This window comes from Setaria viridis, chromosome 5 (assembly GCF_005286985.2).
Source record: "Setaria viridis chromosome 5, Setaria_viridis_v4.0, whole genome shotgun sequence".
NCBI lineage: Eukaryota > Viridiplantae > Streptophyta > Magnoliopsida > Poales > Poaceae > Setaria > Setaria viridis.
Genome location: NC_048267.2, coordinates 4,828,726 through 4,937,910, shown reverse-complemented (window position 1 = coordinate 4,937,910; position 109,185 = coordinate 4,828,726). Strand labels below are relative to the sequence as shown.

General features: G+C 48.6%; 10 protein-coding genes, 1 non-coding gene and 2 pseudogenes across 12 annotated transcripts; 3 read left to right on the top strand and 10 right to left on the bottom strand.

The window, feature by feature from the left end:
• Positions 1 to 10,194: 10,194 nt before the first annotated feature.
• LOC117856947 (probable uridine nucleosidase 2) lies at positions 10,195 to 13,074 on the top strand. Its single transcript, XM_034739401.1, has 9 exons — positions 10,195 to 10,346; positions 10,439 to 10,554; positions 10,665 to 10,724; positions 10,886 to 11,071; positions 11,187 to 11,291; positions 11,466 to 11,562; positions 12,099 to 12,206; positions 12,326 to 12,461; positions 12,665 to 13,074. Exons 1-9 carry the CDS (start codon positions 10,289 to 10,291, stop codon positions 12,774 to 12,776), a joined length of 978 nt encoding a protein of 325 aa, XP_034595292.1. The 5' UTR covers positions 10,195 to 10,288; the 3' UTR covers positions 12,777 to 13,074.
• A 925-nt stretch (positions 13,075 to 13,999) lies between these two features.
• LOC117856945 (RAP domain-containing protein, chloroplastic) lies at positions 14,000 to 17,120 on the bottom strand. Its single transcript, XM_034739399.2, has 3 exons — positions 15,237 to 17,120; positions 15,043 to 15,125; positions 14,000 to 14,438 (listed from the first exon to the last, which is right to left on the bottom strand). The coding sequence occupies exons 1-3, from the start codon at positions 16,978 to 16,980 to the stop codon at positions 14,367 to 14,369; spliced, it is 1,899 nt and encodes a 632-aa protein (XP_034595290.1). The 5' UTR covers positions 16,981 to 17,120; the 3' UTR covers positions 14,000 to 14,366.
• A 5,518-nt stretch (positions 17,121 to 22,638) lies between these two features.
• Positions 22,639 to 24,237, bottom strand: LOC117857998 (GDSL esterase/lipase At1g33811). Its single transcript, XM_034740947.2, has 2 exons — positions 23,807 to 24,237; positions 22,639 to 23,682 (listed from the first exon to the last, which is right to left on the bottom strand). Exons 1-2 carry the CDS (start codon positions 24,191 to 24,193, stop codon positions 22,729 to 22,731), a joined length of 1,341 nt encoding a protein of 446 aa, XP_034596838.1. The 5' UTR covers positions 24,194 to 24,237; the 3' UTR covers positions 22,639 to 22,728.
• Positions 24,238 to 27,428: 3,191 nt separating this feature from the next.
• Positions 27,429 to 30,840, bottom strand: LOC117855871 (disease resistance protein Pik-2). The gene has a single exon (XM_034738269.2). The coding sequence runs from the start codon at positions 30,668 to 30,670 to the stop codon at positions 27,698 to 27,700; it is 2,973 nt and encodes a 990-aa protein (XP_034594160.1). The 5' UTR covers positions 30,671 to 30,840; the 3' UTR covers positions 27,429 to 27,697.
• A 2,255-nt stretch (positions 30,841 to 33,095) lies between these two features.
• TRNAI-UAU (transfer RNA isoleucine (anticodon UAU)) lies at positions 33,096 to 33,169 on the top strand. Its single transcript has one exon. It is a non-coding gene; the product is annotated as a tRNA-Ile (tRNA).
• Positions 33,170 to 34,824: 1,655 nt separating this feature from the next.
• Positions 34,825 to 36,301, bottom strand: LOC117856659 (uncharacterized). Its single transcript, XM_034739011.2, has 4 exons — positions 35,821 to 36,301; positions 35,646 to 35,733; positions 35,432 to 35,483; positions 34,825 to 35,300 (listed from the first exon to the last, which is right to left on the bottom strand). The coding sequence occupies exons 1-4, from the start codon at positions 36,236 to 36,238 to the stop codon at positions 35,238 to 35,240; spliced, it is 621 nt and encodes a 206-aa protein (XP_034594902.1). The 5' UTR covers positions 36,239 to 36,301; the 3' UTR covers positions 34,825 to 35,237.
• Positions 36,302 to 36,702: 401 nt separating this feature from the next.
• Positions 36,703 to 40,146, bottom strand: LOC117856656 (amidase 1). The gene is made up of 10 exons (XM_034739007.2): positions 39,840 to 40,146; positions 39,348 to 39,561; positions 39,107 to 39,259; positions 38,852 to 38,976; positions 38,603 to 38,728; positions 38,222 to 38,407; positions 37,979 to 38,126; positions 37,410 to 37,578; positions 37,154 to 37,288; positions 36,703 to 37,052 (listed from the first exon to the last, which is right to left on the bottom strand). Exons 1-10 carry the CDS (start codon positions 40,129 to 40,131, stop codon positions 36,891 to 36,893), a joined length of 1,710 nt encoding a protein of 569 aa, XP_034594898.1. The 5' UTR covers positions 40,132 to 40,146; the 3' UTR covers positions 36,703 to 36,890.
• A 72-nt stretch (positions 40,147 to 40,218) lies between these two features.
• On the bottom strand, positions 40,219 to 43,350 carry LOC117856658 (amidase 1). Its single transcript, XM_034739010.2, has 9 exons — positions 43,073 to 43,350; positions 42,838 to 42,990; positions 42,587 to 42,711; positions 42,288 to 42,413; positions 41,911 to 42,096; positions 41,659 to 41,806; positions 41,137 to 41,305; positions 40,879 to 41,013; positions 40,219 to 40,776 (listed from the first exon to the last, which is right to left on the bottom strand). The coding sequence occupies exons 1-9, from the start codon at positions 43,195 to 43,197 to the stop codon at positions 40,615 to 40,617; spliced, it is 1,329 nt and encodes a 442-aa protein (XP_034594901.1). The 5' UTR covers positions 43,198 to 43,350; the 3' UTR covers positions 40,219 to 40,614.
• A 141-nt stretch (positions 43,351 to 43,491) lies between these two features.
• Positions 43,492 to 47,656, bottom strand: LOC117856657 (sugar transporter ERD6-like 5). 2 transcript variants are annotated; one of them, XM_034739008.2, is made up of 18 exons: positions 47,361 to 47,655; positions 47,088 to 47,150; positions 46,902 to 46,991; positions 46,672 to 46,731; positions 46,508 to 46,573; positions 46,367 to 46,432; positions 46,197 to 46,272; positions 45,920 to 45,984; positions 45,243 to 45,335; positions 45,066 to 45,146; positions 44,899 to 44,983; positions 44,733 to 44,779; positions 44,592 to 44,654; positions 44,462 to 44,521; positions 44,308 to 44,361; positions 44,138 to 44,197; positions 43,903 to 44,017; positions 43,492 to 43,771 (listed from the first exon to the last, which is right to left on the bottom strand). In XM_034739008.2, the coding sequence occupies exons 1-18, from the start codon at positions 47,529 to 47,531 to the stop codon at positions 43,632 to 43,634; spliced, it is 1,455 nt and encodes a 484-aa protein (XP_034594899.1). In that variant the 5' UTR covers positions 47,532 to 47,655; the 3' UTR covers positions 43,492 to 43,631. The 2 variants fall into 2 exon arrangements, with proteins under 2 accessions (XP_034594899.1, XP_034594900.1); XM_034739009.1 differs by lacking the exon at positions 46,508 to 46,573 and having other exon boundaries at positions 47,361 to 47,656.
• A 134-nt stretch (positions 47,657 to 47,790) lies between these two features.
• Positions 47,791 to 52,404, bottom strand: LOC117856661 (sugar transporter ERD6-like 5; annotated as a pseudogene).
• Positions 52,405 to 56,921: 4,517 nt separating this feature from the next.
• On the top strand, positions 56,922 to 66,013 carry LOC140222708 (uncharacterized; annotated as a pseudogene).
• Positions 66,014 to 66,508: 495 nt separating this feature from the next.
• LOC117858901 (pathogen-related protein) lies at positions 66,509 to 67,720 on the bottom strand. Its single transcript, XM_034742057.2, has 3 exons — positions 67,317 to 67,720; positions 66,925 to 67,223; positions 66,509 to 66,810 (listed from the first exon to the last, which is right to left on the bottom strand). Exons 1-3 carry the CDS (start codon positions 67,591 to 67,593, stop codon positions 66,664 to 66,666), a joined length of 723 nt encoding a protein of 240 aa, XP_034597948.1. The 5' UTR covers positions 67,594 to 67,720; the 3' UTR covers positions 66,509 to 66,663.
• Positions 67,721 to 81,006: 13,286 nt separating this feature from the next.
• LOC117858902 (pathogen-related protein) lies at positions 81,007 to 82,217 on the bottom strand. The gene is made up of 3 exons (XM_034742058.2): positions 81,815 to 82,217; positions 81,423 to 81,721; positions 81,007 to 81,308 (listed from the first exon to the last, which is right to left on the bottom strand). The coding sequence occupies exons 1-3, from the start codon at positions 82,089 to 82,091 to the stop codon at positions 81,162 to 81,164; spliced, it is 723 nt and encodes a 240-aa protein (XP_034597949.1). The 5' UTR covers positions 82,092 to 82,217; the 3' UTR covers positions 81,007 to 81,161.
• Positions 82,218 to 109,185: the final 26,968 nt, after the last annotated feature.

The window sequence follows — 109,185 nt, the reverse complement described above, 5'->3', positions numbered from 1 at the left end:
CAAACACCCCCTAAGAATGGCACTTCTTTTTGGTAAAATGATAAATTCGTTAGTTGTTTTATAGAAAAAGTTGCAAGTCTAAGCAACCGTATCCGTATGCTTCAGATACCTCGCTCTCGGTACCAGGATCCAGTACGGCTTGTTTGGGCCAGCCTACGGCGGGCTCATTCATTTTGGGACGGCCGAGGAGGAGGCCCGACCTAATTAATTTGGGCGCAACAGTAGTAGCCCAAATTGTAATGGGTCCAGCCCGCCTAACGCCCAGGTCTTCCCACATTTTTAGTGCGTGCGTGGTAGACTGATTGCAGGATTCCGCAGTGTATTTGCCATTCGCGGTCCAGCACCAGATCGGCCCAAGCCCGATCATGGTCAGTTTTCTTGAGCCGAGCCGCCTCTGACGCTCGCCGAGCCGCGATTCAAAATGGGCCAAGTTAAAAAGCTGAATGGACAAAACAGAAATGGCCGTGAAATACTGAAAATCGACCCATAACATAACAGAGAGAGAAAAAAGACATGGATAATAGAGAAAATTTAAGCCCTCAATTTTTAAAGAAAATAAACTGCTGCTATGAAGAAATTCCGTTTCTCTTTTCCAAAACGATTCGTGCTTTCTCCCGAGCCTGGTTCGTCGAGTCAGTTTGTACAGGATGCCGTGGACAAGTACTCGAGTACAGCACGCTGCACGCCACGAACCACCAAGTTGTCAAGTTGATATGGGTCACGTGTGGTGTGGACGTCGATCTGATACTGCCGCCGAGCAGCTTGTTGCTAGGCTGCTAGCTGTCAGATTTGACTTAATCCAGCATTAATCTTAAATTGGATCTTAGCTTAGTGATCACTAATCAAACTTAATGCGGAAGCTTAGATTAGACTAACAATAGCTTGTAGATGCCATTAGCTCCTCTGTTGTCGTAGCAGTAGGTTGATGTAGATGAAGTAAACGTGATCTTCACCAGCTTAAGAGCTTTAGGGCTCTCTGTTGGTGGAGGCTCGTTTGGTAGAGTTTCGACTTCTCACAAAATGGCTTCAACTTCTTTGGTGGAGTGGCTTTTCTAGTGGAGCTGAAGCCGTTTTGCAAAACGTTTGGTAAAACGGCTTCTCAATAGTAATATAGGTAATTTATGATCACTTAATGCTTGGAGAGAGAGGAGAAGCCGATGAAAGTGGCTTCATCGGCTTCTCCTCTCTAGTGTAAGCCGTTTTGCGGCTTCTTCCCGGCTTTGGTGGTGAAGCCATTTTGAAATTACCCATTTGGTAAGGTTTCACCAAAAGCCGGTGGATAAGCACTTTGAGAAGCCCTACTAAATGGGGCCTTAGGTGTTGATGACGAACGACTTCCTCTTGGATGTCACCTTTGCTTGAACAGGTATTCTTGATCGGTGAAGTTAGGATCTCGAGCTTCCAATCCCTTCAGTGCCCTAATTGATCGGAGTTTTGGTTCTCATGTGGGTTCGAATAAATGCATGAGGCACCCTCCAACTTCTAAATATAGCACTGTGGGATCGGGGCCAAATCATGGATAGATACGTTAGTTGTACCTGCCGATCACTGTACGAGTCTGATCTGACATGAATTTTAGGTTGAAACTTGTTTCATAAGCTGGTGCAATATCCAACACTAGCTAACCCTGTTGTCTCGCGTGTGTGCTGGAGCTGGACACAGGGCTCTAACGTCAATTCTAAGGGGTGTTTGGTAGCATTCCACCTCACAAAAACTAGCTCCGCTCCACCAGCTCCACACTTTCCCAGCTCCACTCCACCAGCTCAAGAAAAACATGGAGCTATTGTACGTGTTTGGCAGATTGTAGTGCTCCAGCTCTAAAAAAGGATATTTTTTTTGCGAATTGTCCATTATACCCTTGTTGTCGGACCCACCAGTCAGTGTCAATCGCAACATGAAGCCGCCACCATCCCTTCATCTTTGTGATGCCGCCTGGTGGTGAATGGCCGGCCGTCTGTCCGGCCGTCACCCCTCCACGGATCGCCTCGCCTCCAGTAGGCCAACCCCTTGCTCTCCCGCTCTTGATGTGCGCACATCGAGCTCCTGAGGTCGGAGCACCATCCCGACCATCTCCGATGAGGGGAATCGAACAAGAGCAGGCAAAATCGAGCAGGGTGTAGCAAAATTGAGTCAGGATAGGGAGAAATTGTGCTAGGACCTGAGAAAATCAAGTGGGATTGGCAAAATCTACCATGGGGCAGGGAGGCCACCGAAGGCGAGCGGCGTGGCTAGGAGCCCTGGTGGCAGGCCATGGCACGCGACCATGGCGTGTAGGGGTGGTGTTGCCGCAGGGGATGGCGGAAGGGTACGAGCCGGTTCACGCAGGCGTCGGAAGGCACGGGTACCCCCTTCTCGCGGTGGGAACGGCTAGCCCGCTGGTGGAGCGCGAGAGCGGCCACGGAGTGGCCGCGGCGACGCCGAAGGAGACGTAGCTCATTGAGGCGCGTTGGTTGCAGGCGCCCGTTTCCTCAAACAGCTTTTGAACGGCTCGCCTGCGCGCGATGGTGCTCGTGGGGGGGGGGCAGCAACGAGTGGTTCTCATTGGCGAAGGACGTAGCCACCCGCTGTCGGTCGCGCGGGGACAGGGTCGGGGTCGGGGAGCGCGATCGTGTGGAGGAAGCGGCGGAGGCGTTGGAGAGGCGCGGGGTGGAGGGGACGGGCGTGGAGAGGTACTGGGTGTCGGTGTTTAAACTCGGCAAGCTACCAAGGCGAGTACCCAATATAGTAGATTGGTTGGTGGGGAATCATCGGACCTAGAACTTGAAGGTAAAAGCGAGGACATAAGACACAGATTTATATAGGTTTGGACCGTCTGAGTAGCGTAATACCCTGCATCCTATTTGGGGTGTTGTATATTGCGCCCTGCGCTTGGGTGTTGAGGTATGAGGATTTGGTCCTCTATTGTCCCTGCTGATCTAGGTACCCCTGCCCTCCTTTATATACTCTAGGGGGTAGGATAACTAGTCGGTTAGAAGGAGGAGTCCTAGTAGGATTATGTGGTATGAGTCCTAGTAGGATTATAGAGAAATCCTAGTAGGAGTCCGTTTTCTTCCTTCCTTACGGGTACTGGGGATCTATCCCCGACAAGCCCTCGAGCGCTTCATAGTCTAATGCAGCAGTCTTTGAGTACTTTTCAGATCCTCGCTGAGTAGTTTTGGTGCTCTTCGAGTATTTTGTCTGGCTTAATCTTCAAAGTTCCTCAAAGCTGCCATGAGGCTATGGTGTGCTCAAGCCCTTAATCATCTTGATTTTGTAATCTTCATCTTTGGAATGTGATATGGAGGGCGGCAGAAGTCGCATCCATATGGAGTAGCCTCCGAGCCTTAGGTTGAATAAAAAAATCAGGCTGAGGGTCAATAAATCTTCAATCTTCTTCTTTCATTTTGAAAAATATCAACTGTTAGGTGTAGCTTACCAGCCCCCGAGCCTTGAAATGATTGAATAATCAATTCAAGGATCTTGAATCTTCACGCAAGTCATCATCCAAGTAGTTTTGTGGCGTCCAGCTCCCGAGCTTTATGCGCCAGGTGAGCTGTGTAAGTCACGTCAAGTAGTTATTGGCGCTTAGCCCCTGAGCTTGGGAACTAGCTATGCCTTTGGAGGTACGCTTAGCGTCCTGGAGCGTCGTCGCCGAAGCTTGAGCTGAAAGAAAAGATGCATACATTATGTAGCATATTTGTAGAATATTGAAAACTACTGAAATTTATTCAGTGATCAACATAAAATGTTTTGTGTCATACTCTTATTTCGTCCATATTTCTCCTGAGTAGTTAGCCTATTGCGTTTAGGCTCTCGGTCTCTGTGTAGCCGTAGCCACCGAGTGGCGAGATCTTTGTCTCTTGTACGTGTATGGGCACTGTTGTTTGCACAGCTGAGAACTTTGTCTCATGTATGTGTCCTAGCATTTAGGCATGATAGATGATCCGAGGCTTTCACGAATTAAGGCGTGTTCTACTCAAGAAGATTAGTGACCTTAAGAGCAGACAAAAATGAGTAGTCGGTATTGCGACAAAAGAGACCGTGCGATTGTGTATAACAGTTTGGTGCCCTCCGACAAGTAGAGCGCGTGTTGTGCGCAAGAGTTTGCTGCCCTCCAGCGAGTAGAGTGCGTGTTGTGCGCATAATATTTGTGACTCCTTAAGGTGTAGCTGGTGTAAGCCTCCAGTATTTAGTGCATCAAATTTGTGGCTATTGCCTCCAAAATTCGATGTACCAAACCCGTGACGGTGCCTCCAAAACTTAGTGCATCAAACCTACAGTCGTAGCCTCTGTAATTTGGTGTACCAAGCTTGTGGCTGTCGGTCAACATGCCCCAGGAATAGTTGGCAAAGTGTAGCTCTTTAGGGTAATTCCCGTTCAAGAGGCGTACACAAATAAGTAGGCAGCGTGTTGCCCTGCATGCGGAAAACAAGCCAGAAAATAATTAGAAAAGTGATTTAGGTTGATTTGTGAGCGATTGTCACTGAAGCCGTGCGGTCATCGATGGAGCTGCGACGGTTTGTTGATGAAGCCAACTAGTCGGAGTCGATTCCGACTAGTTGTCGATCACGTGGAACCCGCCCTCGACAGTTTTCTAGTCGAGACGAGTCGTCGAAGTAATCCGTCCTCGAAAAAACTAGTCGAGATGAGTAGTCGAAGTAGTCCGTCCTCGACTAGTTTTCTAGTCAAGATGAGTAGTCGAAGTTGTCGTTGGCGCGTTGGCTTGCCGATTGTAGGTGTTTCCGCGTGAGCTGTAATCTTGATCGGTGCGATCCTTAGAGTTGCCTTGTCGGATTTAACTTGGATAGGGACTCGCGGCTTATGCGGATGGAATTGCCCATGATCCAATTGTTTTCCCAAACTTCTCGACTCTGCTTTAAATTGGAACTCGCCGACTTGCTTCTCGTCGAGTAAATTGATTTTGAAGATGAGGTCCTTCAAGCTCGCTCGATGATCTCGACGATCGCCCCTACATGGTGCGCCAGATATTGGTGTTTAAACCCGGGAACCTACCAAGGGGAGTACCCAAGGTAGTAGATTGGTTGGTGGGGAATCGCCGAACCTAGAACTTGAAGGTAAAAGCGAGGACACAAGACACGAATTTTGAAGCGTCCCCACATAAGTAGAGACTAAATGTGATCCAATTATCAGTCCCAGGAGGCTGATAACACATTTATTCAGCAGATAGTTCAGAAACCGTACAACTCCCGAAGGAGTGGGCGGGCAAGCCACACCCAAAGCAAGACTAAAGCGATAACAATACAAATCCAAGTTGCAGTCCAGTCGGACTCCGGGCTGCAATCGGAACTATGCGTCAGCGGAAGCATCCTGCAAAAGGGCCAACACCGCAGGCAGCGTTGGGTGCAGACGCAACCTCCTACTCGAAGTCCTCGGCGACGAAGTCCGGATCCTCCTCTGAAGCAACAACACAAGGGTGAGTACAAAAGTACTCAACAAGTCCAACCCCATCCACGGAGAGGGATACAACAAGAATATGCATAGATTTCAACAAGGATATGGTTAAGGTTCATTTGCAATAAAGCTAGATTTTTGACATATGCAGGGTTTCGTTTTAAAGAATTTTCATAAAACAGTTTCTTAATAAACGATATATCAAGTGGTGTTGATCCTACACAAAGGATCCAAGTTTTATCGCTACTGGACTCCCCGTCCGCCGTAGCGCACGGCACAACTGCCGGACACTTCCAAAACCCAACACACACACCATAAAAACCAGTCATCTCCCAAAAGCTAGTTGTGTGACCGAGCCGTAACTCGTCCAATGCCGTGGACACGGCTACCCGGATAGGTTTTAACTCTGCAGAGGTTGTACACTTTTCCCACAAGTAGGGTACCGTATCACGATCACCTTAGTGATGGTACGGATCCTAACAAAGCCATTACCCACCTTAGCCAACACTGACTAGTCAACACGAAAGCACCCAAGGGGTTAGCAACCCATCCACGGGGCCAAAACTGGGACCTAAGTCACCAAGAGCTTAGTCCTTTTCCAAGGGCTCCCGTTGCTCACCAGCACACCTGAAGCCTAGCAGTTTAGCTAGTGGGGTTTATTGTAAGCCGTTGCCCATACAACGGTCGAGTGGTTGCACGATGATGGAATTAGGCAGGATGACACATCAAGTCGGTCCTTAGCCATGACAAGATGGATATCTCCCAACTCTGCTCAACCACTAAGGTACGAGCTCCACAATCCGGCATTCCACACAAGAAACGCCCATCCATCTCATCCACCACCTCTCTTTACACCCGAAAAACCCAACTCCGAAGTTGAACACACTCACACATTTATTTTCCGAATAAACAGATGTAGTCATGATTGAATTTGGATAACGAGTTCCTAAACATTCTAGCAGTATTTATCATCTAAACAGAGCAACTCATATTTAGAGATAAATATGGGACAACAAGGAATAATCATAACAATCAAGGGGTGGCTATCCAACCATGTCTTGCGATAAAACAACATGCATTTTATAAAACAGGCCAATAGGTTGTGTCTGAAAAAGTGGGTATTAAATATGCATCAAGGGTGAGATTGGACTTGCCGTTCTCAAAGCCTTCTGGGAGCTCCTGCTCGCGGTACTGGTCCTCGGGCTCGGGCTCGCGGTCGAACTCCTCCTCGCGCTCCTCCTCGGGTACTCCGCGATCTACGGCACACACAAACGAGCACACAATAAATAAAAAGGAAAAAGATTTTACCCGTTGAGCTCCGAACAGGAAATATGAATGGAAAATAGGTAGGAAGGGTATTTTTATGAACTTTGGATATGCCTCGGCGGAAATATATGAGAGGAGGCCGTGGTCGAATTTGGGATCGATTGGAGGAAGTTTGGCGCATGAAATGACGGGTTAAAGGAGTATTAGGGGCTTTAAAATAGGGTTTAGGGCTAAACCGCGAGAACCAGAGACCTATTTGTAATTATTTCTGAAAGGTGGAAGGGCATATCTGTGAAACTTTTCTAAGAGAGGTGGGAGGGTCGGATTTCAAATAAGTGAGAGTGGAGGGGTAGATCGAAATTGAAGGAGCTCCTTCTTCTTCCTTTGACCGGTTACAGGAAGTGGAGGGGGTTTGGCCGACGGTGGCCGGCCGGGCGGCCGGGCCTTGCCGGCGGCGAGCCCTGACGGTGAGTAGGGGCCGGGGGAGGCGTGGAGGCTCCATTTTGCCGCTCACCTTGGAGATGGGGAGGTGGAGGAAGGGGCGGCCGGCAATGGTGTGGGGCGGCGGCGCACGGCGGAGGCGGTAGTTGGGCGCACGGGAGGGAGCAGGGGAGGGGCGGCGGCGAGGCTAGCGGCAGTGGTGGTGTGGAGAGCCGGGGCGTTGCCCCCTTTTATAGGCCGGCGAGGGGGGGGGGCGGCCGGTGGTAATGATGGTGGCCGGGATTTTTCCGGCCGGTGGCGTGCCGGAGTGAGCTTGCGCGTGGATGGCGTGGCGGCGTGGTCGTCGAGGAGGCACAGGGGGCGGCGACCTTATGGGGGAGCGCGCCGGGAAGGGACGGCCGAAGACCGGCCGGCGGACGGCTCGGCGCGGCCGGCGGCGCCGAATCAACACGTGCGCAGGCGCGCGTGCGGCGGCGTCGGCCGGGCGCGGGCGGCCGGAAGCGGGTGGCCGGGCGCGGTCAGCCGGGCGCAGTCGGCCGGGCGCGGGCGACGCGGGAGGGTCGGGCGCGGGCGGCCGAGCCGGTGGGGTCGGGCGGCGCGGGAGGGTCGGGCGCCAGAAGCCAGGCGCTAAGCGCCAGGAGCAAGGAAGGAGGTGGCAAGAGAAAAAGGAAGGAGAGAGAAAGAAAGGAGGAGGAAGGAAGAAGAAGAGGAGGGAGAAAAAGAAAAAGGGAAAAAGGAGAGGGGCAGCTCGGCGAAAGTTGCGGGATTTAGATGGCTCGTGTGATGGATTGGACGGGCACGCGGCGAAAATTACGGGGAGCGGAAAAAGAGGGTTGACGAGTCGGGGCAAGAACGACGGGTGTGATGGAAGGGAAAAGATTTGACGGAGCTCAGCGGTCGAAAAAATTTTAGAATGCATTTTTAACGAGTGATTTAATTGGTAGATTTTTATGGGCGTTACAAATTTACACAGGTTCGGGCCGCCTGAGTAGCGTAATACCCTACGTCTTGTTTGGGGTGTTGTATATTGCACCCTGCGTTTGGGTGTTGAGGTATGAGGATTTGATCCTCTGTTGTTTCTGCTGATATAGGCACCCCTACCCTCCTTTATATACTTCAGTGGGCGGGATAACTAGTCGGTTACAAGAAGGAGTCCTCTGTTGTTTTTGCTGATATAGGCACCCCTACCCTCCTTTATATACTCCAGTGGGCGGGATAACTAGTCGGTTACAAGGAGGAGTCCTAGTAGAATTACGTGATATGAGTCCTCGTAGGATTACAGAGGAATCCTAGTAGGAGTCCGTCTTCTTCCTTCCTTGCGGGTACTGGGGATCTATCCCCGACATCGGGAGCTGACCTCCCGTGCTCGGTGGCATGGGCGGCGCTCGGTCGTCGGCGGGATGGGGGCAGGGGGCGGCGGCGACGACATCATGTCCTCGATCGGAGACGGAGGGACTGTGGCTGCCGCGGGGGGCATGGCGGCGTGGCGGAGGGTTGGCAGCGGTGACGCGGTCCATGGGGAACGATGGGAAAAAGGACGGGAGAAGGGGAGGGGGTGACGGGAGGCCGAGCTTTTTCTTTTCTCGAACCGGTAGTTGTGTAATGAGTCGCAATGGTGGGTAAATACTCAGCAACTCCATGAGGAGGTCTGAAACTGGAGTTTTTAAGCACCCCTTGAGATACTCCACCAAAAACGTGGATCTGACCCTAACTCCACCTTTTTTCTGGAGCTGAAGGTGGTGGAGCTAGACGTGTTTGGCTGTGAGTTTTTTAAAATTGGTGAAGTGAAGCTAATTTTTCTGGAGTGGAGTGCTATCAAACACCTTAAATTTCATCGGCTACTCAGGCTCAAAGCCCTGTCATCGACGCTCATGCGTGTTAGAAAAAAACGAAGTAACGAGCAAAGAGAATTAGTAATTGAACAGACTGTTGCCGTATACACTAATCCATGAATATCAAAGAGGATTTTTTATAAGAGGAATGGTCAAATATTGTAAAAAAATCAACAATGATAAATATTTTGATATCAAGTGAGTAGTTCCCTAACAGTACAGTGTTCCCATGCGTTACAAATATATTATAGCAAAAGCTAATGCTTAAAGTATATTTTAGAGACCATGTCGATTCACTAAACACCATTGGTTTATGTCTGGAGGAAGTACTCTCATCTTTTTATCACAGTAATACTGAACATGTCGCTCAGTTTGGACTCATCCTGCATTTTCATTTTAAACACATGCTAGGATTTAAAAAGGACGTAAGTTGACTTACAATTAATCAAATTAATTACATATACACTTAGCGTCTAAACACTGTACTAATAAATCCAAGTACGTTTTACTAATACGGAATTGATTCCCATAATAATCAGTAAAAGTTGAATTAGGAATATATTCTAAAAGAAATCAACATTTCAAATTTTACTGCCAACACATTTTTTAGTTGAATTTTTTTGAGGATAATAACTAAATAAATGAAGTAGTATATTCTGGTGTGCTTGTGAAGTTTTTTTTTTTTGTGTGTGTTTCGATGAGGAAATGTGCCCCTTTTCTCTAACACGCCAAAAGCTCTCGGCTGAAAAACGTCCTTGTGATACGGAAATGGTGAGAAGCTGCTCAGTCTCAGTGCGAAAAAAAAAAATCAATGACGATCCTTTTCGAATTCGATCCAAATCACGCACACCGACGTTTCAACTTTATAGATCTTCAAAACAAAAAAAAAGTTTCAGCTTTATACAATTTTCGGAACTTCTTTATATGTGCGCCAAGGATTCGGACGAAAAGGTGCCCATCTTTCCGGAGACGAGCGAGAGGAGCAAGCCGCGAATTGTTTATCACCGGCGTGATTCGCAAGGTGAGCCAGCCGCACCAATCGCCGGAGCAGGAGATCCCGGACGGTGACTCTCCACCGGCACCGGTTGATGGCCGATAGAATTTTTTTTCCCGTTTTGGAAGCACATGGGTGTGGGGTGTCACGTCCACACCTTTTTTTTTTGTTCTTGGGCGCTGGTCAGGCTGTCACCGTCGGGTATCTTCTTCTTCTTGTTGTTTTTTTTGGAACATCTTCTTCTTCTTCTTCCATCTCCCTATTTTTACTCGAAAGTCCCGTGCTCCACTAGGGGTCCTATCCGGATTCGTAGGGACACCGGACACCCCGCTTCCCGCATCGAAATCTGGGTGGGGTGGGATCCATGGCGGCGGCGGAGGGGACGAGGAAGAAGGTCATCATCGACACCGACCCCGGAATCGGTCCGTAATACCCTCCTCTCATCTTCCATCTAGATCGTTCGTGTGCCGTTGCCGACTGACAGACCAGTGTGAGTCGTTGGGCGGCGGAGCAGATGACGCGATGGCCATCTTCGTGGCGCTGCGGTCGCCGGAGCTGGAGGTGCTGGGCCTCACCACCACCTTCGGCAACGTCCACACCGCCCTCGCCACGCGCAACGCGCTCCACCTGGTTCGTCAGTTTCCTCCCCCCACCCGTGACCGCTCCCGACTCCCCTCCATTCGTCTGCATGCAAACTTGTTGCTCGATGGGATCACATCACACTGGCTCATGCGTTTCAGCTGGAGGCTGTTGGCCGGACCGACATCCCCGTCGCGGAGGGATCCCATGTAACAATCAAGGTAGTTACTACTCAACATTGCAACTTCAGGCAGTGGCAGATAATTGCCGTGATCTAGCAAGTGGAAAATCGTGGTGATCAGTAGTTTTCAGATGGGCTGTTCATTTACCGTATCATCTTGGTCAACAATTGACTGTTTCTTTCCCTGTACACGGAACGCAGAAAGCCTCCAAGCTGAGGATTGCTAGCTTCGTTCATGGCTCAGACGGTCTGGGAAACCAGGACTTCCCTGCACCGGCTACAAAGCCGGTGGATCAGACGGCTGCTGCCTTCATGGTTGAGCAGGCAAACCTGTACCCCGGACAAGTTACCATCGTCGCCCTCGGTCCACTGACCAACCTTGCTCTGGTCTGCTCTGCTTTGATAGCTTGCTGTAATAGATGCATCTAGTATTGCAGTATCACTGTTCCCATCTAAATTGTCTGACTTCCTCCAATGGAAATTCCAATGTCTCATTTCCTAGGCGATCGAGCTTGACCCTTTGTTCCCCAAGAAGATAGGGCAGATAATTATTCTCGGTGGTGCGTATTCGGTCAATGGAAATGTCAACCCTGCAGCTGAGGCAAATGTGAGGGCCCTCCCTTAATTTCTCTGATAGCAATCTTTCAATCATTAGTTACCACGTGGTTACATTACATGGTTTTTACTCGAGCCTGCACATGGAGTTGGCAGTTACCACAATTTGAGATATCCTTGCTCCTTGCTTCAGAGCTGTCACTAATGTATTTATGTTTATCAACAGATATTTGGGGATCCTGACGCGGCAGATATCGTGTTCACCTGTGGTGCTGATATTTTGGCCGTGGGACTAAATGTAACCCACCAAGTAGTTCTTACAGGTAACCTGGGGGGTCGCATTCTTCCTACTCAGGATGTCTTTTGCAGTTCTGCATCAAGCTGTTCAGATTAATGAGTATTAGAGCATACAAGTGCAAGCATAATGGACCTAACGTGCTATGTATAGCTTCTATTTTCATCTTACTCCACTACAACTAGTTGCATGGTATCATCTTTAGCTTAAGATTTTGCATGTATGATTGTTTTTTCCTAATCTACTTCTCATTAGCCCTTGTTATTTCAATAGCGATGAATTGATAAAGGTAGTGTCCTATTCGATATTATCATATTAGAATATCTCTTTTTTTCAGACACAGTGCACCGCCCACTGGCTTTCAATGCTTCTGTAGTAATCTAGTATGAAGTGACAACATTGTAATTGTTCTTTGGCTAGTGGAGTATATCAAACCCAAAATGATTGGAAGTATATGTTAATTACTTAATTGGCATGTCTAACTTGCCATGCCATGTATTAGAACACAAGTGCTCTGGTGGTCTGACAACTCAATGGCACATGGACACATTCCTTTTATTGCAGATGCTGACCGGGAGAAGCTTGAACAGTGTGATAGCAAATACGCTCGCTACTTATGCAAGATAATGGGCATTTATTTTGATTACCACAAGGATGCTTACTTCATAAAAGGTTTGTATATATTAGTATGATAGGAGGAGGCCAAAATGGTTCAGTAAAAGAACTTGTAGAAGGGACAGATGAGAACCTGGAAAACCTTGTCTCTTGACTTCACATTGAAATGCTTGCAGGAGTGTATCTCCATGATCCGACAACGCTTATTGCTGCAGTAAATCCGTCACTGTTGACTTACACAGAAGGTGTCGTGAGGGTGCAGACGGTTGGAATCACAAAGGGTCTTACAGTTTTCGACAATACCAAGAAAAGGTTAGCTAAACACATGGAAGAAAATGCACAAGATTTAAGTATGCATTTATGTGCTCCTAATCCTGTAGTTCACTTGTGACGGATTCATTCCTATTGCTTTCCGAGCTCGCTCTCGCATGGCATATAGCACACTCAAGCTCTGTGCTGTGTACATAATGGAGAATTCAGTCCGGTGTGCTGACCATCCCGAGCTGATTTTTCAGGTACGGGGAGATCACAGCCTGGACCGGCATGCCGACCGTGAAGGTTGCGGTCACCGTTGATGCCCCTGCCGTGGTGGAGCTGATGATGCAGAGGCTGATGACGGATGATTAATCGACGACTGCTGATTTGCACGACCTGAGACCGATTGCTGGATAATCCCTCTGTTTGCAGTGCATCCTAGGGCGGCGGCTCAAGATGAGTCCTGATTGAAGCTGATGCTGGATTATGCAGTGCTGCTCGAAAGAAAGCACTTTGTACTTATAACATTGAGGGATGATGTGCCTTTGTTTCTTTCAGACTTTGAAGTCTATAAGAAAGAAAGAAGCGTTGGAAGCATACATGTGTAACACCAGACATGCATTGTGTTTGTGGCTTGATGCATATATGCTGGTCCCTGAAACCTTCCTGACGACTCACCGTTCAGCCCCTCCCACATGAACCCTCAATTCTGAACCCAATGGTGTTGGAAGTGGATGCAGGCAGGACAAACTTTATGAAAAGCTGATCACCGAATATTAGAACTTTATGCGAGCAAATATGGACACAGAGTTTTTGTCAGCCTGGTCAAAATGTAAGCTTGATTAGTTGGGAGCACGAGAGGCACGAGCACCAAACCAATTATACTACCGGGCCCAAGCTGGGTCTTAGTTATAATTTGTTCATCACCGCATCCCGTGGTCTCGCGCTGAACAGCTTTGGATGCACCCTTCTCTCTCGCTCTCTGTGTTCAACACCAGGTGGACTCGGGTCCCGCATGTCATAGCAAATATGCTCGCTACCATGCATTAGCAACTGACGACGGGCAAATTCAGCCTCTATCTGTGCTTCAGACAAGGCTGGATATAAACCGAGAGAGATTTCAATTTCTTGGATTGAGCCTTCTGAATGGATTTGCAGGCATTTGGAGATGAATGCGTGGAGTGGCATGCCTACCGTGAAGGTTGCAGTCACCGTCGATGCCCCTGCCGATGATGCAGAGGCTGATGGCGGATGATTAGTAGCATCAACAGCAAGCCAGGGGCACCGGGGATCATCACCCGATTTGCAATGCAGCACTCAACCACCCAAATGGACTCCTGAATGCACTTGTGTTGTATTATTATGCAAATTCTGTTAAAGATTACACCTTGTTCTTACTACCTTGGGTGATGAAGCACCTTTTGTTTCGTCGAAAGATTTGCAGTGTAAGGAAGTAAAGTTGGAGTTAGTATCTTTGTGGAATTTCTTAGCATAAGATGCATACCTGAAAACGGCAGACATGAATTGACTCATCATTATGCCACATCGAATCAAACTCGTACTGTATAGCACCAATCAAAAAGTCTGTTGCAATGTGCAGCATAACGGCTCATCTATAGAGACTTCATTGTTCATTGCATTGTTCATAGTACGATATACATATGTTACAATGTTCAAGAATTGACTTTAAGCAATGCTTTCAGTCTTCAGTACAAAGTATCTCTCAAAATTAGCACGGTACAGTTTACTTCAAACTGTATTTCTTATCACTAATGCTCAGCTAACTTAAAACTCCCTACAGCTCAGTGGCACACCTTAATTTTGTGCTAACTTGAAGTTTCCGAAGCTCACGTACAGGTTCACAAAAACGTGCAGGAAAATGGCCTGGACTTCTAGGGAGGTCCGTGTAGTTGTCCTTTCCAGAAGCCTTTTTGCTCAATCTCTATTGCCCAACTGTGGCATTTATTCAGCCTCTATGTCTAATATCCTCCTCAAATATTCCAATTGCTCAAACTCACCTTGGAGCTCGTCCCACTGTAATTGTCAAGGGAAACAAAACAATAAGTCCATATCCTGGTTAGCGCCAGAACAGAAAGAAAATCTTTCAGCTATTTGATGGGTTCAAAAATCTACTGCAGAATTCAAGCTAGAGCCTAGAGGGCAGAGATCCTGATGACAACATATTAGGTTACTCCTTGCTATCCACTTTTGCTTTAAGAGTTTGTACTTCAATTATAACAGAGTGCAGAACAGGTGCATGGACTTTGAAGTTCAGATGGAAGCATAAAGAGAATAAAAAAGGAATTAAGAACATATCACATGGTGCTTTCAGCAAATGACTTGCAGTACCTAAGTTTGGAAAACAAAAACTACGGCACCAATTTCTAACACTGGAATATGAAACTCTGGTCTGAAATATCCTAACGCTACAGTAGACTAATCCAAAAATATTTGTGAATCATAAAAAGGTAAGTGTAAATTTATATAACTGGAATATGAAACTCGGGTCTGAAATATCCCAACACTACAGACTACAGTAGAGTACTCCAAAAAAAATCTGTGAATCATAAACAGATGAAAGGGTAAATTTAGATAACTGCCAGTTAATACCACAAATGGCTATGAACATATAACTAACCTCTTGAAGAGACAAGGAAACTAACTTCCACCCAGAAGTAGTAATGTAGCGACGTTTAAATGCTGTATGGCCTAAAGGTGTACCTGCAAAATTAGCACACTTCAATTAGTTTATTCTGTGATATTTCAGTAAGATGACAGGAAAAATGTCAGCCTGAAGCTCCAGGATGGCACACAAAAGCAACAGAAGCATACCTAAATTCCTGGAGAAGTGTGTTGGCCCATCTATCTCAAATGCAAGCTTCTCATCAACTAACACAGCATCAACTGTGTAACCGTCAATTGCATATTCCCTAACCCATTCATGCCCTGTACTATATAGAAGACGACCAACCTCCTTTTGAAATGAAGAAGTTGTCTTCTGATTGAACCTTTTGCTCTTTCCTGCTCTTGTTATTTTCTCCTCAAGATCACTCCTTAAGCACAGTCCAAGATTTGGGTATTCAAGCTTCAAAGACTGGTTTGCAAGATAAACTTGTGAGGCAAACATCATGTCTTCTCTATACTGATCGGAGACCCGTTGCTCTTCAAATTGACTCAGAGTTCTCCAGATATGTAAAAAGAATGGACGGTCCATTTTCCCAATTACTGCATAGGACCAAGCAATATTCCCAATCTGATCTCGACCGAAGTTCAGAGGACGGTCCATCTCTTGATGCATGCTTGATGTTACATCAGACACATGGCATTGGAACCTGGCATCATTCTGAAAAGCAGCATCTAGTGCATCAAGCAAAGGATGGGGGCACTCATTCAGAGAAGCACATCCCCACAAGAACTGAGCAAGCTCTTGCTCCTTGAAGGTTTGCAGTATCTGTGCTGCTCTCTGGGCCAGAGCTGAGAAAAGGCCTGGTGCTGATTGGCGCATGGATGCGAACGCTCCAGCAACATTGGCAACATTCTGTGCATTGAACTCTTGAACCTTGGTTATGGCAACATCAGCGATCCTATCCATCTCTGATTGGTAGAGCAGGTCGCCACCAATCTTGGACAAGGCCCAGGCTATGTTGGAGATACCCTGTGGCGAGCACTCAGGCAGGGCCACCATGGCCATACCCACGAGCATGGACATGTCCCTCTGACGCGCAAAGGCGAGCCGGTGCGTCTGCATCATGGACACCGCTTCCATGTTCTTGGCAATGCGGTGGAGTGCGGTGGCAATGTTGAGCGGCGTGAGTGGCGACGGGCTGAGACCCTTGGCGACATCGGCAATCACCTCCGCCGCGAGGGACAGCACCTCGTCGGCGGTCTGCGCCTGGACGATGGAGCGGTTCAAGGACACCTCCCTGCTCTTGTTGGACGGCGCGGCCGAGAACCTGGACAGCGTCTGGACGAACGCCTCCCTGTTCCTCTGGCGCTTTTCGTCGAACATGCCGTCCGCGAACTGCGCGACCCGGAGCTCCAGGTCGTCCATGTCCCGCAAATCATCAACGACGTCATCGTCTTCTTCCTCTTCGTCTTCGTCTTCATCTTCGTCTTCCCGGGCAGCATCCAGCTGCTTCTTGCGGCGCTTGAGCTCGGCGGCCGCCTTCTTGAGGTCTTTCTTCTTGGCGGTCTTCTTCTTCTTCTTCTTGGGCGTGGACACCATCCGCTGCAGCGAGGGCGCAAGGCCCCGCGCCTCGATGGAGCGCAGGGCGGAGCGGCGCGCGCGGACGCACCAGTCGTTGGCCTCGGCGGGGAGAAGCTCGTCGTCGTCGTCGTCCTCCTCAGGCGGGTCGAGGGCCCCAGAGCGTGCCCCCAGAAAGTCGAGCTGCCACTGCGGCGTGGCGTCGGCGCGGTCCTCGGAGACGGCGCGGGGAGGTAAAAGCGCGGGCTTTCCGGGGACCCTGCCGGAGTAGCTGAGGTTGGGCTTGGGGGTGGACTTGAGCAGCACGGAGAAGCTGCAGATACCAGTGCTGCTCCGGGGAAGGGTCAGGCCGAGGGGGATTGCAGCTTCCATTCCTCCTCCGGCAGCAGGCGCGACCGCGAGCTCGCCCCGACTGCCTGCGGATAAGAATCGGATTTTGTACGAAAATTGCAAGAGAAGAGATGACCAGACCGAAAGAAGCGAACCGTCGAGTGCTCTTTTCGTGACGCCACACGCCAGGTTCTGGTCTGCCTAGGAAGCAGTCAATCGTGAATTGGAACTCTTTGAGATCTATATTTTCGAACATGTTTTAAATCTAGTCATTTTTTATGGTAAAGGGGGTGTTTGGGAGTTAGTCACTTTTAGCCCCTCCTCCTCCCAAATACCTAGGCTAAAATGAAGGGGCTAAATTTTAACCCCCATAATCCATTAGCCCCTCAAGGGGTGCTAAAATCGACTAGAAGTGCTAAAAGTAGTCCCCCTCGTCCATTTTTCCACCGGTACCCCCGCACCCCTTCTCTCTCCTCCCACTCCCTCACGCGCGCCGCCACTCCCATTCCTCATCCACTCTCGTCTGGATCTCGCCCCCTCCACCGCTCCTTTCCCTCACCGCGCCCCCTCCGCCGACGCGCCTCCGTCGCTCCCTTCCCTCACCGCGCCCCCTCCGCCGCTCCCTTCCCTCACCGCGCCTCCTCCGCCGACGGGCCTCCGCCGTCCTTTCCCTTCCACTAAGCTGTCGCCCTCCTTTTCTTCCCCACCCGCCGCCGTCCGTCCCTCCCCACCACGCGCGGCGGCGGCGTCCCCACCCCACGCTACTCCAGATCCAGATCCAGAGATCCCACTCGCGTGTCGTCATGGACGGCCACGGCGACGACCCCTTCTCGCAGCCGGATCCGCCCTTCCCCTCCGGCGCCTTCGACCTTTTCTCCCAAGCGAGCCCTTCCCCTCCGGCGCCTTCGACCTTTTCTCCCAAGCGGATTCGTACCAAGGGCCACAATCCGGGATGCAGGCCTTGGATCTGAACTCGCAGGTTGACGAGTTCCCCGCCTTCACCTCGTACGCCGACATCCTCTAGGGTGAGGATGGCGGAGTTGCTCGAGGGGGCGGTGCTCGCACCCTCGGGCTTCGCGTGCCCCGCAATGGCGGCGGAGGCAGCAGAGGAGGAGGCGGCACGAGAGGTGGCGGTGCAGGGGGGAGCAAGGTTCGCGGCGCCGGGGGGAGCAGAGGATACGGCGCCGAGAGAAGCAGAGGTGGCGGCGCAATCCGTGGCGGCGGCAGTGGCGGTAGCAGAGGTGGTGGGCGCGCGACTAGGAACCTGTTCATTGGATCCGCGTCTGATGGTGGTGCCGGCGGCGGTGGATACGGCGGTGGACGTGCCGGTGGGCGTCGTCGACGTGGAGGCAGTGACGACGAAGGTTTCTTGTACGCTGACGAAGGAAACGCGCCAGATGTTGCTGATGGCGTCGAAGTGATCTTTCCTGGCTCTTCTAAGGTACTGATCTAAACTTGAACTGCAGCTTGTATGCAATTATGCTGTTGTGATTGTTGATTGTTGATTGTTGTGATCTAAACGCGCCAGATGTTGCTGCAACTTGAATTGTGCCAGATGTATGCAGCTTGTATGCAATTACTGAGATAAACTTGTACTGATCTAAACTCATGTTGATTGTTGAACTCATGTTGATTGTTGATTGCATGCAACTTCTAAGGTACTGATCTAAACATGTTGATTGTTGATTGTTGATTGGTGATTGTTGTAGTAATCTAGACATGTTGATTTGATTGCTGATTGCTGATTCATTTGATTGCTGATTCTTCTAGTAACCCAGTGGCATATGTATGAGTAATTCAAGTTAGTAGCTAAGCTGATTCTTCTAGACATGTTCATTGGCATATGTATGAGTAATCCAGCAGTAGCTAAGCTAGTAAGAGTGGCTAAGCTGTTTTGTATGACTTTTTTATATCCTTGTGTGTATGCACTAGATTAAAGGTGACAAGGCATATTAGTCAGAACTAAATACACTTTTGTTCTGTAATTTGTGCATTGAGCAAATTAGAGAAGGGAATTGTCACAAAGCTACCATGTTCGCAAGAGGTTACAAAATAGTGCAAGAAAAATATTTTGCTGCAACTGGATTGAAACATGAAAGGAGGCATGCTACATGGATTGAAAACATTGTACACCTTCTGGAGGGGCTTGCACACAGAAAGTGGCTTGGGAAGGGCTTCAAATGGTACTGTCACAGCTCCAGATTGGTGGTGGGAGAAAAACACAAAGGTAAGTCCCATTTCAGTGTTGTGTAACCTCCTGTCTTATGTTATGCTCTGAGATAGTTATGTTCTTAACCACCATTGTATTTGTTTTGCAGGGTCCCAAATCAGAATGTAAAAAATTCAAATATGGTGTTCTAGAGTATATGGATCAGCTAGAGGAGATGGGTCTACCTCCTTCATACCTGGAGCAGAAGATGAAGAACCTGGAGAAGAAGATGAAGAACTTCCTGGAGAACCTGGAGAAGAAGATGAAGAACTTCCTGGAGAGCAGGGGTTCCCTTTTGATTGTGATGACAGCCCAGTTAGTACTAATAGCAGGAAGAGGGTTAGTAGTACTAGCACTAGGTCCACTGCCACAAGTCGTGGAAAGAAGTCCAAGAGCCCTATGGTTCAGGTTATGGACAAGATGTTGAATAAATGGGTTGAATCTGATGCTAGGCACCACAAGATATTGAAGAAGAAGGTGGACGAGAAAACTACCAAGGAGATGAAGGAAAGAGCAGAGTTGAAGAAGTGTCAAGAATTGACCTTAGAATGTGGTGCTGCTCCTGATAGTGTTGAGTACTATGCTTGCCTGAGCATTTTTAAAGATGGAATGTACAGAGAGTTCTTCTGCAATATCCCAAGTCCTGAAGCTAGGCTGATTTCTTAAAGAGATAGTGTGAGGAACACAAGATGTATTAGTTTAGGGCTTGTTGAATTGAGTTGTTTGCTACTTTGTTGTCTTAGTGTGTTTGAGCTGAGTTGATTGAACTGAGTTGTTTGAACTGAGTTGTTTGTCTTTGAACCGAGTTGTTTGAATAAAATGAGTAGTGTGACTGATTTAGGATGAAATAGTTGCTTGCTAACAGTTATATGATGGAAAATGAATAGTGGTACTATCTAATAGTACTAACCTTTTGCATTGTTTATGATTTAGGATACTAATTCTTCAACTGAGTTCTCAAGTGATGATGAGGATAATCATATTACGGAAGAATTATCTAGTGAAGATGAAACTATGGAGCTCATAATGCACTGTCGTAAGAGGAATCGGGAGTTCGCCAATGTGATGTTAACCCTCGGTATGTACTATGAATCTTACATACACAAAGCTCCAAGGAGGGTTGCAACAGTGACGGGCCTTAAATGGGTAAATGAAACATTGTCAAATACGACCTCTTGTTATAACATGTTTAGGATGAGTTGCCCATTATTTCATCAACTTCATGATTTATTGGTTGACTCCTATGGTTTGAGAGGGACTCGAGATATGTCAACAGTGGAGGCTTTAGGAATGTTCCTATAGATACTTGGTGCACCGCAGTCACTTAGGCAAGTTGAGGATCGATTTGTGAGGTCGTTGGAGACAATAAGCCGTACGTTCGACAAAGTGTTATGCACTGTTCTTAAGCTAGCAGTAGATAATATTAGGCCACTCGACCCTCAATTTAAGACGGTGCACAAAAGATTACTAAACCCTCGGTTTGCTCCATATTTCAACAACTGTATAGGAGCTATAGATGGCACACATGTTCCAGTTGTGGTGCCAAGTGAAAAGGTCATGCAATATACAGGGAGACATGGGTATACCACACAGAATGTGCTAGCTATTTGTGACTTCAACATGAGGTTTACATTTATTGTTAGTGGATGGCCTGGATCGGTCCATGATATGAGAGTGTTCAGTGATGCCATAGAAAAATACGGTGACAAGTTTCCACATCCTCCTACAGGTACACTAGTTTCTATACGATAGTCTTTACATTTATCCTTATATGTTGTCTAGTTCTTTTACCTAACAAGTTTGCCTTCATTTGTAGGCAAGTTTTACCTAGTTGATTCGGGGTATCCTAACCATCCCGGTTACCTAGCACCTTACAAGGGTACGAAGTACCATCTACCGAAGTTTCGTAATGGTCCAATGCCCAAAGGTATGCAAGAGACCTTTAATTATGCACATTCATCCCTTAAAAATGTTATCGAGAGGTCCTTTGGAGTTTTGAAGATGAAGTGGAGGATACTAATGGGTATACCAAGTTTTCCAATGCACAAGCAAAGTAAAATTATTGTGGCATGCATGGCAATTCACAATTTTATTCGAGAGAATGGTATTGCCGATAGGGAATTTGATTTGTACGATTGTGATGAAAATTTTATTCCAATGCCCGAAACTTCAAACCGCGGAGGAGATAGGACAAGTACCCAATGAGGAGATGAAGATAGCAACATGAATGCATTTCGAGATGAAATAGCTCATGCCTTGTACAATAGGTCTTAAAAAAATTGATTTCAATGTTGTAATGATAATGTATTTTTAGTTTAATTTTGGAGTTGTTGGACATTGTAATAGACATAATATTCCCTTCTCATGTACTGTGTAAGAGTGAAAGAGAAAGAGAAGAAGAGAGAGGAGAAGAATCAAGAAGAAAGGGAGGCATGCATGCATGCAGTGCAAGAAGAGAGTAGAACGGAGGCATGCATGCATGCAGTGCAAGAGAGGAGAACGGAGGGCCAGCGCACCGCATGCATGCATGCAAGGAGGGCCAGCGCATGCATGCAAGGAGGGCGGGAGGGGCAGCGCAGCACGGGCGGGAGGGGCAGCGCGGGAGGAGAAAAGCAGGGGTACGGGAGTCATTTTGACTATTAGGTGCTAAATTTTAGCCTCCCATCCAAACACCCTAGGTGCTAAATTTTAGCCCTTGAGTGGGCTAAACTTTAGCCTAGGGCTAAATTTTAGCCCCTCCTCCCAAACAGGCCCTTAAAATGGTTAGATAAGATGAAATACCCATAATACCTTTTCCTTTCTTTTTTTTCTTTTCTTCCTATTTATTTTCCTTCTTTTCTCTTCCTATTTATTTTCACTTCCTTCAGCCTCCCATTCTCTCTCTAAACCCTAAACCCTAAACTCTTCCACCGCTGGCCTCCCATTCTCTCTCTTCCCTATCCATCTTCTGGCCCCCGTTGCCCGCCTCCTGGTCTCCCGCTGCTGGCCTGCCCCCACCGCCCGCGGCTGGCCCCCACCTCCCACTGTCGCCGTCGTCCACCTCCCGGTCGCCTTCACCCCCGCCTCCCGGCCGTCTTCGCCCCTGCCTCCCGGCTGTCGCCGTCGTCCGCCTCCCGCCCATCTCCGCCCCCACCGTTGCTGTCGACCGCCTCCCGCCCATCGCCGTCTCCGCAACGCTTGTTGCCGCCTCCACCTGCCTGCGGGCCCTCCCCTGAGGGCAAGGGTGGGAAACGAGGAGGAGGAGCCGTGGGAGCTCGCTTTTTTGCTCCGCCTCCCCGGAACGGCTCCTGAGAGTGGGATTCGCGGGGTCGCGGGGTGAAGCTGCCGGAGCCGGAGCCCTTTCGGGCGTTGCGCGCCCTTTGACAGGGCTTCTCCCGAAGCCGCTCGAGGAGCCGCTCCTAGAGCCCAGCCAAATGGGGCCTAATCGTACATTTAACTCTTGATTTTTGTACGTTGCAATAGGCCGTTATAACATAACGTGCACATGTATATCAGCAAACCAGTCCATTAAAACAAGCACATATAAATTGAAACGAAATTATTGGGTGGATTGATTCGGAGCCGAGATGGAGCATGCACGTTCACATGGCAGCGAGCTTGCTGACGTTGATGGGGTACGCCTCGGCGGTGGAGTTGGAGCCGAAGGCCTTGGCGGCGTAGATCCTGTTGGCCGCCTCCGTAGGGTGGAAGGCGTCCCAGAACATGTAGGCGCTCCGGTCGTCACAGGGCCGCTGCAGCGGCAGGCATGTGATCTGCCCGTTGTTCCGCCCCACGCCGCAGCATCCGCGGTCCAGCACCGTGAACCCGTGCGCGGCGGCGTTGGCGGCGAGGTCCTTGCCGCTCTGCACCGTGTCGAGGAACACCAGCCTGGCCCCGCGCAGCTGCTGCGGCCCGCGGCCGTTGAAGCGCTTCACCATGTCCAGCAGGCCGCGGTTGTAGATGGCGATCGCGCTGTTGATCGTCTCGTTGCACGCGCCACCACTGCCGGCGTCTGCAGGCGTCAGGGTCGGGTTCGTCGCACTGTAGCTTCCACCGCCGCCGCTGCCGCTGCCACCGTTTGGGTTTGATGAAGTCGACGATGATCTCCCAACACCGATGCCGCCACCCCAACCGCCACCGCCACCGCCGATGCCGATGGAGATGGCGATGTCTTCGCTACCAACGGAGGAGGGGGTGTCGGGCTGGTTGTCGTTGTTCATCCTGGCGAGCTCGTAGGGGATGCAGCCTATCTGGCCGACGCCGGCGACGACGAACTTGCGGGCGCCGAGGCCGTAGAGCTCGGTGATCTGGGCGGCGTAGCCCTGGAGGAGGAGCGCGGCGTAGTCCCGCGGGCTGTACCGCCGCGCGGTGTCGTAGTAATTGGGCATGAAGTAGTTGTTGAGGTAGTCGTTGCTGCCCATCCCCACGAAGAAGATGCACCGCCCCAGGTGCTCCGCCAGCCTCGCCGCGCTGCCGCGGAACGCCGACGAGTTCCCCATCGCGGCCACCGCCGCCCGGAAGTGGTCCACCTGCTCCGACAACGGGTAGTGCCCGCCCTGCCATTGCCACAACAACACAAGGAACGAAGCTCTTGTGAATTGTGATCAGCTCGCCGGCGACGACGACGACGACGACAGCAAGGTTGTGTACGTGCGGTACTGAGCTAGACGACATACTGACCAGGTTGTTCCCGGTCTCGGCGAGGACGCCGGAGGCCCCCGAGGCGAAGTTGACGCCGCGGGGGAGGTCGGCGGGCCTCGCGGTGGCGTAGGGCGGGACGAGCGGCGGGCGGAGGCCGAGCATGTCGGAGAGGAAGTCGACCATGGTGCGGCCGTTGGTGAAGCGGCCGGGGGGGCCCTCGTGGAAGTCGATGCCGTAGGGCCGGTAGTTGGCCCGCGCCAGGCTCAGGATGTTGTTGTTGTTGCCGTTGTCCACCAGCGAGTCGCCGAAGATGTACATGCACGGCGACGGCCCGCCCGACGCGGCCACGCCCCTCGTCTCCACGGCGCAGGACGCCATCGCCGCCGCCGCCACCGCCACCACGAGCGCGAGCCTCCCGCAGTCCATCTCCGGCGATCTCTACTGCTACGTGCATGCTCATGCTCTCATCGATGGATCAAATATATATTGCTGGCCAGGGTATAGAAGGGAGAGTTTGGAGTTACTCCAACAGCTAGGCAGGGTAGGTTGGGAGTTCAACCGATGAATCATGCAGCCGATGCATGGATGGATTTGATCGGTCGTGACGACGACGCAGCGAGCTCGTGAAACATTGATGGATCGTTGGTTGCTAGGTTGTGGCTGCTCGCTCTCTGTTGACTGGTGGTGGTTAACTCACGGATTCCATTATTATTCATGCATATATTCACGCCCAGTATAACTGTGTAGTCCTATAAAGTAAAAATTGGTTGCTGTTGGAAAATGCTGATTTGAATGGGAAACGAGCATAGGAACCAAATTTAGATGGATCTGGTAGTAGCTAGAGTACGCCGGAGTGGAAAAAAATTCGGTGCAGGAGGACTGCAAAGAGCCCTCCGTGCAGCCCTGTCTCTGATTTCTGCCGCGTGGTGCTTCGTGCAGATCGGACGGGACAGCGTGGAAGAGGCATCGCTCGGCTCAGGAGTGGTTTTCTTTGCCCTCGCGTCGGCTCAGGCTCGCTCATCTCAGCTGGCCAGCTCTCCTCCTCGTTCCCCTTCCTCGCTCGCCGCTTTCCCCAATCACAGTCCCCAAGCCTCCTCCACCGCCGCCACTACAGGACCTCGCCGGGCCCGAGCACCTCGTCGATCACTCCCCTCCCACGATAGGGAGGCCCCTGACGTGAGCCTCTGCAACATCTACCGCCAGGGCTGCACCTCCGACGCCGCCCGCGTACTCCACGCCGCCGAGAGTCTCGGCTCCCCCGCCGACGGTGGCTCCTGCAGCACAGTCGTTGCAGGGTTCTAACTTCTAACAGCATGGCCACCTCGACCGTCGATTGCAGCCCAGGAAATGTCAGCAGGGTAGCTCTTGCTGTATCTGTAACCCTTGTTAATTTACTGTCTGTTTTAATTCATTCAAATTAAATTTTCCAGGTATGGCACTAAGCTTTCGCAAGATAATAACAATGTTCGCCGTCAAGAATGTTCGAATGTACCACCCAGAGAAAGAGATGGCTAGTCAGGGTAATTTCATTATGGTCAGCATTGAACAGCTCATCTTTGCATTAGAGGAACTAAGGAATATTTTGATTATAACAGTTCCGCTCAAGCAGTTGTAGGTTGGGAAGCATTACTTTGCATAGAGGCAGGCACAAACAGTAAACAAAGAATGAGCTCGGCCTAGAATGCCACTGCCGAACTTCAGAACTGAATGAGCTTCAGAATAATAAGCTTCAACGGCCTAGAATGCCATTACCGAACTGAATGAACTTCACAACTGAATGAGTTTGGGTCAAATTGTAGAATGTAGATTCAGAGAGATTTTGTTTGCACATGGATTAAAATGGATTCGAGCGATCGCTAGTCTGGCCTGCTGAGAGCTGCCAAATCGCGAGGTGAATCATCTAGCAAATTGGTGCGCGAGTCGAGCCTCCTGTGCGCCGGCGACGCTCCGGTCAAGCCAATCGAGCTTCCTGTGCGGCGGCGCCCCGGCGGCTACGCGCTGGGTTAGCCAAGCCATATGAGCATGCGGCCCGTTCCTACTTCCTACTTTCTCCTCAGGCGCGCGTCCGATCCGCTTTGTGGCCATGCGGCAGATCGAGGCAGGGCTGCACGGAGGGCTCTTTGCAGTCCTCCTGCACCGAATATATGTGCATGGCTGCACGGAGATGCTATTTGTCGTGAGAAGGGAAAATGTTGGTGATTAAACAGTTTCTTCCAGAGCTTCTCACGATATATATGTGCTAATAGCTCATTATGGTACCGCCGTTTTTTCACATTAGCATACAAAGTGATTGATTCCTTGTGCTTAACTTACAACAGCCACATGGTAATGGAAATTTCCCCGACACGTTATTCTGATCTACAGAGAAACACTATTGTATTGTCATTATGGAGTGCAAGAGTTCTTGAATATGATGGAGAATCAGTATTTCTGTCGCATGCACATGTACATATTGTTTTGCATTTTTCCCGTCATACAAAGAACAAAAGCGCATATTGCCCTCCATTGGCCAGCCCAAGCTTGTAACATTCCGTCCTTGAAAGCCGCATCGCCCGGTCCTTTTGAGGGACGGGCACACGTACACGTAGCACCCTACTTACATTTTCATCCTCGCTTCGTGTAAAAGAGTTAATCTGAAGGTGCTATGGCTTGTAACATCCCGTCCTCGAAAACCGCATCGCCCAGCCCTTTCGAGGGGCGGGCACACATACACATAACACCTTACTTACACTTTCGTCCTCACTTCGTGTAAAAGAATTAATCTGAAGGTGCTATAGCTGGTGGATAAAAGCTTATAAGTTGACTCCACCCTTGCTCAACTAGCAAGGTGGTACTAACGCATGCGCACCTGCGCTTATGGACCACTACTGGACCATCTAAAGTTGTGCCGGATGTCACATACACCCTCCTCAAAGAACTTGACGTCCTCGTTGGTCCAACTCACCCACATTTGGGCAAATGTCCAGGAACGTTCCCTCTTAGCTCACGACCGTACGTCCAGTGCGCGGCGCTACATGCCATGCTGTGTGTCCCCTCCGGGCCCATACGCTCCATGCGCCATATGCCCGCACATTGACCCGTACGCGCAACCACAAGGGTCGGCTTTGATACTATTTGTAACACCCCGTCCTCCAAAGCTGCACCGCTCAGCCCTTCTGAGGGGCGGCAACGCTTGCCCCAGATTTTCTAATGTTATAGTAACCTGAAACAATGTCCAAGCCCAACCAAGCGTTCAAACTGGGCTATCAAAAAATGTACATGAACCAAGTTTTTAGCATTCGCTTAGATTGGAGCCAAAGGGGGCGGAGCTGAGATCGGGGGTGCCGAGACATTGACAGTTAAGCTAACTTCAGGTTTTATGTACAAAATTCAGGATCAAGAGGCTAATATTACATGGACAATCATGGGCTCAGGGGTGTTGCAGCACCCTGCAGATCCGCCCCTGGGGCCACAGTAAAAATGTATGTCTATCACATTTTGCGCAACATTGCAGAGACAATACTTTAATCAAGTAGATGTAGCATAGCTTCCATGCACGGATCAATTACTCCTACATGTTTGGCATCACTCAAGCTAATGTTAATTTTTCTCTTTTTAGACACAGATGGCACAGTTGCAGATTCTTGTTCAACCAAGGAAATGTTGTGGGGGGAATGAAATAATGAATGATAACCATGTATAAAACACAACACATAAGTCCAGTTTTACAGCACATGACATACAAGTTTAATTTACATCATGCAACACAAAGGTCGAATAAAAGGACACCTACGAAGTAACCATAAGAAAGTGCATATAAACTTGTACAAACCGACACTTAAGCATGTAAGAAGACTGAAAGGTTGGTAAACATGGGCCACAATTTAAGTGTTGAAGCTGAAGCGTGCAATGAAGTTAAGGAGCAGAGATGGCAGGTCCTAGTTCTGAGCATCATGTCCTGTTTGCTTTCAAGATGGGTTTGTTTTTGTTTGCGTCAATTGCTCTTTCCACCCTTCCGAGGTCAAAGTTGCCTTTCAGATTAACCTCTCTGATGTTTCGAAGGTGCTCGATCCCAGAAAGAGAAAGTTGGTCGATACTCGAAGACCAAACTATCTTCTGGAGCTGAGGAGTGGTGGCTTCATCAGCAAAGCTGATGCTAGTGATGCCTGAGAACTCTATAACGAGGAACACGAGGCTTTGAAATCCATCTTTGCTGAAGGCTAGTGTTCTTTCACTGGATGACTTCTCCTGAAGCCTAAGGTAGCGCAAACTAGTGAGCATGCCAAGGATTTTAATGTCCACAGGTGACAGTGGAGTTTTATGCAGGGTTATCTTCGTAAGTTCCTTGAGCTTTTCAACCCAAGGAGGCAGTCCATTTATGAGTCCACTGATTTCTAGTTTCTGTAGATACTTTGGAGGTATTAGTAATATCTCTTCCATGCCCATGTCTGCATTAACGTTGTTAGCTATGATCCGGATAGACAAAGAGACAAGACTTCTGGTCAGATTCCCAATTGCATAGTACAAATGCATGAAGGCTCGTCCCTCAGGGTCCTGGAGAACCACTCCTAACTTCCTCAGATGAATTAGGTTGCAAATTCCAGTCAGCTCACTGGCATTTCTGGAAACTGCAATGTGGGATAGCACCTGCAGTTCTGTCATGGCCCCAATACAATGGGGCATCTGGACAGTGAAAAATGGTTTTTCTACTCTTGTGCTGCCCTCGCTAATGTAGCCAGTCGGTTGATCACCGGAAAGTAGATTCTTTAGCTTTGGAAGCTCAATACGTCTTTTGGTAAAAACTCGTACCTTGGTTTGTCGAACGTCAGTCTCTTGGTACTGGAGCTTGTCAAAGCTAATGTAGTCAGTCGGTTGATTACCGGCAAGTAGATGCTTTAGCTTTGGAAGCACAGTGTATCTTTTGGCAAAAGCTCGTACCTCTGTTTGTCTAATGTCTAGAGTCTCTAGAAACTGGAGCTTGCCAATCTTCTTGGGCAGTTTGGTAATGTCGGTATTCCGGATGCTTAGGTACTTGAGCTTAACAACATGGTTGCAAATGTTCTTCAGATGGTGGTCCGTCAATTCCTTGCAATCTTCTAGATCAAGCACTTCCAGGCCCCTCAAGTTAGTTGATGAAGGAAGCAATTCCAAGAACATTGTCGTTGTGGTGTTGGAACGGGTTGCATGTACTTGCTGCACAGCTTGCGCGAGTTGGAATTCATGGCTCATTGAAAGGCGATGAGCTAAGTCTGGTGGAAGCTTGATGTTGTCCCTGGTTTCCTCTCTAGCGATCTCAGCAATAAGATCATGGATGAAATCATTCATCACACAGCTTTTGACCTTGCCGGTAGCATCGGTGTCCTTGGGAATAACAAATCTGTGGGCAGCAAGCACATCAAAGCAGTGGTCAGCTTCATCCATGGCACTCATCAGTCTGCCTGTTTTCTTTACCCTGCCTTCAGCAACCCATCTTCGTACCAATCTTGCCCGTTTAAAGATGGCCAATCTTGTCCGTGAATGGGCAGCATATCCTGTCTGCCCAAAGGTTGTTTTCAAAGGGAAAATGCTCAGATGCAAAAGGCAACTCTTGCAATTGCTCGACAGGCCATCGTAAGCAAACTTTAGTACTTGCTTTGCTTTGTTCGGCGATGAACCAAGCTTGTCCCGTAACAATCTCTGAAACTCATCTATGGTCCTATTAGGATTACCATAGAGAACATGAAGGAAAAAGTTGCATGTGGGGATTGCATCTACTAATATTGAGATGATGTCCCTTAGAACATCACAGAGATCATAACGGTTTTGGTTGTTGCTGTTGACTAGGCCCATTGCTTCCTCCAAGTAAGAATAAATAAGCTCTTTGCGGTGGTCAGACTGCAAGCTTGATACGTCATACACTTCAGAGGGGACAAGCGACTTGGCTTGAGGAAGGTACCCTGTGGTAATTATTATCTTACTGCCCGGAGTGCAGTCGCCGGGAGGGAAACAGGATTTCACGCAATCCCAAAGATGAGTTCCATCCCGGTCCCAGAAGTCGTCGAGCACAACCAAGAACCTTTTATCTTTCAGATGCAGCCGAATCTTCTCCACAAGCTTCTCATGGCCCCATGCTTCCAACTGATCTGGCACCGGAGCTGATAGCTTCTTCAGGATGCTCCGGAGTAACCGGCTGGGAGTACAGAAAGGGCCCACCTCGATCCAAACCATGCAGTCCCAATCCTCCCAAGTCTTTGCTTTCTTTGCAAAATTAGTCCTGCTGTCGGGATCCCCCAAGATTGCAATTACTTTGGGCGCAGGCGCAGCAGCTTCTGCGTCTTCTTCTGTTTGTAGTGTCGTCTTCTTCCAGACGTCCCGAGATAATTGCTCCAATAATGGGGCAGCCGGCTTGAATTCGGCCGAAGCACGGCGCCGAGCGTCTTCCAGCTCCTTGTCTTCATCGTCTCCGGCAGCCAGCGACGACGAAGCCTTGGCGGGCTTCTGTTCCTTAGGGGCTTTGACGCCGTACCTTATCCGCCTCTCCCCAACCTCCCGAGCCCGGACCTTGAGCTCTCTGATCTGACTCGCGATGCGGTGGCGTGCCGGCAGCGTCCACAGCAGCCGGGGCAGCCGGCGGAGGTAGCTCCCCGCGCCGGCGCCGGCGCCGAGGCTCTGGACGTAGAGGTCGACGCAGTTCTGGGAGGCGTAGGCCACCTCCGCCACCTGCTTCATCCACGCGCGCACCCGGTGGTCCTCGTCGCCGCCGTCGCCGGTGGCCTCGGCGAAGTGCAGCAGGAAGCCGTGCATGCTCTCCATCTCGTCCTTGATGAACTGCACGTCGCTCCGGACGCCGCTGAGCTGCTGGGCCTCGTCGATGAGGGCCGACGTTAGCCGGCCAAGTAGCGACCCGACGGCCCCTTGCGCGGAGCCCAGCAGCATGTCTGCCATCTTATGAATTAGGACCTGTTGGCTTTTGGAGCACAGGACCCTCACCCTCCTTCAATGGAGCATGATGAGGCCGGAAGCTATAGGAACGAAGAGAGCACATGTGCATGGCATAGCTGGAGAGAGGAGATCACCAATGCCAACCAAGGCGGTGACGAAGCGTTAACTTTTGATTCATGATCGAGGAGAAGCTTTTACGTAAGCTAGCCGTGGTCTCGTTGAGGCTTAAGCAATCAAGTCATTCCACGCGTGTTTCTGCATTCAGGTATCAAGTGTTTCCTTCTTCCTTTTCCTTTTTGTATGCGTGCCTGGGATGCAATGCAAAGTACATACTTTTATGTGCGTGTCTGGCGTACAAAGTACCAGGTGCTCCGTTTGCTCGTGCAAGCTTCAGATATACTAATAGTAACAGATTACTTGCGTAAAGCCCTCGACCTCTCGACTCAAATCACTTTTCAGTTGGTGAATGAGTTGTCCATTGCCATATTGTCAGGATGTGGGGACTCGTATCCTCTGTCTTTGATGTTGTCATGCTGACCACAATGTTTGTGGTTTTTGAAAAAGTAGCTGTTATTTTTGAGCCATGGAAAAACCGATGTAGGTGAAAACCGTTTGGTGAAATAGTTGTACCTTTTTGAAAACACTCATGAGCGGATCCACATGTTATTCACAGTCCACCCCACTCAACCCTTTCCCTCCTCACTGACGAGCGAACCCCCCTTGTCAGCATCGCCTTCTTCCTCCCGACGATACACAGATCCATATGAGCCTCAACGGTGGTCGCGGCCTCGCCAGCCGATCCCGCGCGCGGTAGCGGAGCTCGCGCTCCCGCACCCAAACAACTTCAAGAACCCAAGCAAATCCTCTACGAGAAGAGTACGAGTGCAAGAATTAGCTGGCCTTGTGAACGAGCTTAGCAATGTCAAGCTTGGTGCTACCGCCGGTAGAGAGGAGGAGGCCTGCCTCGTCCTTTCCTGCACACGCATGGGAGGAGAAGAGGGCCGGCGGAGAAGGAGGCAGGCGTGCCGGAGAGGGAGGGGAGCCACCGGCGTTGACGCCCAGGCCACCACTGCCACCACAGCCCGCCGCCGTCGCACAGCCCGCCACTGCCGCCGCCGCACAGGGAGCCGCCAGGCGGAGAGGAGCGGGCCTGTCAGAGAAGACGGAGGGAGAGTGGGGGGCTGCCTGGAGGAGAAGAGGAGCCCGAGGGCCGGTCGGCCAGGAGCCGCGAGGAGGGCCGGCTGGCCACGAGCCGTCGGGGAGGTAGAGCGTCGCGGGTGGGAGAGGAAGGAAAAAAAAAGAAACGAATCGGTACAACATAACCGATGGCAGGTGGGTTAATTTCGTGAAATGTCCGATTCATAGCCGGCGACAACACCTTCTTGCTGTGAAAAATAAACTACACAAAAGCAGCTTTTTTAAAAGCACCTGAGAGGAAACTAGTCCCTTTGGTTGGCTTTTAGGTCTTTCTAAAGCCAAAACAGTTTAAAAGCTCCACCAAAGGAACCCTAAGGAGGGAGGGTAAACTTAAAAGCCTATGTCTTCTACTACTGCATCATTATAAACAGATCATACTATCAAGATGTGCATCTATGGTTAATCTAGTGGGAAATCATCCCATCCATAAAAGAATGTTGCAATCTATAGCAAAGCCTAGCTAGTTATTATTTTGAAAAGTAAAATTTTGCCTAGCTAGTTATTATTTTGAAAAGTAAAATTTTTCAATTTGCAAGAATGAATTGTGGAAACCTGACAGTATAATATGTTAAAGAGAATAACCTACAGCTTATTGCAGCTCCCTACAAAGGCTGATTTTACTTTGAAATTTGGATGGGACTTCCGTGGCCACTTCTTGGTTCTGTTCTCCTTTAAGAGGAAGTGCAATTTATTATTTTCTTATCAATTACTCCTTCAGATTCTAAATTGCTGTTTTAGGATTGTATTTGATCAAACTTCTTTAATTTGCCCATCAAATTATAAAAGTTATATAGATCCATAACAGATGGTTGACAAGTACTCCCTTCGTCCCAAATTACTATTCGTGTTGACTTTTCTAGATACATAGACTTTGCTATGTATCTAGATATATACTATGTCTAGATACGTAGCAAAAGTTATGTACTTAGAAAAGCCAAAACAAATAGTAATTTGGACAGAGGGAGTACTACTCCATCCGTTCCAAATTGTAATTCGTTTTGACTTTTCTAGGTTTATAGATATTATTATGCATATAAACATACATTATATCTAAATGCTTAATAATATCTATGAAACTAAAAAATTGAAACGACCAACAATTTACATCATGGCAATTAGGGTTATTGTTGGAAGGGGCATCCTTTAATTCTCATCTGTAAAAAAAAATTCCAAGTAGGGTATAGATCAAGATATGTTAATATTTTGTGACAGTAAATTTGAAAAAGTAGCGGGTCCCGTAGCTCAGTTGGTTAGAGCGTTGGTCTTATGAGCCGAAGGTCGCGGGTTCAAGCCCCGCCGGGACCATTTTTGACTATTTTTGTTCTTGTTTTTTAATATTTCTTCCTCCATGCATATGTACTGTTGTTCTTTTTTGCTATTTTCCCAAGATGTATATCGACTATTTTTGCTCGCTCCAACATGTATATCTATTATTATTTTTTACGCATATCTACTTTTTTTTTCTATGTCCAACACGCATGTACTATGTATTCTTCTCTCAATATCAACATTGCATTTCTATCCGTGTCAACATGCATATCTCCTACTCCCTCCGTTCATGTATGTAACACCCCGTCCTCCAAAGCCGCATCCGAGGGGCAGGCACACATACACATAGCACCCTACTTACACTTTCGTTCTCGCTTCGTGTAAAAGGGTAACCTGAGGTGCTATGGCTGATTGACAAAGACTTATGGCTCCACCCTTGCTCAAGCTGCATCCGAGGGACGGGCACACATACACATAGCACCATGCTTACACTTTCGTCCTCACTTCGTGTAAAAGGTTAACCCGAAGGTACTATAGCTGGTTGACAAAGGATTATAAGTTGACTCCACACTTGCTCAATTAGGTGGTACTCCCTCCGTCCCAAAATATAGCTACATTTAGCTTTTTTAAAAGTCAAATCTTTTTAACTTTGACCAACAATATCTCTAAAAATAATTTATTTCAAATAGAAAATGTTACATATTATAATAGTTGGTTTCATGATAAATCAACTAACATTATTTTTATGTTATTAGTTTCTATGATTATTTCTCTATTCAGTCAAAGTTGAGAAGATTTGACTTTGAAAAAGTCTAAACGTAGCTATATTCTGGGACGGAGTACTAAACATGTGCACCTGCGCTCATAGGTGACACTGGACCAACCAAATTGGGTCGGATGTCACATACACCCCCCTCAAAGAACCCGACGTCCTCGTCGGTCCAACTCACCCACACTTGGCCAAATGTTTGGATGTCACATACATCCCCCTCAAAGAACCCGATGTCCTCGTCGGTCCAACTCACCCACACTTGGCCAAATATCTAGGAACGTTCCCTCTTAAGGCACGACCGTACGTCCAGTGTCGGCGCCATATACCATGCCTGATACCATTTGTAACACCCCACCCTCCGAAGCCGCATCGCCCAGCCCTTCCAAGAGGCGGACACACGTACACATAGCATCCTGCTTACACTTTTGTGCTCGCTTTGTGTAAAAGGGTTAACCCCTTGAAAGAACCTGACGTCCTCGTCGGTCCAACTCACCCACACTTGGCCAAATGTCCAGGAACGTTCCGTCTTAAGGCACGACCGTACGTCCAGTGCCGGCGCCATATACCATGCCTGATACCATTTGTAACACCCCGCCCTCCGAAGCCGCATCGCCCAACCCTTCCAAGGGGCGGGCATACGTACACATAGCATCCTGCTTACACTTTCGTGCTCACTTTGTGTAAAAGGGTTAACCCGAAGGTGCTAATGTGCTATGGCTAGTTGACAAAAGATTATAAATTGGCTCCACCCTTGCTCAACTAGCAAGATGGTACTAAACATGCGCACTTGTGCTCATGGGCCACACTGGGTCAACCAAATTGGGCCGGATATCACAGTGTCGTTTTGGCTTTTTTAGATTCATAGACTTTGTTATGCACTTCGATATACCCCATATCCAGATGTATAATAATATCTATGTATCTAGAAAAATCAAAATAATTTATAATTTGGAACGGACAGGAGTACATATTTTTCTCCAACATGCATACCTACTATTGTTTTTGCTATTTTCCCAATATGCATATCTATTTTTTTTGCTATTTTTCCAACATGTATATCTATTATCCCCCCCCCAATCAACTTTGCGTATCTAATACTCGCAAAAAATACATGCATATCTTTTTTTTCTCCAATATGCATATCTACTATTTTTCCTCAATATCAGCATTGCATATCTATTTTCTCCATCTCCCATCCATCCTGACAATCTATCGATCATTCAACCTCCAAATGAACATTTTTCTCCCTCCATCCTGACAATGTGTCGATTATTCAACGTATATACACGCCTTCCTTGCCCAAAAGGTGCATGCCATGTCTGTGCTCATCTATCAGAACCTGTTGGCGAGGCTCGGAAAGCGTTCAAGGATCCATGTCACTCCCCTGATGATAACCTGCAATTTTCATGCCCAGGACCAACATGATACTGCTGAATTTGACTGATGCAACGCAGAATTGCAGACACAAGACGAGCGTGCGCGTGCGAATAGATGGAATGATTCGTTCATGGAGGAGCTGTACGTACCAGTGCCAAATCCCCGGGTTTGGCGGCAGGCTCCACGCAGTCCCGACCGTACCTGATCGGATCATGCAAACGTGGATTTGATCAAAATGAGGACCGGCAAGAATCAGCCATTCGTCCCTACTGCCCTCTTATCTTGTCCAAAGCGTCATGGATTATGAAAGTAATTAACGAGTACTGAAAAAGGAGAGGGAAACAGAGGAAGAGCTGTGCTCACACGATCTGTGGCTGCTGCTGCTGCTCCGATTCCTGCAAGCGGTAGAAGCTGCATCCCCTGCTGAACGGAAATGGCCGCCCCCTCCACTCTGCATCTCCCATTGCCATCAAATTTACTAATCCGCACCACCATTGTAGTTGCAGCCATTGCATGGAGAGGAACCGACAACACGTACCTAGGTGCCAGGTAACGCCGACGGCGGCGGAGTCCTCGGCGGAGATGTCGTCGATCACGAACTGGAGGTCGGGGCTGATGGTCCCCATGAACTCGCCGAAGAAGCCGATGATCCGGTCCCGCCCCACGAACGGGCGCGGGAACACCAGGTCCTCGTACACGCAGCCCTCGGCGATGAGCGGCGCCACCGCCGCCAGGTCGCGCCGGTTCACGCCGTCGTAGAACTCCCTCACCACGTCCGCCGCCGCCGCCGTCGTCTTCCCTCCTCCTCTCGTCGTTGCTGCTACGGCTACCGGCGCGTTCCGGCTGCTCCTCCTGCCGCTGCGACACGGCCGGAGACTCAGCCGGCCGGGGAGGCTGCGGGGCCGAGCAGGACCGGCGGCGGCGGCGGCTCGGGGGCGAAGCTGGAGCGGCCGCATCGCGAGTGTTGTCCAGGCATGCACGCTGCACGCCAGCCTCTGTTCTTGTCAGGAGCCTTATCTCTTCCCGTTGCTACTTGCCAATATTTGTTAGAGTAGGGGCATGTGCTACCACTATGATTTTTCCCCTTTTATTTCCCCGCCAATAACCGCAGCGTTAATTCACATGTCTTACTATTTGTGTGACAACTAACATTCAAAAATTCGAATGGCTTCATTTTGTATAGGATATATTACAAAGCTATAAGAATTACAGAGCGGCATTTTTATTGAAGTTAATCCATTTCTCTCACAACATATTGATATTTACAGTTTTATGTGCTTTTTTGGGTACAAATTCTCAACACACAAATTCACATGTCTTGCGTTCTGCACACTGCACTTGTGCATTCCTATTCATTCACTGTGCCTTGGCCTGTTGGCCATTCCGGTCTTTACCATTCCAGGTTTCCAATTTCCAAACATGCCCACAACTTGTCGTAATACTCTTATTTCCATATACATACAGAAGCAACAAACTGGTACAAGGGTACAACATTTTTTTAAGTACACATGGATAGAATGCTATATGCCCGAATGACATGAATATTGAGATCGACCGGTATGAGAACTGATGGAGCAAGAACTTTGCTTATGAATTATGATTGATGGCTCAGAGAGAGGAGCCCATTGAGCTCCATGCTTTCTTGGTCTCCTCTTTGAGCGTCTCATACAGCTCCTGAGCCACACTCAGGAGGAACCGGTCCGCGCCATGGCGTGCCACGAGTGAGACTGACACTGGAACGCCATCGCGCACGCCAAGAGGAATGCTCAACTGTATCCCATGCCCAGCACAAACACCAATCAATCGGTGACAATTAATTGCTGTATCTGAATTGCATGATCATTTGCAATCGAGGTTCAGCAGACCTATACCTGGCAAAATCCGGACAGTCCAGCGATTGACAGAAGGGAAAATGCTCTTGCCCGGAAGTTTTCCAGCGCAGCAGCTTCCATGCGCAGCTTTGGTGGAGAACCAGGAACTGTTGGGATTGCAAGGATTCCATCATCCTACAGACGAAAACAAGTCAGTAAGAGATCACCCAGAACACAGCCATGTTAATATTATCTGCACTTCTGTTTGATTTAAAATTGCAGCAGGTGCAGAGGAATTCTCTGAACTCTGAAGTACCTTGACAAGAGCAGCAAGTGCAGACTTGAATTCAGTCCTCAGAGCATGAAAATCCTCCATGGGTCCATCTTCTGATGTAATGGCCTCGTGCACCCGCTCTCGGATGCCTGGACCTAGGTTAGGCTTTACAGTGTTGATCCACTCTGCATGATTGGCTTTGAATTCAGACCTGAAACAGATATTCACATTTTTACCTCCTCACTCAACATGGTAACTCTAGGAGGTGAGTGGAAAAATCATATTGATTAACAAATTTTAAACAGCTAGCATGATGCCAGGCAACGTTAGCGCTCCCTGGAGCAGGCAGCTTTATCAGGGCTCAAAGAAAACAGCCCCTATATCCCTGTCAGGCCCATCTGTCTGAATTACTCCCTCCAGTCACAGAAGAGTATTCCTAAATGTTGGCTTTTGATATCTTATTCAGTAGGTGTTATTGGAGGGAGTGTGATTTATGGCGAAGGTGGGCTAGAGCTAGCCTATTCTGTATTTTACTATTTTGGGCAAAACAATATTTACTACTACTTGCATCCTTAAAGAAGTAGTAAGTCTGAATAAGTTGTAAGTGAAACCTTTGGAGGCATCTCATGACATATGAAATAACAGATAGAGCAGGTACAGAAGGTGCTTCGTTTTTGGAGAAGTCGCTAATAAATTTTCCAATGGTTGGGACATTGTTGGAGACGAATTCACCAAGGTTCCTATTATCTACTGCATCACCTGTGACAATAAAGGCATCCTAAACAGATAAGATTTACATTTTTAATGGAAGCAGAGTAATTGTTTAAGCTATATGAGTTTATAGTATTACTTACTACCAAATCTCTTAGCTACTGAAGCATTGAGAATCTGATATGTCTGGTCCTTCAGAGAACCTAAGATTTCGAAACAGTCTTTAGGAATTGTAAATTGAGTTGGTTGCTTGATATTGTTGTCAGCAGGTAGCGGCAACAACACGTCGCTTACACGAGATAACGTGGAGAGATCTCTAGCAAACCACCCTGTTCAATGTAATATGAATAATTGTAAATATCAGCACCATTCTGATCTGAACACTAACAGTACCACATTCTTGTTCTGCAAAAAAAGTACTACGTTTTAAGTGACTAAATTTCATAAAGGACAATAAAGCAATAGGACATGAAATTTGAAAGTTACAAACTTAGAAAAAGAAAGAAAGAGGTATATTTACCCACCAACAGTATCAAACATCTGTGACATTGGGGTGACATTTTCTGTTGAAACCACTCCATGGGAAGGCCTCAGTCCAAATATACCACAATAGGCAGCAGGTACCCTCACACTACCGCCAGTGTCAGTTCCTACATTAGACAAGGGGAAATGGTATGAAGTTCATTTTGCTGCAAGTCCAAGACTGAGAATAACCAGGAATTGAGCAACTAGAACTCTAGGAGAGCAAAAGGGCTGGGGCAGGGGTTGCTGACCCAGAGCGAAATCGACGAGTTTTGCAGCAACTGCAACAGCTGATCCACTGGAGGATCCTCCGGGAACTCTATCGGGAGCACACGGATTAGTCGGCGTGCCGTAATGTGCGTTCTCCCCATTTATGCTGCGAAAATTGAACTCAATTTCAGTGGCCTCACTCAGCTAGATGCAATTCCAGTCAAGATTCCCAGTTTCAGTACTGTTGATGCAATAAACAAACTCCGGTATCACGCGGAGACAAGACATGCGGTCACCTGTAGGCCATCTCATCCATGACGGTCTTGCCGACGCTGGTGGCGCCGGCGGCCAGCGTGGCCAAGACGACGGGGGAGGTGGCGGCGGCGGGGGCATGCGTCCTCGCCCAGTCCGGGTTGCCGAACCCGGTGACGCGACCGCTGATGTCGAAGCTGGAACAAGAGAACACGCATGCCTTCAAGCACTCGGCGAAATCGATAAAATCAGGAGATTGGCCTGGGCCGAGGAGGAGAAGCTCACATGTCCTTGATGGCGAAGGTGAGGCCGTGCAGCGGGAGCTCCTCCTGCTGCTGAGATTGTGGAGGCAGCAGCTCGAATTTCTCCATGAAGGCGCCGTAGTCTCCGCCCTCGATCCCCATCGCCATGCCTTCCCCGCGCTCTCGCAACCCACGCAGCAGAGCAGAACGTGAAGATGATCCAGGCCGGATTGTGGATAATCTCGTACGCGGGCTCCCTATACCACACAAATTGTGGAAAGCTGGTTAAGTATTAGACCTATTTAGAGGCTGAACTCAACATTTTAATAAACTAAATTCAACATGTTAATAAACTTGGTTCAACATTTTCTAAACATTAAATCAACATAAAAAATATCAAATTCAACGATTTCTAAAATACAGGTCAACATTTTATAAAAAAACGTTGCATTCAACATTTTTTATTGCCTACTGAATTTCCAACTGAATTCAACAATTTTTCAAACAAGATTCAACATTTCGAGAAAAAAATGACCTTCTCCAACCACGGTGGCCGCCGGCGCACCGGGGGCCGCGCTCGCGGCGGCACAGCGCGGCCGGTGCGCGGGGCCGGCGACGCACGAGGCGGGGGCGCTCGGCGACCGGTGTGCCCGCGGCCGCGGGGCTCCGGAGAGCGGAACAGGCGGCGGGGAGCGCCCTGACGGCCGGCGGCGGCCGCCGGCAGGTGTGAGTGGGTAGAAAAAAAACTTCCGAAGCCATAGGTTTCCCGATCTCGTACGGTTGATTGGGCCGGTTCCGTGGGCCGTATGCCCCCACTCAATGGTCATGGGCTTAACCGGGCCGTGAAAATCACACACCACGGGCCGGAACAAGAACTAGTAGAAGCGGCACAAGAGAAATGGAAAGGAGAGACGAAAAAAAAGGGAAGTAATTTTTGTGTGTACAACAAACAATAGCATCCCAGATAACCATTGAAGCTAGCATCCCCAATCCAGGGATTTGGCTATCTAAACTAGTCAACTAGACAAGCAAACCATTTGCGAAAGGAGGCTTGAATCTCTTCTAGGGTTCTTCCTTTGGTTTCCGGCACCAACCGCTCCACAAACACAACTGTGAGCCCACAGAATGCTTGCAAAGAAGAAGAATGTGCCTGCATTGCGCATTCCGTCACCCAGGTGTACAGAAATATATCATTAGAAGCTGCATACATATGAGATTTTGTTGGCATCAATGTTTATGCTGATGCTACTGCTTTATTAACCAAAATTCACTTCCGCTTGTTTCCATATGGTTGAATTATGACTGATGGCTCAGGAAGAGGAGTCTGATGAGCTCCATGCTTTCTTGCTCTCCTCTTTGAGCGCCTCATACAGCTCCTCAGCCACACTCAGGAGGAACCTGTCCGCGCCATGGCGTGCCACGAGAGAGACCGACACTGGAACGCCATCGCGCACGCCAAGAGGAATGCTCAACTGTATCCCATGCCCAGCACAAACACCAATCAATCGGTGACAATAAAATTGTGGTATCTGAATTGCATGATCAGTTGCAATCGAGGTTCAGCAGCTCTATACCTGGCAAAACCCAGACAGTCCAGCGATTGCAAGAAGTGAAAATGCTCTTGCCCGGAAGTTTTCCAGCGCAGCAGCTTCCGTGCGCAGCTTTGGTGGAGAACCAGGAACTGTTGGGATCACAAGGATTCCATCATCCTACAGATGAAAAATAAGTCAGCAAGAGATCACAAAGAACACAGCAATGTTAATGATTATCTGCACTTCTGTTTGATTTAAAACTGCAGCAGGTGCAGAGGAACTCTCTGAATTCTGAAGTACCTTGACAAGAGCATCAAGTGCAGCCTTGAATTCAGTCCTCAGAACATGAAACTCCTCCATGGGTCCAGCTTCTGATGTAATGGCCCCGTGTACCCGCTCTCGGATGCCTGGGCCTAGGTTAGGCTTTACAGTGTTGACCCATTCTGCATGATTGGCTTTGAATTCGGACCTGAAACAGATATTCACATTGTTCCTCCTCACCCATGATGGGTAACTCTAGATCGTGAGGAAAGAAAAAACCATACTGATTAACAAATTTTCAACTGTTGAAATGGCACCAAACTATTCCCCTGTCAGGCCCATCTTCTGAATTACTCCCTCCAGTCATAAAAGAATAATCCTAAATGATGCCTGTTCATATCTTATTCAGTATGTGTTATTGGACGGAGTGCTATTTAATTATGAAGAAGGTGGGCTAGAGCAAGGTTTTTGTATTTTACTATTTTTGGTAAAACAATATTTAGAATTACTAGCAACTTCAAGAACTATTATTGCTTAGTCTGAATAAGTTGTAAGTGAAACCTTTGGAGGCATCCCACGACATATGAAATGGCAGATAGAGCAGGTACAGAAGGTGATTCGCTTTTCGAGAAGTCGCTAATGAACTTCCCAATTGTCGGAACATTGTTGGAGACGAATTCACCGAGGTTCCTATTATCTACTGCATCACCTGTGACAATAAAGGCATTCGCAGCAGATAAGATCTATTATCTTTAATGGAAACAGAGTAATTTTAAGGCTTAAGCTAGTATATGAGTTCATAGTATTACTTACTACCAAATCTCTTAGCTATTGAGGCATTGAGAACCTGATATGTTTGGTCCCTCAAAGAGCCTAAGATTTCAAAACAGTCCTTGGGAATTGTAAATTGAGTTGGTTGCTTGATAGTGTTGTCAGCAGGTAGCGGCAACAACACATTGCTTACACGAGATAACGTAGAGATATCTCTAGCAAACCACCCTGTACAACGTGATTTGAATAATTATAAATATCAGCATCATTCTGAACACTAACAGTAAATACTGCATTTGTTTTGCAAAAACAAAAAAAGTAGTACATTAAGTTACTAATTTTCATAAAGGCCAGACAGCAATGGGACATGAAACTTGAAGTGATGAACAGAGGAAAAAAAAGGAGGAATATCTACCCACCAACAGTATCAAACATCTGCGACATTGGAACGACATTTTCTGTCGAAACCAATCCATGGGAAGGCCTGAGTCCAAATATGCCACAGTAGGCAGCAGGTACCCTAACACTGCCACCGGTGTCCGTGCCTATATAACATTATCACACAATGGGAAAGTATAGAAAAAAATACTTTGTTGATACTGAGAAAAACGAACAATTCTTTCCTCAAAAAAAGAATAAATAGGAATTAGTCCCTAAAAAGAAGAATATCCAAGAACTGTGAAACTACAGGAGAGCAAAAGGCTGGGCAGGGATTGACCTAAAGAGAAGTCGACAAGCTTTGCGGCGACCGCGGCCGCTGATCCACTGGAGGATCCTCCAGGAACTCTGTCGGGAGCGCAGGGATTAGTTGGCGTGCCATAATGCGCGTTCTCCCCATCGATGCTGTGGAAATCGGGCTGAATTTTAGCGGCCTGATCAAACTGATGGATTTCCAACTGCAACTGCAACTCTGCAAGATACTGTAATCTGAAATGGGTCCCGGTTTCAGGTGGAGGCACGGGCGATCACCTGCAGCCCATCTCGTCCATGATGGTCTTGCCGACGCCGGTGGCGCCGGCGGCCAGCGCGGCCAGGACGACGGGGGAGGTGGCGCCGGCGGGGCCATGCGTCCTCGCCCAGTCCGGGTTGCCGAACCCGGTGACGCGGCCGCTGACGTCGAAGCTGCAGCAAGACAACACGTATGGCTTCAGTCGTTGACAATCAAATTTGGAGATCGACAGAGAAGAAGGGGACACTTGATCACATGTCCTTGATGGCGAAGGTGAGGCCGTGCAACGGGAGCTTCTCCGTCTGCTGAGATTGCGGAGGCAGCAGCTCGAATCTCTCCATGAAGGCGCCGTAGTCTCCGCCCTCCAGCTCCGTCGCCATGCCTTCCCCTCGCCCTTCTCGGTTCCCGCCCACCACTGATAATGATGGATTGTGGAAAATCTCGTACAGTTGAAATGCTGAATTTTCCTTGCCTCGCACATTCAACGGGGTCCATGGACTAAACCCCAGGAGCAAGAAGTAATAGAGAAGTGGACCAAAAAAAAAAATCCCTAAAAAATCAGACTGCAACAAAGAGGATACGTACCAATGTTCATTTTTTTTTTCAAAGAAAAGGGAAGTAGGACGTGTATTCTACTACTATTCTCTTTTGGGTGGTAGAAAGTAGAAACGAGATTAAAGCCAGAATCGGTGGCACGCACTTTGCAATACAGTATGCATTATATCTGTTATTGGAAAAACATGATATGCAACCTCCTATGTGTCTACAAACAACAGCATTCCAGATATTTGGCTATCTAAACTAGACAAGCAAATCATTTCTGAAAGGGTCCCGTTAAGGACGAGTTCATGGAGGCTTGAATCTCTTCTAGGGTTCTTCCTTTGGTTTCCGGCACTAGCCGCTCCACAAACACGACCGTGAGGCCACAGACTGTTGCAAAGATGAAGAACGTGCCTGCATTCCGGACATGGTATATACATAAATACATGGTCAGAAGTTGTAGATATATGAAATTTTGGTGGCATCGATGTTTGTGCTGATGCTACCACTTTGGCCAAAATTATCTTCTGAATGCCTTAACTTACCATAAGAGTTCCACACCAGGAGAAAGTTGAAGGCGTACGAGATGATCCATGAGCCGAGCCAGCTTACTAGGGTCACAAGGCTTCCTGCTGCTCCTTTCATGTTTATGGGAAAGATCTGCATGTCCAGTCCAGTGGTGAATATAGACAAATTCATTTTATACTCTCGAGTCTACCGTTCTGAATATTTTGTTTTCGACAGAAATGTCCTGTGTCTATACTTATGGCAGGATGGTACCTCTGACATTATAACCCATGGTATTCCCCCCATGCCTAGTGAAAAGGATCCTGTGAAAATCTGGTTTGCAAATAACAAAATTCTTCAGAACAACAGTTTTGTGTATGTCTGTGTGTGAGAGACAGGCTCTCTGCAGGTAAACAGAAAAATAGACAATAAATAGTATGTACCAGAATGCCTGCCAAAGCCAGCAATATGTTCAGGTCCTTTCCCCAGTGATGTTCCTGCTCCAGATAGAGAAAAATAATAGCAACTCATTGCGCTGACGAATTGCAAGTTGTTGACCTTCTTATCATGATGAAATCATTTTCAGAAAATTCAAACCTTCGCTAAGAATGACAAACCAACTAGTAGGCAACCCAGGCATGTTCCAGCTGCAGAGACCTGAAATATTGCACCATACATATTACTGTGGTCGTAACTCATTATTAACTCTGAGCATATCTTTTTTTACCATCAAAAGTGGCCTCCTTCCAGCCTTGTCCATTAGAAGTACCCCTAATCCCGTCATCGGAATCTGCAGATTTAAAATCTAGTCATACACATAAATTCAGTAAGAAGCACGTGAGCTGGGTAGGGTCTTTGTTAAAGAGACCTGGACAGCAACCATAGCAAGCATTCCTGTGTTTCCTGATGAGAAACCTGATTTGATCATGAGTACTTAGTAATTAGTATAATACGCAAGAGCAATCCATTGTAAAAATTCTCCTCATGACCAAAACAAGTTTATGTGAGTTAAGAAATAGGTTATCATTCATTACCGGCTGAAACAAATATTTCACTGGCATAGAAGCAAATGGCATTCACTCCCCCAAACTGTTGAAGGACCATTAGCCCAACTCCAACCTGACCGCAGACCTGATGTGTCAGGAAACAGCAGAAACATGTTCCTTCCTAATAGGCAGAAAGGCATATTAAAGATACTTACTGTAACAGCACGAATATAAGCCTTTTGAAACAGGTCCAACATCTTTGACTCTGGTAAGTGCTGAAGCTTTTCTGTAAAATCCTGAATACCAAGTTTACAGAATCATCAAAAGCTTTGTTTAATGCATGCTTAAGTCGAATGTTTATATTTATTCTCAAGCTGTCAAGCACTTCATACTTTGATTTCTAATGCTTCATCAGATATATCAGTTCCCTTTCCCCTTAGCTTCTGCAATGCTGCCTCAAATGCACCTGGATGTCCAAACCTTGCCTGAGATACATGATCTTTGTCAAGCATTATTCCAATTTCCAAGTGCCAAACTTGTGGGTTCTAGCTAATGATATGAATCTTAAGGAAATTATGATCAGAAAAGAGACGATTTAACACTTCTTTATTGTTTGGTCTTTATACAAAACGTGCTAAGGCATGGTGGCGAAAAAAAAAATACAAACCTTACCATAACTGCTGATTTCTAAGTGTATGCTAAGAGCTAAATATTTATATGTAAAGGTTCAAATATGCTTCCTTGCTTATGATCCTTGTCTGATGTTTACATGAGTGTACTCCCATGATCAATATTAAGAAATGCCTGATTCTGTTTGTCAATGTCATCTTTAGTTCTAAACTTGTAATAAGAGAGGTATTTTTCAAATTTTTTTTTGAACGAATGGGCACGAGACGGTGCCTATTTCATTGATAGAGTAGATTATTACAGTAGTGTTTCATAATATGTTACGCTTACATGATTACTCTCTAGATGAAAAGGTCGCTAAAGCTTTTGCCGGTATTTTTCAAAAAGGATGTGGAACTAAAAAAATAATCAAACTATCAGTACTTCAAATAAAGCTACTAACCAGCCATCTGGGGGATTCAGGAGTCACAAGAAGGCCAACCAATTGCAGCAAACATGGTGCCACTCCTATAACAGGTAAGTTAAAATTCGTACATGATGATATGCATTAAAATTGTTGGTACACTCGTGCATGAATCATGATGTAGATACAGTTAAGAAAAAAAAGGTACACTAAAAATCAGCGCAATACCAGCCTCTGATACATTGATACCTAATCTACACCCTATTCTCATTGTGCACGAACGGTAAAAAAAGGTACACCCAAGCAAGATATTTACCAATGATTGCCAAGGTACGCCAAGTGATAAAGGTCCCCAAAACATACGCCAGCGATGCCCCACAACAGATCATAAACTGCATAAATAGGGGAGCTCTTTTCTTAAGATAAACCTCTGAACAATTAGCGATGAACTCTCCCTTAATTAAGTACAGTGAGTACAGTACAAACCTGGTTTACAGTTGCGAACCCTCCTCTAAGATTCTTTGGTGTTATCTCTGATATATAGACTGGAACCTGTTCAGATTCTGCAAAGTTCAGACTGAATTCGTCCAGAAAGGTAACAAGATGGAGTATCTTTATTGTAATCACCACATATGAAAGAAGGCCAATTCCACATCCAATTGAGAGCCTTCCAATGTCAAGCCACCAAAAATTCTACGGAGAATACACGAATCACAGTATTGCACTATACATTGTACTAGAAGGCATTAAAGAGCACACTAGAGTAGAAATGTGTAGGAGAGGGGGCAAACCTGGGAAAAGGTTATCAGGAGATATCCAAGAATGCAGAGAAGATCTGATATTGCCATTGCCTGCATGCCGCAAAACCCAAGAAGTCAAGCACAACTTCGTCAGTCAGAGCACAGTGAAGAACTTGAGATCATATGAATGATCTCTCTGCTGGCTGTCTGACTTTGGTACATGCCAAATGCGGCGGTGCAGCAAGCTCAATCAGCAGGATCGAATTGGGATCAACACTTACGAATCTTCGACCGACACGGTCTGCCACGGTGCCACTGACAATAGCTCCTAGCATTGCTCCAATCGTTAGTATGGAGCCAAAGACAGAGTACTGCATATGAGCATGATAAGAGTAAGTTGCAGGGGACACTACCCAGTGTTCAGTTGTGCTTGTCAACAAGACGAGCAATCTAATACAGGAGGGTACCTCGGCTAAGGAAAGGTCGAGATCACGCATGATGCCCGGCTGGGAAGGCGACGAGTAGCCCACCTGCAGCACGCAAGAAATCGAAATTAACTTCCCCCGGTCCGTGATTATTGATGATTTCACCCTTCAAAAAAATCACTAACAATTTACCAGAATAAACCCACTACTAATTCTTTCTTGGTCATAATTTTCTAACAGCTTTGCTACCTACTCCACACAGGCGGCAAATTTGCAGCGTTCAGTAGTAGCCACTACAGAGGAAGAGCTGATTACCGAGATGCCGAACTCGAAGGATCCGGCGACTGCGACGGCAGTGCTGGCGACCACCACCGCAATCGAAGAGGAAGGGGAGGGAGACGAAGCTCCCTGACGGCCATCACCGCTGCTTCCGGCCGCCGCCGTGGCCAGGAGAGGCTTCTGGGCTTCTTGATCCTCATGCTCCATCGGGGCGGCCTGGGTTCTCCCCCTCAGTCGGCCGTCCCTCTTGGCTCTTGCCTCTTGGTATGGTGTGTTTGGAGCTGAGCTGACGACTTGACGAGGACGACCGGCGCCCGGGCGGTGGATCGGTCCAGTCCACCAGTGACCAATGTATTGACATGTGCAGACACTTGTCTGTTTCTTCTTCCCATGTCTTTTCTTTGTCATTTTCTTTGGTTTCGCTTTCATCTCGCGCATTACGGTCTCCTTAGTCGCCGATTTTATTAACGCTGATGGGAATCTTTTGTGTGGTTAAATAGGCCATGGCGAAAACTGGGCAAATAAAAAAAATCGAGGGGCATTCATTCTGTTCGCCACAACGACGACTCAACGAGGTCGTATTATTTATCCGAGGAAGTTCGCTCTGACATGCCCTGTTTGGCTGCATGTAATCCAAATACATTCAGTTCAGTGACACCATTCTTTATTATTTTTTTTTGAAAAGAGAAGGTTTCACCATTCGTTAACGTTTCATCAGTTCCCAAAGGCCCAGGGCACCCTGTTTGGCAACTTTGGCTCATTGGCTGCATGTAATCCAGTGTGCATGTGTTATTGGGGCAAAATGTCATGTACAATAATTTTATCCCTGATAATGACTGAAACTAAACATCCTACAAATAGTATCAAGGGAACCAGCTATTTCAGATAAAGAAAAAGGAGAATTATTTGTGAAAGGGCGTCAAGGACGAGTTCAAGGAGGCCTGAATCTCCTCTAAGGTTCTTCCTTTAGTTTCTGGCACTAAGCGCTCCACAAATACGACTGTGAGCCCACAGATGGTTGCGAAGATGAAGAATGTGCCTGCATCGTCCAAGGTATATACAGACATACATCAGCATACAATTGGACCAAAATTCTGCTTGGTGCCTTAACTTACCGTAAGTGCTCCATGTCATGAGAAAGTTGAAGGCGTACGAGACGATCCATGAACCGAGCCAGTTTACTAAGGTCACCAGGCTTCCTGCTGATCCTTTCATGTTTATGGGAAAGATCTGCATGATCAGTGAAGAATGTAGTAAAATTCATTTCTATTACAGGAATTCTTTTGAGCCTATTAGTTCTGAATATTTTGTTTTGGTTAGTCATCTCATGTTTCTTCTAGTTACAGTAGAAAATGTACCTCTGACATTATAACCCATGGTATCCCCCCATGCCCAGTGAAAAGGATCCAATGAAAACCTGGTTGCAAACAGCAAAAAACTTAACAATAGCTCCAAGTGTGTCTGTGAGAGAGACCTCTTTTCCAGTAACGGAGAATACAGTCATACAGAACAGCAGTCGAAGTAGCAGTATGTACCAGAAGGCCAGCCAAAGCGAGCACGTTCAAGTCCCATTTCCCAGTGCTGTTCCTGGAACAGAAATACCACTGGTTGAGCCTAAGAATGGCAATTTGTCGACCTCCTTACAATGACGCGATCGATATTAGAAATTCCAAACCTTAGATAAGAATGACAAACCAATTAGTAGGCATCCCAAGCATGTCCCAGCTGCAGAGACCTGAAAGATTGCAGCATAAATATCATAATTCGTTACTGACTTTCAAATTTCAAGTATAATTAGTTTACCATCAAAAGTGGCCTCCTTCCAGCCTTGTCCATCGGAAGCACCCCTAATCCAATCATCAGAATCTGAAAACTCAAAACTCTAGTCATATGTCTGAATTCAGTTAGAAGCACATGAGCTGGCTAGGGGCTTGATGAAGTGACCTGTACAACGGCCATGGCGACCGTTCCTGTGTTTCCTGACGAGAAACCTGATTCATATCAGGAGTGTTAGACTGTTAGTGTAGTACCCCTGTGTGATCCGTGGTAAACATTTCTCTTCTGATAACAGAACAAGTGCAGGTGATTTAAGGCAATAAGTTGTCATTGTTCCTTACCGGCCGAAACAAATACTCCACTGGCATAGAAGAGAATGCCATTGACTCCCCCAAGCTGTTGAAGGACCATTAGCCCAACTCCAACCTGACCATGGAACTAATCGTTAGAAACAACAGAAAGATGTTCCTTTTATGAAGAACGACATATTTTAAAGATACTCACTATAACTGCATGAAGGTAATCCTTCTGAAACAGGTCCAGCATCTTTGACTTTGGTAGGCGCTGAAGCTTTTCTGTGAAAACCTGTATATGTGGATTATATAATTAATAAGACCATGAAGTAGTACGGTGAGTTGAAGGATTGTTTTTAACTCCAGCATTTTCATACTTTTATTTCTGAGGCCTCTTCAGAGATATCAGTTCCCTGTCCCCTTAGCTTTTGAAGTTCTGCCACAAACGCACCTGGGTGTCCAGAACTAGCCTGAAATACTTCATTTTTCTATCAGATTTCATTCTGAGAAGAGCCTTTAGTTATCGAATATAGAGCTTAGAGCAAAGCAACCATAATTATAAGAAGATCCAAATCTAAAATTCTCAATTGGTATATTTGCAAATTTTATCATAACTTCTTCTAAAATTAGGCCTGGAGCTGAAATTTTTTTATTTAATTAATTGAAAGTTCAAAGTATGTTCCCTTGCATATGATCCTCATGTGATGTTCAAATGAGTGACCCAGTGACCATCTTAAGTCTGTCAATGCCACCCAAAACTAGTCTCTTCTAATAAGAGAGATTTTGTCAACTACAAATGGGATCGAAGTGGAAATAAAGATTAATCAAGTATTATTAGTTGAAAGGCAACTTACAAGCCATCTGGGGATTCAGGAATCACAGGAAGGCCAAGCAGCTGCAATAAACATGGTGCCACTCCTACAAGAGAAAAAGTAGCACTTTCATTCATGTGTAACAGTATTTCATAATTTGCATAAATTGGAAGCAGATACTTTTAGGAAAATAAAGGTCAATTAAAATTGGTCTGATTTAGACCTAGTAAAATGTATTCTCATTTTATAGGTATTGTAGATAGGTACATCCAAACAAACTACTTTACCAACAATTGCTAAGGTACGCCAGTTGATAAAGGTCCCAAGAACAAAGGCAAGCGACCCTCCACAGCATATCATAAACTGCATGAACGGAGGAGTTTGTTTTTTCTTTTTCTTTGAGATAAAGCTAACTCTGAACAACCAGTATTAAAGTCTACCTTGATTGAGTTCAGTACAAACCTGGTTTACAGTTGCAAAGCCTCCTTTAAGGTTCTTTGGTGTTATCTCTGATACAACAAAGTTTCAAACTGATTTTATTAAAAAAAGTAACAAGGTGGAGTTGTTTATTGTAATCACCACATATGAAAGAAGACCAATTCCACATCCAATTAACACCCTTCCAATGTCAAGGCACCAATAATTCTACAGAAAGATATGTGAAACCCACCTATTAGATGAACTACGAAATAAAAGATAAAAAAAACGAGGAGTGGAGTGGAACCTGGGAAAAGGCTATCAAGAGATATCCAAGAGCGCAGATAACATCTGATATTGCCATTGCCTGCGCGCCGCGACGTTCAGAACGTTATGCGCAAATCGGTCGGTCAAAGAGAGCATATATACAAAGGAAACACTCTGGCTCGCTCTTTGGCTGGGTACAAGGTGAAGTTTGCTGGTGCAGTTTGCTCAGTTCTAGCAGGATGGGGGAATGCCGTAATGGGTGGGATTAACACGTACCCCTCTTCGACCGGCCCGGTCTGCTATGGAGCCACTGACAATGGCGCCCAGCATTGCTCCGATGGTCAGGATCGAGCCAAAGACAGAGTACTGCATGCGATGTGCACATGAGAAGATTAGCATATCTTGTTACGAGGTGCTTAATTAAAGAGTGAGCTCAGCTATATATGCCACCAAGATGAAGCATCGTTTACAGGAGAATACCTCAGCTAAGGAGAGGTGGAGATCACGCATGATGCCCAGCAGAGACGGCGATGAGTAGCCGATCTGCAGCAAGGAAGCCGAAATCAAACGTCAAAATTTGCGAGAAAAATGTGAAAAGGGGCAACAGGAAAAGATCACAAATAAACGCAGGGCTTACCGACAATCCGAACTCGAAGGACCCGGCGACGGCGACGGCAGTGCTGCCAACGACCACCGCGATCGAAGATGATGATGCGCTGCCACGGCTGTTACCGCCGCTGCCACCGGCCACCCTTACCAAGAGAGGCTTCCCGGCTGCGTCCCGTCCCTCCGGCTCCATCGGACCGACCATGCATGGGTTCGTCCCACGTCTGTCCCTTGCTTGGTTTTGTTCGGAGGAGAGCTGCTCTGAGCGTGACCAGTGGACGGCAGCGGCTGGCCGGGCGGATCGGTCCAGCGGGTCAGTGAGTGACCATAAAACTTGCTGCGTCCGGTCATGCAGCTCATGCTGATGCTTGTCTTGTTCCTCTCTCATCCTTTCTTTGTCATCTGCTCTCGATCATCCATCCCTTGCAAATTCGGTTAAATGGTGGATGGAAACAATCTTGGGCTTGTTTGGCATAGGAAATAAGATCACTTTGCAAAATTGCAATCCAAACATCCACTTTGTCTGCTCAGTCAGTCAGTCCCCGTACAAATCTTCGAGTCGTTTCACCCTCTCAGCAACTGATTTTGGCATGTGCTTCTTCAACCTTCCACCGAGCAGTCGAGCACCAATGCACCATTGTTCATCTCGTTGCATGCTAAGACCTTGTGAAACTGCACTACTGCAGCAATTACCTGCCAAGCAGGGAAGAATCACGATTTATGGCATCTGGAGGCGCAAGGGAAGGTGCGCGGCAGCGTGGAAGAGGCGAAGAGACGGGTTGGGCATTTGATCGAGCAGTTGGTGCGCAATGAGGGCTTGTGGTAGGATAATTGATTGGCATCGGCATCGAGAATACGGTCCCGCTCGCCGAAATCTATTTACATACAACGAAAGGAGCTCGTTTGGAGCCTCCTCGTGAATTCTGACCTCACGTGGGAGCCACAATTTATTTACATATACTAAAGGAGTTGGTTTTTGAGCCTCCTCGTGAATTCTAACCTCACGTGAGGGGCCACAATCTATTTACATAATACTATATTAAAGGAGCTGATTTTGGAGCCTCCTCGTGAATATGAGACCCATGTAGGACCCACGTAGTGTTCAGGTGGGATCCATACATTGCCCACGTACTCTTTAGTGGGACTCAAACATTGTTTAGTGAGACTCAGGTACTCTTGAGAGGATCCCATGATCTTTTTAAAAAAAATTATTAATGATGTTTTTTCTATTATTTACATTTATATTTATATTGTATGGAAAGTATAAAATATATTTAATTATTTCTATGTATAAAAGTAATAAACAAGCTTTGTATGCTAAGTTCACATGCGGTAGTCCTACTATTTTTTTGAATTTTATTTTTGCTTTGTAAATTCACAAAATATAATTGAATTATTCATTCATTACTAATTTTATCTTTTACCCATACAAAAAAAATTAATGTAAGTCAATCCTACCCATACAAAAAAAATTAATGTAAGTCAATCCGTTAGCTATATCTACTGGTTCATGAGCCTCATGGGATCCAATGTAGGGTGCTAAGTTTTTTTTCTTTTTGATTTTTTTACAATTTGACGTTATACGTGATATTTTTACCTATCTTTTTAACATTTCTCCTGAAACAAACATAATTTTGCAAGATCTAATTTAATTATATATAGCAAATTCGGTCTTCAACTTTTTATCTAAATTAAAGATCAATGTAAAATTTACTAAATATCTAAGAAAATTTGGAGTTAATATAGGTTCCAATATTGATCAATTAAATTTTTGAATCTATTTTGATTGTTTTGCTAATATTGATATTTTGAATCAATATCTTTGATAAAGACGGTGCGTCAATCTGACTAGTTGAACTGATCAGTGTGCTACTTCCTTCGGCACCGGGCTGCGTGTGGCAGGAGCGGATGCCACCACTGACGCTGAGGTCGCCCTACCTGCCCGACTTTTTTTTTTATTTTGGCCCTTTTCACAAAAAAATTTCACAAATAGACCCCTGGAGAAACCAATTCAAAAAATGGACCCTTAGCTTGGCGCCAAGCTATCCAAGGTCCCTCCCACGTGCCTCCGACGTGGCGCCGACCCCCTGACGTGGCGCGTGAGGCTTGGCGCCAAGATCTATGGCGCCAAGCCTTGGCGCCACCATCGCTGGCGCGAAGCCTTGGCGCCATAGATATCTATGGCGCCAAGCCTCGGCGCCAGGATTCCTTTCCTTTTGCGCGTCCATTTGCATTCTTGTCGTTTCAAATCGCGCCGCCGCCGCCTCGGAGTCCGCCGCCACCGCCACCGCCCGGCGCCCCGCCCGAAGGCGCGCGCCCCGTCGCCCGGCGCCCGCCCGGCCGAAGGCCGCCCGGCAGCCGGAGCCGCCCCGGCCGACGCCCCCCCGTCCGGTGGCCGCCCGCCCGAAGGCCCCGCGCCCGCGCCCGGCCGAAGGCCGCCCGGCAGCCGGAGCCGCCCCGGCCGACGCCCCCCGCGCGGGCCCCCGCGGCCACGTCCCCCCGTCCGGTGGCCGCCCGCCTGGAGGCCCTTGCCCGCGGCCGCCCCGCGCCCGCCATTGTCCGGAGGCCGCCCGCCCCTCAGCCCGGACGCCCGCGGCCGCCCCCACCGGTGGTCCACGGCCCGTCACCCGCGCCCTCCACGGCCGGAGGTCGTCTGACCCCCGCTCGGTGCCCGCCCCCACGCCTTGCCGCCGGTGTTCATCAGTGAGGTAAAACTTTAAGAAGAGTTATAGTTAACTAGATAAAATAGTTAGATAGATAAATTAGAATTAGATTGTTAGGTAGAATTTAGATAGGTAGGTAGAATTGGTAGATGAAATTGTTAGATATGTAAATTAGAATAGTTAGGTAGAATTGTTAGATATGAAAGTTTATCTTTATGAATTGCAATGATAGAAAGATTAGAGGATACTCATGACACTATTTAACTAGATGCATGTCCAATTTTCTTTACGTAGTTAGATGTATAGTTAGTTACATAGTAAACTAGTTATTTAGTTAAGTAGTTGTATAGTTAAGTACATAGGTACATATTAGGTGACATAGTTAGTTAGTTGTATGACATAGTTAGTTAGTTGTATTTAGTAGTTAGTAGGCAATTGATACTATCTCATTTTATACTAGAGATCTTGTACTTAGAATGTTTGATTTATTATGGACTAAATGAATTATGCGTCGTTATATTGATATACTAGATGGAGAACGTAGTGAGCATATATCACGGATGCACCGTGGAAAGGGATGAATATGGATATGTTAAGTTTGTTGCCATGCAGTGCGAGGTTGTCATATTTGATGAGAAACCCTCGTTTAGTGAGTTGCTTGCAAGGGCTCGGGAGGAGTTATATTGTCATGAAGATGATGAAATCACAGTCGAGGGCATACTTCACCTAGGTTCCCCTCTCAACCTTCAAAGGAAGATGGTCCCAATTCGGTGTGCAGGCCAGTGGGAAAAATATGTGAGGATGGTTATGAATGGTCATTCCCCAAGTGTTGAAGTGGTTGTTCGTCGGGTGGGAGTTGATCCAAATCCTCGTCGGTTTTCCCGACCAATGGGTCAACGGGCACACTTCGATCCTCCCGTCCCAGAACCTGTTATTCCCGATGCTGAATCTGCCCCTAATGAAGTAGTTGGACATGGTTGTCGGATTGTTGATGATGTGACGGACTCTTCTAATGAGTTCCTTTTCACTCAGAATGATTCGAGTAAGTGTCTTACCAGTTTCTGCGTTGAGAGGTAATCCCATTCGTTCCATCAATTTATTCTTTACTCATATTTGTACTTGATGGCACAGGAGATATTCCAGAAAATATGGATGTGCCTCTAGTTGATGCGCAAGTGCAATGTGGAGATGGATTGCGTGGCTCCAATAGTGTTGAAATTTTGAATGATGAAGATGCATACGAGATGGGAGTGGATCTTGATTCTGATGATGATCGTCCTGTTGGAGAGATGACAGAGAGTGATATTGAGATGTTCAGACATATCTTCCCTGGACGTCGTGATCCGATAGTTCATGAGTTTAGCGATCTTATTCTTTCCGATCAGGTGTTTGCAGAAGGACGTGATGATGAGCTCCTAGAAGCTCCTGAAGCTAGTCCTAGTATGGTTATTGAGGAGGGAAGGGTATTTAAGGACCTTCCCACATTGAAGAGGTGGTTACAAGCTTTTGCGGTGATACGGAAGAGATCGTACAAAGTGTTGCATTCATATGCGGAGCGCCGTTACACAGTTGTGTGTGACAAGGAACAATGCCCATGGAGGGTTTGTGCAAGGAAGCAAAATATCATCGGGAAATGGAAGATCACAAAAGTTGTCGGTCCACACAATTGTGCTGACCATGAGCTTACAGTGAGACATCCGCAGCTAACATCTACCCTCATTGCGAAGCGGTTGATGGGAATATTGAAGGAACAACCCAACATGAAAGTTAGAACAATTATCAGAACTGTTGAGGAGATTTATGGAGGTTATGTGATAACCTATGGTAAAGCTTGGAGGGCTAAGCAGCGAGCGTGGAAGATGATATATGGGGATTGGGAGTCTGGGTACGAGCAGCTGCCAGTGCTTTTTAATGCAATAAAAGCGGTGAATCCAGGCATGCATTATGAGTACATCCTAAAGCCAAATGCTTGGAAGGATGGGAGGCAGATATTCGGACGTGCGTTCTGGTGCTTCCCTCAGTCTGTGGAAGCCTTTAGGCACTGTTGTTCTGTTTTCTCTATTGATGGTATGTTTTTGATTGGCAAATACAGGGGCACACTTCTTATAGCCATATCTTGTGACGCGAACAATATGCTGGTTCCTTTGGCATTTGCATTGGTTGAGAGGGAGAACAATGACAGTTGGGGATGATTCTTAAGACTAGTCCGGATACATGTGGTTGGTCCTGGCAGGGAGGTTGGCGTCATATCCGATAGGCATCAGGGCATACTTCATGCTATGCAAGAGCAGATAGAGGGCTATGCACCTTTGCATCATCGTTGGTGCACTCGGCACCTTGCGGAGAACCTTCTTCGGAAGGATAGTGTGAAGGATAATTTTGATCTGTTTCAAGTTGCTGCTCGTCAGCTTGAGGACTATTACTTTCAGCGCAAATTGGAGCAGGTCAGGACCGCAACAAATGCAGAAGGTAGATAATGGCTCGCTGGTTTGATGAGAGATTTGGATAAGTGGACTAGATCTCACGACGCCGGTGGTTGGAGGTACGAGTTTCAGTGCAGTAACATGGCCGAGTCATTCAATAAGTTGTTATTGGGGATACGTGGTATGCCTGTGAATGCTATCGTTGAATTCACCTTCTACAGGCTTGTTGTGTGGTTCAATGAAAGACACGCAAAAGTAGAAGCGTTGCAGATTGCTGGGGAGAGATGGGCTGAAAAACCAAACAGACATCTCAGCATTGCAAATGAAAGGGCTTCCACACATGAGGTGCAATGTTTTGATCTCGGCACAGGTACTTATCAGGTCGAGCATAGGGGCGGGACAACGTCTGACGGCGAGATCCGAGAGTCGAGGATACATGTGGTAGTCCTCCGAGATTTCAAGTGCACTTGTGGTAGGCCAAGGCAGTACCACTTCGTATGTTCTCATTTGGTGGAAGCAGCTAGGCATCGCAATTTTGATATCGAGAGGATGATACCTCATGAGTTCAGCGTAGACACCCTTGTGCGGACATGGAGCCCCCTCTTCGTGCCTTTCCGGGATCCTAGAGAGTGGCCTCCATATGATGGGCCAAAATATGTTGCGGATCCTGCATACCGTTGGAACAAACGTGGAACAAGGAAGCGGACGAGGCATAACATGACTATGGATCAGGTATCCGGAAGAACGAGGCGTGGTAGAGCAACACCATTTCTTGCTGATCCAGAACAGAACGAGTGCGGCAAGTGCGGTAGATTGGGCCATAATTCACGCACTTGCCGTTGGCAGATTAGTGAGGTGCGACTAGTAGCTCTTTTCATTACTTCATATGTGTTTTATTCATACAAGTTGTGTTTCTACATCTCTAACTTCATGATTCATTGTTTACTAATCTTACTTGTTTTTGCCTTTTTGTAGGATGGCGCACTTCCACCTACTAGACCAGGCGTACAACCAGACCCACCGAGGTCGTCTCATAGCAGCAGGGCAGGTAATAATCTACAATTCATGATTCAAGTTTTGCAAGCGTCCATGTCTTGTTTCCTAAGAAATGTCTGACTCGGTTTGTTTGCATGCAGGTCCTTCTGCTCCTTCGTTCTAGAGCCCATGATGGGTTTTTGGCGCTGTAGTACGACGATCGCTACACTCCTTTACTAGAGATGGCGGGCCTAGATGTCATCTCGTATCAGGTTCATCGTGGGATGCCCAAGTTCAACTCAGCGGCTATAACTGCGTTGGTTGACAGGTACTACTTTATTTCTATTACCTCCGTTCATATTCAATTTATTATGTCCTTACATGTTAACAAGTAATAATGCTGCAAAATGTAGGTGGCAGCCCGAGACTCACAGCTTTCACCTGCCGTTCGGAGAGATGACAGTGACCTTACAGGACTGTCAGAAGATGCTGGGTCTGTCGATTCGCGGCCACGCAGTGACTGGACCTTGCGTCTCAGAGGGTTGGAGAGCATGAGTGGCAGCCTTCCTTGGGCGAGAGGTTGAGGAGCAAGGGACTCGCACATCTGGAGTGTTAATCTCCTGGCTGCGGGAACACTTCGGCCAGTGCCCCCAGGACGCGGATGCGGAGACAGTTTGGCACTACTGCATGGCGTGGATCCTGCACCTGTTTGCCTGCGTTCTTTTCCCAGACGCTACAGGTGACACTGCGTCTTGGATGTGGATCCACTGCCTCACTGACTGGCACCAGGCACGTCTTTACAGTTGGGGATCAGCTGTGCTGTGTTTTCTATACCGGCAGCTGTGCGAGGCGTGCCGTCGGACTTCGGGCTCCGCGTCAGTTGGTGGGTGTGTCTACCTATTGCAGTTATGGATGTGGGCCCGTCTTCCTGTTGGTTGTCCCGAGATTATGCCGCGTCGACCGTGGTTCCCAGGTGAGATGCCGAGACGGCAGCCGACATGGGCATATATTTGGGATCAGGTTAAGGTTAGCCATACGAGGTTGGACCGCGCGTACCTGGATTACATCAACGAGATAGACGCGCTCACGGCTCATAGTGTAAGTCAATTTTTTTTAACATGCTTTGTAATCTTTTAGTATAACAACTAACATCTTGTTTTGTCATGTTGCAGGTAAATTGGCAGCCTTACGAAGGAGAGGACGCACTTCCTTTAACCCTTAGCTTCGTGTGTGGGTTGGACGACGATCTTTATAGGATGAAGTGCCCTCTCATATGCTTCTATGCTGTCGAGTACCACCTGCCGGATCGAGTAGCACGGTAGTTTGGGATGAGGCAGATTTGGCCACCACCGGCGACCTCGACTAGTGTGGAGCTACACAAGTAAGTCTTTTCGTATTTGAATTATTTCAATACCATTACCTAAATATTGCCTAGCAGTAACATGTAACGTGACGTGCAACGTGGATCGTAAGAAGAAACGGAAGGTCTCTGAGTGGGCCGCGTTCCACCAGGCATACATTGACGATTGGGAGAACTTCGATGAAAACGTGGACGAGAACAACGAGCCGCACACACACAGTGAGTACAGGCAATACCAGACTTGGTACTAAGGTGCGACGCGTCACAGGCTGAGGGCAGCGTGGACGGAAGATGACTACGCCGACATCCACTCATCCGACGATGAAGACATGGTGTACGATCAGAGTACTCGTGCTGGAAGGCAGGTGGAGGCAGGACCAATCCTGGATAGGATGGTAAGACAATTGCTTCACTTTTCTACGTTCTATGTTAAGTTACTTAGAGATTTAGTTAGTTAGATAATGACTTAGTAACCATTTGACTTAATCATTTAGTCATTTAGTGACTTAGTGTGTAAGTAAGTTAATGACTTAATCATTTATTGCTTTAGTGACTTAGTCATTTGTTGCAGGGCCGTACCCTCCAAAGCTCGGTTAGAGATATAGAGCATTTCCGTCCTAGAGTTACGGACCTCGAGACGCGGAGCTTCCTAGAGGTAAGTCTTAAATTTTGTTACTTTCTAATACTTTATTAATACGTTACATTCTTCTTTCGTGTAGCTAGTTTTTACTACTGCAGCGACTGTCAAATCGGCTTCGCCGTGCCGCTGCTCGTTGTGGTTGCAGGACTGCCACGACGCGAGACGTGCACGTTCCATCCCTACGTGAAGGAGGCGTCGGTACGTCTAGCCAAGGCCCCTTAGGTTCGAAATCAATTGCATCCGAGGATGAGGACAACGACGATGACGACGATGAGCAGAGGGCTGAGGAGCTTGGCCCGTCTCAGCTCCAGGAGGCTCCCTTGACTCAGCCTACATAGGTTGTAGGCACTAGACTACGTCGTCCATGTTTTCCTTACACTCCAGGCACCGACGCCCTTGGTCACAAGGGTAAGGGTAAGACTAAGAGGCAGTGACGGTTCTTATTGCGAACTTTGTATTATATGGACTATTTGTATATATGGACTTTCATTCTGAACTATTGTGCATTCTATTATGAATGTGTCATATGCTTGTGTCATATGCTTCTATGCTTGTATGTTTGTATTTATGTTCACTATTCATCTCGTAATTTTGTATGGATTGCATCAAAAAGTAGGGAAAATTCTGCTGAATTTTCGCTAACAAGTACCCTTTTTATTTTCTACGGAAATTTCACTAGACTACAACTTCGAAATGCATTACATCGCAAAATAAACATAGGTCGTCTACAAATTACGTGTCCATACTTAAAGTGCATTATTACATGACAACATAATAAAAGTCTCACCGTAGAAAATATTGTTCATAAATAAACCATAGAACTAGAACCTAAATATGGCTACTGAGTGCAACGAGGCCACTTTCCCTTCCTTAAGGCATCGGGATTCTCCTCAACCGCTGCTTTCGCTCGGCATGCCCGCTCAAGCTTCTTCTCTCTCTCCTCCCTGTTCGCAGCAACCCGTCTCCTTTCCTCCTCTTCCTTGTGCTCCTTTTCCGCAGCCTCCTCTATGAGTCTCTTCTCATACACCTCCTTCCTCTCTGCATCCCAGCGCATCTATACTCCAAAAACTCCTTGTCTTCAGGATTGATCTCAGTGTCGATCCACTGCTCAAAATCACATAGCGGTGGAGGGGTCTACAACAAATGCAATTGTTATAAAACAAAAAAATTATGGACAATAATTATAAGACAACAACAATTCCTTACCAACATGTTAATGCGGCGCGGACGAAGTGTAGGTTCAAACGCAAAGTTGGAACACATCCAATACCTCTGCCTATGCGTGGCATGTTCATCGGACTTGGCTACCTTGCAAGGATCGCCGCAAAAGCACATCGGCACTGGAACACCACTAGGCAGAGGTAATGGATCGAACGCATTTCCGGTCTTCTTGGCGCCATAACTACAATTTAGTTTATTTCGTTCTATGAATCAAACGCACTTAACAATAAACCTACAATTAAGGTTTTTTCATTTGATCCACAACAATGAGCATATAACATAACTACGTGCGCTGAGATTACCTTAGTTTCTTAGCTTTTCCACGCCTCGGCATCCTACATTTGCATGAAACCCTAAGTTCAAAAATGCAACAAATATATAGCGAATCGATGTGAAAAAAAGGTACGAGGGAGAGAGGATACCTTGCTCTTCAGGATCCACGGATCAAATGAAAGTTTCCTAAGCTACAATGTCGATTCGTAGTCTAGGGCAAAGTAGGGAGAGTAAAAACCCGAGAGAGTGGAGAAGAATGAGGAGGAACTCTCGGGCAGGAAGAAGGGTGGCGGTATATGTAGGGAGGCTTGACGCCAGGGAGGCTGGCGCCCAGGCTTGGCGCCAAGATCTATGGTGCCAAGCCTTGGCGCCATAGATCTTGTGGCGCCAAGGCTTGGCACCATAGGGCGAAGTAGGGAGAGTAAAAACCCGAGAGAGTGGAGAAGAATGAGGAGGAACTCTCGGGCAGGAAGAAGGGTGGCGGTATATGTAGGGAGGCTTGGCGCCAGGGAGGCTGGCGCCCAGGCTTGGCGCCATAGATCTTGGCGCCAAGCCTCGGCCGGATCTCTAAAAGGGGTCCCTCCGGATCCCCATTCTCGGTGCTTGACCACTGTCAATATTGAATATATCTTAACGGTGTTAATTCAAAGAATGCCTACCTATGAGCTCGAAAGCTTCGCCATCTATCGGTTCATAAAATTTACGTTTCACTTGTCAATTGCAGGTCAAATTGACTGGCACGCCTTGCACCACTCACGAGCCGATTTGAAGCCTGCACTGGAGTTAAGCAAATCTCTTAGGTCCTCGTGTGTTACCAACGCAGAGTCCGCGGTCTAGATTTTGGGTCAACAACTAATAAATTACGTAAGTTGATTATAATATTTTATAATAGTGCGTACTGTTACTTTTTTCCGTCTTTCTAAGGGCCTGTTTTCTTCCATCCATCTAAACTTTAGATGCTAAAGTTTAGCAACTTTGAGCTGCTAAATTGGAAAACACTCTTGCTAAAACTTGCTAAAGTTGAGTTGCTAAAGTTTAGATCTTTAGCAAGTTTTGGGTTGCTAAAACTTGCTAAAAGGTAGGCTGGACACCTTCTACCCCTCATTATTGTCTGGCAATCCCGCACTCCCGCACGCACCCCACCCGCATACCCCTCCCGCACTCGCTAGCGCACGCCCGCCTCCTCTGCGCTTCGCATCCACCCCCGTCCTACCCCGCATCGACCGCCGCCGCCGCAACCGCATCCACCCCCGCCGCCGCCACGCATCCGCCACCGCCGCCACGCATCGACCGCCGCCCCCCCGGAGTCCAGCCCCACCACCACCCTAGCCGCGACGCATCCACCGCCGCCGCCGCAACGCATCCACCGCCGCTGCCCATACAATCGCCCGCCGCCGGCTCGTGGAGTCTAGCCCCACCGCCGCCGGCTCCTGGAGTCCAGTACCGCCGCCGCCCCCTGGAGTCCAGGCCCGCCGCCGCCCCCCGGAGTCCAGGGCCGCCGCCGCCCTATCTTCCCCCTCCCCCCACTCCAACTCCAGATCCGCCATCCCATCGTCCCCCTCCCCCCACTCCCACCCCGGATCCGCCATCCTCGCGGCCGCAACTCCCGGATCCGCCATAGTCGCCGCCCCTGCTCCATCCCCATCCTCACCGCAACCGCCAACTCCCCTTACCCCATCCCCACCGCAACAGCTCCGAGCAATGGCCGGATACCGTGATTGGGTATCGCAGGGTGCTTCATCCTCGGTGGCCCCTTCGTTCCCTAATCCTACTTCCATTCCCGATCCAGATGAGTTGGAGTTCCTGTCCCAAGGCCCGTCGCGCGCTCGGGCGGCTCCATCTCTCTCGGTTGGGAGGGTTAACATGCAGGATCTTGATCTGAACTCCCAGGATGAGTCCTTCCCCTTCCTCGATGACTACACTGACATTCTGGAGTCAGGAAGAGGACACGGCGATGGTGTTCGGCTCGGCTCGTTTCAACCTCCCCGTCAGACCGATGGTGGTGTGCCAATCGGCCGGGGAAGGGGTGGCACCGCACGTGGTGGCCGCCGTGGCCGGGGAAGGCGAGGTACTGCTTCACCTTCGCCACCTTCAGGTAAAGACCTACTGAATTGGTGGTAGTTGTTGATGATTTGCAAGCTTTGCGGTTCTGATTGTTGGTGAAAATGTCATTTTCAGATGCACGTCCTCCTATCTGGCAACATCTTCGGGGGAGATTGGGACGAGGCGCAGCCTCTGCTGCCTATTCTACATCCATGAACACAGAGGATGTTGAACAATTGGACGAGGAAACTGGGGACGATCATCATGTAAGCGTCCTGTCCTCACTGTGCAGTGTGCATCTCCATGTTTTGTGAATTCTATTTATGTTTTTCATTTTCTGGTAGAACAAATGTCATAGAGCAAACTGGAGCGAATTAAACACATGAATTTTTTGCGAATTAGCTGTGGAACAAATCCGTATAGGAAATGCAACAGGTGGGGTGGTCAATTCTAGAGGTTTCAAGGAAATAGCTGCCAAATTCGCGGAGAGGACTAACATCAGGCATGAACCGAAGCAATTGAGAAATAGGTGGGATCAATGCAAGAAATTATATGAATTTTACGTTTTCGCGATGAAACAATCAGGTTTAGGTAGGAAAAGTAATGGAGCCATTTCAGCTGGTAAAGACTGGTGGGATAAATACTGCAAGGTAGATTTTTTTTGTTTGTGATAATTTCTTTTTGTTTTGTGCCTGGAGTACATATAGTTTCTGAATTCCTGTGTCATTCGATTGCAGTATCCAGAATGCCGTAAATTTAGCAAGTACCTACCTCACTATCTTGAGCTGCTGTATGAGATGTACCACAAAAATGTAGTTGATGGATCAACAACGACCATACCAGGAGATGTGGATGAAGATAGGCAGGAGGTACCTGAAGAATATGACTTCCAAGTGGATGAGGAGGAGTACCCTGAAGAGAGCCCTATGAGTAATGGCAGCAAAAAAAGGAGTACCAGTACAAATGATACAGCAACAAGCTCTCCAAAGAAGAGTAAAAGTCCTTTTTTCCGCATGTTCAAGGGCCTCATAGACACTATGCAAGAGGGGATCTCTGAAGATAACACTACCATGAGGGTAAAGATGGAGTTGCAGTTGAAGCAGAGGGAAATGGAACTGCAACAACAACTGAAGCAGAAGGAGCTGGAGTTGGAATTTAAAAGGCATTCTCATGACAAAGAAGAAGATGAGTTGAGAGCAAGCCTTCTATTGGCACAGGAGTGTGGAGCATCAGAAGAGTCAGAAGAGTACTTTTTTGCTATGGAGTTGTTTAGGGATAGACTCAACAGGGTAGCTTTTGGCACACTGAAGACAAAGGAAGCAAGGTTCAAATGGTTGCAAACTAAGTGTGGGAAGACCTTTGGCCGGCCATGAATTTTAGGCAACAAGTGTGCTAGTACTGTTAGAACTTTTAATAAATTTGTGTGAACTATGATTTGTGGCTTGTGTGGACAATTTGTTGAGAACTATGAATCTGTCATGTTGTGTTGCTAGTCATGTTAGAACTTTTAATAAATTTGTGGACTAATTTGTGGCTGTTTAGTTGAGAACAATTTCATGGCTGCCTTGTTGAGAACTTTTAATCCTGCCTTGTTGAGAACTATTTCATGGCTGATTTGTGGACTATTTCATTCTATCTACAGGTTGACTTATTTGACTATGTTGATGACTGGTTTCAGAAGAGGAAAAGGATAAGAAGAGAATTTGTTGCCGTTGGTGCTTTCCTCGGTATGTACTATTATGCCACACACTTGAACAGATCACAATATAGGGTCCCTACAGAATCAGGATATGAATGGGTTATCAAAACTTTAGGAAATAGATCATCTTGTTACAACATGTTCAGGATGAATAGGGATGTATTTGATAGGCTTCATAATCTCCTTGTACAGTCTTATGGATTAAAGTCTACTAGGAGAATGATATCAGTAGAGTCTTTAGCTTTATTCCTGTGGATGTGTGGTGCCCCCCAAAGCATGAGGCAAGCCGAAGACCGTTTTGTTAGGTCTACTTGCACAGTTAGTAGGAAGTTCGACAAAGTATTACACAGCATTTGCAAGCTAGCAGGGGATATCATTAGACCAGTTGACACAACATTTAGTACTGTGCATCCAAAGTTGAGATCACCACGGTTCTCTCCATACTTTGACAATTGCATTGGGGCTATAGATGGGACACACGTGCCTGTTGTTGTGCCAGCAGATAAGGCTGTCCAACATACGGGACGACATGGGTACACTAGCCAGAATATGTTAGCCATATGTGACTTCGACATGAGATTTACCTTTGTCGTCGCGGGATGGCCTGGATCGGTTCATGACATGAGAGTCTTCAAAGATGCATTGGACAAGTATGGCGATAAATTTCCACACCCCCCTGAAGGTACTTACTTCCTCTATTCCCTATCTGCACGTAGTACGAATGTTTCTGGATATATGTAACACGAGTACTTTTGATGTGCAGGGAAGTTTTATCTTGTCGACTCTGGATACGCAAACCGTACTGGGTATCTTGCCCCGTACAAGGGTACGAAATATCATCTACCAGAATTTCGAGCCGGACAAATTCCTAGAGGTAAAAAGGAGCATTTCAATTATGCACATTCATCATTAAGAAATGTCATCGAGAGGTCATTTGGGGTGTTGAAGAACAAATGGCGTATTCTGCGCGATTTACCAGCTTATCCAATGGCAAAGCAAAGTCAAATAATTATTGCTTGCATGGCAATTCATAATTTCATTAGAGAGAGTGCTATTGGTGATGTTGATTTTGAGAGTGCGGATCATGAGGAAAACGATGCTACACCTTCTGAAGGATCATCATCTCAAGCAAATGAAGGTGCTACCCAACATGAATATGAAGATCAAAGCATGAACCAGTTTCGGGATTGGATAGCCGATGGATTGTTCAAGAGGTCATAGGATCCTTTAGTTTTTGTTGTAATAATGTAATTTTTGGGATGCACAACAATTTTTTGCTTCAATAAAAAAAAATGGCTGCCAGCACCGTGGCATTCCATTTTATTGATCGACGCAACGTTAGTAGGAACGGCGCAAGGAGTGGAACGAATGGGCAGGAAGGTGCATGGCGCCAGGAAAGAAATGGCGCCAAGTTCCTGGCGCCAAGAGCTGCAGTTGAACCAGGAAAAAATGGCGCCAGGGAGGAGGGAGGAAAGTGAGATGAGAGAGAAAGAAGGGTATCAATCATTAGGGGCAAACATATCTTTAACCTTCTCATTCAATGCCTTTTAGCAAGTGGAAGAAAACAGGTTTGGCTAAACTTTAGATGCTAAAGTTTAGCAACTTTTAGCATCTAAAGTTTAGCAAGTGCAAGAAAACAGGCCCTAAAACTTACCTCGAGATGATACGATTGAAGTGATATTGTAACGAACGAGCCGTGCCAGAGCCAGACAAACGTGAAACAAAAAACAAGTTCTCCTTTTTCTTACGAGAACAAACAAACTACTTTATTCATATTCAACACTTATTTCGTGCGACATGGATTTATCACTATCAATGAGAAGCAGACGCGATACACACGCTGTACGTTGCTGTCACGCTCATGCTGACATTCAGTTCCCACGCATCACGGGGCATCCCGATCCTGAACCTGCTGAACCTGAACCTGGCGCAGCATCGGGCGGGCTCAAGAAGCTGGCCAGGAAGTTGCCGCGCTCGTAGAAGTACTCCGACTTCTCCACCTTCATCTCCTCGTCAACCTAAAAACATCATCACAGCGGTGCAGAGGAATTCAGGCCACGCTCTGTCTGAACTTGGAGCAAATGCAGCATCGATCGAATGCAGCATCGTCTGTCTGAAGTAGTAGGACTCACGTGGAAGATGCAGACGCCGATGAACTCGACGCGCTGGCCGTGCGGCGGGTGGCCCTTGAATGGCCCCTCCATGTACCCCCAGTGCCGGAACTTGAAGGCGATCTTGGGCGGGCCGCTGTAGACGTCGAGCACCTCGATGGCGAACCCCCTCGGGAACGCCGTGAGGAACGTGGCCATGGCGGAGTCGAGCGTCTCCTGGTCCGGGTCGAAGATGCGGTGCTCCGGCGGGAGCTTGGTGCGCAGGAAGTGGTTGTAACTGCCGATCGCCATCACCTCCGCCCGGCTCAGGGCCTTCATCCCTGCAGGCGGCATCGGCGCGCGTCAGTGGGAAGCTTTGGCGGCGATCGGCCCGGAGCCGGCAATGGAAGCGTGATCGATCTCATGAATCTCACCGTTGTTGCTGGCGGAGTACTTTTCGGAGTTGACGGTCTTCTGGTCCTCGGGGCGGACCTTGTGGACGAGCTCCATCTCCCATGTCTTGAGCAGCCGCTGCACCTTCTCCTCCAGGGATCCCTCGGGCCACACCCGCGTCCTCTCCGCCTCGAAGAGCTTGTTGACGACGTCGTAGTTGGGCGGCGCGCCGTACCTCCACACGGTGTCCTTCTCGCTCTCGCCGTGGATGAAGGACCGGTACTTGTCCCCTGCTCCCACCTCCGCGGCCGCCGCCATTGCTGACGCACGGCGAGCTCCGCCTGGCCCTTGCCTCTCTTCAAGGGAAACCTGTTAGTAATTGGGAGCAGCTCTGATGGATTATGTTAGTGCGGCGATAACAAGCGTGGCTCCCTATCTACTTATAGAGAGATCAGAGCAGATAACGAAAACAACGTTATCTCCCGGCGCTGCGGTGGTCGTCGCCATGAAAAGGCCTGCACAAAAGTCACCGGCACGAGCTGAGCCATCCCTGTCGCCAACTCGCAGTGAGCCGCCGCCTCTGCTCGTCCTCACGGCGCTTGTCCGTTAGCTCTGGAAAATGCTGGCCGCTCTGGGGCCAAGATGCCGGGGGAATTGGTGTGGAATTTCCATGGCGATTACTGTATTCCTATAAAGATCAGGAATGGAACACCGGCAGATCGCGATGGTAATGGACAAACAGACGACGGATTAATTTGGTAGAGAAATCAGAAATGTGATACTCGTCCATGCGACGGTGTTTGGTTCCACGGACTAAATTTTAGTCCCGATCATATCGAATGTTTAAGACTAATTACAAAATTAATTACACAGATGGAGGCTAATTCGCAAGATGAATCTATTAAGCTTAATTAATTTATGATTAGCATATATTTACTGTAGCATCACATGTTGATTCTGAACTTCGTTCGCAAAGTAAGCGTCCTTTTAACGGGCCAGCCCTTTTTAATGCGTCGTATTGTCAAATCATGAACTAATTAGGTTTAATAAATTCGTCTCGTGAATTAGCCTCCATCTATACAATTGAAATCATGAACTAATTAGGTTTAATAATTTCGTCTCGTGAATTAGCCTCCATCTATACAATTGATTTTGTAATTAGTTCATATTTAATCTTTCTAATTAGTATCTAAATATTCGATGTGACACGATCTCGACTCCGAGGAACAAACCACCCCGAGTCTTGACCGATCTGATCGGTCCTGGGCAGCGGCAGTGGAGAGTGAGATCATTAGTGACGGCATGAACTGCCATAATAATAAACAAATCTAAATGGCATGTTATATGGGGTTGCTTTTCTTGTAGGGGAAGGATGTAACTGCGCGATCGTCACAGGTAGTAAACGTCACAGCGCGACATGTCTCAGAGGAAGCTTCCGCCTCCGAGAGTGTTAAACCGCTGCTAGTACTAGCTCGCAGCCACCTTCGTGAGCGAATTTGCAGACGGTCGCGGTACCTACGTGACTGATTTTTTTTTTTCCTTTTGAGATGGTGACTAGGATTTTTGGAAGCTTGGAGTTGGCGGCGTCCTGCTGTGACGTGCTGGAGGCAGGCGTTGTGACTTTGTAGATTAAAGTTTCGAATGTTTAGATACTAATTAGGAGTATTAACTATAGATTAATTATAAAACTAATTGCATAAATGAAGGCTAATTCGTGAGACGAATCTATTAAGTATAATTAATCCATAATTTGACCATGTGATGTTACAGTAAATATGTGCTAATCATGGATTAATTAAGCTTAATTCGTCTCGCGAATTAGCCTTCATTTATGCAATTGATTTTGTAATTAACCTATATTTAATACTCCTAATTAGTATCTAAACATTTGATGTGACATGGACTAAACTTTAGTCCTTGCAACCAAATACCCCTTATGCGGAGAGTTATCTGTCGTATCAGATGGCTCACTTGTCAGCTCCGTCTTCCTCCTCTCCCCCCGCCTTCTTCTTCTCCCTCCATCTGTTGGTCTCAAAGGAATTCGACACCAACAGATGTATGAATAGAAAGAGATAGCACTGGTAAGTTCTCAAAAGCAATGAGTCCCCCTTATAACGGGTAGGGCTTCCCTTTTATAGTGACCCGCGAGCCACTTTACATTCCGAAAATATCCCTTTTCAACTACTATATTACTAGAATATACCGTACATAAAGGTCATTGGGGTAACGTGTACAAGTTGGATTCATCTATGCTATCACGCTTCTCATGCCTTCATGTAGTCACGCTTCTCGCACATTCATGTAGTCACGTTTCTCTCGCCTTCATCTTCTTAATCTCGGGACTTTACCTTTGCACCAGATCAATCTTCCAACCTCGTATCGTTACCCTCGAGCCGAGTAAAATCTCCAACCTCATGGTGCTTAGTTCGTTGTGATACTTCAAGAGCTTGTAACCTCGCGATGCCTTCACTTAGGTTCCATTCTTGAGTAAAGAGAAGAAAAGGTGATGGTTTGGTGCTCTAAACCAGCTCCAAGCATCCGAGGGTTAGCTCGATTGAAGTTCGGTCATCAGCCAATATTTGTTAGCTTCGAATTCCTAAAGTAACAAGGAATATACAAGGGTACGAGTTTTATTAACAGAATGGCCTTCATGACAAGTTGCGAGGTTTTACCAAGTTTTGTTCCTTGGTCTAGGACTTGCGAGGTTGAAGGGTTTTTGACTATGAACGGTGCTCGAGGTTGCTTAGTTTTTGGGCGATCTCCAACACCATCCAAACCCTATCTGTGGCGCTTCACTCCTTTCTCCTCTCCCTCCTTCCTCTTCCTTCTCTCGTCGCTTGCGCTGCTAGGGTTTGGGCTTCGAGCTTCAGGTTTGGGGCTGCAGGAATGCCAGGGAAGGTCCAATTGCCGCCGACCTTAGAAAGGAGTGGGTCTCGCAGGATAGCCCGGAAGCGGAGGCGGGTTGCGGGGACGCCGCTAGCCGGGGTTGGCGGCTTGACAGCTGGTGGGCTAAGGATAGGGTGGGGGCGGCGGTTCTCTTCGGTTAGAGGAAGGCTGTCATCAGCGGGTTGTCGGTGGGGCGGCAGAGCCACCGGCTGCGGGTTGTGGGCGGGGCGGTAGAGCCACCGGCTGTGGGTTGTGGGCGGGGCGGCAGAGCTACCGCAGCTGTGGAGGCGGCGGTGGAGTCGCCACGGAGTTGGGTTAGTGCGTGGAGGAGGGGGAGGGCTGTGGATTCCAATGCGCGGGAGTCGCTAGAGATGATGTTCGAGGGCGGCGTGAGAGCGAGCAGGGGAGAGGAAGGAAGGGTATGGCGGTGGTGGCGAATCTGACCGGAGAGGAAGGTAGCGGCGGTGTGGGGATGGACCAACTGTTCTCGTGCATTGACCGCGCCCGCGCACACTCGTTCAAGGCGACATCCGTGGATTTGTCGCCTTTAGCGACGCATAGACGCGCCTGGCGTTGTTCACTAGGTCCTCCGCCCGTGCCCTACCATGCACGCACGGCCCACACACCCGCCTCCAGTTAGACCCTGTAGGGGAATCGTCTCAGCCTCTCATGAGTAAAAATAATCAAGTGTGCTAATAATGTCTCTTACGATGGTAGAATTTATTTATGCTGTTAGATGTGAGTTGTAAAAGCATGATAATAATTAGTTATTGCATGAGATTGTCAGCATGGATATTGTTTCGTTGATATAATCGCAAGGAATATAGTAGTTCAAAAGGAATATTTTTTGAATTACGGTTTAAGAAAGACAATGGTTTATGTTTATTCTCCAACAATAATGGCCTATTTGGTTACCCTGGACTAAACTTTAGTCTACCTATTTTGGTCCCTTTTAGTCCCTAAAGTGTCAAACAGGTGGACTAAAATGTGGACTATCCAAGAGGGGTGGACTAAAGTGGACTAAAACGTCTTGAAGACACCCCTACCCCTCATTTATTACCTCCCTCCTGCCCGGCCCCCTCCACCTATCCCACGCCACCCTCCCAACTGGCCACCGCCGCTGTCGCCGCTAGCCTCCCTCCTGCCCGCCCCCCGCTGTCGTCGCCCCCGTTGCCTTCCCGCCCGGCCCTCGCTGCCCTCCCACCCAGCCACCGTCGTCATCGCCACCGACCTCCCTCCCGCCTGGCCCCCGCCGCCGCCGCGCCACCACCCTCCTGCCCGCCGCCCTCGCCGTTGGTCTACCTCCCACCACCCTCCCGGACTTGCGAAAGAAGGCCTCAGCGTTGAACGCCTTGACGACGGCGAGCACGCGTGGGTCGGAGCAATTGAGTGGCGCTTCCGGGTCGCATGTCCCGTTGGCGGCGGCAGCAACAGAGGCGGCGATGATGGCCGTGGGTGCGGCGTCCTGGTCGAGGCGACGGCGAGCACGAAGAGGGAGAAGCAGATGTTGCTTGCTGCCGTGATGAGCGACTGCGCGACGGGGATGTCGGCGACACTGCCGGCGTCAGAGTTGTGTGGATGACGATCGTGATCGATGCTGGCACCGCCTCTTGTGCTTGCGCCGGAGGAGCGAGCTCCTCCTCCGCCTGCGCAGGGCGCTTGGTGAGCTCGGCGCCGAGCAGCAGGCTAGTCCAGTCGTTGAAGGAGCCGGTGAGGACTTGGGTGATGATGTCGTAGTCAGCGGCGGAAGGGATGGAAGACTTGATCTTGTCAAGAGTTGGTCGGAACATTCCCGCGATATCCATGACCTGGGAGCGGCGGAGAGATTTGGGAGGGGGGCGGTGGGTACATGATAATATCATCTTGGTTCATCTGTATAAATGGACTTTAGTCCCTGAATTCAAACAGCTTGATCCAAACATGGTACAGACTAAAGTTTAGTCCATAGTCCATAGTCCAAACAGGGCTAAATACACTTTTATCGGATCCATTTGTTAGCACGGACTTTGACCCACATGCACTTTTTCCGAGGATCTCGCGGTGGTCTTCCACCGACCACTATGCCTCCACGGACGTGCGTTGCGCCTGCCTTGCCCCTCCCCCCATAATGGTTGGTGGCCGGTGCGACCAATGTTGTCTCATCGTGCCGCCCGAACTATCCACCCACCACCACCTCGTCTCCCCAGTCCCCCACCAACCTTTAACTACACGGGAGGGACGCCCCTGCTCAAGACCTGGCCCCACCACCGGCGACCGGTATAGCACTCCTACGTCTCGTCGCTCGTCCACCAACCCCAGGGCATCCCTTCTACCTGGGATTCGAGCTAGGTCCAGCGTAGAGAGCAGTCCTCACTCCTCAGAATTCAACCTGAAGCGTTTTTGTTAAATTTATTTAGGCTGCAGCAGCACAGAGCATTTCACATCAAGCAGTTTTCAACGGAGGATGACGAAATCAATCTCACTTTTAGTTAGTTTTGGCCTACCAGATGGACCCTGTGTGAGGGGCAGGGTACATCTTTAGGTGGGAATTATTTTCAATTCTCTCGCTCGTATTAGATTTTTTTGAATATTTGAAATTATTTTTCATTAATCATGAGGGATACGGGGGAAACAAAGGAAAGAAGAAACATGTGTGATGGGCTTCGAACCCAAGACAACGGGGCAGGGCTACTGCGTAGTAGAGGCCACCAGGGGCAGACCGTTCAGCGAGCAAACGGCTGCACTGCTAGGGCGATTTTTGCTTCGATTTTTCTACAAAATTCATAGTACATTTCTACCCTTGATAGTTGATGCACTTCATCTATGAAATTCCTACTCTCAGAAGGTTCAATCACGCAACAAAAAACACACGGCAAATGACCCTATCCAAGTTAAATAATCAAACCAACAAATTTAAAGGGGACGCTTTATTTGGATTGCACGTCTTGCATGCCCTATCGACGTCTCACTCTGACCATTGCCCCTGTCGACATCTCACTCTGACCACTGCCCACTTCTCTTATCAAATCAAAATGACCCATGGCGACCACGCATGTTTAGATTCGAGGATTACTGGCTGAAACTCCCTCGCTTCAGGGAAGTTGTAGCAGAAACATGGAACAAGCCCTGCGCTCATCACAAGCCTTTCCACCTATCGGGGATATATCCCCAATACCCGTAAGGAAGAAAGAAGATGGACTCCTACTAGTATTCCCCTGTAATCCTACTAGGACTGATACCTTGTAATTCTACTAGGACTCCTTGTAACCGACTAGTAATTCCGCCCCCTGGAGTATACAAAGTAGGACAGGGTCCCTAGATCGGTAGGCGAAGACCTCATAGAACCACAACAGAGGACTAAATCCTCAACACCAAACAACACCCAAGCGCATGGCGCAATATATAACACCCCAAACAAGACGTAGGGTAATACGCTACTCTGGCGGTCCGAACCTGTATAAATCTATGTCTTGTGTCCTAGCGGCCCGAACCTGTATAAATCTGTGTCTTGTGTCCTCGCTTTTACCTTCGAGTTTCAGGTTCGGCAATCCCCCACCAACCAATCTACTACCTCGGGATACCCCTCGGTAGGTTGTCGGGTATAAAATACCGACATCTGGCGTGCCAGGTAGGAGTGATCGTCGAGATCATCGGACAAGTTTGAAGGACCTCATCAAGATCAATCTACTCTACAAGACAAGAACGCTATTCTCCCATCCAATCAACGACTCGGTGTGCAACTGCGTCAGAATTTGAGACGAAGTTGCCGGATAAGCTAATTCCAAACTAGCATTTGTTCTCACCGAATTGGAATTGCGGAGTGGAGCAATTCACCAGCCGTTGATCATCTCCAAGCATCAAGATCGAGATGGAATAGAATTGAACAACATCAAGACGGAATCCTACAGGGAATTAATTTCCTTAGTTGAGTCCAAAGTGGAGACCAGCTTTGTTGATCGGAGACAGAAAAGCACACCAAGCATCAAAATAAAGAAACAGCTGCCACTGTTCCCTCTGACGCTGAAAATCAATGGTGTATTCAGCTATGCGCACACCAAAAAAGCTACCAGAAGGACTTCAGCTTGCGTGGCAACACAAACAAATCTTCAATGACGCGATCGACTACTTCTGCAAGAGCAAGACGTCTACGCCGGCTCGCTAACAACTACTTCAACTACTCGTCTCGACTAGAAAACTAGTTGAGGGCGGGCCTCATACCATCGACAACTAGTCGAAAGCAACTCCGACTAGTCAGCTTCATCAGCAACCATCGCGTCTTCATCGACAATCGTCCATGAATGAAGCTAAGTCACTTTTTTCATTATTTTATATAATTTTTTCAGCTTGTTTTCCGCATATAGGGCAACACACCAAGTACTTATTTGTGTATGCCTCTTGACGAGAATTACCCTTCAAAGTTACACTTCACCGACTACTCTTGGGGCATGTTGACCGACAGCCATGGGCTTGGTACACCGAATTACGGAGGCTATCACCTCAGATTTGGTGCACTGAGTTTCGGAAGCTCCACCACAGGCTTGGTACACCGAATTAGGAGGCTCTTCCATGAAGTTTGGTGCATCGAGTGCTGGAGGCTCACAATGGCTACACTCTAGTGAGGCACAAATCCTATGCACGACAAATACGCGCTTTCCTCGCCAAAAGGTAGAAAAGTCTCAATGACTACTTTACACGCAATCACGCTCGTTTTTGTCGTAACGCTGACTACTTATTTTCAATGTTTTTCTCTTAGCGGTCACTAATATCCTTAAGCAGAACACGCCTCAATTCGTGAAAGTCTTGGATCTTCTATCATGCCTAAATGTTAGGACGCGGGACAAAGATTTGCGTAGTAGCAGCGCCAGTACACGTACACGAGATAAATATCTCACACACAGTGGCAATGGCTAAACAGGGACTGAGAGTCTAAACATAGTAGGCTAACTACTTGAGAGAAATATGGAAGAAACAAGAGTATGACACACAATATTTATATTATATCCATCACTAAATAAATTTCAATAGTTCCAAATTCTACAAATATGCTACATAATGTATACATCTCTTTTTGCAGGTCAAGCTTCGACGACGACTCTCCAGGATGCTCAGTGTACCTCCAATGGCTCTAGCTCCAAAGCTCGGGGGCTAAGCACCAATTACTACTCGGAATATCTCCAATGGCTAAGCTAGCTTCCTAGCTCGGGGGCTAAGCGCTAAATAAGCACCAATTACTACAGCTCACCTGGCGCATAAGCTCGAAAGCTGGATGCCAAATGACTACTCGAAAGACGACTGGCGTGAAGACTAAAGATGATTATTTAATCATTCCAAGGCTTGGGAGCTGATAAACTACACACAGCAGTTGATTTTTTCAAGACGAAAGAAGAAGATTCAAGATTTAATATACCCTCAGCCCGATTCTTCGATTCAACCTAAGGCTTGGGGCCTACTCTATATGGACTGTGACTTCCGCCACCCTCTATATCAGCAAGGAAGAAGATTACAAAATCAAGACGATCAAGGGCTTGAGCACACCATAGCCTCATGATAGCTTTGAGGAACTTTGAAGATTCAGCCAGACAAAGTACTCGACGAGCACAAAAACTACTCGGCGAGGATCTGAAAAGTACTCGAAGATTGCTACATTGGTTTATGAAGCACTCGGGGGCTTGTTGGGGAAAGATCTCCAGTATCCACAAGAAAGGAAGAAGATGGACTCCTACTAGGATTCCCCTGTAATTCTACTAGGACTCATACCTTGTAATCCTACTAGGACTCCTCCTTGTAACCGACTAGTAATCCCGCCCCCTGAAGTATATAAATGAGGGCAGGGGTCCCTAGATTGGTAGGCGAAGACCTCATAGAACCACAACAGAGGACCAAATCCTCAACACCAAACAACACCCAAGCACATGGCGCAATATACAACACCCCAAACAGGACATAGGGTAATACGCTACTCTGGCAGACCGAACCTGTATAAATCTGTGTCTTGTATCCTCGCTTTTACCTTCGAGTTCCAGGTCCGATGATCCCCCACCAACCAATCTACTATCTCGAGATACCCCTCAGTAGGTTGCTAGGTATAAAATACCGACACCACCGCTTATACCACAAGCTCCTCAAAACTTCCAACATGCTCAAAGCCAGGAGCCATAATTTCTACCTAGACGCCAAGATGCAACTCCTCATGGCATCCGATGTGGTCCTCAGACGTGGTCCTCAGATTGGACATGGCCCATGAGCATAGAGCCCTCACCGTGGAGGAAACAAACCTATGCTAAAAACTAAAGAGACGAATCCTCGGCCTTGTGGTTGTCGAACGAGCAAGGAGAAGACAAGCATCGCATCACCAATCTCAAGTTGGGCGACACCAACACTAAATATTTTCACAGGAAGATCAATGGTAGGAGAAGTTAAAAAACCACATTCAGAGGCTTAAACAAGGCACACACTGGGTGTTTCAACATGAGGAGAAATGGAAAATGGACGGTACACCTTGCAGGCATGACAACCATTATCGGGAATGTCGATCTGTACCGAGATCTGTGATGTTTTGTCTCTAGTGAATGTATTCTCGGGTGTATTTCATTTTTTCCCGACCTGTATTGGGGACAGTGGTATGGGATGATGTGACATAAAGTACATTTGCCTTTGTTTGAGGTGGACATAAAGCTACTTTACGCTGACATAAAGCTGAGTTGGGACCCATGCAACTGTACCCGCCTCAGCATGCCAAGCGCCTTTTTGACTTTCCTCCTCCTCTTCCTTTCTGGTGCCTACCTCCCACCTTCACATGGCACGCTGCAGCTTTATGTACTACATATCATTATTTTAACATATTCCAACGTTCACCCGCACCGTCATCTGTCCATGTACATTGTTGCACTGCTAGTGTACCTAGTTGGACTATACAATCAGTCGAGTGGATAATTGCCATGCCCATTGCTATGTACACTTCATGTACCCTGCTTGTTCATCCCCTGCTCATGTTTCTTTCAATGTACAAACCTAGCTTAGGCATCAGATATCAAATAAAACTTGAACCATTTAGCAGCACAACATTGAACTTATACACGGATGTACTTTGCTAAAAAAAATTTGATAGTTCCAACACCAAAAAAAATCAAGAAGAAAAAGAACGGGAAGGAGAGGGAACAACAGGAATGATGCCACACCACCCGATTTTGACAAAACAAGAAAGCTCCATTGGTAACGAGTAAAAATAAGAAACCCAAAAAATGAACAAGCAGGAATTAGGAAGAACACATGAGAAAGAACTCGGAGTTGGAGGACGAGCGCAGGTCGCGTGGGCGCGCTGAGCTGGTAGGCAAGATGCTTGCCAACATGCTACCCAGGCAAAGATCCTCGGGCTCTGCTCCGCTGGCGCTGCACCTCGTCTTCTTCCCAATCCTCGCTCTTGCCGTTGTAGTTGCCGGCCACTACCGGCCCCGCACCGTGCAAGCCCGCGCGCTCCGCTACCTTAGCCCAGCTCCTGCCGTGCCCCGCTCACCGTAGTGGTCCCTGCAGCCCTACCACCGCAGCCTCGCCATCCACCACCGCATCGGCAGCAGGCCCCCGCCAGCTAATCGGGGAGGTAGAGGGGTGACGAGGAGCAGAAGGCAGAGGTGCATTGAGCCACCACGCCGCTGGGATGCCGACCTCGCCGCTTTGCGCGCGCCCTGGCCCCGCATCGCAAGGGACTTCCGTCGTTGTTGCCGGTGTCGTCCATACATCTATGGGCCCACTAGAAGGTTTGGACAATCCTAGATACGAAGTTGTACACCGAGACATGTTAGACATGGAGACTACGGTGTAGGACGGTGTGGTTTACGATGGAGTTGGTGCCTAAGCCATCATGCGGATCGGTCTATGATACAAGTCGATTCCTATTCGAACTCTGAAACTTGGGGGCTGTCTACCAAGACACCCTGCTCAGATCACAATTCAACTCGGATTTGATCAAGGACCTCGACTACTACTCAGATCTAGATGAGGAGACTCCATTATCAAGTCCACAATAGGACATGGTCATGACATCTACTCCAAAAGGCAGATCTATCTACTGGCCCAACATGAAGCCACATGCTCTCGCTAGGGACGACGAGTCACGCTTTGTCACCTACATTGACAACCTCCCGTATGAGAAGGGAAACCCTCTATCGCCCATCTATGAAGAAGACGGCTCCACAGAGGTCATCACATCAAGTTCGGGTAGTTTTTCTCCGGAACGTGAACTCCTCGCCATCATTGCTGCACAAGAAGGTGAAGGTGAAGAACCATCAGAAAGAAATCCGCAACACGAACGTAGCCCAGACGATGTCTCGCAGGATGAACTCGCCACCAACATAGAAGGAGAAGAAATTGAAGCTCAAAGGAATCAACGTCGAGCAAGAAACGCTGCACGAGTAGATCGTCGCCGCCGCCTTGCAGCTGACCTACCCATCATGAACTTGGATCACGCATTTAAAGCAGTTCAGACGTATCAACACCATACTCCTCTCACCACCATCGCATCCATTGACCTGATTACTCGGGCAATACCACAAAACAAGTACACTAGACAACTCGCTCAACTAGCGGAGCATGCGTACGAGCAACTTGATCAACAAAGCCCAATCCACTCAGTTCGACACACCTCATCCCAGCATGGCAGTAGCCATAGACCAAGTCAAAATGAGGGTGCTACAAAACGAGTGTCCCGGAATTGAGGGTGCCAGACCAAGCCAAAATAGGGCACAGGGTAGTCGGGTGGAACTCTCGGGAGGCCGTGGCCACTGTGGGCCCCACCTAGAGCCTGAGCCTCCAGTACGTGACCTCTGTCAGAAGATCAACAATAGCCGCGATGCTTGTACAATCATTGAAGGGCACTGCCGCGAGCGCGAACAAGAAGTCGAGTACCTCAAAGAAGATTTTGACAGGTTCCTCGCCTTCTCAAAATGAGTACGAAAGACGGTTCTACCCGACAAATTCAAACCTCCGAGTATCACCAAGTACGACGGCAAGCAGGACCCAGTCCAATGGTTGCGGTGCTACTCTTTGTCGGTTCAAGCGGTGGGAGGAAACGACGACACCAAGGTCATCTACTTCCCCATCTGCATGGAGGCAGGACCACTCACATAGCTCGAGTCCCTTGAAAGGAACTCCATCGACACGTGGAATCATTTCAAGGTGGCGTTCACAAACAACTCACAGGGGCAGTGCAGATTCCTGGCAACAGGATCGACTTCTCTCAAGTCAAATAGCAACAAGGCGAGACCCTGCGTAGCTATCTACGCTGTTTCTTCAACAAGAAAGCAACTATCATGGACATCACGGAGCGAGACGCCATAGATGGCTTCCAGAATGGTCTCTACAACCACTGGATGTTTCAAGATTTTGGTAGGAGATGCCCGAAAGATATCAAATCTCTCAAGATCATGATACAAGCCTGGGCGGATAAACAAGACAAAGAGATTAAGAGGTTTCAGTCTAGTCGTAACAGAGGCCAGAACAACAATAATCAAAGTAATGGCCAGTGCAACTACAAGAACTGTAATGATCGACCCAATAATGACAACCGAGGCAACTACTCGGGTGGTCAAAATCGCAAAAGAAAGCCAGACTATACTACCACGGCGATGTCCTAGACTTCCAAGAAAGGCGGCAGAAATTAGGAAATGACTCCATTCAAAGAGCTCCTGAAAAAGCAGTGCCTATGGCACCCACATTCTAAACACTTTGTGATGGATTGCTATAGCCTACGCAGAGTCATGAAAGATATTCCAGAACCTTCTGAAGAAAAGGGCAAGGGCAAAGCCAAAGAAGACGAAGATGATGGCGACAACTGCAAAAATTCCAGAACCTGTCCAACACTATCAACGTCATCTTCGGTGGCACATTGGGTACTGCTACTAAGCGGTCCCAAAAACTAGCCCTCCGAGAAATTATGTCCATCAAACCAGCAACGCTTACGTTCCTCAAGTGGTTCAAGGTGTCAATCATCTTTTCCAGGAAGGATCAGTGGACTAGTTTCTCTGACCCAGGGCGCTATCCTATCGTCCTGGACCCAGTAGTTGCAGGCTCTTGACTCACCAAGGTCCTCATCGATGGCGGCAGTGGTCTCAATGTACTCTTCACCAAGACTTTGAGGAAGATGGGCCTCGATGTTACGGATATGCTCACCTCGATGAACTCTCCGTTCTATGGGATTGTCTCACGCAAAGCGGCTGTACCTCTTAGTCAGGTGGTTTTGCCAGTTAACTTCGGGACCAAAGAACATTACCGGATAGAGTACATTTGGTTTGAGGTAGCTGATTTCGAAACCTCGTATCATGCTATCCTCGGAAGACCTGCACTACCAAGTTCATGGCCATCCCGCATTATGTGTACCTAGTACTCAAAATGTCGGGACCAACTCCCTACGCGGAGACTTGAAAAGATCATACGGCTGCAACACAGAAACTGTGGAGCTGGTAGCGACTACTCAAGTCCCAAATTCAATGATGCAAGTCTTCACCGCTTCTAAGAAATTATCCCTGACGGAACTCAAGATTCCAGAGAAGAAGTCGGGGGCAACCAAGGTCAAGCTGGCAAGTGAAGTCGATATCAAAACCATTGACCTTTAAACTGGTGATAGCTCAAAGACAGCCCTAATTGGCTCAGGGCTAGACCCCAAATAGGAAGACGCGCTCGTTAGCTTTCTTCGGATCAACTGAGACATCTTCACATGAAAACCATTAGATATGCCAACGGTGCCCAAGGACCTAATGCCTCGAGTACGGGTGTTAAAAATAAATCAGTGCAAGCAAACGGGGCCTAATGCCTCGAGATGATACGATTGAAGTGATATTGTAACGAACGAGCCGTGCCAGAGCCAGACAAACGTGAAACAAAAAACAAGTTCTCCTTTTTCTTACGAGAACAAACAAACTACTTTATTCATATTCAACACTTATTTCGTGCGACATGGATTTATCACTATCAATGAGAAGCAGACGCGATACACACGCTGTACGTTGCTGTCACGCTCATGCTGACATTCAGTTCCCACGCATCACGGGGCATCCCGATCCTGAACCTGCTGAACCTGAACCTGGCGCAGCATCGGGCGGGCTCAAGAAGCTGGCCAGGAAGTTGCCGCGCTCGTAGAAGTACTCCGACTTCTCCACCTTCATCTCCTCGTCAACCTAAAAACATCATCACAGCGGTGCAGAGGAATTCAGGCCACGCTCTGTCTGAACTTGGAGCAAATGCAGCATCGATCGAATGCAGCATCGTCTGTCTGAAGTAGTAGGACTCACGTGGAAGATGCAGACGCCGATGAACTCGACGCGCTGGCCGTGCGGCGGGTGGCCCTTGAATGGCCCCTCCATGTACCCCCAGTGCCGGAACTTGAAGGCGATCTTGGGCGGGCCGCTGTAGACGTCGAGCACCTCGATGGCGAACCCCCTCGGGAACGCCGTGAGGAACGTGGCCATGGCGGAGTCGAGCGTCTCCTGGTCCGGGTCGAAGATGCGGTGCTCCGGCGGGAGCTTGGTGCGCAGGAAGTGGTTGTAACTGCCGATCGCCATCACCTCCGCCCGGCTCAGGGCCTTCATCCCTGCAGGCGGCATCGGCGCGCGTCAGTGGGAAGCTTTGGCGGCGATCGGCCCGGAGCCGGCAATGGAAGCGTGATCGATCTCATGAATCTCACCGTTGTTGCTGGCGGAGTACTTTTCGGAGTTGACGGTCTTCTGGTCCTCGGGGCGGACCTTGTGGACGAGCTCCATCTCCCATGTCTTGAGCAGCCGCTGCACCTTCTCCTCCAGGGATCCCTCGGGCCACACCCGCGTCCTCTCCGCCTCGAAGAGCTTGTTGACGACGTCGTAGTTGGGCGGCGCGCCGTACCTCCACACGGTGTCCTTCTCGCTCTCGCCGTGGATGAAGGACCGGTACTTGTCCCCTGCTCCCACCTCCGCGGCCGCCGCCATTGCTGACGCACGGCGAGCTCCGCCTGGCCCTTGCCTCTCTTCAAGGGAAACCTGTTAGTAATTGGGAGCAGCTCTGATGGATTATGTTAGTGCGGCGATAACAAGCGTGGCTCCCTATCTACTTATAGAGAGATCAGAGCAGATAACGAAAACAACGTTATCTCCCGGCGCTGCGGTGGTCGTCGCCATGAAAAGGCCTGCACAAAAGTCACCGGCACGAGCTGAGCCATCCCTGTCGCCAACTCGCAGTGAGCCGCCGCCTCTGCTCGTCCTCACGGCGCTTGTCCGTTAGCTCTGGAAAATGCTGGCCGCTCTGGGGCCAAGATGCCGGGGGAATTGGTGTGGAATTTCCATGGCGATTACTGTATTCCTATAAAGATCAGGAATGGAACACCGGCAGATCGCGATGGTAATGGACAAACAGACGACGGATTAATTTGGTAGAGAAATCAGAAATGTGATACTCGTCCATGCGACGGTGTTTGGTTCCACGGACTAAATTTTAGTCCCGATCATATCGAATGTTTAAGACTAATTACAAAATTAATTACACAGATGGAGGCTAATTCGCAAGATGAATCTATTAAGCTTAATTAATTTATGATTAGCATATATTTACTGTAGCATCACATGTTGATTCTGAACTTCGTTCGCAAAGTAAGCGTCCTTTTAACGGGCCAGCCCTTTTTAATGCGTCGTATTGTCAAATCATGAACTAATTAGGTTTAATAAATTCGTCTCGTGAATTAGCCTCCATCTATACAATTGAAATCATGAACTAATTAGGTTTAATAATTTCGTCTCGTGAATTAGCCTCCATCTATACAATTGATTTTGTAATTAGTTCATATTTAATCTTTCTAATTAGTATCTAAATATTCGATGTGACACGATCTCGACTCCGAGGAACAAACCACCCCGAGTCTTGACCGATCTGATCGGTCCTGGGCAGCGGCAGTGGAGAGTGAGATCATTAGTGACGGCATGAACTGCCATAATAATAAACAAATCTAAATGGCATGTTATATGGGGTTGCTTTTCTTGTAGGGGAAGGATGTAACTGCGCGATCGTCACAGGTAGTAAACGTCACAGCGCGACATGTCTCAGAGGAAGCTTCCGCCTCCGAGAGTGTTAAACCGCTGCTAGTACTAGCTCGCAGCCACCTTCGTGAGCGAATTTGCAGACGGTCGCGGTACCTACGTGACTGATTTTTTTTTTTCCTTTTGAGATGGTGACTAGGATTTTTGGAAGCTTGGAGTTGGCGGCGTCCTGCTGTGACGTGCTGGAGGCAGGCGTTGTGACTTTGTAGATTAAAGTTTCGAATGTTTAGATACTAATTAGGAGTATTAACTATAGATTAATTATAAAACTAATTGCATAAATGAAGGCTAATTCGTGAGACGAATCTATTAAGTATAATTAATCCATAATTTGACCATGTGATGTTACAGTAAATATGTGCTAATCATGGATTAATTAAGCTTAATTCGTCCCGCGAATTAACCTTCATTTATGCAATTGATTTTGTAATTAACCTATATTTAATACTCCTAATTAGTATCTAAACATTCGATGTGACATGGACTAAACTTTAGTCCCTGCAACCAAACACCCCCTTATGCGGAGAGTTATCTGTCGTATTAGATGGCTCACTTGTCAACTCCGTCTTCTCCTCTCCCCAGTCTTCTTCTAAATATTCGATGTGACAGGATCTAGACTTTAATCCGAGGAACAAACAACCCCGAGTCTTGCCGATCATTTTCTGATCGGTCCTCGGCAGCGGCAGTGGAGAGTGAGATCATTAGTGACGGCATGAGCTGCCATAATAATAAACAAATCTAAATGGCATGTTATATGGGGTTGCTTTTCTTGTAGGGGAAGGATGTAACTGCGCGATCGTCACGCGTAGCTAGAGGCAGTAAACGTCACAGCGCGACATGTCTCAGAGGAAGCTTCCGCCTCCGAGAGTGTTAAACCGCTGCTAGTACTAGCTCGCAGCCACCTTCGTGAGCGAATTTGCAGACGGTCGCGGTACCTACGCGACTGATTTTTTTTTTCCTTTTGAGATGGTGACTAGGATTTTTGGAAGCTTGGAGTTGGCGGCGTCTTGCTGTGACGTGCTGGAGGCAGGCGTTGTGACTTTTTAGATTAAAGTTTAGTCCTCGTTTAGTTACTAATTAGGAGTATTAACTATAGATTAATTATAAAACTAATTGCATAAATGAAAGCTAATTCGTGAGACGAATCTATTAAGTCTAATTAGTCCATGATTTGACCATGTGATGTTGCAGTAAATATGTGCTAATCATGGATTAATTAAGCTTAATTCGTCCCGCGAATTAACCTTCATTTATGCAATTGATTTTGTAATTAACCTATATTTAATACTCCTAATTAGTATCTAAACATTCGATGTGACATGGACTAAACTTTAGTCCCTGCAACCAAACACCCCCTTATGCGGAGAGTTATCTGTCGTATTAGATGGCTCACTTGTCAACTCCGTCTTCTCCTCTCCCCAGCCTTCTTCTTCTCCCTCCATCTGTTGGTCTCAAAGGAATTCGACACCAACAGATGTATGAATAGAAAGAGATAGCACTGGTAAGTTCTCAAAAGCAATGAGTCCCCCTTATAAAGGGGTAGGGCTTCCCTTGTATAGTGACCCGTGAGCCACTTTACATTCTGAAAATATCCCTTTTCAACTACTACATTACTAGAATATACCGTACATAAAGGTCATTGGGGTAACCTGTACAAGTTGGATTCATCTATGCTATCACGCTTCTCACGCCTTCATCTAGTCACGCTTCTCGCGCATTCATGTAGTCACGTTTCTCTCGCCTTCATCTTCTTAACCTCGGGACTTTACCTTTGCACCAGATCAATCTTCCAACCTCGTATCGTTACCCTCGAGCCGGGTAAAATCTCCAACCTCATGGTGCTTAGTTCGTTGTGATACTTCAAGAGCTTGTAACCTCGCGACGCCTTCACTTAGGTTCCATTCATGAGTAAAGAGAAGAAAAGGTGCTGGTTTGGTGCTCTAAACCAGCTCCGAGCATCCGAGGGTTAGCTCGATTGAAGTTCGGTCATCAGCTAATATTTGTTAGCTTTGAATCCCTAAAGTAACAAGGAATATACAAGGGTACGAGTTTTATTAACAGAATGGCCTTCATGACAAGTTGCGAGGTTTTACCAAGTTTTGTTCCTTGGTCTAGGACTTGCGAGGTTGAAGGGTTTTTGACTATGAACGGCGCTCGAGGTTGCTTAGTTTTTGGGCGATCTCCAACATCATCCAAACCCTATCTGTGGCGCTTCACTCCTTCTTCCTCTCCCTCCTTCCTCTTCCTTCACTCGTCGCTTGCGCTGCTAGGGTTTGGGCTTCGAGCTTCAGGTTTGGGGCTGCAGGAGTGCCAGGGAAGGTCCAATTGCCGCCGACCTTAGAAAGGGGTGGGTCTCGCAGGGTAGCCTGGAAGCGGAGGCGGGTTGCGGGGACGCCGCTAGCCGGGGTTGGTGGCTTGACAGCTAGTGGGCTAAGGACAGGGCGGGGGTTCTCTTCGGTTAGAGGAAGGCTGCCATTAGCGGGTTGTGGGTGGGGCGGCAGAGCCACCGGCTGCAGGTTGTGGGCGGGACGGCAGAGCCACCGGCTGCAGGCTGTGGAGGCGGCGGGGGAGTCGCCACGGAGTTGGGTTAGTGCGTGGAGGAGGGGGAGGGCTGTTGATTCCAATGCGCGGGAGTCGCTAGAGACGATGTTCGAGGGCGGCGTGAGTGCGAGCAGGGGAGAGGAAGGAAGGGTACGGTGGTGGCGGCGAATCTGATCGAAGAGGAAGGTAGCGGCGGTGTGGGGATGGACCAACAGTTCTCGTGGATTGACCACGCCCGCGCACACTTGTTCAAGGCGACATCCGTGGATTTGTCACCTTTAGCGACGCATAGACGCGCCCGGCATTGTTCACTAGGTCCTCCACCCGTGCCCTACCATGTGCGCACGGCCCACACACCCGCCTCCAGTTAGACCCTGTAGGGGAATCGTCTCAGCCTCTCATGAGTAAAAATAATCAAGTGTGCTAATAACGTCTCTTACGATGGTAGCATTTATTTATGCTGTAAGTTGTGAGTTGTAAAAGCATGATAATAATTAGTTATTGCATGAGATTGTCAGCATGGATATGGTTTCGTTGATATAATCGCAAGGAATATAGTAGTTCAAAAGGAATATTTTTTGAATTACGGTTTAAGAAAGACAATGGTTTAAGTTTATTCTCCAACAATAATGGCCTATTTGGTTACCTGGACTAAACTTTAGTCTACCTATTTTGGCCCCTTTTAGTCCCTAAAGTGTCAAACAGGTGGACTAAAATGTGGACTATCCAAGAGGGGTGGACTAAAGTGGACTAAAAGGTCTTGGAGACACCCCTACCCCTCATTTATTACCTCCCTCCTGCCCGGCCCCCTCCACCTGGCCCCCGCCGCCCTCCCACCTGGCCACCGCTGCTGTCACCGCTAGCCTCCCTCTCGCCCGCCCCCCGATGTCGTCGCCCCCATTGCCTTCCCGCCTGGCCCTCGCTGCCCTCACGCCCAGCCACCATCGTCATCGCCACCGGCCTCTATCCCGCCTGGCCACCGTTGTCGTTGCCCCCGCCGCCCTCCCACCTGGCCCCGCCGCCGCCGCGCCACCACCCTCCTGCCCGCCACCCCCGCCGTTGGCCTACCTCCCGCCACCCTCCCGGACTTGCGAAAGAAGGCCTCAGCGTTGAACGCCTTGACGACGGCGAGCACGCGTGGGTCGGAGCAATTGAGTGGCACTTCCGAGTCGCAGGTCCCGTTGGCGGCGGCAACAACGGAGGCGGCGGTGATGGCCGTGGGCGCGTCGTCCTGGTCGAGGTGATGACGAGCACGAAGAGGGAGAAGCAGACGTTGCTTGCTGCCGTGATGAGCAACTGCGCGACGGGGATGTGGGCGACGCTGCCGGCGCCGGAGTTGTGTGGATGACGATCGTGATCGATGCCGGCACCGCCTCTTGTGCTTGCGCCGGAGGAGCGGGCTCCTCCTCCGCCTGCACAGGGTGCTTGGTGAGCTCGGCGCCGAGCAGCAGGCTAGTCCTGTCGTTGAAGGAGCCGGTGAGGACTCGGGTGATGATGTCGTAGTCAGCGGCGGAAGGGATGGAAGACTTGATCTTGTCAAGAGCTGGTCGGAACATTCCCGCGATATCCATGATCTGGGAGCGGCGGGAGGAGGTGGGTACAAGATAATATCATCTTTGTTCATCCGTATTAATGGACTTTAATCTCTGAATTCAAACAGCTTGATCCAAACATGATACGGACTAAAGTTTAGTCCATAGTCCATAGTCCAAACAGGGCTAAATACACTTTTATCGGATCCATTTGTTAGCACGGACTTTGACCCACATGCACTTTTTCCGAGGATCTCGCGGTGGTCTTCCACCGACCACTATGCCTCCACGGACGTGCGTTGCGCCTGCCTTGCCCCTCCCCCCATAATGGTTGGTGGCCGGTGCGACCAATGTTGTCTCATCGTGCTGCCCGAACTGTCCACCCACCACCACCTCGTCTCCCTAGTCCCCCACCAACCTTTAACTACACGGGAGGGACGCCCCTGCTCAAGACCTGGCCCCACCACCGGCGACCGGTATAGCACTCCTACGTCTCGTCGCTCGTCCACCAACCGCAGGGCATCCTTCTACCAGGGATTCGAGCTAGGTCCAGCGTAGAGAGCAGTCCTCACTCCTCAGAATTCAACCTGAAGCGTTTTTGTAAATTTATTTAGGCAGCAGCATCACAGAGCATTTCACGGCCAATCCACGCACATCAAGCAGTTTTCAACGGAGGGAGGATGACGAAATGAATCTTACTTTTAGTTAGTTTTGGCCTAGCAGATGGACCCTGTGTGAGGGGCAGGGTACATCTTTAGGTGGGAATTATTTTCAATTCTCTCACTCGTATTAGATTTTTTTGAATATTCGAAATTATTTTTCATTAATCACGAGGGATACGGGGGAAACAAAGGAAAGAAGAAACATGTGTGATGGGCTTCGAACCCAAGACAACGGGGCCGGGCTACTGCGTAGTAGAGGCCACCAGGGGCAGACCGTTCAGCGAGCAAACGGCTGCACTGCTAGGGCGATTTTTGCTTCGATTTTTCTACAAAATTCATAGTACATTTCTACCCTTGATAGTTGATGCACTTCATCTATGAAATTCCTACTCTCAGAAGGTTCAATCACGCAACAAAAAACACACGGCAAATAACCCTATCCAAGTTAAATAATCAAACCAACAAATTTAAAGGGGACGCTTTATTTGGATCGCACGTCTTGCATGCCCTATCTACGTCTCACTCTGACCACTGGCCCTTGTCGACATCTCACTCTGACCACTGCCCACTTCTCTTATCAAATCAAAATGACCCATGGCGACCACGCATGTTTAGATTCGAGGATTACTACTCGAAACTCCCTCGCTTCAGGGAAGTTGTAGCAGAAACATGGAACAAGCCCTGCGCTCATCACAAGCCTTTCCACCTGTCGGGGATATATTCCCAATACCCGTAAGGAAGGAAGAAGATGGACTCCTACTAGGATTCCCCTGTAATCCTACTAGGACTGATACCTTGTAATTCTACTAGGACTCCTTGTAACCGACTAGTAATTCCGCCCCCTGGAGTATACAAAGTAGGACAGGGTCCCTAGATCGATAGGCGAAGATCTCATAGAACCACAACAGATGACTAAATCCTCAACACCAAACAACACCTAAGCGCATGGTGCAATATATCACCCCAAACAAGACGTAGGGTAATACGCTACTCTGGCGGTTCGAACCTGTATAAATCTATGTCTTGTTTCCTAGCGGTCCGAACCTGTATAAATCTGTGTCTTGTGTCCTCGCTTTTACCTTCGAGTTTCAGGTTCGTCAATCCCCCACCAACCAATCTACTACCTCGGGATACCCCTCGGTAGGTTGTCGGGTATAAAATACCGACATCTGGCGTGCCAGGTAGGGGTGATCGTCGAGATCATCGGACGAGTTTGAAGGACCTCATCAAGATCAATCTACTCTACAAGACAAGAACGCTATTCTCCCATCCAATCGACGACTCGGTGTGCAACTGTGTCGGAATTTGAGGCGAAGTTGCCGGATAAGCTAATTCCAAACTAGCATTTGTTCTCGCCGAATTGGAATTGCGGAGTGGAGCAATTCACCAGCCGTTGATCAACTCCAAGCATCAAGATCGAGATGGAATAGAATTGGACAACGTCAAGACGGAATCCTAGAGGGAATTAATTTCCTTAGTTGAGTCCAAAGCGGAGACCAGCTTTGTTGATCCGAGACACAAAAGCACGCCAAGCATCAAAATAAAGAAACAGCTGCCACTGTTCCCTCTGACGCTGAAAATCAATGGTGTATTCAGCTACGCGCACACCAAAAAAGCTACCAGAAGGACTTCAGCTTGCGTGGCAACACAAACAAATCTTCAATGACGCGATCGACTACTTCTGGAAGAGCAAGACGTCTACGCCAGCTCGCTAACGACTACTTCAACTACTCGTCTCAACTAGAAAACTAGTTGAGGGCGGGCCTCATACCGTCGACAACTAGTCGAAATCAACTCCGAATAGTTTGCTTCATCAGCAACCATCGCGTCTTCATCGACAATCGTCCATGAATCAAGCTAAGTCACTTTTTTATTATTTTATATAATTTTTTCAGCTTGTTTTCCGCATATAGGGCAACACACCGAGTACTTATTTGTGTACGCCTCTCGACGAGAATTACCCTTCAAAGTTACACTTCACCGACTACTCTTGGGGCATGTTGACTGATAGCCATGGGCTTGGTACACTGAATTACGCAGGCTATCGCCTCGGATTTGGTGCACTGAGTTTCGGAAGCTCCGCCACAGGCTTGGTACACCGAATTAGGAGGCTCTTCCATGAAGTTTGGTGCATCGAGTGCTGGAGGTTCACAATGGCTACACCCTAGTGAGGCACAAATCCTATGCACGACAAACACGCGCTTTCCTCGTCAAAAGGCAGAAAAGTCTCAATGACTACTTTACACGCAATCACGCTCGTTTTTATCGTAACGTTGACTACTTATTTTTAATGTTTTTCTCTTAGCGGTCACTAATATCCTTAAGCAGAACACGCCTCAATTCGTGAAAGTCTTGGATCTTCTGTCATGCCTAAATGTTAGGACGCGGGACAAAGATTTGCGTAGCAGCAGCGCCAGTACACGTACACGAGATAAATATCTCACACACAGTGGCAATGGCTAAACAGGGACTGAGAGTCTAAACATAACAGGCTAACTACTTGAGAGAAATATGGTAGAAACAAGAGCATGACACACAACATTTATATTATATCCATCACTAAATAAATTTCAATAGTTCCAAATTCTACAAATATGCTACATAATGTATGCATCTCTTTTTACGGGTCAAGCTTCGACGACGACTCTCCAGGATGCTCAGTGTACCTCCAATGGCTCTAGCTCCCAGGCTCGGGGGCTAAGCACCAATTACTACTCGGAATATCTCCAATGGCTAAGCTAGCTTCCTAGCTCGGGGGCTAAGTGCTAAATAACTACTCGATATGGCTCCTACAGCTCACCTGGGGCATAAGCTCGGAAGCTGGATGCCAAATGACTACTTGAAAGATGACTGGCATGAAGACTAAAGATGATTATTTAATCATTCCAAGGCTTGGGAGCTGATGAACTACACGCAGCAGTTGATTTTTTCAAGACGAAAGAAGAAGATTCAAGATTTTATTGACCCTCAGTCCGATTCTTCAATTCAACCTAAGGCTTGGGGCCTACTCTATATGTAGTGTGACTTCTGCCACCCTCTATATCAGCAAGGAAGAAGATTACAAAATCAAGACGATCAAGGGTTTGAGCACACCATAGCCTCATGATAGCTTTGAGGAGCTTTGAAGATTCAGCCATACAAAGTACTCGAGGAGCACAAAAACTACTCGGCGAGGATCTGAAAAGTACTCGAAGATTGCTACATTGGTTTATGAAGCACTCGGGGGCTTGTTGGGGAAAGATCCCCAGTACCCACAAGGAAGGAAGAAGATGGACTCCTACTAGGATTCCCCTGTAATTCTATTAGGACTCATACCTTGTAATCCTACTAGGACTCCTCCTTGTAACCGACTAGTAATCCCGCCCCCTGAAGTATATAAATGAGGGCAGGGGTCCCTAGATTGGTAGGCGAAGACCTCATAGAACCACAACAGAGGATCAAATCCTCAACACCAAACAACACCCAAGCACAGGGCGCAATATACAACACCCCAAATAGGAGATAGGGTAATACGCTACTCTGGCAGACCGAACCTTCGAGTTCCAGGTCCGATGATCCCCCACCAACTGTAACGCCCGTAAAAATACACCGAATTAAATCACTCGTTAAAAATGCATTTCTAAATTTTCTGACCGCTGAGCTCCGTCAAATCTTTTCCCTTCCGTCGGACCCGTCGTCCTGGCCCGACTCGTCAACCCTCTTTTTCCGTCCCCGTGATTTTCACCGCGTGCCCGTCAAGTCCATCACGCGTGCAGTCGAATCCCGCAATTCCCGCCATCTTTTCCCCCTCCCTTTTCTCCCTTCTCTTTCCTTCTTTCTTTTCCCTCCTCTTTCTTTCCCTTTTCCTTTTTCCTTCTCTTTCTTCCTTCTCTTCCTTCCTCCTCCTTCTCTCTCTCCTTTCTTTTCCCTGCCCACTTTTTCCACTGGCGCCTGGCGCCCCCCCTGCCTGGCACGCGCGCCGAGGCGCTCGGGGCGCGCTGCGTCGGGCCGCGCGCCCGCGCCCGCCGCGCTGCCCGCCGTCCGCGCCGCGCCCGCCACCGCGTCGCGCCGCACGGCCGTCCCGCGCCCGCCGCCCGCGCCCCCGCCACGCTGCGCCTTGGCGTCTAGTGCTTGGTCGGGTGCGTCGCGTCGTGTCGCCGGTCGCCGCTCCTGTGCCCTCGTCGACCACGCCGCCATGCCGTCCACGAGCTTCACCACCCCGGCACGCCACCGGCCAATGGTCCGGCCGCCATCATTGCCTCGGCCTTCGCCCGCCCGTGCGCCACCTATAAAAGGGGGGAGCCGAGCCCTGCACCTCCACACCATCACCACGAGCACCTTGCCTACCTCCACCACCGCCACCAGAACGCCGGCGGCGCCCCTTCCTTCCCACCACGACCGGCCAAGGTGAGGGCCAAAATGGGCCCCCCCACACCCTCCTCTTCCTCCCCTACCTATTTTCCGTTCATATTTCCTGTTCAGAGCTCATCGGGTAAAAATCTTTTTCCTTTTTATTTATTGTGTGCTCGTTGTGTGTGCCGTAGATCGCGGAGTACCCGAGGAGGAGCGCGAGGAGGAGTTCGACCGCGAGCCCGAGCCCGAGGACCAGTACCGCGAGCAGGAGCTCCCGGAAGGCTTTGAGAACGGCAAGTCCAATCTCACCCTTTGATGCATATTTAATACCCAGTTTTTCAGACACAACCTATTGGCCTGTTTTATAAAATGCATATTGTTTTATCGCAAGACATGGTTGGATAGCCACCCTTTGATTGTTATGATTATTCCTTGTTGTCCCATATTTATCTCTAGATATGAGTTGCTCTGTTTAGATGATAAATACTGCTAGAATGCTTAGGAACTCATTATCCAAATTCAATCATGACTACATCTGTTTATTTGGAAACTAAATGTGTGAGTATGATTCAACTGAGGTGTTGGGTTTTCGGGTGTAAAGAGAGGTGGTGGATGAGATGGATGGGCGTTTCTTGTGTGGAATGCCGGTTTGTCGAGCTCGTACCTTGGTGGTTGAGCAGAGTGGGAGATATCCATCTTGTCATGGCTAAGGACCGAGTTGATGTGTCATCCTGCCTAATTCCATCATCGTGCAACCACTCGACCGTTGTATGGGCAAGGGTTTAGCATAAACCGCACTAGCTAAACTGCTAGGCTTCAAGAGTGCTGGTGAGCAACGGGAGCCCTTGGAAAAGTACTAAGCTCTTGGTGACTTAGTGAAGCGCCCCCACATAAGTAGAGACTAAATGTGATACAAATATCAGTCCCATGAGGCTGATAGCACATTTATTCGACAGATAATTCAGTTACCGTACAACTCCCGGGGGAGTGGGCGTGAAAGCCATGCAGCGATAAACAGTAAATAAATAACGGCGGCTAACCAAGCGACTGCCAGGAGACAGCACTCGGGACTACACGGCAGCAGCAGCATCTTGGATAGGGCAACACCACAGGCAGCGTTGGGTGCGGACACGACCTCTACTCAAGGTCCTCGGTGATGAAGTCCGGGTCTTCCTCTGTAGCAACGAAGCAAGGGTGAGTACAAACGTACTCAACAAGTCCAACCCCATCCACGGAGGGGGATACAAGCAAGTTTATGCACATGTACAACAAGGATAGGCTAGAGTTTATTTGCGGTAAAGCTAAATTTTAACACATGCAGGGAATCGTTTTCGAAAGGGTTTTTGTAAAGTTTTCCTTTAATACCCGAAACATTGAGTGGGGTTGATCCTACACAAGATCATAGTTTTTATCTCTATCGGACTCCCCGTCCGCCATAGCGCACGGCACATCTGCCGGACCCTTCCAAAATCCAACACTCACACACACACACACACGACATCCTTGCCCAAGTACTAGTTATGTGACCAAGCCGTAACTCGTCCAATGCCGTGGACACGGCTACCCGGATAGGTTTTTACTCTGCAGAGGTTGTACACTTTTCCCACAAGTAGGGTACCGCAGCACGATCACCTTAGTGCCGGTGCGGATCCTAACAAAGCCATTACCCACCTTAGCTAAGACTGACTAGCCCTCACGGAAGCACCCAAGGGGTTCACGGCTCGTCCACGAGACCGTAACCGGGACCTAAGTCACCAAGATCTTACTCCTTTACCCTGGGTTCCCGTTGCTAACCAGCAACCCTGAGGACTAACAATTCAGCTAGTGGGATTTATGCTAAGTCGTTGCCCATACAACGGTCGAGTGGTTGCACGATGGTGGAATTAGGCAAGATGACACATCAACTCGGTCCTTAATTACAACAAGATGGATATCTCCCGACATTGCTCAACCACCAAGGTACGAGCACAACAATTTGGCATCCCACACAAGGAATATCCATCCATCCTGTCTACACATCCTTTTCCCCTGAACCCGAAAAGCCATTTTTCTCACTTGCACACACACACACACACACGTTTATTTTCCGAGTACACCATTGTAATAATGATTGCAGTTGTGTAACAAATTCCTAAGCGTTCTAGCAGTGGTTAACATCTAAACAGAGCAAGTCATATTTAGAGTTAAGCATAGGATGACAAGGAATGATTATAACAATCAAGGGGTGGCTATCCAACCATGTCTTGCGATGAAATAATATGCACTTTGTAAAACAGGCCAATAGGTTGTGTTTGAAAAACTAGGTATTAAGTATGCATCAAAGGGTGAGATTGGACTTGCCGTCTTCCAAGCCTTCCGGGAGTTCCGGCTCGCGGTACTGGTCCTCGGGCTCGGGTTCGCGGTCAAACTCCTCCTCGGGCTATCCGCGATCTACGGCACACACAAACAGACACATAAATAAATAAAAGAAAGGTCGGTTTTTAACCGTGAGCTCCGAACAGAAAACGTGAACGAAAAATAGGTAGAAGGACTATTTTTGGGAAATTTGGATATGGATCGGCGAAAGTATTCCGGAGGATGACGTGGTGAAATTTGGGATTAATTGGAGGAAGTTTGGCGCATGAAATGACGGGTTAAACAGGAATTAGGGGCTTAAACGGAGGTTTAGGACTGATTTGTAATAAACCAGGGACCTATTTGCAATTACTTTCAGAGGTGGAGGGGCTTATCTGCGAAAATGCTATGAGAGTGGTGGGAGGGTCTATGTGTAATTTCGGGAAAGTTGGGGGTCAGATCCAAAATCTGAGGTATTCTTATCCTCTTCTCCAGGAACTTGGAGAGAGAGAGGGAGAGATGGAGAGTGGCCGGCGGTGGCCGGCCGGCCGGGCCTCACCGGCGGCGAGCCGGGGGCAGCGGGTGGTGGAGGAAGAGGAGGGGGCTCCGTTCTGCCCCTCACCTTGGGGAGAAATGGAGAGGAGCGGCCGGGTGGCGTCGGCCTTCGGGCGGGAGGAGGCGACGGCGGGTTGCGGCGGCGGCGGCGGCAGCGGCTTGCGGCGGCATCGGCGACCGGAGTAAGGGTGTGGCGGGTGGTGGTGTTGGTGAGTGGGGAGAGGAGCCGGCGAGGGCCGGTTCTTTTATAGGCGGCGGGGAGAGCTCAGGTGGTGGGGGTCCGGGTGGCCGGCGTGCGGCGGAGTGGCCGGCGGGGCCGGAGCACGGAGGTAGGGGCCGGGCAGGCCGATCCGGTGGCGTGGTCGCTGGGAGGTGGCGTTGCGGCGGCGGCACGGCAAGGGACGGGGGCCGGGTCCGGCGGCGTGCGGGGCGGAGTGGCCGGCGGGGCCGGTCGGCGGCGCGCGGCCCGAGGGGAGGCGCCGGGGGGCGCGAGTCCCGGGAGGGCTAGGCGGGATGGCGCCAGTGGAGGTGGGGTGCGGTGGAGTTAAGGCGTTGGGGCCGGGCGTGCGGCTCCAGGAGGAAGAAGTTGAAGGAGAGAGAAGAAGGAAGGAGGAAGGAGAAAGAAGAAGGAGGAAGAAAGAAGAAGGAAAAAGAAAAGGAAAAAAAAGGGGGGAGGGAAAAGAGAAAGAAAAAGAGAGGGACCGGCGGCGATTGCGGCACGTGGTCGGAGCATGCGCGCGACGTCTGACAACGGCACGCGGCGAGATTTACGGGCACAGATAGAAAGGTAGGGGTCGGCATGGGTACCGGGACGGCGAAATCGCCGGGGAGATTTCCGATTTTTGGGAGCTCAGCGGTAAAAAGATTTTAAAGACAGTTTTTAACGGGTGATTTTAGTTGGTGATTTCTGCGGATGTTACAAACCTACCCCACTTAAATTGAATGTCGTCCTCGAGATTCGACTGAGTCCTGAAGAGATGGGGAAATTCCTTCTTTAACGCGTCCTCGCGTTCCCATGTGGCCTCTTCTTCACCATGCCTACTCCATTGTACTCTGCAGATCTGAACCGCTGTATTCCTTGTCCTTCTGGTGATAGTGTCCAAAATCTTGACAGGCACTTCTTGATACCGAAGGTCCTTTTGCAGGTCTATTGTTTCCACCGGTACTTGCTCCTCCGGTACTCTCAAGCATTTTCTCAGCTGGGAGACATGAAATACCGGGTGTATATCCGACATTTCTTCGGGCAGTTGGATACGGTATGCTACAGCTCCAACTCTCTTTAACACCTGGTATGGCCCAATATACTGAGGGGCTAGTTTTCCTTGCACTTGAAACTTTCGGGTGCCCCGAATCGGGGATACCTTGAGGTAGACAAAATCTCCCTCATTGAAGCACAATTCCCGTCTTCTTTTGTCCGAGTAGCTCTTTTGCCTGGACTGTGCAGCCTTCAGCTTCTCTCGGATTTCTGCCACACGGTCTTCTGCTTCCTTGATGAGAGCTGGTCCGACTAGGGAGCGTTCTCCCACTTCTGACCACATCAGAGGGGTCCGACACTTTCTACCATAAAGGGCCTCAAATGGTGACATGCCTAGGCTGGCTTGGTAACTATTGTTGTATGAGAACTCTGCATAGGGTAAACTTTGTTCCCAATCCTTTCCATAGGTGAGGACACACGCCCTCAACATATCTTCCATGATTTGATTTACCCGCTCTGTTTGGCCATCGGTCTGGGGGTGATAGGCTGAACTAAAATCCAGTTTGGTGCCCATGGCTTTATGCAAGCTCCTCCAAAACCTAGAGGTGAACTGAGTTCCTCTATCCGAGACGATCTGACTGGGCACACCATGCAGCTTTACTATGCTGTCGACGTAGAGTCGAGCTAGTCTTTCTCCACCATAAGTGGTTCGTACGGGTAAATAGTGAGCAACTTTAGTGAGTCGGTCCACTATTACCCATATGGAGTCATTTCCCTTTTGAGTTCTGGGCAAGCCTACAACAAAATCCATGCCGATCTCATCCCATTTCCAAACCGGGATAGGCAAGGGTTGTAGCAAGCGGGCTGGCTTCTGGTGCTCGGCCTTGACCCTTTGACAAGTATCACAACGGGCGACAAACTGAGCTATGTCCGCCTTCATTCCATTCCACCAGTATTTCTGCTTTAAGTCCATATACATCTTGGTGGATCCGGGGTGAATGGAGTATGCTGAGTTATGGGCTTCATCCATGATGGTCTGCTGGAATTCTCCGTCCTTGGGAACACAAATTCTGTTCTTATACCACAAGGTTCCCTTGTCATCTACTCTGAAATCCGGGGCTTTATTTTCTCCAGTTTGCTTGCGGATTTTTACTAAGTCCTGGTCTGAACCCTGGGCTTCTCGGATTTTATCCTCCAAGGTGGGCTGGACACTTAGCCTGCGGCTAGTATTCTGGGGAATGATATGTACATTCAACCGGGCCATTTCTTCTTGTAGATGGGCATTCACGGGTCCGGGCTGTCCATAGGACTTTCTGCTTAAGGCATCAGCTACAACATTAGCTTTGCCGGGGTGGTAATGGATTTCCAGGTTGTAGTCCTTTACCAGTTCTAACCACCGCCTTTGCCTTAAATTCAGATCGGGCTGGGTAAAGATGTACTTTAGGCTTTTATGGTCGGTGTAGATTTCGCACTTATTCCCAATCAGATAATGTCTCCAGATCTTGAGGGCATGCACTACGGCTGCAAACTCTAAGTCATGGGTCGGGTAGTTCTGCTCATGGGGCCTAAGTTGTCGGGAAGCATATGCCACAACCTTCCCGTCCTGCATGAGGACACATCCTAATCCTTGTCGGGATGCATCACAGTAGATGACGAAGTCTCGCTGGATATCTGGTAGGGTTAATACTGGAGCTGTCGTCAACCTCTTCTTCAGCTCTTGGAAACTCCGTTCACAGGACTCGGTCCAGGTGAACTTTTTGTCCTTCCTGAGCAATTCTGTCATGGGCCGGGCTATCTTGGAGAATCCCTCAATAAACCTCCGATAATACCCAGCTAAACCCAGGAAGCTCCTAATTTCACTAACATTGGTGGGTTGCTGCCAGTTGGAGACGGCTTCAACCTTTTCAGGATCCACTGCTACTCCTTCCGCGGTGAGGATATGACCAAGGAATGCCACTTTCTCCAGCCAAAATTCGCACTTGTTGAATTTAGCATAGAGTCGGTGGGCTCTCAATTTTTCCAATACCACCCGTAAGTGTTGTTCATGCTCCTGAACACTCTTGGAGTAAATAAGTATGTCATCAATGAAGACTACGACAAACTTATCTAACTCGTCCATAAACACCTTGTTCATGAGGTTCATGAAATAAGCAGGTGCATTGGTCAATCCAAAGGACATCACTGTAAACTCAAATTGCCCATAACGGGTGACAAAGGCTGTCTTCGGGATGTCCCTCTCCTTGATCTTGAGCTGATGGTACCCTGATCTCAGGTCTATCTTGGAAAAATATTTGGCTCCTTTCAGCTGGTCAAATAGGTCATCTATTCTGGGGAGGGGGTATTTGTTCTTGATGGTGACTTCATTTAGTGCACGATAATCTACGCACATCCTCATACTCCCATCTTTCTTCTTGACAAAGAGTACGGGGGCTCCCCACGGGGATGAGCTAGGCCTGATAAAGCCACTCTGCTGCAATTCTCCCAACTATTTCTTCAGTTCGGCTAACTCTGAGGCTTCCATTCTATAGGGTCTCTTAGCTATAGGAGAGGTTCCGGGGACGAGGTCAATTACGAACTCTATGTCCCTGTCAGGGGGCATTCCAGGTAGTTCCTCAGGAAAGACATCCGGGTATTCACTCACTACCGGGACCTCTTCTAGGGTCTTGGTCTCCATGCTGAACACCATGGGGTCTGGGCCACTTCCCTTAGTGTGACAGGTCACTTGCACCCCATCTCGATTGGTCAGGTGCACTACCTTATCAGCACACCCTATATGACCGTCATGCAGGCTCAACCAGTCCATTCCAAGAATCACATCTATCCCCTTAGACTCAAGTACTACTAGATCCGCTAGAAATTCTACCCCACTTAAATTGATCCTTACCCGAGAACAACCTAGTCGACACTGAATGTCGGCTCCAGGAGTCCGGGTTAATAGGGGTAACTTTAGTAGTACTGTAGGTATATGATGTTTTTCCACAAAACTTGAGGATATGAAGGAATGTGATGCTCCAGAATCAAAAAGTACTGTTGCCAAGACTGAGCTGACTAGGAACTCACCGAGTACCATGCCCTGAGCTTCGCGAGCCTCCTGCGCGCCGATGTGGTTGACGCGGGCTCGTCCGAATGACTGCTGGGGCGGCCTCATCTGCTGGCTGTTGTTGTTGCTGGGGTTGCCGCTGCTGCGGACTGGCACACGGTTGGCTCCTGACAATGCGGCCCTGGGCCCGGCTACTGAGTTGGACAAGGCTGACGCTGCTGGCTTGTTGGCATAGGGGCAGTTGGCGATGAAATGTCCTGGCTCCCGGCAGTTGAAGCATGCCCTACCATTGCCAGTGACTTGGCTGGCGCTGCTCTGTGGGGCCTTGATAGGGTTCTCGCTCCTGAATGGGGCAGCGGTATGATGTGAGCCAGATGCTTGGGACTGGGTCCGATGATGCATGGGAGCTTGGGATCTGGGCAAGGGGTGACCGAAGCTCCTTGGCTTCTGAAACCGGTCCTGCTGGTGTGCCTTGCTCTCCAGGAACCGACGCTTGTTGTCCCTCCGCTCTTCTGCCTTGGCCCTCTCAGTCAAGATGGCCATGTTCATCAGGGTGTTGAACTCGGGGTAGATCTGGGGAGTGAGCAGGGTCCTCAGCTCCGCATTCAAGCCTTTCTTGAACATGTCCTGCTTCTTCTCATTCTTGTCCACCTCCTCTGGAGCATAACGGGCCAGCTCCATGAACTGGAAGGTGTACTCCTCCACAGATCGGTTGCCTTGACGGAGTTCACGGAACTCATCCGCCTTGCGCTTCATGGTGGCTGCGGGGATATGGTAGCGACGGAATTCCGTCACGAACTCATCCCAGGTGATAGTGGAGGCATCCTGGGCGGCAGAGCAGTAGTTCTCCCACCAAGCTAAGGCAGTCCCAGTGAGCTGGTGGGCAGCCAAGAGAACCTTGTCCCTGCTCTCACAGCCAAATGGTTCCAGCTTCCTCTGGATGACGCGCAGCCAGTCATCTGCGTCCAGAGGGTTGACAGACCCGCCAAAGGTGGGTGGCTTGGTCCGGAGGAAGTCCGTCAACTTCTCATTCATGTTCTGCCCGCGGGGCCTCTGGCGAGTAATGGCGTTGGCTAGAGCTTCCAGCAGAAGGGTCTGGTTGTTCATTACTTGAACCAGATCAATAACTGGTGGGGGCGGTGGCTGCTGTGTCCCCACTTGACTTTCTCCCCTTCCTTCTGGCTGGCTCACTTCCTGCTCCTCAGGAAGCGCTACCGGAGGCGGTTCTTGCCTTTCTGGCTGCCTCTCTGCACTGGGGGTGGCATGGGCCTGACTTGGGGAAGTCCTGGTGGCACGCTTGGGCGGCATCTGCAGATTGAGTGAGACTTTATAAGAGTGCGATTTGGATTTTAGTGATCTTTAAAGTGGTTAATTCGTATTTTCGAAGAGACAGAATCCACCTCCTGTCGACAAGCACACAGACTAACAAGCAACAAACACAGGCGATTTTATTTATTTTGCCACAGGGGGGGTACAACACTGCTAGGGTAAGGCCAAAACACGTACTACACGACCGGTTACAGCAACACTACAGGAGGGGTACAACTCTAAACTGCGGACCATGACGGCTTCATTCCTTGGGCAATTCTGGCTGGGCATACTACTCGCGGGGCGAGTCTTCTCCCTGGACTGAGTGGTCTTCTATCGGAAGGAGAAGGGCTAGCACTTCATCCTTCAGAGTCCCGCCCGTGGGAGGGGTCTCGGGAACCACTCCATCCGACACCTCGGAGTTCCTTTCTGAAGGTGGTGGTGCCGGGGTGGCATCCGGGCTTTTCCGCTTACTGGGCCCTGGGGCAATGGGAATTCCTTCAAGGATCGGGGCCTCGTCGTCCTCGATGGCCACCATCCTCCTTCTGGCACGAATGGTGAGGTGGGCATCCTTCAGTTCCTTGGAGTGCCGATCCTCAGCCTCCTTGAGAGCCTCAACGGCAATGGCCTCATTACTTTGAGCGGCTGCGGCTCGGGCTTCGGCGGCGGCTAACTTCACCAGAAGCCTCCTTACCATAACCTCAGCGTCTTCGGCCCTACGAGTCTACTGCTTCAACTTAGCAGCCTGCTCGTCGTAGAGCTCGTCCAAGGTGAGAAGGTAGGCAGCCATGTGCAGCACGGTGGGGTCATCCTCGCGCTGTCCACGTCCCTCCAAGGTTCTTACCCGGGCCAGCCAGACCGGGCGGTTCTTCATGACAGGCGGGTAGAACCTCATCGGAGTGCGGCCAATGTTCCTCTCATAGATCTGGCACAGAAAACGGAGGGCCTTCCGGGCTGCCACTTGATAAGTATCCTTGTGCCGGAAGCCGGTGGCAGTCACATTCCATGGCTGGATGTCGGGGTAGCGGTTACTCCGCCCGATGTAGATAATCATCTCACACCGAGGGGTCCCGCGGTCCTCGTACTCCCTGCTGGTGTACTCCGGACGCTCATAAATCCCGAGGCGGTCCATGCAGGCGAACAGCAATCTGGGAAAACCAGGCTCCTCCAGGCAGTGGCTGTTGACCCAACCTTCCTCGGCCATCTGGAAAAGATCCGGGGCACAAATTAGTTTTGCAATAGAGCAGAGGTAGGCAGAAATTTTGTAATTCTTTTATTTTGGTCAAAAAGGGCTAATCCGGTCCTAAGGTCGCGTCCTACAGCTAACGACGGCTCTGATACCACCTGAAGCGTCCCCACATAAGTAGAGACTAAATGTGATACAAATATCAGTCCCAGGAGGCTGATAGCACATTTATTCGACAGATAATTCAGTTACCGTACAACTCCCGGGGGAGTGGGCGTGAAAGCCATGCAGCGATAAACAGTAAATAAATAACGGCGGCTAACCAAGCGACTGCCAGGAGACAGCACTCGGGACCACACGGCAGCAGCAGCATCTTGGATAGGGCAACACCACAGGCAGCGTTGGGTGCGGACACGACCTCTACTCAAGGTTCTCGGCGATGAAGTCCGGGTCTTCCTCTGTAGCAACAAAGCAAGGGTGAGTACAAACGTACTCAACAAGTCCAACCCCATCCACGGAGGGGGATACAAGCAAGTTTATGCACATGTACAACAAGGATAGGCTAGAGTTTATTTGCGGTAAAGCTAAATTTTAACACATGCAGGGAATCGTTTTCGAAAGGGTTTTTGTAAAGTTTTCCTTTAATACCCGAAACATTGAGTGGGGTTGATCCTACAGAAAGGATCATAGTTTTTATCGCTATCGGACTCCCCGTCCGCCATAGCGCACGGCACATCTGCCGGACCCTTCCAAAATCCAACACTCACACACACACACACACGACATCCTTGCCCAAGTACTAGTTATGTGACCAAGCCGTAACTCGTCCAATGCCGTGGACACGGCTACCCGGATAGGTTTTTACTCTGCAGAGGTTGTACACTTTTCCCACAAGTAGGGTACCGCAGCACGATCACCTTAGTGCCGGTGCGGATCCTAACAAAGCCATTACCCACCTTAGCTAAGACTGACTAGCCCTCACGGAAGCACCCAAGGGGTTCACGGCTCGTCCACGAGACCGTAACCGGGACCTAAGTCACCAAGATCTTACTCCTTTACCCTGGGTTCCCGTTGCTCACCAGCACCCCTGAGGACTAACAATTCAGCTAGTGGGATTTATGCTAAGCCATTGCCCATACAACGGTCGAGTGGTTGCACGATGGTGGAATTAGGCAAGATGACACATCAACTCGGTCCTTAATTACGACAAGATGGATAGCTCCCGACATTGCTCAACCACCAAGGTACGAGCACAACAATTTGGCATCCCACACAAGGAATACCCATCCATCCTGTCTACACATCCTTTTCCCCTGAACTCGAAAAGCCATTTTTCTCACTTGCACACACACCCACATGTTTATTTTCCGAGTACACCATTGTAATAATGATTGCAGTTGTGTAACAAATTCCTAAGCGTTCTAGCAGTGGTTAACATCTAAACAGAGCAAGTCATATTTAGAGTTAAGCATAGGATGACAAGGAATGATTATAACAATCGAGGGGTGGCTATCCAACCATGTCTTGCGATGAAATAATATGCACTTTGTAAAACAGGCCAATAGGTTGTGTTTGAAAAACTAGGTATTAAGTATGCATCAAAGGGTGAGATTGGACTTGCCGTCTTCCAAGCCTTCCAGGAGTTCTGGCTCGCGGTACTGGTCCTCGGGCTCGGGTTCGCGGTCAAACTCCTCCTCGGGCTATCCACGATCTACGGCACACACAAACAGACACATAAATAAATAAAAGAAAGGTCGGTTTTTAACCGTGAGCTCCGAACAGAAAACGTGAACGGAAAATAGGTAGAAGGACTATTTTTGGGAAATTTGGATATGGATCGGCGAAAGTATTCCGGAGGATGACATGGTGAAATTTGGGATTAATTGGAGGAAGTTTGGCGCATGAAATGACGGGTTAAACAGGAATTAGAGGCTTAAACGGAGGTTTAGGACTGATTTGTAATAAACCAGGGACCTATTTGCAATTACTTTCGGAGGTGGAGGGGCTTATCTGCGAAAATGCTATGAGAGTGGTGGGAGGGTCTATGTGTAATTTTGGGAAAGTTGGGGGTCAGATCCAAAATCTGAGGTATTCTTATCCTCTTCTCCAGGAACTTGGAGAGAGAGAGGGAGAGACAGAGAGTGGCCGGCGGTGGCCGGCCGGCCGGGCCTCGCCGGCGGCGAGCCGGGGGCAGCGGGTGGTGGAGGAAGAGGAGGGGGCTCCGTTCTGCCCCTCACCTTGGGGAGAAATGGAGAGGAGCGGCCGGGTGGCGTCGGCCTTCGGGCGGGAGGAGGCGGCGGTGGCTTGCGGCGGCGGCAGCGGCTTGCGGCGGCGTCGACGACCGGAGTAAGGGCGTGGCGGGTGGTGGTGTTGGTGAGTGGGGAGAGGAGCCGGTGAGGGCCGGTTCTTTTATAGGCGGCGGGGAGAGCTCCGGTGGTGGGGGTCAGGGTGGCCGGCGTGCGGCAGAGTGGCCGGCGGGGCCGGAGCACGGAGGTAGGGGCCGGGCAGGCCGATCCGGTGGCGTGGTCGCTGGGAGGTGGCGTTGCGGCGGCGGCACGGCAAGGGACGGGGGCCGGGTCCGGCGGCGTGCGGGGCGGAGTGGCTGGCGGGGCCGGACCGAGCGGTGTGGCCGGCGGGGCCGGTCGGCGGCGCGCGGCCTGAGGGGAGGCGCCGGGCGGCGCGAGTCCCGGGAGGGCCAGGCGGGATGCCGCCAGTGGAGGTGGGGTGCGGTGGAGTTAAGGCGTTGGGGCTGGGCGTGCGGCTCCAGGAGGAAGAAGGAGAAGGAGAGAGAAGAAGGAAGGAGGAAGGAGAAAGAAGAAGGAGGAAGAAAGAAGAAGGAAAAAGAAAAGGAAAAAAAAAGGGGGAGGGAAAAGAGAAAGAAAAAGAGAGGGACCGGCGGCGATTGCGGCACGCGGTCGGAGCACGCGCGCGACGTCTAACAACTGCACGCGGCGAGATTTACGGGCACAGATAGAAAGGTAGGGGTCGGCATGGGTACCGGGACGACGAAATCGCCGGGGAGATTTTCGATTTTCGGGAGCTCAGCGGTAAAAAGATTTTAAAGATAGTTTTTAACGGGTGATTTTAGTTGGTGATTTCTGCGGATATTACACTTAGGTCCCGGTTTCGGCCCCGTGGATGGGTTGCTAACCCCTTGGGTGCTTCCGTGTTGACTAGTCAGTGTTGGCTAAGGTGGGTAATGGCTTTGTTAGGATCCGTACTGTCACTAAGGTGATCGTGTTACGGTACCCTACTTGTGGGAAAAATGTACAACCTCTGCAGAGTTAAAACCTATCCGGGTAGCCGTGTCCACGGCATTGGACGAGTTACGGCTCGGTCACGCAACTAGCTTTTGGGGGATGACTGGTATTTGCGGTGTGTGCGGGTGTGTGGAATTTTGGAAGTGTCCGGCAGTTGTGCCGTGTGCTACGGCGGACGGGGAGTCCGGTAGCGATAAAACTTGGATCCTTTGTGTAGGATCAACCCCACTTGATATATCGTTTATTAAGAAAATGTTTTACAGAAATTCTTTACAAATGAAACCCTGCATATGTCAAAAATTCAGCTTTATTGCAAATGAACCTTAGCTATATCCTTGTTGATTCATATGCATATTCTTGTTATATTCCCCCTCCGTGGATGGGGTTGGACTTGCTGAGTACGTTTGTACTCACCCTTGTGTTGTTGCTTCAGAGGAGGATCCGGACTTCGTCGCCGAGGACTTCGAGTAGGAGGTTGCGTCTGCACCCAACGCTGCCTGCGGTGTTGGCCCTTTTGCAGGATGCTTCCGCTGACGCATAGTTCCGATTGCAGCCCGGAGTCCGACTGGACTGCAACTTGGATTTGTATTGTTATCGCTTTAGTCTTGCTTTGGGTGTGGCTTGCCCGCCCGCTCCTTCGGGAGTTGTACGGTTTCTGAACTATCTGTTGAATAAATGTGTTATCAGCCTCCTGGGACTGATAATTGGATCACATTTAGTCTCTACTTATGTGGGGACGCTTCACCAACCAATCTACTATCTCAAGATACCCCTTGGTAGGTTGCTAGGTATAAAACACCGACACCACCGCTTATACCACAAGCTCCTCAAAACTTCCAACATGCTCAAAGCCAGGAGCCATAATTTCTACCTAGACGCCAAGATGCAACTCCTCATGGCATCCGATGTGGTCCTCAGATTGGACATGGCCCAAGAGCATAGAGCCCTCACCGTGAAGGAAACAAACCTATGCTAAAAACTAAAGCGACAAATCCTCGGCCTTGTGGTTGTCGAACGAGCAAGGAGAAGACAAGCATCGCATCACCAATCTCAAGTTGGGCGATGCCAACACTAAGAGGCTTAAACAAGGCACACACTGGGCATTTCAACATGAGGAGAAATGGAAAATGGATGGTACACCTTGCAGGCATGACAGCCATTATCGGGAACGTCGATCTGTACCGAGATCTGTGATGTTTTGTCTCTAGTGAATGTATTCTCGGGTGTATTTCATTTTTTCCCGACCTGTATTGGGGACAGTGGTATGGGATGATGTGACATAAAGTACATTTGCCTTTGTTTGAGGTGGACATAAAGCTACTTTACGCTGACATAAAGCTGAGTTGGGACCTATGCAACTATACTCGCCTCAGCATGCGAAGCGCCTTTTTGACTTTCCTCCTCCTCTTCCTCTCCGGTGCCTACCTCCCACCTTCACATGGCACGCTGCAGCTTTATGTACTACATATCATTATTTTAACATATTCCAACGTTCACCCGCACCATCATCTGTCCATGTACATTGTTGCACTGCTAGTGTACCTAGTTGGACTATACAATCAGTCGAGTGGATAATTGCCATGCCCATTGCTTTGTACACTTCATGTACCCTGCTTGTTCATCCCCTGATCATGATGACACTTGATGTACCCTTTACACATCATTTCACACACCTTTACTCATCTTTGCTAAGAATTCGAGAGGAAAAAGTTTCTTTCAATGTACAAACCTAGCTTAGGCATCATATATCAAATAAAACTTGAACCATTTAGCAGCACAACATTGAACTTTGCTAAAAAAAATTGATAGTTCCAACACTAAAAAAAATCAAGAAGAAAAGAACGGGAAGGAGAGGGATCAACAGGAATGATGCCACACCACCCGATTTTGACAAAACAAGAAAGCTCCATTGGTAACGAGTAAAAATAAGAAAGAAATAAGAAACCCAAAAAATGAACAAGCAGGAATTAGGAAGAATACATGAGAAAGAACTCAGAGCTAGAGGACGAGCGCAGGTCGCGTGGGCGAGCCGAGCTGGTAGGCAAGATGCTTGCCAATGTGCTACCCAGGCAAGATCCTCGGGCTCTGCTCCGCTGGCGCTGCACCTCATCTTCTTCCCAATCCTCGCTCTCACCGTTATAGTTGCCGGCCACTACTAGCCCCGCATCGTGCAAGCCCGCGCGCTCTGCTACCTTAGCCCAGCTCCTGCCGCGCCCTGCTCACCGCGGTGGTCCGTGCAGCCCTACCACCGTAGCCTCGCCATCCACCACCGCATCGGCAGCGGCCCTTCCGCCGGCTAATCGAGGAGGTAGAGGGGTGACGAGGAGCAGAAGGTAGAGGTGCATTGAGCCACCACGCCGCTGGGATGCCGACCTCGCCGCTTTGCGCGCGCCCTAGCCCCGCATCGCAAGGGACTTCCGTCGTTGTTGTCGGTGTCGTCCATACATCTATGGGCCCACTAGAAGGTTTGGACAATCCTAGATACGAAGTTGTATACCGAGACGTGTTAGACATGGAGACTACGGTGTAGTACGGTGTGGTCTACGATGGAGTTGGCGCCTAAGCCATCATGCGGATCGGTCTATGATACAAGTCGATTCCCATTCGAACTCTGAAACTTGGGGGCCGTCTACCAAGACACCCTGCTCAGATCACAATTCAACTCGGATTTGATCAAGGACCTCGACTACTACTCAGATCTAGACGAGGAGACTCCATTATCAAGTCCACAATAGGACATGGTCTTGACATCTACTCCAAAAGGCAGATTTGTCTACTGGCCCAACATGAAGCCATCTGCTCTCGCTAGGGACGACGAGTCATGTTTTGTCGCCTACATTGACAACCTCCCGTATGAGGAGGGAAACCCTCTATCGCCCATCTATGAAGAAGACGGCTCCACAGAGGTCATCACATCAAGTTCGGGTAGTTTTTGTCTGGAAGGTGAACTCCTCGCCATCGTTGCTGCACAAGAAGGTGAAGGTGAAGAACCATCAGAAAGGAATCCACGACACGAACGTTACCAAGATGATGTCTCGCAGGATGAACTCACCACCAACATAGAAGGAGAAGAAATTGAAGCTCAAAGGAATCAACGTCGAGCAAGAAATGCTGCACGAGCAGATCGTCGCCATCGCCTTGCAGCTGACCTACCCATCATGAACTTGGATCACGCATTTGAAGCAGTTCAAACGCATCAACACCATACTCCTCTCGCCACCATCGCATCCATTGACATGATTACTCGAGCAATGCCACAAAACAAGTACACCAGACAACTCGCTCAACTAGCGAAGCATGCGTACGAGCAACTTGATCAACAAAGCCCAATCCACTCGGTTTGACACGCCTCATCCCAGCATGGCAGTAGCCATAGACCAAGTCAAAATGAGGGTGCTACAAAATGAGTGTCCCGGAATTGAGGGTGCCAGACCAAGCCAAAATAGGGCAGAAGGTAGTCGGGTGGAACTCTCGGGAGGCCGTGGCAACTGTGGGCCTCACCCAGAGCCTAAGCCTCCAGTACGTGACCTCTGTCAGAAGATCAACAATAGCCGTGACGCTTGTACAATCATTGAAGGGCACTGCCGCGAGCGCGAACAAGAAGTCGAGTACCTCAAAGAAGATTTTGACGGGTTCCCCGCCTTCTCAAAATGAGTACGAAAGATGGTTCTACTCGACAAATTCAAACCTTTGAGTATCACCAAGTACGATGGCAAGCAGGACCCAATCCAATGGTTGTGGTGCTACTCTTTGTCGGTTCAAGCGGTGGGAGGAAACGACGACACCAAGGTCATCTACTTCCCCATCTGAATGGAGGCAGGACCACTCACATGGCTCGAGTCCCTTGAAAGGAACTCCATCGACACGTGGAATCATCTCAAGGTGGCGTTCACAAATAACTTCACAGGGGCAGTGCAGCTTCCTGGCAATAGGATCGACTTCTCTCAAGTCAAATAGCAACAAGGCGAGACCCTGTGTAGCTATCTACGTTGTTTCTTCAACAAGAAAGCCACTATCATGGACATCACGAAGCGGGATGCCATAGATG

What these genes read in the sequence shown, in the direction of transcription:
- LOC117856947 (XM_034739401.1), top strand. Translation starts at nt 10,289, where the DNA reads ATGGCGGCGGCGGAGGGGACGAGGAAGAAGGTCATCATCGACACCGAC. An exon ending in CCACCAAGTAGTTCTTACAG is followed by an intron (nt 11,563 to 12,098) that starts GTAACCTGGGGG and finishes CTTTTATTGCAG; the next exon opens with ATGCTGACCGGGAGAAGCTT. An exon ending in GGATGCTTACTTCATAAAAG is followed by an intron (nt 12,207 to 12,325) that starts GTTTGTATATAT and finishes AAATGCTTGCAG; the next exon opens with GAGTGTATCTCCATGATCCG.
- LOC117856945 (XM_034739399.2), bottom strand. Translation starts at nt 16,980, where the DNA reads ATGGAAGCTGCAATCCCCCTCGGCCTGACCCTTCCCCGGAGCAGCACT. An exon ending in ACACTTCTCCAGGAATTTAG is followed by an intron (nt 15,126 to 15,236) that starts GTATGCTTCTGT and finishes CTAATTTTGCAG; the next exon opens with GTACACCTTTAGGCCATACA. An exon ending in TTTCCTTGTCTCTTCAAGAG is followed by an intron (nt 14,439 to 15,042) that starts GTTAGTTATATG and finishes TGACAATTACAG; the next exon opens with TGGGACGAGCTCCAAGGTGA.
- LOC117857998 (XM_034740947.2), bottom strand. Translation starts at nt 24,193, where the DNA reads ATGGACTGCGGGAGGCTCGCGCTCGTGGTGGCGGTGGCGGCGGCGGCG. An exon ending in CCGAGACCGGGAACAACCTG is followed by an intron (nt 23,683 to 23,806) that starts GTCAGTATGTCG and finishes TGGCAATGGCAG; the next exon opens with GGCGGGCACTACCCGTTGTC.
- LOC117855871 (XM_034738269.2), bottom strand. Translation starts at nt 30,670, where the DNA reads ATGGCAGACATGCTGCTGGGCTCCGCGCAAGGGGCCGTCGGGTCGCTA.
- LOC117856659 (XM_034739011.2), bottom strand. Translation starts at nt 36,238, where the DNA reads ATGCGGCCGCTCCAGCTTCGCCCCCGAGCCGCCGCCGCCGCCGGTCCT. An exon ending in CGGCGTTACCTGGCACCTAG is followed by an intron (nt 35,734 to 35,820) that starts GTACGTGTTGTC and finishes TGGGAGATGCAG; the next exon opens with AGTGGAGGGGGCGGCCATTT. An exon ending in AACCCGGGGATTTGGCACTG is followed by an intron (nt 35,301 to 35,431) that starts GTACGTACAGCT and finishes TGAAAATTGCAG; the next exon opens with GTTATCATCAGGGGAGTGAC.
- LOC117856656 (XM_034739007.2), bottom strand. Translation starts at nt 40,131, where the DNA reads ATGACCATTGAGTGGGGGCATACGGCCCACGGAACCGGCCCAATCAAC. An exon ending in GGCCACCGTGGTTGGAGAAG is followed by an intron (nt 39,562 to 39,839) that starts GTCATTTTTTTC and finishes TGTGTGGTATAG; the next exon opens with GGAGCCCGCGTACGAGATTA. An exon ending in GACTGTCCGGATTTTGCCAG is followed by an intron (nt 37,053 to 37,153) that starts GTATAGGTCTGC and finishes CATGGGATACAG; the next exon opens with TTGAGCATTCCTCTTGGCGT.
- LOC117856658 (XM_034739010.2), bottom strand. Translation starts at nt 43,197, where the DNA reads ATGGCGACGGAGCTGGAGGGCGGAGACTACGGCGCCTTCATGGAGAGA. An exon ending in ATGGACGAGATGGGCTGCAG is followed by an intron (nt 42,712 to 42,837) that starts GTGATCGCCCGT and finishes CGATTTCCACAG; the next exon opens with CATCGATGGGGAGAACGCGC. An exon ending in CACTTGATGCTCTTGTCAAG is followed by an intron (nt 41,014 to 41,136) that starts GTACTTCAGAAT and finishes TTTCATCTGTAG; the next exon opens with GATGATGGAATCCTTGTGAT.
- LOC117856657 (XM_034739008.2), bottom strand. Translation starts at nt 47,531, where the DNA reads ATGGAGCATGAGGATCAAGAAGCCCAGAAGCCTCTCCTGGCCACGGCG. An exon ending in TCGACCTTTCCTTAGCCGAG is followed by an intron (nt 46,992 to 47,087) that starts GTACCCTCCTGT and finishes GCTCATATGCAG; the next exon opens with TACTCTGTCTTTGGCTCCAT. An exon ending in GTTTGTCATTCTTAGCGAAG is followed by an intron (nt 44,362 to 44,461) that starts GTTTGAATTTTC and finishes TATCTGGAGCAG; the next exon opens with GAACATCACTGGGGAAAGGA.
- LOC117858901 (XM_034742057.2), bottom strand. Translation starts at nt 67,593, where the DNA reads ATGGCGGCGGCCGCGGAGGTGGGAGCAGGGGACAAGTACCGGTCCTTC. An exon ending in GTACTCCGCCAGCAACAACG is followed by an intron (nt 67,224 to 67,316) that starts GTGAGATTCATG and finishes TGCCGCCTGCAG; the next exon opens with GGATGAAGGCCCTGAGCCGG. An exon ending in TCGGCGTCTGCATCTTCCAC is followed by an intron (nt 66,811 to 66,924) that starts GTGAGTCCTACT and finishes TGATGTTTTTAG; the next exon opens with GTTGACGAGGAGATGAAGGT.
- LOC117858902 (XM_034742058.2), bottom strand. Translation starts at nt 82,091, where the DNA reads ATGGCGGCGGCCGCGGAGGTGGGAGCAGGGGACAAGTACCGGTCCTTC. An exon ending in GTACTCCGCCAGCAACAACG is followed by an intron (nt 81,722 to 81,814) that starts GTGAGATTCATG and finishes TGCCGCCTGCAG; the next exon opens with GGATGAAGGCCCTGAGCCGG. An exon ending in TCGGCGTCTGCATCTTCCAC is followed by an intron (nt 81,309 to 81,422) that starts GTGAGTCCTACT and finishes TGATGTTTTTAG; the next exon opens with GTTGACGAGGAGATGAAGGT.